Genomic DNA, 144,179 nt, shown 5'->3' with positions numbered 1-144,179 from the left:
AGCTATAGTTCACTTATTTTCAGTACTAAATGGCATGCTACTTTATCTCAGTTTATCTAGTCATTCTCTTCCCAGTGGACATTTGGGTCATTGCATCATTTTGATATTACAAATAATTCTGTTATGCACATTGTTAGACTTTTCTGCTGGGGTCCATCTGCTGAAGTTTCTCTAGGGTATATATTCCTAAGAAAAGGGTGGCCATAGTTATGTGTTCAACTTTATGCCCAAGTGCTTTCTAAATTTGTGGTAGCCGATTTACTGTCTGATTGGTAGAGAGTTTGTATTTTTTTCCACATCTTCACCAACACTTGGTATTGTCAGATCTTAAGTCTTTTGCCAATATGGTGAGTGTGAAATATATCTTATTGGTGTTTTAACTGACAACTTTCATTTCTAACTAAATGAGCAACTTTACATATGTTTACAGTTATTTGAAATTCCTCTTAGGTAAAGTCCCTGTTTGTTTTTCCCTTTTTGGGGGGTCCATTTCTCCTCTTACAATTTCATCTTCCCTGTGTATTAAATAGGGGAACTATTTTGGAAGCCCTCTACTGCCTTTATAGTTATGGGCTCTGTGATTCAAAAGCTGATATTTTTATGCTGCTAACTCTTTGCTTTCACATGTTGTATTCCTTTATTATTTCTTTAGAATATGCTGCATGTCTAAGGGATTTATGCCAGCTCATGGCCCTCTTAGGTCAAGGACACTACAGAAAAAGTCTCCCATAGAACAGCCCAAGAGAGTTTTCTGGCTTTCATTGATTATTTTTAAATTCTTGGTGACTATTAAAAATAAGATCTCTTTTGCCCTCATTTCTATTTCCTCAAATATTTATAAGTTAAATACATATTTATGATTGGCCAGAATCCAGATTTTTCTGTCAAAGATGCCATGGGGGTTCCTCTCTGTTCTCTTTTTCTGCTGTTCCTCTTTGGTGGTAGAATCAAGAAAAAAATTTAAAGCTTAGGAGATATAAATTCATCATGTTTCTGTGAAGTTAAATATATGATCATAGTTTATTTTTAGGATAATTTATTATATGCCTCTTCATTGCTCTGTTTCTAACTCATGTTTTCCTTCAGGTCGATGGTTTCAAAAGCAACGACAAATCAAAACAAAACAAAATTCCCCCAAACCAATGAACCAACTAACCAATGAAAACCCAAACCTAAACCACCAAAAAAGAACCCCAAATATATTATCAAATATAATATTACCCTTTTATTTAAATAAAAAATCACATAGGAACAACTAAAATTTTTTGTGCTATGGCCAACATCTGCTTCTGCCTCACCTTACTCTTACCAGATCAGAGATCTCCAGATCAAACAAAAATGGGATGACGGCAAGGTGGTACAACAGGAAGTTCCCCACTCATATCCTCTAACAGCAATAATAATCTGGCAGCCATTAATGGGCAAAAATGCCTTTGTGGGAGCTTTGGGGTCTAGGTATAGTATGTTGTGAAACCCCAGTGGAGCCCGAGACCAAGGAGGGCCATTTAGAGGAGGGAGCCACACACACTCATGTTGTAAGCTTGCCAACTCTGGTCCTAATTATAGACTCAGAAACAGCCCCATCCCCCTGTGGACTTGGCAACAGCCCTATTTGTCCTTGATTCTGCCAAGGCCATCTGCCAGAACTATCTGCCAAGAGAACTGGGAAGATCCACACCCCTCTATGCCTTGGGTAGCAGGCCAACTGACCTGTCTTGGCTGTGGACCCTGAAGTAGCCCATGACCTAGCTCTAGCCCCTCTCAGCCATGGTCTGAGATTGACCTTGCCTACCCAGAGACCCACTGGGAGATGTATTCCTGTGTCCCTAGAGGCAGACCTACAGACCTTGGTCTTGACTATAGATCCTGAAGCAGCTCTGTGACTTCATTTAAGCTGTACCCTCCTATGGTCTGGGGCCAGTTCTACTCACCCAGAGGTTTGCCCTGTGATGAAATAGGAGCCCTCCCAGGGACATGGTAAGAACCATACCTTTCTGCATACCTGGTAGCAGCCTCTCTGTCTGTGGACCCAACTGTAGATGCTGAGGTAGACCCTTGTCCCAGTGCCAGCCTCACTGATCAAGGTCATAGAGTCAGTCCTGTCTTCCTAGGGATCAGGCAGTATCCAGTATCCTAAGCTCCTGGTAATAGGTCTGTTAACTGTGGACCCAGCAGCAGCCACATGACCTGGCTCCAACCCTACTCAACTGCAATTCCAGAGACATTCCCAACACCCAGAGATCTAGCAAGACATCTTACCTGCCAAAACTTTTCTGTAAAGGCTAGAAGAGGTATTTGCTCCTTCAAATGCCAGAGACACCAGTGCAAGGCTATATTGATCATGATAAATCAGGTAAACATGACACCATCAAAGGAAACTAATAAAACTTTAGTAATCAACCACAAAGAAATGGAACTCTACCAGTTGCCTGACAAAGAATTCAAAATAATAATCTTATAGAAACTCAACAAGATGCAAGAGGACACAGGCAACCAAACAAAATAAACAGTATATGAGCAACATGAGAAATTTGATAAATGGAAACTGAAAAAACAAATTCTGAAACTGAAGAATACATGATTGAACTGAAAGACTCAGTAGTGAGCTTTGACAATAGGCTGTGATTATGCAGATGAAAAAATAACTAAATTGAAGATAAGTAATTTGAAATTAGCATGGTGATGATAGTCAATACTCTGTTGCTATTTGAGATTTCCTAAGAGAATAGATCTTAAGTGTTCTTACCTTGAACAAAACATGGTAACTATATGAAGTGATGGGTATGTTAATTTGCCTATTTGTGGTAATCATGTCATAATGTATACATCTATTAAAATCACATTGTACATATATACATTTTTATTTGTCAATTGTACCTTAATAAAGCTTGCAAGGGAGGAAAACGTGAGGCAGTGGGAAATCAGAAAGTCCAAGTTGTGGCCACAAATTAAGCATCCAACATTGCTCTAATGTCAGAGGCTCAACTCTTTTTTTAAAAAACTATTTTTATTAACATGCAATATATTATTTACCCCAAGGGTGCAGGTCTGTGAATCATCAGGCTTACACACTTCACAGCACTCACCATATCACATACCTTCCCCAGTGTCCGTAACCCAACCACCTTCTCCATACCCAGAGGCTGAACTCAATATAAAATTGCCAAGTAGCTATGATAAGAACTTTTGCATCATAAGTAGTGAGTAATGACTGATCAGGGATGGTGGTGGTGGTTGTAGAAGTCTCTTGAAAGCACATTGCCTTTGTGTAGTTTCTGTCCTTCATCAGAGAAGTCTGTGGTGTAGTCTTATCTCTGTGTTCTGCAGGCCTCAGAACAGAGCTCAGGATCAGGTCAGTGAATTGAGCCCAGTCTTTACAAGACTGGATTATTGAGCTCTCTCTCCAAAGAGGCATGTGAATATAGTGAAAGTGGAAACACTTGGCTTTCATATGGAAGTTACAAGAGATGGTGCAAATGATTTTGGAACTGGTAGCCTCTATTGCGACAGGGCTGACCAGGCTAGAGCTGGGATGGGCAGGGAGTATGTGTGAGCTTGTTGAAGACAGTAAACTAGAATGAAGAGCACACACAAGTTTCTTTAACTTCGTAGTTTAAAATCCCTGGGAATTCTGTTGGATCCTCTCAAAACTGGAAATAGAAGAGTTTAGAGGCCCAGTGTACTACTTATCTGGGGCAGCGGATTCCTATGCATTTTGATTCCAGGTAAAATATTATTTTAACAAAGGTGCATTAGTCTGGGATCTCCAGAGGAACAGGCACAATAGAAAAAACTACACACACACATACCACATACATATATGGATACATACACAGATATAGACATACACACACATTCATATGTCTGTGTATGTGTATATGTATATGTGTTTATTTATGTGTATACATATTTATATATAAAGAGATTTATTATAAGGAATTGGCTCAAGTGATTTTGGAGGCTAAAGAGTCCCAAGACCTTTAGTCAGTAATTTGGATATCCAGGAGGTTGAGTCTGAAAGCAGCAGAAGACATTGGTGTCCCAGCTCAAGGACAAGCGGAAAAAGAATTCTCTTTTACTCTTTTTTGTTCCATTCAGGCCTTCAGCAGATTGGATGAGACCCACCAATGTTGACAAGATCAATCTGTTTTACTACGTCGACTGATTAAAATGTTCATCTTATCCAGAAATACCCTCACAGATGTACCTTGAATAATGTTTAACAAATACCTGGGCACCCTATGACCTCATCAAGTTGACATATAAAATTAACCACCAGAAATGGGTTACAATATTTAAAAGTAGGAAAAAGTGAAAATCCTTGCTTTATAGCCTAGAAGGTGGTAGTGATGGTTGTGGGGATGTTATGTAAATTGTGACAGAGGCCTTGTTGGTCAATTTTCCCAACCTTGCACAGTCTTATCCTCTAATTGTTTATCCTCTGTTGAGAGATCTTTGCATGGCATTATATATTAACACTAAGTGTTTGAAGAAAATATCCTCATGCAATCTCTGTAATTCTCTAAGATTTAATTGATTCCTCCGTTGGCTAGCTGTTGCTGCTAGTCCTGTACATCTTAATCCTAAGTCTCAGTGCTGAGTCCCATGACCCTTTGTTACACTGCACCAGGGAGTTCCTTCTTGCCTGTTTCCTCTGGTCTCTTGGAAAAGTCAAGTTGGATTATTTTGGCTAATTTATTTGACTAGTATTGGTTTTTTGTTTTGTGTATATTTAAGTCATTACTTCTTAAACTTTAGCCAGTATCATCTGGAGAGTTTTTTATTTATTTTTTATTTTTTTGTTTATTTATTTGAGAAAGAGATAAAGAGAGAGGGAGAGAAGGAGCAGGGGGTAGGAGAAGCAGACTCCCTGCTGAGCAGGGAGCCAGTGTGGGGCTCAATTCCAGAACCCTGAGATCATGACCTGAGCCAAAGGCAGACACTTAACCAACTGAGCCACCCAGACACCTCCCCTGCCCCCGGAGGGCTTTTTAATGTACAGATTACTGAGCCCTATTCCCAGATAGTCAGTCTGGGGAGGAGGTTAGGAGGTTAGAGAGTTTACATTTCTAACAAGATACCAAGTGATGTTCTTGTTGCTTGTTTGAGGACCTAAGAGTAGTGCTATTCTATATGGTACTCTCAAATCTGTTTACATTTAGTATAGCTTTTTTATAATTGGCTTTTTTATTGTTGTCATGTGGTTTCAACATAAATAATATATTATTTGAATGACTTTTAACCATTGGTTATTTCTCACTAAGTTATTGGCTCTTTGAGGACCAGCTCTTACTCAGATTTGGATACATCTTAAGGTAGGTTCACAACATGCTCAGGAGGTATATGTTGATTGAATATAAAGGAAAAAAGAAATGGCTCAGTTGACAAATGACATATCTCATAAAGGGTTAGTGTCCTAAATCTATAAAGAACTTACCAAACTCAACACCTGAAAGACAAATAATCCAGTTAGGAAATGGGGAGAAGACATGAATAGACACTTTTCCAAAGAAGACATCCAGATGGCTAAGAGACACATGAAAAGATGCTCAACATCACTCATCATCAGGGAAATACAAATCAAAACCATGATGAGATATCACCTTACACCTGTCAGAATGGCTACAATTAACACAGGAAACAACAGGTGTTGGTGAGGATGTGGAAAAGGAGAACCCTCTTGCACTGCTGGTGGGAATGCAAACTGGTGCAGCCATTCTGGAGAACAGTATGGAGCTTCCCCCAAAAGCTGAAGATATCTACCCTGTGATCCAGAAATTTCAATACTAGGTATTTACCCAAAGGATAAAAAAAAAAAAATACAGATTTGAAGGGGTACATATGCCCCAATGTTTATAGCAACATTATCAACAGTAGCCAAACCAAGGAGAGAGCCCAAATGTCCATCAACTGATGAATGGACAAAGAAGATGTGGTATGTATGTATATAAGAGTGTGCGTGTGTAGTGTGTGTAGTGTGTGTTCATATAGTGGAACATTATTCAGCCATCAAAATGAAATCTTACCATTCACAATGATGTGGATGGAACTATTATGCTAAGTGAAATAAGTCATCCAGAGAAAGACAAATACCTTATGGTCTCACTAATATGTGGAATTTAAGAAAGAAAACAGATGAACATATGGGAGAGGGGAAAAGAAAAAAAGGAGCAAGGGAAACAAGCCATAAGTGACTCTTAATGAGAGAGAACAAACAGGATTGATTGAAAATGGTGGGTGGAGGATGGCTTAGACGGGCGATGGGTATTAAAGAGGGTGCTCATTGCATACAACTGAGTATGAATCACTGAATTCTACAGAAACCAATATTGCACTGTATGTTAACTAACAAATTTTAAATTAAAAAAAAGAAAAAAGAAAAATGCTCAGTTGATGGAGGTTCACAGCATTCAGGGCCCTGGGCTCACCCCTTATACCCTTATGCCACGTTTCATCCAAACACTGGAAACTGTGATCTCTCTCACTTCCTGCAGCAACTCACTGGCAGCCTTGAGACCACCCTGCCTCAGGCTGAGAAGTGAGAAATTCTGAAAGCAATCGAACACTGTAAATTTTCACAGCAGTTCAGCTGAAAGCTGTTGGGCACAGATGTTTCTGTAATTGTGATATGCTGGGAACATTCTCTGGGCTCCAAGCACAAGGGCCTCAGCCTCATTCTTCCACCTGGGCGCCTCAGTGGGCAAGTCTCCCTGTCTCGAGGCTGTAATGGGAACCAGGTGGCAGCATGTGTCTGTTTGAAAAGAGCTGAGCAAGATTCATGTCCCAGTCGCAGTCACTCCTTCCCACATGCCCCAGCTCAGGCCTCAGGGAGCTGGCTTTGGGGTTGGTGGCCCCAGCTCACTCCAGCGCGGGGTGATTTTTCAGGCCCTTGTTCAGGATGGAGATGGGCTCTCTTGTTTGCTGTTGGGTGGAGCCATCGAGACTTTCCAGAAGCTCTCTGATAGGCTCTAAGAAAAGAATCAGCATTTTCTGATTGAATAGCACTGTTTCAAAGACAGAATGTAACTATTCCAAATGACCTCCATGTGGTCAAGACTGCTACCATCATTTCAAAATCCACAGAACAATCTTGAAAGTTGTGACATATTTCTTCCAGACTGAATTTGCTTTTAGTGTGTAATATTCCCACCTTTAGGGTGAGATAATGCTCATTTGCTTCAGGGTTCTTCCTGCTTGTGGAAACATGGGGAAGGCTATGAATAGCATAGGGGAAACATCTGCCACTGTTTGAAAACTGACCAAAGTTCAGCGAACTGGGAAGGTTTTTCACAAATATTTCCAGTCACGAAAACTTTAATCTGTATGTACTCTAGCCAGAGAAGTAAAGAGGACAGAGGATGAAGGATATTTAACTTCAGACCTGGAAAGAAGAAAGAGTGTGCCATTGGACATTTCCTGGGAGTAGTTAGCGTCCTGCCCTGTTGACTCAGGCTGAGTGACTGTCCTTGTGTCCACAACCATCTGTGTTACTGCGTAGCGAGTGTAGCTGCATCGTCTTTCCATAAGACGTTTTCCTGACATAAGCTGTTGAAAGACCTCTGTTCATAAACCTTGGTATAACCTTTGTGTCTTAATTTTATCACTGATGTGTAACATCATCTCTACGACTGTTAAATAAAAGTTTACCCTGATCACACTCACAGATCTTCTAAGAGCAAGAGAAGTATCTACTTCCAGTTTTAGCTCCTCTGGAGAACATGTTCTATGATAAAATATAGTCATATCTTCCTGGTTCCAGTTTTCACCATGTAACTTTTTGAATCTACGATCTTCATATGGGAATAAGGAAAAAAAAAGATTCCAAGAAGGAATAGTTTTCTGTAACTCAGTGATGTAACTGTTAAGATAAAACTAAAAGAAATGTTAATTTTTTAAAAATAATTTTTTATTTTTTATAAACATATAATATATTTTTATCTCCCGGGGTACAGGTCTATAAATCACCAGGTTTACACACTTCACAGCACTCACCAAAGCACATACCCTCCCCAGTGTCCATAACCCCACGCCCCTTCCCCCAAACCCCCTCCCCATAGGAAATCCCCCCTCAAAAGAAATTATTAGTAAGTAATAAGAAAATAAGTATAAGTAAAAGTATAAAACTATAAGTAAGAAATAAAAAATAAGTAATAAGAAAGTTCAACAAGTTTGCTGGATCCCTCAGCTGAAGTATATTTAACACAATTTTTTATCAGCAATAATCAACTATCATCTAAAAAATAAGGTAGCCTTAGATCAATAAAAACTATAAAGTATGTAGGAGTTAGCTTAATCAAGAGTATGCAAGATTTCTATGGAAAATTGTTAAATTCTATTAGAGTACATAGAAGATGATTTATTTAAATGGAGACATTCCTTATCCTTGTGTGGAATGAGTTAATACTATCAAGCTGTTTTCTGCCCTAATTAATTTACAAATCCAGTATAGTTGCATTTAAAATTCCAGTGGGAAAGTGGTGATGCAACATGGAGGCTTAAGTGGGTAGGAGAAGAATAAATGAAACAAGATGGGATTGGGAGGGAGACAAACCATAAGTGATCTTAATCTCACAAAACAAACTGAGGGTTGGTGGGGGGAGGGGATTTGGGAAAAGGGGGTGGGATTATGGACATTGGGGAGGGTATGTGCTTTGGTGAGTGCTGTGAAGTGTGTAAACCTGGTGATTCACACACCTGTACCCCTGGGGATAAAAATATATGTTTATAAAAAATAAAAAATTAATTAAAAAAAATTCCAGTGGGATATTTGGAAGAACTCGACAAACATATTTAAAAATATATATATATGGAAGAAATAAGGCCCATGAATAAGTGAACTTAAAAAAAATAGAGAAAAGGGAATATTTATTTTGACAGATTTTAAGACATGTCACAAAGACTGGTATTTGTGTAAAAGAAATAATCCAGTGGAACAGAATAGAGATTTCACAGATAGCCGTATATCTACGTATTTATGGGTCTATATCTGTATCTGAAACATCTGTATCTGGGGCACCTGGGTGGCTCAACTGGTTAAATGTCGGCCTTTAGCTCAGTTTGCAATCTTAGAGTCCTGGGATTGAGCTCCACGTCGGGCTCGCTGCTCAGTAGTGAGTCTGCTTCTCCCTCTTCTCCCTTTGTGATCTCTCTCTCTCTCTCTCTCTCAAATAAATAAATTCTTAAACATCAGTTTCTGAATATCTCTATCATCTCTATATGGTGTGTGCAAATCTGTATCATCTTTACATGTATTATATATGTATGTCGATCTACACGTATACTTATTACATCTGGGTACTTAATATTTCAGAAAACTGGCAAACAAAAATGGGTGGGGGACTGGAAGATAAGTAGTTTAATTGTTGGATTTGGGAAAACTACCTCACAACATAAAAATAAATAGACATTAGCACACAAAGGTAACTTTCAGATGGGGTAAAGATTTTGATGTGGAAGGAAATACTGTAATGTTAGTTGAAGAAAATATAGGAGAATATTTTAAGGCCTAGGAGGGAGGAAGAACTTTTAAATAAAACCGTGAAAACACTGTGCAAGGTAGAAAAGTTGATGTATTCAATCATGGCAAATTTAAAGACATCAAGAATAAAGTTAGTTGTTAAATTTAACAACGGGGTAACATTCTTATTCTACAGATAAGGTATTGATATCTAAGGGGGCACCTGGGTGGCTGAGTCGTTAACCCTCTGCATTTGGCTAAAGTCACAATCCAGGGTCTTGGGATCGAGCCCCGTGTCGGGCTCTCTGCTCGGCGGGAAGCCTGCTTCTCCCTCTCCCTTTCCCCCTGCTTGTGTTCCCTCTCTCTCTCTGTCAAATAAAAAAATAAATCTTAAAGATATTGATATATAGGATCTAAAAAGGACTCTTAGAAATCACTATGGAAAAGAGACTCTCAGTGGAAAAACGGGCCAAAGGTATGAATCACCAAGGTAGCAGAGAAAAGACCTCAAAGGCTAATAAATGAAGAGATTCAAATTAAAGGAGAATTAAACAATAAGGAGATAGGACTTAATCCTTGTTATGCTGGCTAAAATTCTAACCTTTGACAATGCCAAGTGTTGGGGAGTGTAGACCTACCAAGTAACACTTCCGATCTGCCGGAGACATCCAGAAGAGCAGTGTGAGTGCTTGGCTAAGTGAGTGTACACATATTCTAACCCTGCACAGAAATGCTCACCCAGGTCTATAGGTGACCGGGGTGGGGAGAAACACTGTAGTCTTGTTTATGGGGGAAGATGTTGAAGGCAGCCCAATGTCCATCACTGGACAAGTGGGTTTGCCTATAATGGGATCGTATGCTGCAAGAAGCAGTGGACTAAGTATTGGTGGACCTTAAGACATGGTAGAGAGTCAAAAATTAGAAAATAGAATAAGATCTGTTGCATGATCCCATGTATGTACAATACAGTGCGCATTTTACAAGAAAACGTACACAAAGAGATGGGCATTAAATGCACGAGAATAGTCCACATGTGGGGGAAGGGTTAAGGTGAAGGTCAGCATTAGGAGCTAGAAGGGCAGTGAGTCAGATATGGGCATTAATAATTAAAGGAGAACGTGTGCGGACTCATGATGATAATGTGCCCTGGGTTGGGAAGCATACTTCATTTAAAACTTTAGATCTTAAGGAATGAAGGAGCAAAAGGTAAAAAAGTGTCCATTTGAAAGTTGGCAACTCCTCTACTTTTCTTTCTAGGTAGAATCAGGAAAACAGTTTGGAGTGGATCTTATTCCTTTCAGAAAACAAACACTTGAGTGACGACTCTGCAAAGTCAGTGTAAGACCAGGTAAGACTTGTGTCTTCACCAAGTCAGTGCCTCCTAGTAATGGTGGATAGGGTTGCTGTGGTGTAATTTGTACAGTGGCAAGAATCTTCCTTTAGGAGGAAAGGATTGAAACTCTGAAGTTTTCTTTGGGGAACAAGATTGGATTGAGAGCGTTTTGACTAAGTTTCCTCCAAACCATGTGTTCCCAGGGAGAACTCAGTGGAGGTGGGTCTAGTGACCCAGGCTCAGTGCCAGGGCTAGGGGACTGCCAGGCACTGCAGGGAGGAGAGGGGCAGAGCTGGATCTGGCATAGAGTTAGGCTAAGGCTAGGAGCTCCTCCCTTTATGTAGCCCCTTCTGTCCCAGGAGCAGTAGCTGAGTGGGCGAGGGTAAAGCAAAGACCTTGGGAAAAAATCTTAGGCATCCTTGGTCAAGCCCAATTGGGGTAGGTGGGATTGTTCCTTTTGAAGAAACTACTGTTTGCACAGAGAGCTGGACCAGACAGAGGCTATCACTGCTGTGCAACAGGATATATCTATTTTTGAAAGAAATCAATGTAACAAAGACAAAAGCCATAGCAGCCCAAACCTGGGCCTTTAGTTGTGGACCAATCTGATTCTCTGGTTCTCAGTTTATTTGGTGGTTGAAAGTTCAAGTAGCCCCTTTGGTTTAAATGAGCATTGGGCTCATGGACAATTCTAGGCTGAGAAAATCCAAAGAAGGAGAAACTGAATATCCTGATAATTTAGATAGGATAGAGACTTAAATGGTCAATTTGAATGTTGAGAAGAAAAGTGGCAGTGTCTTGGCAGAGTGGGTAATACCCATTATATACCTGAATCCTAGTACTTTAAGAAGCCCATAGAGAGTACCCAGTATGTGCCAGGCAGGATGCTAGAAGATGAGGTGGATTCAAAATGACTTAAGGCGTGACTGTCTCCTAGAGATCACAGTGAGATGATTTCATTTAACAAGGAGTCAAACTCCTTAGGGTTCATTGTCATCTTATTTGCAAAGCGAAAAGTAGGACAGTTGCACATCAGTTACTGACCAGGAGTGCACCCTCTATAAAGATGGGCAGGACCATAAATTCTGCTGTAAGACGTCCTCTAGGCAAACCTAGTACACTTCAGAGATGGGGCTGCCATAATACCCCAGCCACTCATTTCACTGTGTCTGTTGTGCAGCTCTGTGCATGGCCTTCACGGAAGCCTGGGAAGGTGGTGTGGCCTTGCACTGCCCAGGTTTGGCTGTTGAGCTGGGTCAGGGCAGTCCCTGGAAGGGCATCTCGGATAGAATTCTCTTAAACTTCTGGGAAAGAAAGGCTTCACCTTGCAGGGACCTCTGTAGTTCTCTTTCTCTCTCTCTCTCTCTCTGGCCTGTTTGTTCTCTCCTTGCCTGTCATAATCCTGTTTACATACCACCCAACCCTTCCCATTAAAAAATGACAGCGATGAAGGGGCCCTACTGAATCACTCTTTAGGCATCCAAGTCACAATAATCAATTACAGCTCCCTGTCACTAGGACAATGATCTCTGAGAATCCATGATCTTTACATAAGCTTGTTAAGAGATCCATTAGAAGGGGGGGATGGACTCTCTCTCCTTTGGTATATTGTTTCAACAAGAAGCCACATGCTTAGGAGGCCCTGCACTTATGGGACTTGAAGCTTTGAGTCACAGATTGGCAGTGTGGGAGAAAAGAGCACCTCGGGGACCCAACAAATCCTGCCTGAGAGAAGGTGCCTGATGCGGGAAGGATGTTTCCTTCCTGCACATTGTAGGGAAGGCTGCTGTGTTTGGGGCTTTGTTTTCTTCCTCTCCTTGAAGAATCTCTCCTGTCATCTCATCTCCATCCATCTCCAGTCGGGGTTGGATAGACCTGGCCCAGGTGGAGGTGGACTAAGTAAATCAGCCAGCTATTGTGATGGTAAATATCTTAGGGCAAAGGAGAAATGAGGGTCCCGCCTAAAGAAAAGATTCCAAAGGGATTAAATACAGAAAGGAATTTCTCCAGGAAGCATATGTGTGCAAGGGTGTAAGCAGCTATTTTAATTTGGGAAGAGAGAGGAGAACACAGAAAGTTGATTTTTGAATAGGGAGAGGTACACAAGACTTCCACTGATGAAGCGGTGATCTCATGGTGTACGAGTTCAGGGTGCAAGGTTTGGGGTGACACCTCCAGGCTGCATGCTCTCATGTGGCCCCTTGCTACCTCATCTGCCGAAGAGTCTGGCATGGGTACTACAATTTCTTCTCCTCTGCAGACTTTGGGTAGGGTATGTCTCTCTGTCAAAATCTGCAAGCAGAGAAATTCACAGGAGAGTGATCACTGGGGCACAAGAGTCCTCCTTGGACCTGCCTGTGTTTGTTGCCAACATGTTCTGGTCTTGTGGCCCTCAGCCTCTACCTTCTCCAGCTTTCATTTGGGCTTCGTCTGTCCCCTATATCAGTCCCAATGGAGGCAGGAAGAACGAAGGGAGCTCCACCTTCAACTCCCTCTCCTCTCCACCTGATGAAACCTGCCTAGGTCTGGATCAGGTCCCCCAGAGAAGACCAATGGACATCTGTGTCCCCTCACTCAGGTTGGGGTCACTCCATCCTTGTTCTTAGTTATTGGACTAAATGACCAAGCCAGTACGTGTTGCATCTCATTTAATATTTCTAACAATCCAGTGAAAGAACTTTAGTATCCCAATTTTATGGATAAGAATACTTAGGCTCAGAAATTGTAAATAATTTGCCCAAGGTACAATAAATGGTATAGCCGAGATTCTGTCTTGAACCTGTCAGACTCTACATTTCTTTTTTTTTTTTTTTTTGCTTCTTTCTGGTATGGATTAGGTTGTTTCTTTTTTCTTAGCTTGAATTCTTGGGTTGTTCATCAGTTCCCCACCAGAGGCCTCTTCAGCTCTTGTGTCCACTCCACACAGAAAGAAACTTTTAAGACAGGCCAACTGACCCAAGCTTCCAGCCCATGCCAGTCTGTGAGATCCAGTGGCAAAAGTTAGTGGGGGTTCTTGGCTGGGGATTTTTAAACTAAAGGATTCTCTCATTTAGTGATTATGAAGGTTTGTTTTTCATTGTGTTTACTCTCCCCCCCCCGCACCCCCCCCAATAAAGCTTTTCCTACCATTGCTGGCTAATTGAACAGTACCTTCATTGCAAAACAATTAGTTAAAAATAGCTGTTGTCATTTGCAGCAATTTGTCCCTGTGACAGGATTTTTTTTTTTCTTTTGAAACTGTAGAACCAAGACAAAATACTGAACTAAATTCGTCACTGAGGGTGATAGAAAATTGCAATGGTCATCCTCCACTTTGAATTTTTATCTTAATAAAATTAAATTCCTATTCTTATCAGTTGTCTTTATAATTAGCAAATGTTCTGTTTTACTAGTAACTGATTAAAAATCAGTTTTTGTGTTAGGGTTGCATATCTTTCATTTATAAAGAGTTCATCTACTAAAGATGGTTGAGAAACACTGCATTGACCGTCCCTCCCGAAGCCTGCACTTCTGCCTCACTCTCACTGTCCCGCCCTTGGAGACCCCTTGCCTGCTTGCTTGTGCTCCCATCTTCATTGCTTGACTTTGACCCCAGCAAGTGGGGAATCCCCTCAGTTCTCTTCTCACTATTTTGAACCTACCACTTTCTGAGGATAGGACTGACTTCTCCAGCCCAGCCTTGCAGAAATAGCTTCTTCTGAGGCTGATCCTGCAAATGAATCCTGAGCCGGATGCCCTCTTGGGAGGTGTGCATTCCTCTAACTCTCTGTGGATTGCTGAGAGGGGGGCATCTGGACCATCTGGAAGCCCCAAAGATGGGTGCCGTGGTTTATATTGTTCCTGCTCTCGTGGGGCAAGTCTGCACAAGTGCTGAGGAGCAGGCTTTCTGGCAACGGCTTCCACCACTCCTTGCCCAACCATTTTTTGGGGCCATTTAAAACACGAAAGTTTGCACTCTTCAAATAAGGCAGTATTAGAGGAAACACAGAGTTCCTGACTCTATGCCATGCGCTGTGCTAGGTGGTTCCTGGTGCATTTTCTCTTGTTTGCTTCTGGCTTCAACTAAGTGGCATAAACAAAACAAAGAACCCATTAGAGAGCACTTGTGGGATTGGGTTAGAGAAGTTTGCTTTTATAGGGGAAGAAGTAAAAGGAAGTATTTGCCACCAGGGCAGGGATTTATTTATTCTGCTGGTGATTCTCAGATTACACCTAAGGGCTCTGATGCCTTCGGAGAGCCCTGAAGGATTCTGTGTACAGGAGTGGGATCATTGGCACTTTGAACAGAGCCAAGGGGATGATTTCGGGAAATGTTCAGGGCACCCTCATTTGCCAAAGGACAAACAACACGAGAAAGCATGATCCCTCTGTTTTCAAGAAGCTCAGAAGTTGGCTTGGAGGAAAAGGCACAGCAGTTTGAGATCATTACAGGTAGTGGACAGCATATAGTCATGCGTGGCACAGACCATCAGGGCCCAGGGGAATGAGTGAGTTTTCCAAGCTTGGGGGCTGGGAAGCCACTCTTGACAGTATAGCTGGTCTTGGCCGAGTCTGATGGGGGTGCTTCTTTGTGTCCTCAGCTTTTTGCACATTTTTTCATGTCTTATGCATAGACCTTGTTTCCATAGTACTCTCTATTCCTGTTACTTACAAGGAGAAGAGATTTACTCAGGTTACTTTAAGCACTGGGCAGTGGGCATGGGGAACAGCATGAGAGTTTATTAGGAATTGAGGGGTTAATAGAAGGTAATGGGGAGCTTATGGTATTTAACCATTCTGTGACACAGCTGATTCTCCTAATGGGACTAATATAAGTGTCCACTTGTTGAGTTTTTATAAAAGAAATAAGATAATCCATGTTTTACTTAGCTTAGTGGTTGGCACACAGAAGATCTTTAATACCTGTGATTTCTATTATTACTGATCATTTCTGGCTTCCCATAACTTTCACATGATGTCATCTCCTGTGGCTCCAACTCTGAATTCCACTCAACATCTCTATCTTGACATCAGGGCTTTCAGACTCCTTTCATTTGTACCTCCATCTTTGCCTGAATTTATTCTTATTTCCAACAATGTTCTTAACAGAGAATCTGGTTGTCTTAGCTCGTGTGTGACTGGCTATTTTGTTATCATGCTTCCATTGGGTCTATGCCCTCTTCTGGTCCAGTCATTAGAGACAGTTGGCAGGAGCAAAAACCCCCCCCATGCATAGAAGGGAGTGTGGACATGGCATGTTGGGTAGGGGGGGTCTTGGTGTTGTTCTACGAACCCCTCATAGCCTAACAATATCTAGACATCAGTCCAGTTCAGATCTAAGCACATTCTCTTGCGCTCAGTGTAGAGAGGACACAGAGATGAGAAATATATGGTCCTTGTGAGACGTCTCCATCAGGGAGTGGTTTGGGGGTGGAGAAAACAAAGTGCCCAGAGACTAAAATGTGTATTAGTTTCTGAGAGCAGAGCAAGGGGGCAGGCTCTAGTGGTCAGTGGTGGGCCCTGAAGTCCTGTGTGTCAGGAACTGGCTTCTGAAAAGAGATCCTGGCTTTGGGAGTCTTGTAGGCAAATGGCAGCAAATATGCCAGATTTTGTGCTAAATAGGTCCGTTATTTTATTTTTTACAATATGCCACTGAGGTAAGTACTCCCACTGTTTAAATGACACCTCTGGAAGAATGGATGCTCAGAAAGGTTACATGAGTCTTAGGACTCACAGTACTAATAAGTAGGAAAGGAGAGTTTCAAACCCGGGCACTAAGATTCCCACAACAAGAATAAGGACATGAAAAGAAGATATAGTTTGAGCTCATTTCACTGGGAAAGTCCCCTCAGTCCATTTGACTGGAGCCCAGTGTGCCTCCTGGGGAGTGTTGTGGGAGAGACTGGAAGGTGGGTTGGAGAAGACTGTGGAGGGTCCTGAGTACTGAGTAGATGGAGGTTGGGCCTGGAGTCTCAGTGCCAGCCATTGGCACTGGGTCTTTCGTGCTGCGGAAGAGACTAGGGAGCTTACTCCCTCTCTGCCACATGAGGGTACAGTAAATAAGCACCGCATTAAATGAACATTTGTTAAGTGGAGCCCAGGGTGCTGGATGGTGGCCCTCAGCTCAGCAGTGGATCACAAGAGAGACTGAGAAAGAGGAGTTATTACTTCCAGGTCCTGAAGGAAGAAACTGGCATGCCTTGAGGGGCCACATGGGGAGGTCAAGGCAGAGTGCAGACAGAGAGAGAGAGAGAGAGCGAGGGTGTGTGGCTGGAACGCGTTGTTCCAGGCTAGGGCTGGACTGGTCAGTTCAAAGCAGAAGAACAGGGTACAGGACTCCTCTTTATGGGGCACAGAAGGCAGACCCTGGGGGGCAGGGGGACTGTTGCTCACAAGGGCCATTAGGGACAGCCTAGCGGGAGCTCACATTTGCAGGTGACTGGGCTGCTGCGTCTCAGGGCACACTATTGCATGAGGGGTTGGTGTCCATGTGGGTCACATGGTGTCCATGTTGGTGTCCATGTTGGCCACACAGACTGGGTGCTGTGGCGGCAACTGCATTGAGTAGCTTAGCTCCCCGCTCCCCAAGAACCTTATCAGAAACGGACCTTGTGGGATCTTGATCTGAGACGTCCTGCCTTCAGACCTGTTGTTTCCGCCACCCAGTACATGGTATTCTGTCAGGGCTGCTCAAGCAGACAAACGGAAGCTCTTTCCTCCCTGACTGGGTGTCCTTTCTGGAATGTGAGCTACTCTTTGGCAGGGGTCCTTCTGTCGCTGGCCCTGGATTCCCAGCCTCCGGCATGGGCTTACTGACTGGAAGCAGGGTGGGCCGGAAGCTCAGGGGTTGTTGAGTCACGCTTTACTGTGCCCTCCCCACCGTGTCCCCAGGGTCCCACTGCTACAAGTAGACCAGAACGTTCTCTGCTCCTGTCCATGTCACCTGGGCTCTGGGCCCCTGGCCTCTGCTGCTTCTTCCCAGAGCTCCCCCTGACTGCTGATTTACTAGCTTCTCACAGAGGGCTTGGCGGCCTGCTGTCTCCTCTAGCCCTCGTAAAGCCGCCCCTCCCCTCAGCCCAGTGCCAGCACAGCCGCCCCGCTGACTGCCTGGGCAGAATTTATGACAAGGATTCATCAGATTAGGAGGCGTGGATGGGGTAGTTCTTCCTCTATGTGTAGAATGCAGTCGGACAGCATTGTAGGCCCTTCTGCTTGCCGAGCAAATCCATGTGATAAGCGTGGCCTTCTCTGACCTGAGTTGCTTAGAAACATTTTGATTTGACAAGAAATAATTTTTTAAAATTTCTGGAGCCGAATAGAAATGTCACTCCTCAGTCCCGTTTGGGCTGCCTCCTGCCCCGCTTTAGAGCTCCCAGTGGTCTGCTCACATGGTTTGCTCTTTATCGTGACCCAAAGGCAGGCCGCCCTCCACTTCCTCTTCTAAGAATGGAATATTCACCCCAAACCCTGAAGGCCTGTGAGAGGGCGCTCCCAGCGGCCCCCCACTCCCCCGCCATCCCTTTCATGTTAGAGTAGTCTGCTTCCCAGAAAGTTCTTCAAAGCTTGAAAAACATTTTGCCTCCCTCTCGCTCTTGCGTCCATTGGCCTTTTCCTGCCATCTTGGGCAACAACTGAAATGATGCAGACCGGCTCCGTATTTCTCACAGGCGGGTTTTCACCCATTTGTAGATCGTAGGATGTCTTATTCATCAAACACTTCTCAAGAAGCTGCTCTTCTGGGCACAGGGCCGGGGAGATGAGCGCAGGACGGCTGGTGCGACTTCACGGCTGTGTCCTGCCCTGCTCCACGAGGCTCTGCTCACACAGACCACAGGTGCAGGCCTGTGGGCCGCCTGCGTGAACACTACGTATTCTCCTCCCTGAGGCCCTCCCCGATTCCTCAGGAGTCTTCTGTGGCTTCGCGGCCTAGCTGAGCCTCCTGAGCTCTCTTTCGACCAGGTCCTCGCAGTCATGGCCTTGAGGTTCCTCGCCATCTTGTTCTTTCCACCCCGAATATGTGCATATCTGTCAGGGTCCCTCTGCAAACGGACTCCATGGGGGTGATTTACGGCTGTCTTCCCCAGTCTGGACTTCGAACTCCTGTTAATGCAGCCAGCAGCAAGAGCCTTTGGCTGAAGTTTTGCTTTAGTGAGTGATTTTCTAGAGACCAACAAGACTTGGAGATCATTTGACTCGGATTAAGGGAAAGAAATACACACCCTTTGGCTACACATGACATGAGTTCAGCTACATCTAGCCTTAGATGTGCCATTCAGGATTCTAATCATCCCTTGTGTATTTCTCTCCTTTATTAGCTTCTTTGTAAGAGGTGCTAAGTTTCATTTTTGTGCATCTTCTGCAAGCAGAGTGTCTCTCTGGGCCCTGGAAGCTACTTGGCAAATGTGAAAGAAATGACAACTGCTATGTTCCTGTCTCATTCTGGGTATTGTGATGCAGAGAATGTGGCACCTGCTCTCACAAAGACTTGGACAAGGATCTCTCATGATATAATCAATGAATGACTAAGCAGTGAATTTTGAGGAGTTGATTTTGGGGGAGGCTGTGCTCCCAAGTGATGGTTACCATCTCTTGGGCTTTGCAGTGCCCCAGTGAAAGGCTGTGGGCTTACCAGCAGCAGGAGTGCTTCTTCTTCTTCTTCTTCTTTTTTTTTTTTAACTTTTAGCTTGGTATTCTGCTTTTATTTACTTTTTTTCTTTAAAATGTTATTTAAATTCTAGCTAGTTAACATACAGCGCCATATTGGTTTCAGGACTAGAATTCAGTGATTCATCACATCCACATACAACACTCAGTGCGCAACACGGCAAGTGCCTCCTTAACGCCCATGGCCCATCTAGCCCATCCCCACTGACCTCCCTCCATCAACCCTCAGTTTGTTCTCTATCATGACGAGTCTCTTTTAGTGTTTCCTTCTCTCTCTTCCCTCTTCCATATGTGCATCTGTCTTTTTTCTTTTTTTCCTATGTGTTATATTTCTTAAATTCTACATATGAGTGAAATCACATGGTATTTGTCTTTCTCTGACTTATTTCACTTAACATAATACACTCTAGCTCCATCTGTGTCATTGCAAATGTCAAGATTTCATTCTTTTTGATGGCTGAGTAATATTCCATTGTGTATATATGTGTGTGTGTGTGTGTGTGGTGTGTGTGTATACACATATACATATATATATTATATAAAATATCACATCTTCTTCAGTGGATGGACATTTGGACTCTCTCCATAGTTTGGCTTTTATTGATAATGCTGCTGTAGACACTGGGGTGCACGTACCTCCTTGAATCTGTGTGTTTGTGTCTTTTGGGTGAATACCTAGTAGTGCAATTGCTGGATGGTAAGTAGTTCTATTTTTTTTTTTTTTTTTTTTTAATTTGAGGAAGCTCTATACTCTTCTCCAGAGTGGCTGTACCTGTTTTCATTCCCACCAGCGGGGCAAGAGGGTTCCCCTTTCTCTACATCCTCAAATACCTTTTTTGATCTCAGTAATGGCACACAACCAAAGAAGATGAACTTGTAGCTATTTCCAGAAACTCTCAATTTTTAGGGATCATTTGAGGCTCTAAGAGGAAAAGCTTTTGCAGGACTTGGCTTTCAACTGAACCCCAATATTCCCAGGGACATAATCAAGTTTTTGAGGTGGTAAAGATCTGTGGAGGGCAAGATAAACATGTCATTGTATTCTCTTGGTGGTCACAAAGCCTCCATCAAGTCACCTGTATGTTGGAACCTATATGAAAAAAAAAATCTATTACATCCAAAATATCAGAGCTAAATAACCAGACAGGAAAGAACAAGGAGGGGGAGACTTTCCAAGGAAGGGAAGGGAAGGGAAGGGAAGGGAAAGGAAGGGAAGGGAGGCAGGGTAGGAGGGAGGGGGGAGATGAGCTGTTGAGGGAAGGCAGGTGTAGGTTCTGCCTGCATGCCTTCTCTAGGGAAGGCTGACCTGTCACTGGGTTCGTAAGAGCTTTCGTGATCTCTCAGCGTCTGGCATAAGCTTTGATAACTCTCCCTCCTCCACTCCAGCAAATTCCTTCCCAGTGCCCCAGACAGTGACAGAGCTAGGCCTTGAATTTGGTGCTCCTGATACCTAGTCATGCAGTTTTCCATAGCAACATAGGTGGCTGCATTTTTCACTCATTCGCTGGTGCTTACGTCATGATTTTATCCAGCTCTGGTCAAACATTCCTAATCATTGGGCTGAAGGAAAGCCACTGCACTCCACTCTAGATTAAGACAACAAGACCAAGCCCCCTCAGTTTTGGGTATCCCTCCACACCCTCCCATCTCCTGCTTCTCTGTTCTGTTCCAGAATGTCTATAACTCATCTTTGCAGCATTTTGTAAATTTAGCTTGGGGTTGAATTCATACTAATATTTGGAAACTAATTTTATAATTAAAAATGAAATGACACATCCAACCTTCTCTTTCTCTCTCCACGAATAGTCTGGCTGCAAAACAAATCTCTGCTATTAAGTAGTATTTATTTAATTGTGATTTGCTGTAGAGCTGGTTAAGAGGGGGTCATTAGGTTAAAATCATTGCGCCGGTCCTCTGAGCCGAGGATGTCTTGTGCTGACTTACGTTTGGGTGTGTTTTCTCTGACACTGAGCTAACACAGCCATATTTACATTATGCGCATTCTCTAGTTGCTGACATTTTTTGTTCCTCCAGAAGGAAAAGACACAGCACAGATGAATGACCCTATTTGATGTGATATGTCAGGTCGAGTTGGACCAATGGGTGATACTGGCATTAGCTACGTTTTCTTCCCATCATTCCAATCTTCCTCACCCCCAAATCAAGGTTGAAGATGGAACCAGTAATTTCTGATGCTCTGAATCCTTTGTAACTTATACTGAGAATCTCGGAGGTTGGATATAGTCTTGAGGGGCTAATAAACCAATGGGCTTCTTAGCACAGACCCCAAAATACCACCTGGAACCTTGGTTTTCTCCAAATGGTTAGGAGTTTGAAGACTTGTGCAGAGACTTCTTTTTGAGATTTTTGAAATGAGGCCGTTTAAATACAACACAAAAGGATGTTCAGGGTGGGGTAGGGCTTACCATAAACCCCCCTTGGGAGCCTTTCCTCAAATAGTTTTTCCAAAGTCCTTCATCATCTTCCCATTTGGGGCCTCTTGGCTTTGCATTTTCTAGGCAGATGTGAGAAATGTCACCACATTTCCAGAGAGGAACTGAACAAGACAGATGGGCTCTACCCCAGCAGGACACCTGGATGGCAGCCTTATCTAGGGCCAAAATGGGACTGCATGTGCCTGCCTGTTTATTTATTCTCCTCCTGTTTGGAGACTTTCCCTGATTAATTACTTTCTAGTAATCGAGGCTGTTAACTAATGTCTCATCTGATTAACCTGTAGTTTGGCTCTTGGTCCCAGAGGGTGGGCTGGCCATCCAACTGGGGAATGAAGGAGGTCATTGGCTAGGGGCCCCTGGGATGCCAGCTTTGGGCTAGTTTATTTGCTTTAAGTCTTGTTTGCTATTCCTGCTGCAGTGACTGGCGACAGCTCCCCCCAAGTCCCATCCAATCTAATTGGCCTGCTGAAATAGCAGTGAACACAAGATTTAAGAAATGTTTTCTTTGAAAACTTCTGGTCCGACAGACACTTTGAGATCAGGTTTCACCCTGTTTCAATTGCTCACCATTCCCTGGGACTTTCAGGAGAAATATTGAAAGGGAGTCTTACAGGGGAGCTGCAGCTCTGTGGTCTGGGGGGGCTGATGAGCTAGAGGGTGGAGGGAAGGCTGTGCTGAGGCAGCCCGGCATCTTCAGAATCTAGAGAGCTTGCCAACGTTAACACATCCGAGGAGGTATTCAGTATCAAAGTCTCCAATATTTGGCTCCATAAACACGATACCGGTTGCAAAAACAAAGCTAAGGAGCTCATGCTGATTACTTCAATAAAAGCTGTTTAATTATGAACGTTTGGGAAATGAAGTTACCAACAGGACCAGGAGAGCTTTGGCGTCCAGTGTCCCTGCTCCCAGCATCCCACTGTTACACTAGATTGTCCACTCAGCTGAAAAGTCTGACATTGAGCAGGGTACACCCTCAGCCCTGCAGGGTACTGTTCACTTGCCAATAACACTCCCTCTTGTTGCAGTGGCAAATTTTGGGAACTGAGTACTGATAGAATTATCTAATGTTATCAGTGCCATTTTCAGACCATCCAAGGGTTACTTGGTGCAGGTGGGGGGGGGTGGTTGTCAGAGCTCTTGGAAGACCTGCATTTATTTCTAGGTTTTTCTTTTTTTCAGCTGACTTTTCTTCCCTCCCCTCCCCCTAGAAGTCAGGGTTCTAGGATGAGGCAAAGTAGATGTGAATTCTGAGCAGGGAGCTCATGGACCTGGTTGTGATGACGTGTTTTGGAATCCTCAGGTAAGTTTTTATTAATCAAAGTTTAGGAAACATGGTCTTATTAATGCTTCTGTATAATTCCCCTCTCTTTTTATGTGGTTTTAGCCAGTTATTTTATGTTTGATGTAAAAGTTTAATGAATAAAAATCAGAGTTGAATCTGTGTATGTAAGGAAAGAAATGTAAGGACATACACATTGTCAAGGAGTGAACACTTTTCCATAAGTGACTTTTCACCATATATTGATTATTTCTCAAAGAACTGATTTTGATAGGAATCTTTAAAACTTATACTTATTCATCAGCAGATATTGAATACAAATTAACATTCTGACATTCCAAATAACTCTTGAGTAATTTATGTTCATTACCATTTGTGTGTGTGTGTGTGTGGTGTGTGTGTGTGTGTGTGTGTGTGTGAGTGTGTGTGTGTGTCTACATGTCTACTTTGGGTCATGAGACTCTTCTATGCTCTTGTAATGACAGTATATCCTTGATTTTTATTTCCTTTTAACAATGCAATAACAATTCTTTCTTTTAGTGAACAGGATAAAGAATAAGTTGGGAGGAAATTCCGAGTGTTTGGGACAAATTCCTTGCTTTAAGCTCATACCTGCCTAGAGAAGGTCTGGAACCTTCCAGGTGTCTGGTGAGCTACAGTGAAGGGGTGGGGAGTGGGGGCTTGGCTGTGTAGACAGGGGGGAGGGGTTAGGGAAAGGGTGGTTCTGGAGTTCGGTTTCGGGTTCTGGAATTAAACTTCAGGCCCTAGCGCATTCACCTGGAGAACATGTGCCCAAATCTTTTCTTTTCCCCAACTTACATTCAAAAATTCAAGTTAAAGGGTAACTTTTTATGTGTGGTATACAAAGTTAAAATAACACTTCAAATTCCTCTGTGTATGGATTTGTTTTCTATCCAAATGGTCAGAGTTACTGAAAGAAACTTGGAAAGGTTACTTGAGGTTCACAAGACCCTCTGGGAAGAGCCCACTTAGACCAGCCACTGGAACTTTGAGAAAGACCAGCGTAATGTTGTTACCTGACATTAGTGAGAAGGGGCCCTGACTGGTTCCCAGGAACTGTCTGTGTTGTTATTAGCTGAAAATGCCAGAACTTGTAGGGCAAGGAATGAGGACCAGGCTGGGAATCAAGATGCCTAGCTCCCGGTCCAAGCCCTCTTGCTATGTCTGTGACCCCAGATAGTTCATTTACCTTCCCTGAGTCTGATTCTTCCTTAAGGCATTGGTGTCATTAGCTTATTAGCTTATTAGCTAATGACACCAATGACTTGTCATCAGAAGTGCAGATACAAACCAACTAATGGCTGTGAACGAATTTTGCAAAGGTGACAAGACGCTCTAAAATTCAAGGGTTGCTTGATTCTATATATTTTAGCAATATTTAAATCCTTCCAGACTCCGTCTGTGCTATACGACGTCAGAGCAAGACAGTCTTAGAGGTCATCTCATTCAGTGCTCTGATTTTATGGACAGAAAACTGAGAGAGAGCCACGGACAGAGGAAGTTGCTCACAAAGTAATGTGGCATAGTGGTGCCAGGGTTGAAGCTGGAGCTAGGAGCTATGACTCCCTTTAGATGCTTTTTACATTTATTTATTTTTTAAAAAAGATTTCATTTATTTGAGAGAGAGAGAGGGAGTACCTGAGCACAAGCAGAGGGAGGGGCAGAGGGAGAAACAGACTCCCCGCAGAGCAGGGAACCTGATATAGGGCTCGATCCCAGGACTCTGGGATCATGACCTGAGCCAAAGGCAGATGCTTAACCAACTGAGCCATCCAGGGACCCTAGATGCTTTAAAAAAAATTAATAATAATAATAACAACAAAAACCCCAGTGTCTTTATAGAGAAGGCACCTAGCCAGTGAGGGATGGGTTCAAAAGAAACAGCTTTAGGTATTGTAAAACAATGAAATTCAAGGGGAATCAGGTGAAGGTATCAAAAGAAGGCAATTGTGGGTCATCCCGACTTTCTTGACTTGATTTAAAATCTACTGACTTTCCAGGTCCTTACACACTCCGTCCCATAACGGAAGTACATTCTTCAAGTTTCTTCTCTCCATATTGTAAACTTACATATGAGGTGAACTTTGGGGACTCTCAGTGGGTAGACCTTGGAGTAGCTGCTCACCTGGTCACTTCCGGGCAGATCCACGCCCTCCTCCCCCACTGGAGAGAAGGGAGCCTGACTGAGAGCAGGGAAGCCTCTGAGGAAGGACTGGCCTTTAGGCAAAGGGCTAGCTCAGGAGATTTGTTAAGTGCTTTGTATGTCTTTTTCCATAGTTGCGGGGGGGAGGCTCTGAAGAGCAAAGCTGGAACCGCTTCTGTTGATCGCTCTTCCTTTCATCCCAGATTTGATTCTCCATGATGGACTTGCGGGGTTGCCCTGTCCCAGCCCAAGAGTCCCAGATTCAGGTATCACCGGGTATGTCATGAAATGTAATCTCCAGTTGTTGGGCAGTCGAGCTTTTATGGGGGAGCCACTAGATATTTCGAATTTTTGATACTTTGAATTTCATTTTCTACTGCAGCGTTCCCCCTGCCCCCACCTAATAGTACCTCAAGCAGGGACGCCTGCAGCTGAAGGTGGGGGCTGTGGTGGTCTTCTCTGTTTCCCATCTGTGCTGTTTGTCCTTCCCCAATCCCTGCCCTTAGTCTGCTCTAGAGCATCTAGGGGTTTATGGGGGAGAGTTAGGGAGTGAGGAAGGTACCGCTTGATGGGTCATGATCCGGTATTTTCCTCTGGGTTTGGTGGACGCTTGTTACTCATACTGAGTATCAACTACTGTTCTCTTAATACAGTTGCTGCCCCTTCAAATCAGCCACTTACAACTCCAGATATCAATGTTCAGCCTTTCATGGGGTTGTCTTGCTGTGCGGTTCCCACGAGGACTTCCTGGGCAGAGCTTTGCATATCATGATATATTCTGGTAACTTTCTACAGGGTCCATATGGAACCCAAGGGAAACCTGAAACCCAGGCATTTCCCACACAGCCATGTCTCCTGCTTCTACTCTCTGGGTCACTGGCCCTTCACCACCTCTCTGGTGGCTTTCTCAAGGCTTGGAGCCAGTCCCAGTCTGGCCTTTAGACAGAAGATTGAGCTCTCTAAGCTGTCATTCTGAAGCCCCCCACAGGTAAAGGGATCCATCCCCATTCCTTCCTTCATGAAGTGTGTGTAGGGGGGGTGGTGGTAATGCTTAGCATTCCAGGCAAAGACATCCTTTCTTCAGGGTCGCTTCAACCTCAGAGTTTTTCAGAGGGGATGTTGGACTAAGCATTGCAGATATATTTCTCAAACATTTCCTTTGCAAATCCTGCATCAGTGGGCTATCAGCTCATTTTATAATGTGTTATTTCAGAAGGATCCCATTTTAACTCTGGTTACCCTTCTATTTGATTTGCAGGCAAATCACACCGGAGCCTGCCTTGTGTGCCTTGCAGGGTAGAGGTAGATTTCAAAAAGGGGCTTGGAAGAAAAGAGGCTTCTCAAACTCTGACGTCCTATAGAATTGTTGTACGTTATTCTTAACAATATCCTTTTTAATATAAGTCAGAAAATATGCATATAGAAATAAAACATATTTCTATCCTTTAAAATATATTTGCTGTTTCATTAGTGTTGTATCTTTATCAGTCAGGCAATTCATTATCAAACAGTCATTTCCAAGATTGACCAGGTTCAAATCATGTGTCCTTTTCTTTAAAATATTCTCTTTCTAATTTTCTTTCTACTTTTATAAATGCCTGATTCTCTTCATGTCAGTGGAGTGGTGGCCTTTAGTTACCCATAGGCACAGACTAATAACATCTCACCAAAGCCTTTGGTGTAAACTGTGGTACCCTACAAAGAGGAAATCTGTTTTTGCTGTTTGCAAAGGAATTCAAGATCTTTATAGTCACCAAGAACTCATAAAACCAATGAGCCATGTATATGAAAATGATCCCTGGGTCTAGACTTCAACAAGCCAGTGTTTGCTAATCAGTTTGCGAAATAAATACGAGCAACTAGGGCTTTGGGTTTGAGAGTGTGTAGTGTCTGTTGGTAAGTGGGATTTCTCCTGAACTCATCTTGCTGTTCTGTATGGAAAAATCAGGAGAGATTAAACAGGTTTGTCTTATGTTTTAATACAGTAGACAACAATAACAACAAGTAAACAAACCAAAAATAGGTAGAATACAAACAGAGAATTTACATGTATGTTTCTAATTCCCAATTTTTAAAGTTTATTTGAAGTTTTAAATTTTAACCAAAGGTAGCTTCATAGCAGTGTGTACTGTCACTTTTACCTATTTCAAATATGTAATCCCTTATGATGTGTGGATACCAGATTGAGAATGTTGGGTTTTTCCTGACTTTTCTAAGTCATAATTTCCAGATACAATGCGTACCTTTTATTTTGTTTTCTTTGCACATAACGGCCTAAACTAGGTGATCATGTTTGTGTGTAAGTATATGTGTATGGGTGCATGTTTTGAGAGGAGGGGAGAGAATGGGGCTTGGGGGTTGATTATGCTCAAAGCTAGCACACAGGTTTTATTATGTGTCCCCCAATGTGGTTAAGTCTGACATTTAGTCTTTCAACAAATATTTATAGTCTCCCATGTTCCAAAACTTTTTGGGGTCTATTCAGTTAATTAAACCCTGGTCCCTCAAGGTGCTTACATTAGAGTTGGATCTCTTTAACTGTTGTAAATGGAGCACAGAGCTTGAAAATTATTCACTATGATACACATTTATTCTTTACTTGGTACCTAAACAATGAGACAATCCTTGCATAAGTATTTTTTTTTGAGAACTTTCATTTAAAAGTACTTTTTTTTCCAATAAAACATTCCTATGTGTAGAGATCGTAGTTTTATGAGGAGTGGGAATTTTTCTTATGCAGATTTTCTTTATAAGTGTGGAGTCACTGATGAAGTGGCAAGGGTGGGAGATTTAGAGGGTGGCAGGAAGATATACACAACATCTTTGGAAATTGCCAAAATCAACACTAATAAGATATTCACTATCATAGTTCTCAGAATGTGGATCTATAAAAGTATTGTGGTTATGTCTAGGACCAAGAGGTATTGATTTTTATTTTACTATGGTATTGCAGATTGTGCCATTGGCAACAGAACTTATCCTACCATTCTTTTGGCAAGATAGACTAAGTCTGGTTCTACTTCATTTTGCAGTTGGGTTGTCTATGGATCTGGGGTAGATTAACTAGTTGGTGGGAGTCTAGGGCTAATGAAACTGAGTTACAGGTCTGATTCCCAACTAGACATCAATCACTTTCACATGGAAGAAAAGGAAATTCTTCTTTGCCTCTGGTTGCCATATAATGCTGGCTGCCATAGCTAAATCATATGGTCGTCAGAAGACACGGATAGAGAGGGTGTGAAGACTTGGTTTTTCCAGTCACTTCTCCCAAGGGAATAATTAAACATATACATATGCAATGACTTTGTCAGTTGAGTTGCCAAAGGTTTTGTGAATGGGGTGCCTGGGTGGCTCAGTGGGTTAAAGCCTCTGCCTTCGGCTCAGATCATGATCTCAGGGTCCTGGGATCGAGCCCTGCATCAGGCTTTGTGCTCAGTGGAGAACCTGCTTCCTCCTCTGTCTCTCTGCCTGCCTCTGCCTACTTGTGATCTCTCTGTCAAATAAATAAATAAAATCTTAAAAAAAAAAAAAAGGTTTTGTGAAGCATTGCAGAGTAATACCTACCAACATGGAGCCCAAGTCCACTGCAACTTCCATCAACAAAGGTGAGCAAGTTTGGCCCCAGGACCTAATTCTGCCTTGACTTTTGCTGAGATAAGGGAGGCCCAGGGTTCCTACTGTCAGAACTAGTTCATTCTTCAGTAGGATAGGGTGCTGGTTAGTGCTTGATTCTCTCATCCTATGTATCCTGGGTGAATTAGACCCCTACATATGGAGGACAGAGTGGAAATTTGCCTAGGAAGCAGACCTCTAAGACCTCTTATGTCTGCTTTTCCAAACATTACCCAGGCTTGTAGACATGTCCTCAGGCATCATTTTTCTCAAGACCTCACAGTTTTTGCACTTATCTTGGGTTGAGAAAGCGACATTACTCAGCCACAACCAGTTTCTTGCCAACATCTTCCATAAAATGCACAATAAAGCCAGATTTTAAAGATGAAACATGTTTATTTGGTCTCTTGTGTTGATGGAGTAGTCACGGAAGTTTCAATTTTTCCAGGAAGATAGGAGGCAAGAGGGTGGTGGTTTAATGGCTTCCCTGAATGGAGATAGATGGAAAGAGTGAATAGATCTAGATATTAGAGATTTGCAAAGGATGCAGGTAGTTGGCCCTGGAGACAAGAATAGGAGACAGATGAGAAGTTGCTGTGGCATGTGTTTCCAGTCAGTACAGTTCTACAGTCCAGGGTTGGGTGCCCTGGAGAAAGAGACTGGAGAGTGGTTCATGGCAGTGGACTATATATATATAGAGAGAGATAGATAGATAGTATAGATAGATAGATATAGATAGATATATAGATAGAGATCTATATCAATCTATAGATCTATAGATATAGATAGATCTCTATCTATCTATTTCTATCTATCTATATATATCTCCCCCATATATATGTATATTATATATATATAATTAAACCTTTCCTCATCTTCCCAAACTAAACCATATGCTGTGCCCTGAAGACCGAGTAAAGATCCCTAGCTCAGACCTTTCCAGTATGTATTACTTTGCAGTCATTCCTCTGTGATTGAGCATCAGTTTTTATCATCTTCCAAAACTAGCAATCATGCCCCCGTCCTTCGGAGACAGGCTGCATCCAGGGGTATCCTCTACTATCCTCCAGCCTGGGCTGGACCCAAGGGTGCAGGCCACCTCCACAATGGCATGGCCTCAGAATTCCACTTGTTACCTGGGAGGTCCCTCACTAATAGGGGGACCCATTACCTCAAATCTCCACACAGAAGACAGAAGAGAACGCCAAGTGGTGTCTCTGACTCTAGAATATAATTTCTCAGAAGCAGCGAAAGCTCACAACGGCGTGCTGATTCCTTTGGGGGCATCTCCTGAGGCCTTAGGTCCGTTCTTTCTGATCAGACCTCATGGTATCACAAGTGCCACCGCTATCAATTCACTGCCTTCTCTTTCCCATCTGTCCCACTGACAGACCCATAAATCACACACTTTAGGATGGAAGCTCTCAGGATTTTCCTATGCTAGATGTTTCTTTGTTTCTACTCTTGCTCTCTCTCTCTTAGTGTCTGTATGAGTGTGAGTGTGAGTGTGAGTGTGTGTGTAGCTTACCATGTGACTTAGCAGAGGTCACAGAAGGAAAGAATTTTATGAGGAAGTGGAGACAATGCATTGTCTAGAAGGCTGTGGCCTCACAGGCAAGGCAAGCCCAGTTTGTCTCCTGAGCATCTGTGTATACTCATGCATAATGTTGTCAGGCTGTACTCTTGGGGCATCCATCTCTAGGTGCCCTGACAGCAAAGTCTGAAAGTTACTTGTCTCCTTGAGGGCCGATTTTGCCTTGAGCTATTAAGTGCCCATGAGTCTGTCTCCCTAGTATAGCTATGTTCGGTGGGGGTCCAATGGGCCACTTAGCTCCTCAGGTGAGACTCAGTAGGCTGTCCGAGCTGGGCAGGAAATCTCTGAAAAACCATGGCTGAACCAGAGTGACGCATCATTGCCCAGGAGATACGGCTCTGAGTGCAAAGACAATGGGAAGGCTAGGTTTTCTTGCTATCAGGAGGCCTGGGATTCTTGACTTTTATGTCCATGGTCCTTTGTTACTCCAGCTGGGAGAATGAGAAGGGACCAGTGGATCCTAGACCACTCTTCCCCTTCTGTCCGGACCTGCCTGTGATCTTCTTGGGCACATTACCTGGGAAGACTCAGGAGGGTGAAGCAGAAAGTTTGGTTTACTAGTTTAACTGCAGCCCAGGGATCTCTTCATTCTGGTTTTGCTATCACTGTTGGCATGATTAAGACCCACTAGAGACTGCCAGAGGCCCAGCGTACAGTTTACACTTCATTTTTGGAAAGAATCTCTGTGCATATATATCAGAGAACACCTCTCAGAGTGTGTTGACTTATTCACTGTTCAATTGCTCCTTCACTTTTGAACAGACACTGCCCGAAATACAGGCAGTATTCAGGAAGCATCAGGAAGGGGACTGCCACATTATAGGGCAATTTCTTATTTGAACAAAGCTGGACTTAGGAAAAGTACCCCATTCCCTATCTTCTACCCAGGCAGCTGTGGGGAAAGAAAGGGGCCTGTTTTCTTGGGGTCCAACCCAGACTTAGCCATCACAACGCTGGGTCTGTGGTATGCCCTGGATGGAAGGGGGGCGAGAGGGAAGGCTGTGGCTTGTGTCAGCGTTATCACACACGTACACGGAGAGTTTGGGGACTCGTGTTCCAATAACCGGGCCCTTCCTCACTCTTGACTCTTGACTCAGGAGTTTTGTGAAAGTGCTTCCCCACTTCCAAGCGGTACCTCCTTAGATGCAGAAAGATCTCTACCTGGACCGTCGATCTCAGGATTGAGGCCACTTGTGTCATGTGCGGACCATTCAGAGCTCTGGATGTGTAGGTGTGGAGGACCAGTCCATTGCCCTCAGTTATTAAGTCCCTCCTGTACACAGAGCAGTGTGGGAAACACTGTGGGGAGTGCACAGGTACGGGGCATGGGCCTGGCTTCTGGTGGGGTGGATCATTCTGGAAGAGAGACAAGGGAGACCGCAACACACCTGGAAAGGATGGGCTGAATCAGTGGGGACCACAGCTGCAGATTTCAGGGAAAAACTGGGGCTGAGGGTGATAAAGTTACAGAAAAAGAGAGGTGGGTCGTGACTTCTTATGTAGGCAAGCAGTGATAGGGGCCCTGGGGGTGCTGGGATGCTCACCTGAATCCCCACAGACAGGCGCCCAGACTTTTCAGGGAGCGTGTTCACCTGAAGGCGGTCTGCCCAGCAGTGGGAGAATGACTTTTAAAATAAAGGTCAGCTGCCGCCGCCCGCGCTCTGCCTCCACGGGCTTCAAGAATGCCAGACATCTCAGAGAGGCCTCTCTGGTCTGCTTACCCGGCACTGCCGCTTTTTGAGGTCTTCAGAGTTTTCTTTGACCGTTTAAATGACAAGGGGGAATTTCTTGCAGGGGTCATGGGGAGAATATTTTTAGAATGAAGGACCTTTTTAAAAATAAGACAATTACTGCAAGATTTTGAAATCTGACAAGCAGACATTTTCCCATCCCCATCAGGAAACGTTGCCCAATTTCTCGGACCTTTAAATACCACAGATAAGCTCCAGTTTCTGGCCAGCAGCGAAAGGGGCTCAGGCAGAGCTCTGTGGAGGCTCAACGTGACACCTGTGCGGGGCTGCCAGCGAGTCTGGCGTTTCAGGCCCCGCTTCCCCTTTGGTACCCCCATTAGCTGGACGCCACTCCCCTGCTCGCAGGATTTGGCTTCCGAACACCTAGTTGTAAATTCCAGCTTCAGCCCGTTCCTAGCTGTGTGACATTAGGTAAGTGAGTTCACACCTCTGAGCCTTTGCTTCCTCCTTTGTAAAGTCAGGATAAATAACCTTTCCAAACTCACATGGCCTGGGGAGGATTATTTGTTTTGGTGCCGCGGCTTTCAGGCCCAGAGCAGTGAGAGGAAGTGGGCCTTGCGGCCTCAGCCGAAGCCCAGTGATCAGAGCAGTCGTTCAGATACGATGAGAGAAGCGCCAGAAGGGACCGCACAGGTGTGCTCGTGGGCGGAGCTCGGCCAAGGCCGGGAGGAAGGTGCAATGAGTCCCAGGTGTGCCTCTGAGGAGCTTGTACCAAAAGATGGGCGGTGAGTGGCCCTGGGCCCGGGAGTCACAGCGGGCCTGTGAAGGGCGGTCTAGCCACCGGCTCTGAATGAAGGGGAAGTGTGGAGGCAACCACAGGCTCCCGGAGCTGCGTGACTGCTGGTGACCTGCGTGCCCTGTGCCCGGGGCAGGGGCTGGGTGACAGCGCAAAGCGCTGGCAAAACTGTCATTGTGGGGACAGGCACGACGTGGTGCAGGTGACGGGTTTGTTCCCGTGGCTTCTCTCCTGACCTGCTTTCCTGAGAGGCAGCGCTGCTCTCCTGCCCTCAGTCACAGCAGCGCCTCTGCTCGCTTTCCTTCGGAGCCGCTCTGCCTCGCCGAAATTATTTGTCTGCCTTAAGGTTTAACTTTGAATGTGAGTTAAATGTCTTAACTACTGTCTCCTCGTTGTTTGGGCATGTAGTTGGCATAACGTAGACACGATCAGTATTTGTTCAGTGGCTGGGTGAATGGCACATGATTGTACTCAGATGAAGACCAGATTATCGGCCCGTTTCAGAGACTAAGAGATGCCCCAGGACATGTGGTCACAACACCCCTGAGTCTGGGGGGGAAGAGAAAGGAGGTGTTCACCTTCTGTGTGCTGAAGTCCTCTGAGGCTGGGGAAGCGAACATGTTTCCCAGGTATTTGGAAACGAGGGAATGAATATCTGTGCCTCTTCTGGTTTCTGCAAAGAAGGGAGGCAGAAGGAGGTAGTGGTCAACTCCGGGAACCTCAAGAGTAGAAAGAAGGGGTGTATCACCTCTCCTTTTCCGCCATGGACTCGGAAGTCTTTGTGATCTTGGTAGTAGGAGAGATGTCTGCTTGGAGCCCCTGGTATGTTCCACGGTTTGAACACCCCTCAGTTACTCTGCCACAAGTGAAATACCACGATGTGTGGAAATAATGTGGCTTCCTAAAATGAATCATAATCACACTCATTTTCATAATCATTCACAGTAGCTGCTACCGTCCCTTTGACGTTTTGTTTGAGAAAAGATTTCTTAAAAGAACTCACAGGTTCATTTATGTTCTCTGACTCTTCCTAAATTGTCAGGTAGTAATGGGCTAGGAGAGGAAGCATTGGGCATCTCAGCTACCCTTGGAAAGCTGGTTGCACATCCTCTTGCTGAGAGCACCGGAGTCAGACTCTCTGCCTTTTGTAACAACCATTTTCCTGTAAAGCCAGCCTTTCCATGGCGCTAATGATTCTTAGAGGCAGCAGGTAGAGCCCAATATTGACTCCACCTCAGCTGATGGCTTATAGATCAGTCCCAGCAGGGAGTTTATTTTTTATTTTATTCTCAAAAGATTTAATTTGTAGGATATCTCTGTGGCTAAGTTGTTGGGTAGCTGCCTTCTGCTCAGGTCATGATCCCAAAGTCCTGGGATTGAGCCCTGCATCCCGCTCCCTGCTTCTCCCTCTCCCACTCCCCCTGCTAGTGTTTCCTCTCTCACTCTCTCTCTCTCCCTCAAAAAATAAATAACAAATATTTAAAAGATTTTATTTATTTTTTTGAGGGAGAGAGAGAGAGAGAGTGCATGAGCAGGGGGAGGGGCAGAGGGAGGACAAGCAGACTCCCTGCTGAGCATGGAGCCCCATGAAGGACTCTATCCCAGGACCCCAACATCATGACCTGAGTCAAAGGCAGATGTTTAACCGATTGAGCCACCCAGGTGCCCCAGCAGAGAGTTTAACGAAGAAGTTACAGTCAGAGCAGGGGCAAGGAAAAGGGAACTGACAGGGACTGGCCACCCAGGGACCAGTAACTGTGGGAGCCATCAGGCCTGAGCAGCAAGGCGAGGGTCCCAAGGTGGTTCTTTTGCTGTCCTCATAAGCATGGAGGCTTTCCTCTGCCTGTACCCTTCTCTGTGAATGCTCAAGAAGAACAGGAAGTTTCTGTTGTACAGTTTAAAACTGCTGTTGGGGAAATGGAACATTTTTAAACTCTGAGACTGTCAGCGATGTGCAGAAATTGCGACAGGAGAGCCTGAGATTCATGTCTTACGAGTCTGGCCGCTGCAGGATGTAGAAAGCCGGCCACCGGCCCCAGCATTCTTCACCTGCGGTCACAGAATAGGAACTCATAATTCATGGGTATTTACCATGCATTAGTCCTTGTTTCAAGCAACTGACATTATTAACTAACTTAGTTTTCAGGAACAACCCATGAGGGACAGACTATTTTTACTCCAAGTTAGAGACAAGGAACCTGAGCTCAGAGGTCATGTGACCTGACGATGACCACAGAGTTAGTAAGTAGCCACATTAGAATCCACACCTCTTGATGGCCCTGCCCATGTTCTTGATCAGGGAGCCACAGTATTTCTCTCTTTTGTCTTCTGAGGACCCTCCAGTGCTCAGCCACCAAGTTTTCTGCCTGCTTCAGAAACCCTCAGGGATAAAGTTTTGAGTTATCTGACTGGGCTTCTCTGTGCCGCTGTAGGCTGCTCCTGAAAGGCTGTGGCTTCAAAGCCAGTCTTCAGCTGGCCTATACGGGCTTTCATTGGCCCCTTAAATGGCCAGCGTAACGCAGTGTACAAACTGTAAGTCCGAACAGCCCGGTGCCAGGTGTTCTGGTGAGTGGCACAAACCAAGCCTACTCTATGTTCTTAGGTTTCCAAGAACCTTTCCATGAGTTTTTAGGAAGAAAATTATTGAGTTATAATTAAAGTTTTGAAAGCCATATGCAGTGATGATACCAAGTTTCTTTTTATACAATGTTTATACAAGAAAGAAAATTATTTATTATTAAAGTTTTGAAAACCATATATATTAATTATACAAGTTTTTCCTTGTACAGTGTTGCAAGAGCACAGTAGTATTATTTTCATTTTATTGCTGGAGAAACTGAGACCCAGGCTCATGATAGAATAATATGAACAGTAAATGACTGGGAACCCTGAGGTGGTTTTCTGTCTCTTCCTCCAACTAGATGTGTGACTCTAGGTATACCTTCTCTCTCTCTCTCTCTGGCTCTCGCTCTTGCTCTCACTCTCTCTCTCTCTCTGGGTCTCTGTCTTACCATTTACAACATATGAGGCTCAGTTTGATTTCTGAGCTCCTTTCCAGTTCTGCAGTTCTATGACTTACCAAGATCAAAGCAAGCTGCTTGTTAATTGAAGTGTTTTATAGATGGGATGGTTCAAAAAAGGATTTGAGGTGGCTTATCGGATCAGAACGCACTTAAGTCAAGATGGTTAAAAGTAACAACAGAATCGAAAATGATAAAACATAATGCAAAAGCGATGCTTCAGGCACCAGGGCCGAATGAGTCACTGATGGCTGGTGTTGCATCTGGAGTGTCAGAAACCCGGCCCGCTGCAGGCGAATTAGCTGGAGCGATCATGGCTGAGCCACATACATCTCAGGCTCTTCAGCTTCTCTTGTGGAATGTTCTTCTAGTAAGAATATATTATTTTGGAGTGAAGCCATCTTGGAAATCTGTCTTTCTGACCCACAGGATCTATGAGTCTAGAACATCTTGGCTATTATGACATGAAGAGATTTGGCACCTCAGTCCAGGCCTTCCGATTTTTCCCAGTGTTTTGTCCATGGCAGCATGCCACCTCCTGTCACGACAGTGACTATTCACACAGTGTACAGGCAAGGATTTGTGGTTCTATAGTCTTTCCGTAAATAACATCTCCCGAATAGCCTCCCAAAAGTAGGCAGGAGAAGGACTATTATCCCCATAGTATATCTGAGGGAACAGGCTCAGATATGTTGAAATGTTCCCTAAAGCTCGCTGCTAGTTGATGGGGAACAGTACCTGGAATCCGGTTCGTTGACTCTAGAGTGTCCGGGGCTGCCTTGTGCCTTCGCTGCGTCCCTGCATTCCAAGGGTGGGTGTTTTCCATTGATATGTCCTTAGTCCACTTCTCAGGAGGTGAAGTCAAAGCAGCTGGTCTGAAACAGCCTGACCCATACATGGCCCAGTGCCCACCAGAGAGAACCTTGGGAAGCTGCATGTTGGTAGACTCCCTGGCATGGAACCTTTGCCCCAGGTGTCCTGCCTTGAGCTTAAACTCTGTCCTCTCACACCATGTTTAAGCTCTGTGAGTATATAAAATTCGTGCTATGTATTGCACAGGTCCCGAGAATTGAGACTCATGATATTGAGGGAAAGCCAGAGTTTGAAGCAGGTTAAATCTCTCAGAGCACAGCAGGGGCTTTTCATCAAATTCAGCTCTGGGAAACCCTTGAACTGGACCACATTGCTACTGAATGTGTCATCAATCAATCAACAAGTATTTCTTGAGACAGCAGTGTGGGAATTCAGTGAGATCACCTAAGTGACGAGTTAGAAAGGCAGTGTGAAGGAGAGCAAAGACATGGGCTTTAGAGGTATTCCCCAATAGATTTGAAGGCTGGTCCTATTATTTATGAGCTGTATAAGCCCGACCAAATCATCCAATCTCACTAAGCCTCAGTCAATCTGTCTATGGAATGGGGGGAAATACCTACCTCATCAGGCTTTGGAAAAGGACTTACTTCTCATTCATTTTCTCTCCGTCCAACATTTAAACAATTATAAAGAAATACATCATTGATAATTGTAGATATCATTGATACAGTGATATGTTGATGCTATATATTAATAGCATATGTCATTGATAGTTGTCAGTTCATTATTCCTATGTACTTGATGTTGCACAAGATGATGGGAATGATAAGGAAGGGGAAGAGTGATAAGGCTGGGGCTGGAACTATGCCTTCTCACATGTATTGTTCCCATAAAATTTCCATAAAATTTGTAGCTTGATGTTTAAGGATGTTATGTGTGTAGTTATGTGTGAAGTAATAAACAGGTGTTTATATAGAGCCAGTCTGGCGATGGTGTGTGTGATGTTGACACCCTTCTGAATGCAAAGCTTCACACCAAACACCAAATGACTAAACTCAGCCAGTGGAAGCAATGAATGAGGTCAAGCTGGAGCTGGGTTTCCACGTGGATTCAGGCTCACTGCAGATGACTCTGATTATTTCATTTAGATTCCTGACTTAAAAATACAAGAATTGTGCATGCTTTTTGGAAAAATATTAACACTGTAGAAAGTTCCCAGTCCCTCCTCTCTTAGGCTTCTGTCACTTTTAAAAGCTTGTTTTATTTCCTTACAGGCCATTTCGTAGGCCCCCAAATATGTATGTAGCATCCACTAAAATACGTACATATTTCCTTTCGATAAACTTCATTGAGGTATAATTTCCATAAAATAGAATGCACCAATTTTGAATTTAGCATCTCATGAATTTTAACAAATATATGCTTACATCCTAGCAAGTTTTAAAATATAGGAATGAGGTCACGCTGTATGTAATATCCTGCAATGGGTTTAGGCATTCAGTAATGTCATGGACATTTTTTTTTTTTTTTCCCATGGCACAGACCTCTTTTTAAATTATTGTGTAGTTCCTTGGTATGGACAGCAGTAATGTACTGAACTATGTCCTTATAGACGGCTGTGCGGAATCCCTATATTCACAATCCAAATCCAGCGATGGGTATCCTTTTCTACTTATCTTTGATGCTTTAACAGATATTTCTATAGACTGGAGTCCTAGAGGTGGGATTTTTTCGTCAAAAGTTCTAAAATTAAAAAAAAAAGAGAGATGATAGCAATTTAAGCTCCACTCATAAGAAAATGCCCTTCTCCTAAAGTATTTTCTGTTTGCAATGATTAGATTTTACAAGATTTCTCAGACTGGTAAGGCGAAAAGTGGTAGCATGTTGTTGCTTTAGTTTGGATATGCCAAACTGCAGGAGAGGACAAAAACTTTAGGTTTATGTTATTTTCTATTTACATTTCTTCTATGAATAAACTTCTTGTATTTTGTCAATTTCTATTTTTCTTTCTTTTTGTTTTTAAGATTTTATTTTCATATAACCTCTACACCCAACATGGGTCACAAACCCACAATCCCAAGTTCAAGAGTTGCACGCTCTGCTGACTGAGCCAGCCAGGCGCCCCATCGGTTTTTCTGACCGATTTGTAGGAACTCGTTTTCTATTAGGTCAGCATTTCCCCTACTACGCATTCAGGTTAATGCTGCTCAAACCCGAATGTGCCTTCATATCACTTGGGTATTTCGTTTAAACAGAGAATCTGATTCAGTGGGTCAGGGAATGGGCCTGAGAACATGCATTTCTAACAATCTGCCAGGGGCTTCCAATGCTATGGGCTCACAAACAATTCTCTGGGCAACAAAGTCTTAGGGTTTATGAGTTTTATCTGGCAGAATTCCATCATACTTCAGGGACAACGTGTGGTAGATGTTTCTTTTGTTAAAAGATCATTAGGAATGATCTGGAAAAAGTAATCTGTGTGGAAAGAAGCAGCTAACTGTAGCTGTTGAAATGACAGCAGTCCTAGTCTTTCTACTAGGGAGCGAGTGGGTGCTGTGTGAATTTTGAATTTTGTCCCACTTCTACTTACTTTTAGATCTCTAGGCTTTCTGTTTCCACCTTGAGAATTTTTAAAAATAAGACAGTAATTTCTTCTTAATTTTACAAAGTTTTGTTGAACATCAAAGGACAAATACTGGTATGCTCTGTGACCTGTAGCAAGCTGGAACGCAGTGGATATTGTCCTTGCCCATGCAAAGCCCCCAGGAGTCTGAACTGTGCCTGGAGCCCAGGAGCAACCAGTCTGGCCAACATCTCCAGTGAAGGCAAAGTGCTTGCCAGATTTTTGTATCCATCCCCAGATTCTTATTTAGACAAACTCTCTGCCTCAGAGTTTGGATTGTCCTAAGAATATCAGAATCACTTTGGCCTTCAATTTTATAGTACGGAACCGCCTCAGGATTCCCTGGGTATTTATCTGCAGCGAGTATCAGGTGTTGAACTCCGTGCATGACTCTGGAGCTAGGTCATTACAGTGCAGTTATCTGCATAGCACGCAGACACAGACACACCCTGAACCAAAATGTGATTCCTAAATCACCATGGTAATAGCAAAATCAGTTACTCTAAAGTATGGCTCATTAGCGTATGGATGATTCCAGTTGGCCGGCTGTGGCAGACAGTGGCTAGCTTTTTTGTTAAATAGGTTTCCTCTTCTGGAACACACAGCGAGACGATATGCCTCCGCTTTCTCTGCAGTTAGGTGATGGATGGGTTGTGAGTGGGAGTCATGTGTGTCATTCTGGCCTGAGGTTTTTAAGAAGTGGATTGCACTCTTACAGTCTCCGATCCCCCGTTTGCTGGCAGAACACAGAGGTCTCCATAGCAGAGAACTGAGAATATAAAGGAGAGATCTTGGGTCCCCGACTCTTATGTGAAATCAGCCTGCAACCAATCTGTACCACCTCTTTGGGACCTCATGGGAACATGTTACTTATGCTTATCGAATTTGATGCATTATATATTTTTGGGCTTGTTCATTTTAGGAGTTAGAGTTACCTTAACTCATGTGCTCTAATATGCATAGATCATTGAGATACTTTTTAACCGATATCTGGCATAAACATTACACCTCCCTGAGTAATCTATTGAATGATGACATAGGACAGATGAATAAAAGAAAAAAGGTGAATAATGATAACCTGATGGATGAGGTTGGAGAGTCTTCGAGAGGCAGAGCATTTAGCATATGGGGAAACTTCTGATTGTCCTTCATTTCAAAACCTTAGCTTTTTAGGAATAATTGTTGAGAAGCTCAGAAATCAGACGGTGAGAAACAGTTAAATGCCCCATGTGACTGCCCCGCGCCCCATCTCCCCTTAATTCCTTTCTTGCTGCTCAGGCCTGGAACAAGCTGGCTATTCTTTGGAGAGTGAAAAGTGAGCGAAAGTCCTGTAATGTTTCTGTTTGATGTTTTTGGCAGTGACGATGAAAATTCTAGACTGAAATGATATTGTATGAAGTCTGGACCAATTGCCTTGTTAAAGTCGAATGGATTTCCTCTCTTTTAGCTGTCTGGATCAATTCTTGGAGGAGTTAGTCAGAGAATTTGCTTTCTCAGTTGAAGCAACATATTGTACTGATAACACGTGAAACTGCAGTCTGATTGGGCTCCCCAGGCCTTTCCAACTCACTGCTCATGTGAGCATTAGGAGGGCTTTTGCAAAATAAATAGAGCTCGCTGAGGTCTGTTAAGAAGGGTTCCAGATTCCGTTGACCAAAAGTGGAATGTTTAATACTCCACAGTTAAAAAAAAAAAAAAAAAAAGAAAGAAAGAAAAAAAAGAACCGTGGAATTCTGAGTCCCACCTGTTAAATTATTTGTCCTTCTAATAGAAGCAGGAATGAAAGGCGTATGTTCAACATCACTTTGGACCCATTTTCTGTGGCGGGAAACCAAGGTAAACACATTTTTCCTGATGTAATTGTTGATATTAGTTCAGCTCATGTGATGCAGGCGTAGCTGTGTGAACCATTTTACTTGGACCTGTCCTCGGCTGGAGCTGGACATGCTAGTGGGAAAGCCTGGAGCCTCCAGAGCCAGCAGTCTGGGGCTTCAGATCTTTTAGGGAGCACCTGGGCCCTGACATTGCTGCCGTAGAGGTGCCCCTTGGTTCCTGCCCGTGGGGCTCATTCATTCGCCCGTGTGCCCAGGGACATTATACCTCACCTCCTCCCTGTGTTTGTCCTCATTCCTTACTTGGTTTGTCCCTTTCCTAATTTTACTCAGATACGTATAGGTGCTTCTGCTATAAATCCTGGAGTTTTGTCCCTTTCAATTCTCTCTCTTCATCTGTAGTTCTGGCTCTCTCTTCTCTCCGCCTCTCCCCCTTGCCCCCCCCCCCCCCCGCCTCTGTTAACAACCCAGAGTGTTTTCTCTCCCACGTTTCCACACGCTCTTGTATTTATGTGCAAACACAAACGCACATGTCTCTTTTCACTTTTTTTGGTGTCATTTTTAGCAAGCATTCCCAGGGGCGCATTGGTTCTCAGGCTAGCCTCCCCAAACACACTTAGCCCAGGGTATTGTTGCTTCCTCATTTGTTTTTCCCACTAATATCTGTTTTGGGTAACTTTGTGTCAGGTCCTGTGCTAGGGGTTGTGGGTACCAAGATGAATTGGATACAGACTCCGATCTCAGGGGGTTAGAAGGGTGTGTGCTTAGTGTAATGAGAGAGAAACCTCCCAGGAGCCCAGATGAGGGGCGTCTAGACCAGGCTGCAGGGAGCAGACCTGGTTAATACCACAGGGCTCACTGGTTCTCTGAAAGAACATGTTCCTCGTCAAATTTTGGGATGATTCAAAAGGCTTGGGGTGGGAAGGAGCTTTGGCATGGAGGCAGAAGGTGTGGGGCTCTGCTGCGGGGGTGGGGGAGCTACCCCCGGCGTCCTAGACAACTGCGATGTTGGGATGTTGGAAGAAGTCAGATGGGCAACCCTGCTGAGTGTGAATTGTCCACGAGTCTGTCTTTGTGCATGAGGCACCAGCAACAAGGACGTCTGTCCTGCATTGCTCATATAGTTATTGCCCATGTGTGACCTGGCCTTCCAACCACACTGAAGATGCATGGAGGGCAGAACTCACATTCCCTGTGCACACAGCACAAGGCGGGTCCCAGCGGCATTAATTTCAATGCAGTGCTGGTGACCGAAAGAACCAAAATAAAATTGTGACTGAACATTTACACGTGAAGCTACATCTCCAATGAACTTTTTCTTTTTTTAAAGATTTTATTTATTTATTTGACAGACAGAAATCACAAGTAGGCAGAGAGGCAGAGAGAGAGAGAGAGAGGAGGAAGCAGGCTCCCCACTGAGCAGAGATACCGATGCGGTACTCGATCCCAGTGCCCTGGGATCATGACCTGAGCCGAAGGCAGAGGCTTTAACCCACTGAGCCACCCAGGCATCCCTCCAATGAACTTTTAAATCATGTTTTAACATCCTGGCATCTAGTAACAGAAATGCCTCCATTTGTGCAGTGTTTATAGTTCACAAAACATTGCCCTGTTTTTCACTGGATCTTCACGATGAACTGGGGGGCAGACATCCTTGTTAGCGTCCTAGTTTTGCATTAGCACAGACATAACTGAAGCTTGGGTTTTTTTATTCCCCAAGAGAGCAGAGCTGTCCCTGGGAAGACCCAGGACTCAGGCTCTGACTTCGCTAATTTACACAGGCGTGACCTGGGAATGAGGCAACTCTCGTGGCCCCAATTCAGCACAGGGCTCCTGAAACTGGCAGCAGGTCAGCCCGTGGTCCCAGGGGAGCTAGCCTTCCCTGCAGTCTGAGCGGGCAGTCACAAATGTGGGTGATGAAGGGCATCCACTAGGACTTCAGAATGGTCTGGAAGGAACTGCCGTGTCAGCAAACTCCAGCCTGGGATCATAGTACCAGAAATTACACTGTTAGCAAAGCCATCTATTGGGCTAAACATTGCCTATCTGTCTTCTGTTTAAACCAGAGATGTCTGTAGGAGAGGAAGACGTAAGACAAGCCACCAAGTAACATCACTGCAATGTCAGTTGCTCAGGTTATCAATTCTTTGAGTTACCAGTGACTTGGGAAGGAGCCCTAAGGTGAAATAAATTTGTTTTGTTTGTTTTAGGAAAATTTTGGTGCTCCTATGTGAAACCAGTGGGCACATTGGGAGGAGGTAGTCCAGGGGCTGCTGGGGAGGACACAGGTCCTCAGATCGCCTCCAGATCCTTGTGCTCCTGGCCCGGAGACTATGAGTTCCATGTGATCTTGGACAATAGCTCCTCAGGGCATCCCTTAGAAACCGCCTCCACATTTCTGAGGCTGTCCGGGAAGGAAGCAAAGCATGCTGAGGGCTTCCTTCCTGTTGACCTTCCTGGGAAGGCAAAGGGGTTTATCAGTCAGGCAGGAGAGAGCATCCAACCAGGGCATGTTCTGGGAGAAAAGGAAGTCGGTCTGTGTTGATGTGTGGTTACTTTGGGGGAAGCAATCTTGGGGCTCTTGATTTGAGAAATAGTGCACCTCCTGTGCTAAGTGGTGGACTGTGGCCCCAGCAAGGTCATCCTAGAGCCAGCATGGAGGGTATATCTACTGGGCCAGGGGTCAGCAGTGATCCTCAGCCCATGATAGACCCTATAGACACTCACAGGCTCCTTTTTTATTACTTGCATGAGAAACAGTCATCAGTGCTGAAGTTCAAAGCCATGGTTTCCATGTGTTCCTTAACATGATACAGGTGGGCCTTCATTGGAAACACCTTCTGCTCCTCCAGCTCCGTTCTCTTGAAAACAAACATTGGTGCCCTTTGCCCAAATCGGAAGACATGGCTGTGAAGTCCCCATGAGCTTCCCCTGCACGCCACCTCTTCAATCAGGTCCTTCTGTCGGGGTGAGGACCTGCACACCCGTCCCAGAGCTCACCACGGGCAGCATGGCCCAGTCTCCCAGACTGCATGCTTGCTCATGGCTCCTGCATAGCCACGCTGAGGTGGGGTGACGGGTCGGGGTCCCTCTGCTAGGGCCAAAGTGCAGCTACAGCTGGGAGGTCTCCTGTCTTTGCTCAGAAAACACTCTTCACAGCCCAGGCCTTGAATTATTCCCTCCTTCCCTTTCAGAGTATGACTGCTTTTCAGATGTGAGAGCCTTGCAGACAATGGAAGAAGCAAATCTGGAGCCTGATTCCGCATATGAAAGCAAGGTCATGTGACTTTGTGAAAGTCACTAAGCTGTTCTGCATTTTAGGCTCAGTGAAATGCAGGTCACACTAGTGCTTACCTTCCAGGGCTCTTTTGAGGTTTAAATGAATTGATGCATATAAGGAAATAAAGCCCCTGTAAGTAGAAATCATGAATAAAGCTGCATTTACCTCTGTAATCTCAGGGTGTTCAATATGTATCAGGACTTATACTCAGTTTTCAACTCCTGACTCACAAACATCCAGCATAGGTTTCTGTACCCAGGCTGGCAGCAACGCGATCTCAGGATTTCTAGCTGTTGGCCTGTCCTTCACGCAGAGGGCACCTTGCCAGTCACATCTCACTCTTCCGCATTTGTTTGTGTCCTTAATGCCAACAGCTGGTTGAAAAACTTAGGCATAGCTTATCCCTAAATCTTTACTGAAGTTTTTCATGCTTCAACCCATGGCCTCAAGTTTTAGAAAAGACAAAAGACTCGTTTTGTTTGCCGCATAATGATTGCATATAAAGATGCAGAAGAGTCACACAAGAATTTCTAAAGCATAAAAACCATGTGTAGTTGAAAAGGTGGTAAAATAGCTAGAGATACGAAGTAGCCACTGTTGATAGAAGTTACTTTAAATTTAGGAAAAAGACCAAATTACTTAGGGAATGAATAGAACCGCCAGAAGTTTACGACAAAACTGGCATGTTAATCTTGACTGTACACAGGTTTAAAGAACGTGGCGATGGCAGACATTCCTTTTTGACAAATTTGTTTCAGATGATTCATTTTGAGAGGGAAGCTAGGCAAGAGGAACAAGAGAAAAATAGGAAAACTTAGAAAATACTTGGAAAATGAAAGGAAAAAAGTAGGACAGATCTCATCACCCCAAACCAGGAAGTCCATAAAATATATAATACTGACTTAAAAAGCTGAAATTTTGAGAAATTGCCCACAATTCATCAAAATTTCCAAAAAGGGAAAACGAGTGATCACATTTTTATTTTCCTCCAAATTTCCTAATGAAATACTTGTTTTCAATTAAATTAGAGTTACTCAGTGGAGTAACAAAGACATTAGACCTTCTGAGCATCAGTCCTTGGGAAAACCGCAGTAATTCCTTCTGCTCACATGTGATATGAGGCGAGACTTACTTCATGGACTCCTATGGCCTCTCCTTTACTTGGTTTGGACTTGGGAGGGTCTCTTCCTTTTTTTGAGCTTTAATGCCTCCATTGAAGGGTTTGGACCACATGTTGAGTGAGAGCCTTTGTAATTCTTTCTTTTCTGTCTTCAAACAGTACTATTACTGTTACTCTGTTAATCCCCCAACCACACCCAAGACCTAACTTTGTTGGTCCTGTTCTTTTTGCTGATTTCTACCAGTGAAGGATCATTTTAACCATGAAACCACTAATGCCAAAGCCACCAAGAGTGACAGTCAGGATTCTGGGCAGGACTTCTGATGGTGAGAAAAAGGGGTGGCCCTATAATTAAGGTACTAAGAATAACAGAAACTCTTATCTCTGCAAGAATCCTATAAACTCTAACTCCCATTACACACCATAAAGGTTGAGCTGCTCCTTTCTCACCCATACCTGGCCTCCAGACTGCCGTTTTCTGATGATTTACCTTCCAAGGTAAAGGTTGTCCTTGGTAAGCACTGTGATTGATTTTGACCTACTAGTAACAATTTACCATTGTTGTGTGTGCATGTTTGTGTATGTGTGTCCTACTATCTCTACATCTCTTTTTCTGGGCAGTGTTGAATTACAATTTTTTTCCAATTGTATCATCATTTCCACCTTGATGGTTTGATTTAGACAGAGCAATATGCTTGCAATCCAGGGACTGGTCCACTTCTCCCTCTCTCTCAAAGTATGCCAAACATATTGGGTACAAGCATTAATGATCACCTTTAATTATCCTTTCTCTTCTCTTAATGGCAATATCTTAGTGACATTTGCCTGTCATTTTATGTCATTCTTGTGCCTGAGGAAAGGAGAATGGGGAACTGTGGGCTGGGAGTAGATATGACAAGTGGGGTGCCCGTTTTTGCAAAGAAGGCATTGGATTTGGCTTTCCTTGCTTTGCAGATTGAGTTGTTGTTTTCCATTTATTCCACAACACTTTTGTAAAGGGAGTAGAGATTTTTATCCCTATTGAACAGATGAGAAAACAGAGGCCAAGAGGGTTACATTAACACAGCAGGGTCTCGTCTGAATATCTGTGTGTGTAGGCATGATCCCACACTGAATAATTTGTCCCGAAGCACCCCTTTCTCAAGGAAGTCCTTCCTAATGTGGTCTATCCTGAAGGGTAGCCTCTAGGCTAAAGTAACTTGATAGTAGATGGCAGTCTTCCAAGGAGTTGCTGGTTTCCCTGGGTCTCAGATTCCTTGCTTGTGTGAATATTAAGGCAAATTGAGTGGGATATTGCAACACTGGGTTATCACTCACAGGGTAACTTGCATGGGAAAATGTCTCCCCTGCACAGATTAATTAAGAACCAATCCTTTGGAATTCTGTGCCTTGGAGTGAATTACGGTGGTGGTTTCTGTGAAGTTAAAGGGACGGAGACTGCTTTTTGTGGTTGCTAACTAGAAACCGTAGAGGAGTAGAAGTGGGCATTCATCTGCATTTGTACAAATGCAGGTTGTTTTTAATTAATGCCACATGACGCATCCAACCACAGCATTCTCCCCCAGTTTGATGATGTCTGTAGGCATTGTAGCCTAGAATTCTCCAAATTACTCCCATGTTGTGCTAGATTCAGCAGTGATTGAGCATTATTTGCTGGGGGCAATTGGGATAATAGGAACCTCATCAGTCAGCTGAGGAGGTGTGGACAGCAGATTGGGGTAAAAAGGTAAAATCTGATCCCAGGATGGTTCCAGAGCCAGTTATGTCTACCCGCAATAACCAGGGAGTCAGAATTTACCCTTTGCAACTCAGCTACGTAGTCCTCATGGCTTGGGCAAAGGGAAATGCTTTGAAGTTCATAGGACCAGGCAGTTCTGGAACTCAGGCACAAGAGCACCAATCATCATTATCCTTTCGGTAGACAAGGAGCCCACAGGCAGCGCGGGGTCCCTCCAGTGTTCCAAAGCATTGTGACTCAAGATTCTGAAGCTGTAGCTCTCTCTTCTAGGAAGACATCCCTGACTTGCAGTGAGAGTTTGAGAAGAACTTAACGTAGAAAATGGTAGTTGATTTTGACGTCATGTGGAGGAGGCTCACTGTGGGTTGATCGCTGAGGAGTAGGGGTCAAAGGAGAAAGAAGAATTGAGTAATTGCTATATACATTGGGGCCTCAAACTGATTGGAATCAGTGGATGGGATTGGTTTGATTATAAAATATTTAATGAGAAATGTATTTTGATAAAGTTAAGATGCATTCAGGGTTAGATATGTGTAAGAAAAGCATCTATATATTTATATAGATACATAAAGCATGGTAATTAAGTGTAAAAAGTCATTCTTAATGCCTTAAAAATTTTAAGTAGGTAAAAAAATATGCCACGCTAGCTGCTTTACAGTATTAATTTACTTTTCAAGTAGCTAGTGGAATGATAAAATCTAGCCTGGCTTCTGCCCAAATTATCAAAAATTCCAATTAGGGGAATTTGGATTGGGTACAACATGGTACATGAAGAAAGGAGGGTTTCATGTGAGTGGGTCCAGATCTAGGACTCTGGAATCAAGATAGGCATATGAGATTCAATTTATAAATATTTAATGATACCTACTATAGGCTAAGCACAGTGAAAGGCTATGTGGGGGGCGGGTAGGTTAGAAATGAAGCAAACAGAGGCTGTGCCTTCCTGGGGAATGTATATAAGACCTCTGTGGTTAGTGCGCACAAGAGCCATGGGAGATGAGGATGATTGGGCCAGCCTTGGATGCTAGACTAGGGGGATAGTGAGGAGCCATAGAATGTTTTTGAGCTGGGGAATAACATGACCAGAGCTATGTTTTAAGAGCAGCCCCATGTGGTAATTCAGGGGTTCCAAAACTGCCGTGTACTTTGAGTGAGGAGTGTGCTCCGAGAATGACAAACTATGGTAGTTCATTGGATGTGAAGAATCAAGGCGTCCAAAGGGTTATTGGAGACTTCAAGCCTGGGACATGGAGCCTGATGTTAAGAGGGTTGGTCTCGTGGGGAAGGACTGGTTAGAAGCTGAAGTTTGAATATTGGTTCTGGGCATTTGATTGTGAGTCCTGGTGGATTATGTAGTGAAGATGTTGAACTGGTATAGGGTCTTGAGCTTGAGAGCCAGCTGCATCGAGTAAGATCGGAGAGTGGGGACGGGATAGAGAAAGAGAGTAGATAGAAGGGAAGAAATTGGGTCTGGAACTTGGGTAAGGAATCCTGTGGTTAGGAAGTGGCTCATGTGGTCTGTGCCTTCTGTGCCTCCCACTCCAGGGAGAATAAGCCCCTACTGAAATGCCTGAGTATAAAGATGGGACAACATGTCATTCTTATGGTGGGATTGGTTTGATTCTTAATAAGAAAACTCGAAACTGAGTTTTCTTATTAAGAATGACATCACTGGGGTCCCCTGGGTGGCTTAGTCCGTTGGGCGACTGCCTTCGGCTCATGTCATGATCCCAGGGTCCTAGGATCAAGCCCCACATCAGGCTCGCTGCTCCATGGGGAGTCTGCTTCTCCCTCTCCCTCTGCCTGCTCCTCTGCCTGCTTATTCTCTCTATCTCTGTCAAATAAATAAATAAAATCTTTAAAAAGAAAGAAAGAAAGAAAGAAAGAAAGACAGACAGACATCATTACACCACGCAGCCAAAGACTAGATTTCTGCCATGCTGGCAGACTATCTTTAAATTACAATAGAAAGGTCCTATTGGTCATTCGCAGTCTTTCTTTCCTTTTCTTTGACTCTGTCATAAATGCACTTTTGGCTCTTGATTTACTGTTAGAAATTTCCTGTGCAGTTTGGGGCTGAGAGTTAGGAGGTCAGGTTTTCGGATTTGAAACCCAAACAAATGTTTCACTGCCTTCCTTCAGTACACTTAAATTAATTTAGGGGTCAGAGGATATCCTGTGAAAATATCAAGAGCAACCTAGTCTTTTACTTCTATGTGGATCCAAAAGGGAAACACTTTTGAACAGCATGAAGCTCGTTCCAGAGGAGCCAAGTTGGGCTGTTGAGAACATTAATGTACCCATCTCAAAATTGATTTCTGAAATAAATATTTGAAAATATAAGCATGTTTAACTTTGCAGAAGAAGTTACAGAATATGAGATGCAGCACAGCAAAACTAAAACCCAGATCTGGTATTAAAACATCAACAAAATAAGAAAACTTTACCAGCAGCCAGTCCAATTTGACTAATGTTTACCAAGTGCCTATTAATGGAAAGCATAAAGCATGACCAGGATGGAGATGAGAATTCTATAAAAATTCAGACATGATTTCTATTTTCATGTTTGTAGGCACCAATGCATGAGCTTATATATAAAAATAATAATAGCAACAGTAGCAATGATAGCAATAAACTGACTTTAATGCAAAGTAAAATTAATCCATGATGAGCTGAGATGAAGACGCATGGAGTATGAGGAAGTGGTCCAATTCTAACTAGAGGATTAGGAAAGTTTTCTCAGAAGTGGTTGTTTTAAAACTACATCTTTGAGGATAATTGTGAGCATGATGGTGAGTAGTTGTGATGATGAAGATGATGGTGATGAGAAAGAAGAAGTGGGGGAGAAAGAGAAGAAGAGAAAAAAGAAGAAAGGAAGAAAAGAAGAAGAGGAACAGGAGGAAGGAGGGAAGATAGCAGTTTCCAGTCACTGAGTAACCCATGATTTACCGGCTCTGGAGTATTTGCTGAACAGATTCAATGTTAGGGTCTTGATAGGTAAAGCAGAAGGGGAGGATTTCAGATGACAAAAGAGCATGAGAAATATGTTGTGTGTTGGTGTGTGTAGAATAGTCATTGGTGTGTTCAAAGTGTAGGGTACATGGGGTGTTGTAGTATGAGATAAGATTAAAGAAGAATCGGGGCCAGACCATCCAAGAGCTTGAGATGATCTACAAAACTACATGAGTCTCGCCTAGAGCTTCCCTAATGGGAAGCTGCACCCATTAGGCTCTTGGTGTATGTATCTGTCCTCCAGTTCCCTGGAAAATGCTCTCTGGAGTTACATAGTCTGTAGCAAAACTTTCAGATGGGGTTTATGAAGGAGAAACCTTGAACCTGGTGATTTGATAGCTCCAGGGAAGATGGATTTGGTGAGGGCCTAGCAGACATCTTTAACAAAGGAGGGTCCAATAAATACATCATGGACATAGGAAGAGGTGGGTGATGCTTTCTCAGAAGATGTGGTATTCTTTTCCACTTCAGTCCAAATGCTTCCTAAATTATCCTGGCTTTCCCTATTTTTAAACAGCAATTCCACTTATTGGAATTGGATAAATTCCAATTATCTCTGAAATAATTTACAAGCCCCTTAGTGTTTTGTTAACAAAGAATACTTTTTATTATTTAAAAAAATGACTATGCAGTCTATAATAGTGAAAGAGTGGTACGTATCTTTAGGGGGAAAAAATTCAGAGAATTCTGATAGCTCTGAAAGAGGCAGAGAAACAGAAAAATAATGACCTCAGGAGAGCATATTATATTTTTTAAACAAGTTGAAATATCTTAGCGATATCAGTTGTGGTCTTTTTTTCTCTAAAGTATGTGGTCATTTGGGGAATGAGGAGGGAACGCATGTGTGTGGCGGGAGGGTGTAATCAGCTTGATAAAAGCTCCCTGCTTTCATCCAATTGGGCTGAGTCCAATTGAGATTAGGAAGGAACAGAAAGGTTTTCTGTAGAACAATTAGTGGGTTGTGAAGAATATTCAGTTCTGGTTTTTAGTTTTGGTGAATATTCAACAAAATAATGAAATAACAATGACAAAATAAACACAACAAAACCTTAGAAGACCCATATCTGTGTTTTCACTGGCTTTTAGAGCCAGCAACATCAGATACTTGGGACTTGCTGGTCTGGACTATGATGCAAAGAATACTTGCTGTTGATTTCTGTTGATACTGTGTTGATTTCTGACTTCTTCCTGGTGTCCCTGGGCATTCTGGGAGTAGAAACACATTCATCTGCAGGGACCAGACCTGTTTCTTGAGTTTCCAGGCATCCATGGGGTTTGGTTTTTAGTGGAAAAGTTATCTTAAAAATTCCGGAGATTTCTAGGCAAGCTGTTAACATGAGAACTGATGCTGAACTATTCTCTCTCAAGTTCACCTCAAAACAATCAACACAATATGCCAAAAAGGGAAAAGAAATCTTTATTGACCTGAGTGAACAGTGAAGGGTGTCATCCACATGCCTACACGCTTGGGAAACTTTGTTAGAACCAGGGTCCATGGAACCAAATGCAACCAGTATGCAACAGAACGACTGAACAGTTGTGGAAATGTTGAAGTGCATTTTTATTTATTGGTAGATGGCTACTTCCTGGAACCTATTGAGTGCTCTCATGCTGTCCTTGTCATTGGGTGGTTCCCTCCTCTGCTAGTCCTTCCCCACAGTCCAGCAAATAACAGGATAATGCTTGGCACAATGGGGACATCTCTAGAATTTGGCTTCAGTGGCCATCATGATTTCCCAAGCTGTATATGCTTATTAGATGGTTTAAATGTCAGGACTGTTGATTTGTCAGCTGAGATGGTGTGTGAGGGAGGTATTATTGTCATTTAATGTTAATCTTCTCATTTAATGTTAATATTCTCAAAACAGTAGCCCCTTCTTTGCGAGGGACCTCTTACCTATATCAAACTTGCGGTTCTGATGGAGGAGGACAAACAGCTACCATTATGCTGGCTACAGTGATCCATTCAGGGATGAATAGCTAACTCAACCCAGGTCACTCAGATAATTTGTTTTGAATGGGAGCTGCCTCTTAGATTACAGAGTAGAGAATCTTGGAACTCGCCACAGCTATGCCTCTGCCACATGGGGGAGCTTGTCTAAGAGGGAAAAAAATTTCCACAAGGGGAAGTGGAGGTAGAGATTCTACAGAAGTTCTTAGGATGTTGAGGCCCCAGGTCTAGTTGTTGATGAAATTCCCAGTCTAGCCCATGCTCTGTTTACTATTCCCTTGATAGACTGTGGTTTTGATTAGTTACTTCCAACCAGAGAGTCTTGACAGGAAATAAGTGAAAACCCATCCTGGCTGAACCCAGTAAATACTTCAGGGTGCGTGAGGGCACTGGCAGTGAAGCCCTCCTTGAAAAGGAAGGGGAGTGTTAGTTCCCTGTTAACAAAAGAGGCATTGAACACCCTTAGTTCCCAGTGGAAGTGGTCACACCTACCAGAGATCTGATCAGGGGATCCTGTCTTCTCCCCATCTGTGCTGAGCTGAAGTTCCCTGTTGTCACTCAGGAGTGACTCTTAACTGCTTTCTGACTCCATCTGTCTAGGATATTAGTTCTGTGAATCGGTAATCTTAACTGATCATTGAGTTGAGTTTTTTCCCTGCATTTTGGTTTCTTTAATCTGTGTAGAGTTTCTCCTGTTAAATTTTCTACCAGGAAGGTACAGACCAGATTCTTACAAATCCCCACTTCAGCTCTACCTGAATATGAGCCAATGGTAGGTGACATTATGACACTTATTATGGAGTAGGTTCTATAATATGCTTACATTGCTTCACTTAATACGTGCAATGATTTTATGAGGTTGGTACTGGCTTTCTATTTCATAGATGGAGAAACTGAGGTGAAAAGTCATGGTGCTCACAAGTAGGGAGACAGTCTGAACCCACGCACTCTGATTCTTGACTGTGTTGCTACACTATGAGTCAGGAACTAGACATGGTCCTGAGAGAACCCTAAGGTCTTAGAGTTTAGTTAACCACCGAAACTTCCCTTCTAGCCTTATTACTCTTCTGCCTTCCTCATGACCCTTCTCATCCTCATTTGACCCTGATTCTTTGGCCACTTTCCACTTTCAACCAAGAACTCCTGACCAAGGAGTAGTGAGGAGGAGAGCCCGGAAGGCCTCTGTGAATACTTGAGGTGGGGAAGGGAGCACTCGCTGCAAGGGGAAACGGGAGATTTCCTTCTGTGCGATGACCGGGACAGGGTCTCTGCGATGACCAGACAGGGCAGCGCTGCGGACATTTGAGAACTTTCTGCATGTCAGGAGGCAGCTGCCACAGACCCTGACAAAGCACAACTGCTTGCAAGAAAAGAATGTCACCATAAGAAAATAACAACATTTGAGAAAGTATTTGACGAGTATTCTTAGACTCAGTAGGGAGCAGGGGACATGCAGAACATTCCTAAAAGGGAGAAAATCAAGGTGAGAATGTGACCTCATCTGGATGAAGTACTTTATTAAAAAAAATATTAAAATTATTTTTGCAACAGCGAATGGCTGGCTTGATACTATAGAAAACAGTGAAGAGACAAGAGCTTGAAAAAGTCCTTTAGAGCACTAAGGAAAAATTAAGAAGGAAATGAGAGATCGCTGAAGAAATTTTGGATCTTGGAGATCAAACTATGCACAGTAAGAATTCCTGAAAGAGAAAACATTAAAGATGTCACAAGGATGAAAATGAATAAATAATGGCAGAACCTCCCTGGTTGACAGAGACAGCCAGAAGAATGGCGGGGGGCGGGGGTGGATAAAACAAGATGACAGAACCAAGAGCAAACAGAACAGATTTATATAGCAAGGGGAAAAAAAAAAAAAAAACAACCCAGTCAGGTTGATTTAAGTTAAATTGCCTGTTCAGGAGAGATCAGTCAAGGAAAATAACAGAAAAGGATTAAAAAAGAAAATTATGAGCAATCATGGGTGAGGGAAACCAAAAGAAATCAGTTAGGTAACACTGGTATCAGCTAAAGACAAAAAGCATTTGGGAGGCCCGGAAAGTCATACTCTATTGGTCAAAGAGCAATTTGTAATGAAGGTTTTTGTTACAAATCCATAGCATCCACCTAGGTTCTGCTAAAGCTTAGAAATCTGAGGGAAAAGCAATAGTCCCATCCTGCTAGATGCTAGCATAGCAGTGAGTGTGTAATAGTTTAAGTAGGCAACAGAAAGCCTGACAGATATAAACACCATAAGAACGAACAAAGAGGTCTGGGGGAAATAACAAGGTTGAATTTCTACATTATCAGTCTACTTTATATCCTTACAGATAAGGTTCCTTCTTTTCAAATGTTCTTAGGACGCTTATAACATTGCATTATTCCTTTTCCCTGCTACAAAGGACATCTCAATAAAAAACACCCCCGGGACCCCAAACAGAAAGTATTCTGACCACTGTGTCTGACCAAAAAGCTTTAATAAAAAAATAACAGATACAGCATCCATCGTTACATGAAGCCCTCTGAGAACACGGCCTCTCTGCTCCGAGCTTCACAGCCTTGTCTTTGAGGACAGGTATTTTGTACTCTGGGCTGTAAGAATTTTCTCAAGGGGAACAACATGAAATGATACACCCCAACAGGGATTGAATAGGAAGTTATAGCCGACAACTTCGTGTTAGTTTCTAGAAAGAGAAATATAGGAAATGATTTTAAAAAGAAGTATGGCGTTAGGAAGGTTCTTAAGACATCATTCTGTCCCACACTCTTATCTTACAGAGAGGGGAAAGGCTTTTTCCCCACTTCATAGAGCAAACAAAATCTAGCTGGTGCCAGAGTCTTCTGGTGGGTTCTCAGTTCTGTGCCTTTGTCCTGCTCTGCAGGTTTATCTCAGAGCAAGAACCGGGACCTCCTACACATGCTGAGATCCTGGGCACAGGTGCAGGTCCCAATGACTGTGGGGTGCTCATTTGCCTCTTAGAGCAGAGGCTGCTTCTGGGGGACCCCTTGGCAGCTGGGCTCTGCCTGTTTTGTGAGGGGAAGCTGAGCATGGTGGCTGTTACTCCCCAAACCGCAGGCTCTCCACGCCTGACAGGTAACTTGTGATACAACCTCTACATCATCAAATGCTGGAATCAATGAAACACACACGTGTGCTGGGGGCTGTTTTCTGGAATGCCTTTATGACCTCTTTATGTCAAGGCTCATTTTATTTGTATTTTTCCCCCAGATCTGACTGTCTCCCCCTTTCTTTCCTCTATTCCAGGTACCCAGGACGGCTCGCACCGTCCGCCCCCTCTCTCTGGATGGCATTTCTAAATCATGCCCGGCAGGCAGCTGCTTGTCTACATCACCAGGCCATGTTTTGTGTTTTCTCAGTTGTCTGCCTGGGCTGTGGTTACAAACCAGGTCTTCCTCACAGAGCGGAGAAAGCAGAGATGTAAACATTGGGCTAGCTTTTTCAAGACTGCTGAACTCAGTGCTCCAGAGGGGACCTTGTTTCCAGCCATGAACTTATGAACTGAGGATTTTATGAAATCCAATCCTCATTGTTATTATAGCATAATCCTTGTTCAGTTATCCACCCAATTTTCCTGTAACAGTTTTATTTCTCCCTTCCTTTCCCTGTCAGGGGCTCTGGGCATCGAGGCTTGGAATACTCATCTCCTGATCCCCTTTTCTTGCTAAGATGCCAGGGGCCAAAGCTGGGTGGAAAGTGGCTTAGCCTTTGAGCTCCATCATGGCTAGGTGTGAGAATTGCAGAGCCCCGCTCAGCTGGAGGTGAGGGGAATTCTTTTTCTCTTGAAATAATGCCCTCTCAACTAATCACATCTTAGTTTTGGCACTTGCAGAGGAGGATTTTGTTTTGAAATGAAAAGCAAAGGATTTTAGGACAAAAAGGGATTTTTAGCCATCGCTCATGCCAGACTTCCTGTTTCATTTTTCTTTTGCTACATAACAGTCACCCCGAAATGGAATGGCTAATGAACCACCATCATTTATTTGCTCATGATTCTTTGGTATGGGTGGGGTTGGTGGAGTTATCTTTTTCTGTAGCAGATGTTTGGGGCTGGGAACCTTGGTTTTCCTCCAGGTGGCCCTTTTTCCCTCCATGTGGTCTCTCACCATTCACCTGTTAGCCTGAGCCTCTTCACATGGAGGCTGGCCTCTGAGAGACATAAGGTGGACACCACCTGGCCTCCTACGGGATGGGCCAAAGCAAGTCACAGGGCTGCCTGGTGTTTAGAGGAGAGGAAGAAGACCACCCTTTTCAGTGGGGGAACGTCTGTGAGCTTGCAGGACTGGGGGGCAGGGATGTTTGGCCCCATCTTTGTGGACAGTCCACCAACTTCCGTGTTCTTCAGAGACCTGTAGTTGCTCCTGGAACATGACCTAGTGCGTTGGTGATGTGGCTGGGAGCTCCTGAGTCCCGGGAGAGAAGAACTCACTTTTCTATCTTTGGAAGAAAGAATTGAAGTTCCCTCTTAGACTAATCTGAAAATATTAGAAAGTGAGAGGGGGAGCCATGGTGGTAAAAAATTGGGGAGAGTTGGGAACAGGATACGTATTTTGAGCTCTGCCAATCACAACGCAGATCTATCAAATCAGTCAAAGTCATGTTTCTGTTTGGACTTTGTGTAAATCCCTAGGGCTGCTTTTATGTTTGTTGAATGATTATTATATCACCCCATGAAGTCTATTTTTGATCTGGAAATGTGTGGAATGAGCACAGGAAAAGTGAAGCACGGTGGCTTCTCTGTCCCATACTGAAAGGCGATGACTTGAGCCTGGTGCTTTATCAGAAAGAGTGGTAGTGATAGCAGAGGAAATCCCATGCAAAAATACTGGTCCCATCTGTCCATCCACGAATGTCCTTCCTTCTCAGATCAGACAGAATCCCTTGAGGAGGTGCTAAAGGCCTCTGGCCATTTCTCTTTCCTCTTTGTTCATTATAATGGAGTTCAATAGAAAGTTGATGGGGTTGGTTTGAGGATGATATGTTGTGGTGTGTGTTGCATTTTACATACTTATGCAAGAGAAGGCTTGGCTTGGCATAGGGAGGTGAGGTGGGGGCCCTGACCCTGCTTACAGCCGTAGGCATGGCTTCCTCCTGCTTACCCAGTCTGGGGATGAGCCTCCATGGGCCTGCTTTGCAGTCTTCTTGGGCAGGAGCAATGCACTTTTGCAAGGATTAGAAGTAGTTCTCCCAGATTGGATCAGAGTTCAGGCCCCAATGCACCTATTATATACAGAATTGATTCCAAGCCCTTGAAGTCAATAGTGGGTGAGCTCTTTGGTCTAAATGTTACTCTGGATAGTACCTGGAAGGATTATTTAACTTGAGGATTTGGAGGGATGAGGATATTTTACCTTGAGGGTTTATTCAGTGTCTGTTAAATATTTAACAAAGACCTTTTTGCTTTTTATTCATCACTTTTTTATCTCAATCTTTGGGTAAATGAACATCTGGTATGAAACAATATTGGCAAAACTGTTGATGTGGTAGGCCCACAGTAAAAAAAAAAAAAAAAAAAAAAAAAAAAAAAGTTGTATAACGGTTCCCCAGTTGGAAAATTGGGGGAGGTGGTCATGGTAAAGAAGACAAATGAAGTAATAATGACACCTGTTGACCTCACCGTGCTGGTTTTACCATTTGTACTAGTTTCATATCGCTGCTGTGACAGATTACCATTACCATAGTGGCTTAAACCAACACAAATGTATTCTCTTATGGCTCTGGAGGTCAGAAGCCTCACATGGGTCAGCAGGGCTGTGTTCCTTTGGCGGCCCTAGAGAAGAATCCACTCCTTGGACTTTTCCGGCTGGTAGAGCTGCCTGCTGTCCCTTGGTCGGTGGCCCCATGTCACTCCAGCAACAGCTGCTGTCATCACATCTGACTCTGACTCCAGCACTCTGCCTGTCTCTCTCTTGTAAGGACTCTTGTGTCCATGTTAAACCCAGCTAGATCAGCAAAAATAATTGTCGCATTTTTTTCCAAAATTTTTTTAGAATTCTCATTTGTGAGCATACAGTGCACTATTGGTTTCCAGAGTAGAATTCAGGGATTTACCACTTACATACAACATCCAGCACTCTTTGCGATTGCCCCCTTATCACCATTACCCATTTAACCCATCTCCCACTCTCTTCTCTCCATCATAATATTTCTAATCAGGTCGGCCAAGTCCACTCCTTTAGCTGCTTAAGGCACATTATTCTATCCACCATGGAACTCATACTTGAAACACTCATCTAGTATTAGTTGTGAATATCTCATACAGTCTATTCTGCTACAGTGTGTTTCTGTCAATAGGCAAGGCGGCATCAGTATAATGGTGACTTGTAACAAAATGTTTTAATGTTTGAGCAAAGGAAGGCAAGCTTGTTCTCAGGTAAAGAGAATGCCTTTGTGGCATATAAAGACCTTAAGAAAGAAGTTGAAAATTCTGCACACTGCTTTACCTTAGAGCAAGAAGTGACTGATATGATAACCAGTGCACTTAGTACCAGTACCCTTTCTTCTGTTTTAAACTGTTTGGGGGAAGATCTCTATGCATACGAAGAAGTTACAAATACATTTCCCCTAGTGTTAAAAAAAAAATCAATGGATGAGGAGGGTTTTACACCTTGGGTCATATATTGCATTTTGATGATGATTTCTCATAGATATAAATACCCTCCAGGACCTATGTCTCAAAGGCAGAAGTTAAGGGAATTCAAGTAAAAAATTAAAGGAATTTAAGATGCAAGGGATGGAGTGGCTTTGGTGCTGGGAGCAAATGTCAGTGGTGATTTCACTGTTCTCTTATTTGTATGATGACTATTTGTTACTATTTTTGTTAGTGTTCTGGTTAAAATTTCAGATGTTTTGAGCAGTCTCCCCTTAACCATTTTCTCCCTAAGCCCTGGTGCTTTTAATGTGTGGTTCTACAAAATGTGAGGTTTATCAGGAACATATATGTGGCATTATTACAGAAATCACTTTATTTGAATTTCAAAGTCACAGTTAATTCCTCCCAAAGTAATAGACAGATACCATCTGAGCAATAATTGCTAGTTTTGTTTTTCCTGAAAACACCCATCAAAGGCAGACAGTTGCCCCAAGCAGTACGGGAGAGAGCATTTGGGAAATGTGGAGAGATTTGGAAAAGTTTAGGTGTAGATAACATCTGAGCTAATTGTAAAGCATTGTGAACAGGCATTACTTGAATAAGAAAAGGTGGGAAGAAGCTTCAGAAGGAGGGTCACTCAACAGATACTTCCTACGTTCGTTCAGAGATTTCTTAGGAAGCATTAAGTTTGGTTGTTCACACATACCCAAATGGCTTTGACCCTGGCCTTATTTGTTGTATTCTGCCCAGCAGCTCATTGAAAGGAGGCATTAGATATCTGGAGGATGACAGCACTTCTGTTTCCTTGGGGAAATTATGCACCAGGATTCTGAGGAGGTCAGTGTTACCCCGTCCCCACCTGGCTGGCTGGCACTCCCCTGCTAGGTGATCAGAACTGATTTCGAAGAATGACCTTCAGCACAGATGAGGTGAGTCATTGCCCTGTCTGCCTAAGAAGAGCTCTGGCAAAGAATTTAGGCTCTTCCCATTTGTGGGCGAGCAGTTTCCTTTTAAGTTCAGAATGCTTTATGAATAAACTGAGTGTGAGAGAGAAAGACAGAGGAAGAAGAAGAGAGAGGGCGGGAAAGAGGGAACGGGGGAGAAGAGAGGAAGAGGAACTTGGGCTCTGCCACAATCCTTCGGATGAGGTTAGCATGAAGGGCTTTTGCTTGTTTTTTTGTTTTTGTTTTTGTTTTTTGGTAGGGGATCAGCAGACCAGCAGACCAGGGCAGGGGGGAGGTGATGCGGGGCACACAGAGCCCTGCACCTCAAGGTGAGAGTGGGCATTGCCACAGCTCCTCCTGTCTGCCTTAGTTCTGAAACAAGGAGGGAAGAGGGCAAGAGGAGGTGAACTTCTGCTCTGCAGGGAGACAAGTCAGACAATGTGAGTTTTAATTGAAATCATATCCCGAGCATTTTACTTTTCAGAAGTTGTTAGCATGATCGAGGTTGCATTTTCTTGTGACTACTATTATTACTGTCACGCTGACTGCTCTGGGCAGGGGCTGAAGGTTACATGTGGGCTGGGAACGCAGGGCTCCGCGGGAGGGGCTGGCAGATGGAGCCCCGGCCCCGGAATGCTGCTCCGGAGCCAGCTTCTGGCCGCCTGGCTTCCAGCTCCATGCTCGCTTGCTCTGGACACTGAGAATCATCCCCTCAGGCACAGGGCACTGTTGCTGTTTGCCTTCTCTAATCTTCTGTTCAGACCTCTCGGATCATCAGCGTATCTCTCCAGGATGGGGAGCTAGACCGAGAAGTGCACAGCGTGTGCAACTCACTCTGTCAGAGATAGGGACTTCTCAAAGCTCTGCAGGGTGTGTTCCAAGAAGAGGCCGTTGTACCTTAACTAGGCTCCCCAGTCTTCCGTGCATTTGAATCTCCTGAGGATCTGCTAAAATGCGGGTGCTTTGCCCTTGGGTTTAGTAACAGGGCTTTGGATTCCGTAGTTTTAACAAGGTCACAGGTGATGCCGAGGCTGCTGGTCCCTGGGCCATTCTTTGGCTAGCAGAGACTTGGAATATAGCTGGAAACCAAGTTAGCTGTGGCCTCTAAACTGTGTGTGTGTGTGTGTGTGTGTGTGTTTTTAAAGAAAATCCAAGGAGAGTAAATGCTAAGGAACTCTCTCTACTTGCTGAGTGCCTGGACCTGGGGTGCCACATGGGTGAGAAACGTGATGCCGCTTCCTGCCTGTGGGCAGCTTGTGTCCAGTTGGAAGGACAGACTCACACATGCACAGAGGTCAATCCCGTGTCATGTTTTATTGCTGCCGAAGTGCCAGCCGAGGGGCCTTGGCTCTTGTGACTGCTCTGCTGTGGACAGTGGCAGGCTGTCTGAGGGGCTTTGGAAACCTTGGTTCAAGGGGAGGTTTGCTCCAAGGCGAGGGTGGGTAACTCAAGGGAGGCCATGTGTGAAGGATACATCCGTTTTTTTGCCTCCTTCTCCAGAAAACTTACTACTCTCTCATGTCCTGGCCCCTCATGTTTCCAGTGTTTTTGGGATTGGGGGGGGTGGGTGGGAGGAAAGGTGAATCATGGGAAGTGCCCCTTAACCCAGAAATTCATCCAGTGGACATCTCCCGAAGGCACACTGCATTTCAGACCCAGTCCCCACGAGGTCCTGAGGACACAGACATGGGGTGATACTGTCCTTATCCTTTAAGAGCTCAGGTTGGTGACAGATAATATGGTTACTCAGCTTGTACAGAAATTTGTTTCTGGTGAGAAACATGGAGCTGAGGGCTTTCTGCGAAAGATTTATTCCACTCTTGCCATAAGCAGGGATAGAACTTCCTCAAAACCGGCTCAGAAGTGAAAATGAGCAGCTACTTCTCCATCAAGGCCTGTGTTGAGTTGTTTCTGACAGACCCTCGAAAAGAGCTCCGCAAGGTCTTCTGGCTATTTCGGAGGTGGCTGTGTTTGGAGAAAAGCATCGGTGTGTTTCTCGAGTCCCTGGTTTTAGGCTTGAGCTCAGGATCTCTGGGAACACAGGGCTCTTTGGTCTCTGAGCATCGGCATTATTTGGAAGCGTATATGGTAGCCTGTGTATGTGGGATGGAATTATTTTCTCATTTCCGGGCATCCTCGCGGCCACAGGCACGCTGGAGATGATCAGTACGAAGCCGCCTCTGACCTCCTCTGTAGCACAAGGGGTAGGCCTGAGTCATCAAGCTCATTGAATTCTATTTGGCGAGGGAAGGTTCTGCTGTAACTGTCCCTGGAAGAAAAATCCTGTTTTGTCATACATTTCTTATAAATATTTTGGTACTAAAATGACTTTGAATATAATTACTAAGAAGTTCAAGATGTTTAATGGGCTCTGTGGCAGTCCAGTTAAAATGCCTGTCACTCTGTCTCTCTACTGTGCGCTGAACATTCCTGCCTGGAGTAAGAGCCGCGAATGTTATGTTTTTGGCTTGGATCTTGGCAGGTGTGTAACCTGACTCCTGATAGCAGGACAGCAGATTACATTCGGCTATAAAACCATTGCTGAGGCTCTTGGCACCCACACTGTTATTGCGCGTCTGCAGGTGTTTGGTAATTGGATTAATGCAGAGCCGGAGGAATGTCTGCTCCCCGGCTCCGAGAAACGTTGAGGAAAGACAAATTCATTTCGGAGAGTGACCTGGAATGCACGATGACAGGCCTGCGCTCACACATGAAGCCAGATCTAAGCCTGTACGTTTCAAATGAACTGCTGTGAGCAATCACCTTCCCTAGGAAAGTTTATCCAAAGCTAAATATAATAACAATGGCCTTGTGAGTCAGGCGGGAAGGAGCTTCAGCTTGGGTTTTGATCCTCTTCCAAAAGCAACTTAGACAACTTGAGCTTAAGCCGTCCTATCATGCAGCTCATGAACCCCACAATCCTAGGTGTTTAATAATAATAATAATTTTTAAAAGACCTTGGTAAACAGAAGAGGACGATAAGCCTCCCAGTGGAAGTGCCGAGACCACAGTGGTATCCTGGATCATCACGCTCTCGCCGATGAATTCCCACCTTGATCATAAAGACAGTCTCACAGTGTCACAGGCCGCCTCCGATCCGCTCACAACACAATGAGCAGGGGTCTCACCTCACTGCAGCTATGGCCGGTGCGTGGAAGGAGTCGCTGCTTTTGGGATAATTTTGTCATTCTGGCTAATTGAAACTTATTATGCCGTCTGAGAGCTAGAAACCAAACTCTCCGAGGCTCCCATCTGAGTAGATAAAACCTAATGGTTTGGCTTCATAAACCTAACCTCTTTCTCAGCTTTACAACTCAGAAGGGAGGTGAACCATTTGGAGAGAGTCCAAATAGAAGGAAGATAATGGTCAAAAGGCAAGTTCTGTAAAGAAAGGCAAAAGACTTGGTATTGCTTAGTTTAAATCCCAGAGGGGTAACCTATTCACAAATATTATTACAGGAGACGGCGAGAGTAGGACAGGAGGGAGGAGGAGGAGAAGCCGGTCATGACATGCAGGCATGAGTTTGAAGGGTAAAGGAAATGAGAACTCTGTGTGTGGAGGAAGGAGCCTGGCCCAAATGGCTACTCATTCATTCATTCGTTCAACAAAATTTGCTGCTCACAGCTATGTGCCTGGAATGTCCCCAGTGCATGGGTACTTCAACATGTCGGCGATATATTTTCAGCTTTCTGAGAGCTCTGGTCTAGGAAGCATGGTAGGTACTCATCCCACTGGCTTTGGCAGCACATAGAGCTATGAGCACTCTTGGGACCATTTCAATGGCCTGGGGTAGGAGCAGGGCAGATCTGTCTAGGGAGGTGTGAATGGACAGATGTTGTGCCTCCCCCTCCCTACTCCTCCCCTCCCTGGAGACTAGCAGTCCTCTTGGGTAGGTTGATGGGGTTCTAGCTGACAGTCTAGCTGACTTTCCGGCTCTCATTTTGAAAAATTTTGGGGGGGAGGGAAGATGTAGATACAAGTCACATCTGGTTGTTTGGATTGTAGGTGTGGAGAAAGCAAAGGTCTGGAAAGCCCCTGTGGTCATCTCAGCATGAAGGTCATGGAGAGGGAAGGAGAAGAGGTCTGTGTATAGGAAACGAACAGAAACAAATAGCAAAACAATAAAACTTTCAAATGAAAGGCAGCAGTTCTGAGGGGGTCGAGGGGATCAGACAGTTGGGTCTGTTCGGAAGGCAAAGTGCTCAGAACCTTCATCACTCAGATGTCAGTGTGGCCAACAGGGCAGGGGAGCTGTGCTAGAGAAGGTCAGGGGAGGATGGGGGGCAGAGGCCTAGCGTGGGTGGAGGCAGTTCTACCTACCGGGCCAAGTAGGAAGGGCGTCTGCGTGAGTCCCTGCAGAAGGGGCTGGGGCAGGGGTGAGCAATCCTTGGTAGATCCCAGGACAATGCTGAGGACAGTGCTTTACATTTTTCCTGGGGCAGAAAGGAGCTTGGCTAATCAAGATAAAGACAAGCCACAAAGACTAATGAGACCAAAAAAGCTTACTTTTCTTCTTTCAAAGTTTGAAAATGAAATCATGAAGCTACCACCTGAGGAACTAACTAAATGACTCTTTGAAAAGTCATGCATCACATAAACCTATCAGGTAACACTGGAAAAGTTTCTTACGGACTAGACGCCCAACCCCATTAGCTTCCACTGAGGAAACAGAGGAAATGACTTTAATGCCCAGCCATACAACTGACCAACAGGGCAGGGATGCCTGGGCTCTAGAAGGCCTAGGGGAGGGGGATCCATATGGAAACAACTGGGAAGGAGGAGGAGCTTCTCGGTGCATACTTACTATACCAAAATGACTCAGTCAACCAGAAAGCCAGAACTAAGTGCCAGTTCAGTGGAAGGCATTGTGAAAGACAGTGAAGTGCTTGCTTAAGAGCTTTCCACTCTTCTGAGAAGACTCTCTGGCAGAGAGAATAATGAGTTCCTGGGAATTCAGCTGATGGAGAGACTACTGTGGTGGGCATGGTCCAGGAAGGTTTTGAAGAGGAGCTGGGGCGATACAAATCTGTGCATGCATGCATGTGTGCATGTGTGTAGGGGGTGGGAGTAGCAGAGAAGAGAGAGTTCACAAGGGACTCAGAGGCTAGTGACTTGGAACACCATGGTGGGACTTCGGTCCGTGATGCTTGAAGATGCATGATTGATCTTGCTGCTATGTTCGGATGTTTTCTCTGTAAATATGTGGTGCCAGGCCGGAGGCAGCAGAGTGGTGTGACACAATCCCTTCAGCTGAGGTGGTAGAAGGCTTAAATTCTCACCTTCTGGTGTGACTGACTTTCTGCTGGTCTCTTCAGGGAACTGGGGTGTCTTACCAGGCAGATGTTTCTATTTTAGCCAACTGTAATGGTGTTGCCCAGGTAACATCTGGAGAGCTTTCCAGCTCTGAGGCCAGACTTGACTGGGAAAGAGAGTCAGGTGCCCACAAATGACTGGCAGGGTTTCCTGGTCCATGAGAGGAAAGGGCCCTCGTCAGACTCCCTCAGCTCCTTGTCACCATTTTCCTTCAGCACCGCCTTGCCCCTGGAAGGCCCTAAAAGCAACGTCACTCTGCACGCGAAAGCTCTCCTTGTTTACAAGATATTTGGGCACGGATGGAATTATTGCATCACAAGCCAATTTCTTCACCTCTTCTAAAAATTTTATCAGGTAAAGCAGCATGCTGAAAGATCTCCATGCTACTGAAGATTGCAAAACGAAAGTGGAGATTCATCTGCTCTTGGAATTCTGTCCAAAGACCTTTCCATTCACATTCCAGCCCCTTCCACAGCCCCCAGCATGCCCCCAGCATGCCCACAGCACGCCCCCAGCATGCCCCCAGCACGCCCACAGCACGCCCCCAGCATGCCCCCAGCATGCCCCCAGCATGCCCACAGCACACCCCCAGCATGCCCACAGCACGCCCACAGCACGCCCCCAGCATGCCCCCAGCATGCCCCCAGCATGCCCACAGCACGCCCCCAGCATGCCCACAGCACGCCCACCCCAACACCCAGAGAGCCAGGCAGCTTCATCACATTCCTCAGGCCAAGGCTGGTCCTGACAAATAACTCCCTGGCAGGCCCTTCCCAGGAGAACTTTCCTCAGGTAAAACCATGGTGAAACCTCATAGATGCCAGCAATCTCTGACAAGAGGAAAACTGAACTCAGAATTGTCAAAAGTAACAAAACCCAAGAAGGCCAGTTACAAACCCAAACTAGAGTAATAAATGTTTCCTGATTAGTAGAGGGTCTTATGGGATATGTTTCAATAAGGAGATTAAATTGGATCACAATTAACATTACTTACGTATACAATCAATATAGTTTTTTTCATTAAATCAGACAGAAATTCTACTTTATCATCCTGTTTGCTTTGCTGATATTGGTTAATCAAAATCCTTTTTATTCAAAGATGTGGCATAGGTAAATTTTAATCCAGACATTCAATTATCCAAATCACTGACATTTTCCTGTTCTCCGAAAAATGCTCCAGGAACACAGGCTGCTTGTTTCCCTCCTACCTTGGCTGGCAGAGAACTACAGGGGAAAATGTAGAAAATTGGCAAAACTCCATTTTCAATCCATGTTGAAAACTGGGATTAATCTTCCTTCTCTTTCTCCCTAAAATAGAAAGAAGAAATACAAGAAGCCCTTCTTTATATAAAATTGGATCTTAACATTCTCCAGGGGATGTGGCAACCCCTGGATCCCAGATGAAAAGGGCCCAGTTTTCCCAGTGAATCATCTGGGACTGGGAAGTGGAGGTGAATGGTTTCCTGGAACTGTAAAAGACCTCCCCAGTCACCTCCTGGGGGACAGAGCGCAATCTCTGGGGTCAGGGATCTGAGTCAACAAGAAGCAGGGAGACCAGAGAGTCGGGGGCGGGGGGAGGCTGGGAAGGGGAGCTGGCAGCATACAGCCCCCTTACCTTCTGCCTGATCCGGGGCTCAGCAAGGTTCCCTGGGGTTCTTTCTCTCTTCTCCAAATGCCGAGAACAAGTTGAAAGAGGAACCACTAGGTAAGAAGATCATGAACTCCAGACTCACAAGTGTTTATTGATTATTTGTTCATTTGTCATTCAAGAAGTATCATGTATCTACTGTGCATCAAGCCAAGGCCAAGGTTGGAGGTATGGTGATAACTGATTCGCAGCTGCTGTCTCCAAGAAGCTTCCAGCCTAAGAGCCCACGAAGAAGCTGCCTCTCACCAAGGCTTGGAGTTATGGCTGTATTTGTGTTCAGGGCTCCTTGTTCTCGTTAATTTACTGTGCCAGCCTTTCCCAGTGGATGGGGAACACCGGTATCTGACAGGAGGACGGAAAGCAGTATAACCTGCATAACCAGGAGAACTGAATTTAGTAGGGGCTGGGCCTTAGGGCGGGGCCTAGGGTGTGGCCAGCGAGAGGCCTAGGGCACAGCATTTGTGCAGGGCTCACTCTCAGGGTCCTGCTGGGTCCACCTAACACTGGTGGGTGTACAGATGTACAAGTCATTAAACTCTCTGAACTTTGGTTGCCCATCTGTAAAACAAGGACACGCCTACCTCATAGAGGTGCTGAAGCAATTAATAATATAATATTTACAAAATGACAAACATGTCATTTTAATCAAAAGTAATGATTGTTTTTAACCATTTTCATGAAGTGCGATGGCATCATTAATAACTACGACCAAAGCATGCTTTGTAGTAGATGCAACCCATTGTACTGGGAATGGACTATAGAAATCAAAGGATCTGGTCCTATGCATTAAAAAAAGCAGTAGTTAAATATAGTTAAATATAATATAGTAGTTAAATATAGCAAGATCTTGAGCGATGGACTCAGGGAGACTTGAATTTTTTAAAAGATTTTATCTATTTATTTGAGAGAGAGAGAGAGAGAGACAGACAGAGAGACAAAATCTGAAGCAGACTCCCTGCTGAGAGTGGAACTTGATCTCATGACCCCGAGATCATGATATGAGCCAAAACCAAGAGTTAGTCATTTAACGGACTGAGCCACCCAGGCGCCTCCAGACTTGGGTTTTAATCCCAGCTCTGTCACCTACAAATATGGAAGCTAGCCTCTCAGATCTCGCGTTTCCTCATTTGTGGGAAGGGAATAATAATGACCCGTAGGTTTGCTACTGAGGACTCTGAGACTATGTGTGTAGCGCTCATGTTTCAGGGCCTCGCAGGGCTCCCCGTAGATGGGAGCCCCTGTTCCATGCTGGTGGCAGCCCAGCCAGCTTGTGCTAGGCCAGAATGGCTCCTGATGTACCTCATTTTTTCCATTTCCTTTGGATGAGCTCATCTTACACTACTCTGCGTCACAAGGATGTTCTTCCTATGGGCTTGGTTTTAGGAATAATTATACTATGTATTGTGCCTTTCCTAAGTTTTTCCAGAATTCTAGCTGTGGTATGAGTGCCCAGAATGAAAGGCTTGAACTTATTCCTTAAAAATAGGAATGAGGGGGTGCCTGGGTGGCTCAATTTGTTAAATGTCTGCCTTTGACTCAGGTCATGATCCCAGGGTTCTGGGATCAAATCTCACATCAGGCTCCGTGCTCAGCCGGAATCTGTGTCTCCCTCTCCCTCTGCTTACCATTACCCCTGCTTGTGAGCTCTCTCTCTCTCTCAGATAAATAAATAAAATATAAAAAAAAAAGAGAGAGAGGGATGAGGAACTACATTAACAGAATCAGGTTTTTATCCTGTTAATTTAGTGAGTTCAGTATTTACCTTAAATATTACTTTCAATCGGTAATTTCAATATTCATTGCTTATCTATCTATCTATCTATTTATTTATTTATTTTAGAGAGTTATGGGGCAGAGGGTGAAGGATAATCTTAAGTGGGCCTACGCCAAGTGTGGAGCCCACTGAGGGACTTGTTCCCACAACCCTGAGATCATGACCTGAGCTAAAATCAAGAGTCTGACACTTAACTAACTGGGCCACTGAGGTGCTCCTATTTCAGTATTGATTTTAAAACTCTTTTGTGAAGCTGAAAGTGAAAAAGAAAGACACACTTTGCTGCTTTTCTCCTGCTTCTCGCTGAAAGCTGGAGGCATGAACTGGGCTGGCGACACAGAGAGACACATGGGGCTCTGGGAGTCAGGCTTGGAAAAGAAATGCTGTCTTAGCCCCAGAAGGAGGCTCCAGAAGGGGTCAGACAATACATCCATAGGTTTAGGGAAAGACCTAATGGCTCAGAGAGGATGTGAGCCCTTTTCTCAGCAAGTACTTACTGGACACTCAGTGGCACCATCAAAACTATAGGTAACATAGATACAACCTAGACCCCTAGCCTAAGTAGCTTCCCACTGGTGTGAAGGCAACAGTGTTGCACAGAGGATAAAGGACCTTGCTTCTACAACTCTAGCATATGGAGATTCACAGGTGAAAATGGTTACAGCTTATCAGTTTGCTTTTTTCTTGTCGTCCTATCTTATTCTTTCATCTGTAATTTATCAGTTCTGTTGGCCAGTGCCTTAATCCAGCTTCTGGCTTAGAATAGCCCTTAGGAAAAAGTTGTGAATGGATGAATAATGAGTATGTGGGCCCTTGAGGCATGTCTTAGCCCTGATTTCCTAGGAAAGGGAATTTTTTTTTTCATATCATTAATTTTACAGTTGTCTGGTTGGATTCAGTCAATGAATGATTCTTCAAATTTCATGATTGATTTTTCTCACATTTTCATATTAAATAGGGCCTAATTTATATGAATCTATTTTTTTAATTGTTTAAATTGTTTATTTAAATTCAATTTAATTAACATATAGTATATTATTATACGTTACAGAGGCAGAGTTTAGTGATTCATCAGTTATATAAAACACCCAGTGTTCATTATATCACGTGTCCTCCTTAATGCCCATCACCCAGTCATCTCCCCACCCACTTGCCCTCCAGCAACCCTGTTTGTTCCCTATCATTAAGAGTCTCTTACGGTTTGTCTCCCTCTTTGAGTTCATCCTATTTTATTTTCAGGAAAGGGGTTTTTAATGAGGATGAGCCACAGGATTCTTCTTCACCAGGGAGAAAGGATTGTGGGCACTGTGAATCTCCAGTTATTCTTGAAAAGTCATTGATAGGATCATTGGAGGGATGTTCTCTCAGTTTCACTGAATGCATTTCTGTGCTCAAAAGAGATCAGAGGTGAAGACTGGGATGTATGCTGTCAAGATCCATGTGATAATTTTTCCCTTGAATTTAGGTTTAGAAATAAAAGTGTCTCTAAAGATGGATTTAAATGCTTTGGATTTGTAGTTAAAAACTACTGTTGGGGCGTCTGGGTGGCTCAGTGGCTTAAAGCCTCTGCCTTCGGCTCGGGTCATGATCTCAGGGTCCTGGGATCGAGCCCCGCATCTGGCTCTCTGCTCCGCAGGGAGCCTGCTTCCTTCTCTCTCTCTGCCTGCCTCTCTGCCTACTTGTGATCTCTGTCTGTCAAATAAATAAATAGAATCTAAAAAAAAACAAACAAACATAAAACCCCCCCAAAAACTACTGTTAAACAAATGAGCTTTCTTTTTGTTTGTAGCAATCAGTGTGCTTAAAACTGAGAGCTCAATTGTGCTAAACCTACCTCAGCTCCTGATGAAGCCAGGATGGGACCCATAAAAAGCCAGGTCTAGCCAATGATGGCCCACAGACCGCGTCCCTCTTGCCCTGGGGATTGTTCACACTTCCCACTGTTTCCCATAAGACCTTTGGCAGGTCAAACATCACATCCTTCCATGCTTCAAGTTCTATGGGAAGTGCCATTTACTTTTCCCATTTCCCTCTGTTGCTTTAGAGAGCTATATAATACTGGTGAAGGAGGCCACTAGAAAACAGCCAGAGTGTAAGGACTGTTGATGGAAATTTACAAATAGGGCTGATCCTGACCTCTCTCTGGCTTGGCTTCTCTTGTTGCAAAGCTGCACTTCAACTAGCCGCACTAGTAGATTCCTAAGGTGCTTTCTCTAACTTTCTCTGATTCCGCATCACTGTTTCACTTCTCGACACCAAGCAAATTCTGATACAGTAAAATTTTCTCCTGTCTGGAGAGCATAGAGTGCAAAGTCATCAGCTTTGATCACAATCATAAAATAAGTCAATCTGTCATAAACTGCAAACGGGCAGGGTCTGGCTGGTGGTGCTCAGCAAGGAGTCACAGCGCTAACAAATCTAAGAGGAAACTGAAAAGAGATGCAGTCATTTCCCCAAGGTCACAAAATTATAAGAGAAGCAGAGATCCAAACCCAGGCCTTCCCAAATCCATGCTCTGAAATACTTTGCAGTACTACCAACTGGAGAAGAACATTCAAGAGGGTCAGTGATGAGATAAGGGGCCACCCTGGATGATGACATCGCACATTAATTTAACACCGCTTCTTCTTGGCAGTAGCTGGACTCCTAGAGTACCCTCAGGTGCTGCCATCAGAACCCAGGACACAGAGTCACCTCTAGTCTCCAGGAAGCCAAGGGCATTAACTGAGAAATCCCAAGTGGATTTGCCAGTCAATTTAAAATTAGAACAAGTAAAAAAACCTTGAAAATAAGAAATGCAAATGCTTTTTTCTCATGGTTGTATTTTAAAATTTTATTCTAAGGCTATAATCAGCGATATACACAAGTTGTACATACAGGATGTTCACTTCAGTGTTATTAATAATATAAAAAAGTAGAACTAAACTGATGGTCAACAAGAAGTCTGAGTAAATTATGACAGGTACACAGAATGGGTCTTAGTCCCTGTTGTAGAAGAATATAGACTGACAGGGGAAACGTTTCTTGCAATGTTCCTAAAGGAAAAGATAGGTTACAAAACAGTATTTTTATTTCTGAAAAGTATATTAACAGTATAAAAGAAAGATTTGGGTAAATAAAACACAATGTCCAGAGTGGTGGGATTTTGGTTGATTTTTATTTTCCTTCATGCTTCTCCATGTTCTCCAATTTTTCTGTAATGAGCCTGCATTATTTTTGTAATCAGAAAAAAATGTCAAATAAATGCCATTTATTAAAGATACAAAGCCAAATCCTGCCCTCCAGCACTCAGCTGAGGACACCCATGAATTATGTTCCTTGATGCCCTCCGTCTCATACAGGAGCTCTGGCCACACAATTGTTGAAGAGACCCACCCTCTCTGTCCTCTTGAGGACTCAGGACTGGCCCAGAGGGAGCTGGGCTAGAAGACAGTATGAGTGTCACCTTCCCTATAGGTCCATGCACCTGGTCTGATTTCATGCCCCAGATCCAGTCTTCCCAAAGAAATTCCTTCTCCCACCCAGTGTGCTGCCTCATGGAGTAGGCTCTCTTGTTCCTCCCTGCCTGAAGGGTTCTCACGATGCAGGATGTGGTGATGGTCAGCACCAGCTTTTCCAGGGGGTTCCTGAGGACCTCCTGCTGAGGAGGCTTGTGGAGACCAGGGCATGCTTGGGTTTGCCTGAATTTGCACTGGGTAACACCCAGGCTCTGCTTTGCTGCATTTTCATGAGTAAAGAACAGGTAATCCTTTTTGAAGGAGGTAGGATTTAAATCACATGTTAACGGCCATAGACCCAGAGTGAGCTATTGGCTCTCTGCATGCCTCTAGGTCCTGCCTGCCTCAGGATATTGAAGGTGATTGGTTGGACAGGCTCAGGGTTGTAACCAGCAGGCTATAGGCTGAATGGATGCTTTTGAAGGGCAGCTGAGTTTTCATCTTTAGAAATGCTGTCATTTGCTATGAAACGAGTGCTACGCCTCCGGTTGGGCTCTCTCTTGCCTGCTGCTGTCACAGAGAAGATGCCCAGCCCCAGGAGCACAGGCTCAACTGGGGGCCGGGTTTGCAGCCCAAGTAGGAACCGAGGAGAAGGGTGGGCACTCAGAGCAGGAAGAACCTGGGACGCAGCTGCTTTCACAGTGCTGTGACGGGGGAAGGAAAAGTCTGGAATGGACCAAAGCCCAACTGCTTCTGCCCTTCTGAACGTGTGACCCAAACTTAGTCGAGTGCGTCTGTGAGTGCTCAGAGGGCAATGTTCAAAGCTCCACTGTGCATGTGTTCCCTTGGTCTCCTTGCCTTTCTTTTCTCCTCTTTGAAATGAAAAATAAAGCCACCTGTCAAAGCTGGTGATATGTTCAGACCTGTAACCCACACAGATTCAGGAAGACTTCAAAGTAGAAACTCCTTGGATCAGATTTCATTTCACTGCAGATGGTAAATTTATGCCCTGAGCTCCCACCTTTGGTCTCACTTCTGTTCTTTAAGCCTCTGAAGAGAGTATACAGTGGTCTTAGGTGCAGGCTAATGAGTTAAATGCCACTTATTCTCTCAAACTTTACAGACTATCTGGATTTCAACAGAGATGAGCTAAGACTTAGCTTTTTAAAAAAATTTTTTTAAATAGACTCTGGGGGTCCTGGAAGATAGAAGGGGGTCCTTTGCCAATAGAAGGTAAACACACTTGGATACTCCATCTTCCCTACTAGGGTGTCTGTCAACCTTCATAGTACTTGGACTCTGGGGTGGGGATAAAAATAGTGTAAACCCACAGGGTACTTGTGAGCTAATTTAGTTCTATTTTTTTTTAAAAGATGTTATTGATTTATTTGAGAGAGGAAGAGAGCATGAGCATAGCCTGGGGGAGTGGCAGAGGAAGAAGTAGGCTCCCTGCTGAGTAAGGAGCCTAATGTGGGGCTTGATCCCAGGACCCTGGGATCATGACCTGAGCTGAAGGCAGACAGTTAACTGACTGAGCCACCCAGGCACCCCCAATTGAATTATTTCATGCAAAGGGGTAAGAATACTGCCTGAGACAAAATGTCACATATTTGTGTGAACTGTTGTTTCCCTGAGGAGCCAGACATGGAGGAGGCTGGTAAAAGGAAGGTGAGTTCATGTGCTGACCGTTCATTCAGAACTCTCTACCCGTTAACTAGAGTGAACTCCTCTGAGAGCCATGATCTGGCCCCAGCTTAGAAAAGGGAGATAGTGATGTGTCCAGTGGTTTTCTTCCTTGACTATTTTGTTCTGGAAAGGATGGCATGCCGCCACCTTAGAGAGGATCCACCCAATCCTTGCTCTGTCTGTCATCTCCGAAAGTCTATAATGCATGTATTCTGGGCCATGCGGTCTGGCCCAGTATTGCATTGCCTATATAAAGCTGGTGTATTTTTTTGCTTATCCCATGAAGCTTCTTTTACTGCTACCCACATGGCTTCTTCACTGTTTTACACATCTGTCAACCTCTGGCTTTCATTCATGTCTCAGCTAAGAAGCATTTGTAAAGAAAGGAGGAGCTATGGCTTGGAAGAGATGTTGAGTTTATTTGGAAGCTTCTCCCTCATACTTGGGACAGGGTCCTCCAGGTTGGTAGATCAGTGACTACATGTGTACTGCCCAGGTGACACCCAGATCATCTTCCAGCCCTGCTCCCTCTAGCAAGGGAGGGTCTATTATCTCCTGCAGACAGAGCACTCATTTGCTTTCCAGATCAGTGACAGCTGACCCATTAGGAGAGCATATTTCCCCATGGTCCAAGGATGCTTCTTTGTGGACTATAAGGTTCAGGCAGAGGTCAGGCCCATGTGCACTCTCAGGGCACAGGGCTCTTGGGCCACGTGCTCAAGATGCCTTTCCTCTCATTCATGATCTGGTTCTGTCTGGTCCCTCCTCTGGAGGATAAATGATCCAGATGGAGTCTGGTTTGATACTGAGTAGGCCACCATGGTCAGTTGGCTGTGGGTTAAGAAGAGTCCCGGGAGTGAGCACTTCCAGGTTGCCCTCTTAGACTAATTAAGGAGGTATGAGAGAATGCTTTAATCTGTCTCCCAAGTAGACTTCAGGACTCCAGTTCTTCCCACCTTCTTTTCCTCTTTCCATGTGCCACTTTCTGCATGGATGAGAACCTTGTATGTAAACACCTTCTTTGGACAATCACCATTACCACTGGACTTCCAGCCAAGAATGAGACCATTCAACAGACATTCCCAGGTTACAACTCCATCCACGATCTTGGGGAAACAGAGAGAAAATAGCTCCTGTCCTCAGGGAGCTCACAGTTCTGTGTGGCCTACAGATTCATGGAGAGAGAATTGCCAAGAGCACCGAGACTGTTGCAGTTGAGGGATACATGAGACGTGGTGGGTGGGCTGCTTTCTTGACCGGCTGCTCCCTGCAGGAGAGGGGAGCTCCTTTCTCATGGAAAAGCAAGTTCCCTTAGGAACCCTGATCTTCATCAGATGTAGAACATTTCCTCCTCTGGGGACTGATACCGATGTTAGCCACAGCCTTCCTCACACTTGCGGGGAGTTTCAGAGAGGTCTGGTGTCTCCACACAGAAGCTGAGCCTGGTTCTCAGAGCCATTTCTCCCGGCCTCACCAGCTCGCTGCTCAAGTTCCTCAGCTGCACCTGCTTCACTTAGATAATATCAGAAGCTCCTGAGTTCCTTTCTGCTAGACACCCTACCTTCTTATGCTCAGGTTCATCTTGGGTGAAGTCTTCATAGCTTGCCCATCCATTCTCAACCCTTTTTCTGAATTTCAAGAGATGCTGCCAGTCCCCTTCACGTGGCAATTGCACTTACACCCAGGTCTGCCTTTGGTCTCAGGGTCTCATATTGCTGGCACTTTAAAATGCTGCTGACATTTTCAACACATTGGCACATAAACTCCTCCCACCCCACCATGTATTTGGTTGCCCCTTACAAAGCCTAGAATACTGGAGTATACATGGTAATGACTCAAAGGTTTCTGTTAATTTTCTGCCTTTTATTTTCCCATCTGTCCATAAATACTACGTGAGCAATACGTATTGCTCTTCCAAAATGAAGACAAATTTCTCACACGCTTACACACGTGATCATGAGAGTAGCTCCTCTTTGTTGAGTACTGACTACACGCCAGGATATAGATGAATCACACGCATCCTTTTATTTTAGCACGTCTGATAACTTGCGAAGTAAGTGTTACTATACTTCTGTTAGAGGTGAGGAAAGTCTGGGGGCTGTTGTTAGTGTCTGGATGGAAGAAGGGAGGCGAGTCTATATGCTGACTATTCATTCAGTTGTGGCCTACACCCGTTGTCGTGTAAGCACCTCTGCCAGGGGAGCACTGGGTTGGAGATCGGGGGATGGTATATGAGAGGAGTTATTTTAGGACTGATGAGCTCCCTTCAAGTTCACGACTAACTTTTTTTTTTTTTCCTCTCTCCTTTGGCAGGGTTAAGCTTTAGACAGAACCTGGTTCAAATAAACTGATGACAAAAGGAGGGTTGCTTGGACTTTTGTACTCATCATGTGACTCAGGTAGTCAATATGGATTTAGCACAGCTGTGTTTTTAATAATCTAAGCCAGATTAAAGGGATCCATGTTTGAAATGTGTGTTTTATTTAACAATGTGTTACTTGTAGCACTTCAGGCACACGTGGGTTTCTGAGGTTCTGTTGAGGAAGCTGCCCGAATGTTTGGTGTGCTAGGGTTTTCACAAGATTTGTCTCCTCCAGATCTTATAAAAAATGAGCTTTAGTAGCTCCCATGTCCCTCAAATAAATGAACACTAATCAACTCACACAGTTCAGTTCATTTAATTTTTAAAATAGCTCCATGCTCTTTTACTTTTAAAATCTTAAGAGATTTCCTGAATAGATCATTACCACCAAGTTGGTACGGACTTGCGGAGGCCGTAAAACAAATAAAGTCATTAAAAATAATTTGAACAAAAGGAGTAACTTGATATTATGCCATCTACATTTGGTTTAAATGACGTTTTAAAGTTCTCTTTCATCTTACTAAACAGATCTCTAAAAGAGAAAAAAATGTGATTAATAATTATCCTCCATAAATCTTATGATAACTATTATAGTCTTTGGAGAATTATGAATCCACATCTGGAAAAAGTATTTTATATGCTACTGCCTGTAAAGCAGCAGGCCATGCATTTTACAAGTGCACGTTAGTAAGTAAAACTACGGTACGTTTTTTGGGTTCATCATTTTCCCCTCCAAAAGAAGTGTAAGCCTAGTTTATTTCATTATAAAGAGTGCTAATAAAGTTTATATGATGCTTGTTTTCCTCCCTTACTTTGGTGCTGATGCAGTTTCCCTAGGTTATTTGAAATGAACTTTCTATCAGATCTCAGGGAAGCCTTCATTATAAGCCGGGTCTTTGGTCCCCTCAGAATCGGTGCCTGGGCAGAAGCCAGCTGGTCAAGGGGGTGGCAGAAACATCACAGGAGTGAGCTAACGCCATAGAAGCCACAGACTTCACTTTTTTTTTTTTTTCTTTCCTTCTCTTTTTTTGGCTCTTGAATTTGATTCCTTTTATACTGTTTGAAATGTACAGGTCTCATGAGCTAGTGATTCAAAATGCAAGATCGGCTCATTTTTGGAATTAGAAATTTGATTAAACTTAAACATTTGTTAAATAAAATGAGTAAAGTACTTTGAGAGCCAACAATGTCCCTTGGAAATAGAAAATGTTTTTTCGTTTCCAAGCAGCTGTTTGCAATAAGAAGTGGCTGGTGAGTGAAAGGGAAGGACGCCATTAAGCGAAGGCAACCCCTCCAGAGTTTTATGGCGCTCTGCAGTCACGTGAGCGCCATCAGTGATAAATATCACAATAGAGGTTGCAATGTGCCTGGTTTTATTTCCATGTGGATCCTTGAATACACTTTAACTCAAGTCGCAGAATCCGTTTAATGACTGACCATGGAAAACCACGATCCTAGTGTGCACAAAGGCAACCTTAGTGAAAAAAGATGTAGAAATCTTATTTCTAGAAGAATAACCTACAGTAACCCATAACAATAACACCTGTAAACCAAATTTTCTTTTGTTTGGATTTCAGAAAAGCAGCAGGCTAAACTTTACTAAAGTTGATACCAGGTTTTCTGTCTCCAGAGAGTTTTAATGCATTTATCTTTGGGGCTTCATTTCCAAGCCTTGAGTGACCAGATTAAAGGCCTGAGATGCTGCTGGAATGGGGAGGGCCATAAAGTTCAGCGTCCAGCCCCCTTACCTCACAGATGAGGAATCTGAACTGCTGAGTGGGAAAGGGACTTGTTCCAGGGCCATAACAAGCACAGAGAGGACTAGGAACCCATGTTCACCAGACTGGGGTCTGCCAGCTCCTAGCTACTCTGGTAGACTGACAATCTAAAATATTTCTCAATTAAAATGGGGGTAGGTTGGCCCATGAGGAGTGGAGTTTCTGTTCCTTTCATCAGATCATCAAAACACATCTCCTGGAGCCTCATTTATTCCTCATTTATTATAGAAGTAATTGATGGTACCACACACAGTGTCAGATGAATGTCACTTAAAGACTGATAGACACTGTTAGTGCACTTAGGGCATGTGGAGCAATAGTTCTATTGTTTGAGATTTCTAGACTTATTTCCACCAATAATTAGATGTGTGAGCTTGTATAATTCTCAAAACAATGTGTATCTAAATCTCTTCAACATTTAAATAAGATCAGAAAAGATGATTGCAAAATGACCTTTTATGTATATGTTAAGGAATTAATCCAAGATTGGCTTCAGAGTTCTGATGAATGACAAGATTATCTTGTATCTGTTCCAATTTCTATCTAATGCTATCTAAATGTGCTTGTATCAGTTAGACCTTCCAATGGAACAAACCAGCCCAAAACTTAGAGGCTTAAAGCAACACCCATTTACTTACCTGCTGATCCTGTGGGCTGGTGATTTGGGCTGGGCTCACTCACATGTAGTCAGGATGGTTCCATTTCTGGGGGATAACTGGTCGCTGGTGGTTGGGGTGGTGGAGGCATGTGGGCACTTGGTTTCTCTTCTCCTGTAGGCTTGAGCTTGTTCATATGGTGGTTGCAGTTTCTAAGAGACAAAGTAGAAGTAACCACAGTCTCTTGAGACCTGAACTGGGAACTGGCACACCAATTATTTCCACAGCACGTGTGGCCAAATCAGACCCAGCGGATCCATGGGGGAGGGGAGATAACCTCTAGCCTTCATTGAGAGGAATTACAAAGTCACACCATAAAGACAAACTGATGTGGATACAGAGAAGAATGGAGGATTTTAGCTATTTTTGTAGCCTACCATTGTGCCTAATTCTTATTATTTAGAAAACACTATGTCTCTTTGAATCAGCAGTGCTAAGAATTTTAGATTTCATGAACCAGTAACAGAGCAAAACAGAACAAAACAGTATAAGGAATCCATGTAAATACTAAAAAAATAGGGAAATTTTGGTTGTAATAAGTAAGAACACATAAAACCAAATGCCAGTCATCATCTATCCCCATTATATATATAATTTCAAGGACTTCATAAATCTCTACTTCTAGGAGCATCACGTTGAGGCTACGCACCCTGGCTTTAGTCTTCCCTGGACGGCTGCTAGGAGGAATTGGCCCTCAAGAGAGTTTGGTTCCTACCTCAGTACTGCAGTCAGCAGCTGGGAATCCTTGATGAAACCATTGACTTGGCCAAAGCTGAGTTTTCTCATCTGTAAAATGAGACAGATACAACAAGTTTTTCATGTCTTTTTGTGAGTATTAAATGAAATAGTATTTGTATTTCAATTGCTACACCCTCTGCGAGGCTCATAATAACTGTTCAACATAAGACAGTTGATTATTGGATGATTGATTTGGTTTTTTAAAAATGTTATTGATTTTTACCTACACCCCTTCTCATCGCTGGGTCAAGTAGGAAATGCCACCGATTTCTTTTTGTTTTTAATTCTGATTGGATTTAATACTAAAGCACAAGAATATAATAGATATGAAATTGCAGCCACATTTCATAAAAATGTAAATGAATAGCTATAATGGCATACCTTTCTCACAGATACTTAACTAGTATCAGCACCTCCAGAATTTCATCCTCATTCTGTGCATGGCACTTCCCAATCCTGCGTGTTTTATCTTGGGATAAATAGTTTCTCAGGGCTTGTCTGATACCCTAGGAAGTTTTGCAGGAAGTGATTTACTAGCCTTTCTTTTGCAACGACTAACTACTCTAATAACCAATATGCAAAGAACCACTTATAACATCTCGAAGAAAAGACTCCTATTTACCCATTTTAATATGCTGATCTTACTTTTATAATTCTCTCAGGAAAAGAGATGAAGAAACACCAGAAAAATGTGGTGACCTAGGTTTGTGTGAAGCCATCTTTGAAGGGAAGGGGCAGGAAGGGTTTTGTGTAATCCCTCCTACCAGCTGTTTCTGAATCTATACCTTTTTCACTCATAATTTTCATCTAACAGTCCCTTAGCCGCTATTATTAAGACGAGATTACATGCAGAACTACTTCTTGGTTGCACACTGGAGTTATAAAAATTTCAATATGCTAGAACTAATCAGGCTTTAGGACTAAGACAAAACGATTTTTCAACAAGTCTATTTACATCATAGCCTGTCACCAACCTTTTTTCCCCACTGCTCTTCCTATCCAGTTGGCTTCCCCAGTCTACATCTGAGTGGTTTCCATTTTAGGTAGAGAGAAAATAATGAATGTCAGTGCTGTCTGTACTTGGTCGTCATTGGGCTTTATTTACACTGGTGATAAACATGGTACCTTTCTCCACAGTGGTAGGATTGGTTTCCTCACTTCTGCAGTCCTCACCCACCACCCCACTGCCATCTTAACCCTATGACGTGCCAAATGGGTCCACAACTCAGAGAAGGTTTCTGAAGCAACTGAAGAGTTAATTCTTTCTGTAGCTCTCTTATTTTTTTTTAAGGCATCCCTAAAGATGTAATTCTTGCCAAAAAAATAATCTCAAACTTTGCTTGAGCCAAAGAAATTGCCTCAGCTGCTTGCTTCATTCTGTCAGTGTTCATGAATCCTTCTCACTCCTCCATACATACCTTTATACCTTCGTGTTGAAAAATGCTGTGCGAGCATCTGTGCGCATGTGTGTCCCCGAATTCTCATTTTCTTTTGAGGTCTGGTGTCCAAGCTTGTTATTGAAAGTGATGGCTCATGTGATTTCTGTACCCTCTATTCATCTGGAAAGATGACATCGAAGTAGACCAATTGATAAACCTGAGAAAAACAAAGGGAAGGAGGATGTTGTGAATAACAGCAATAAAATTAACTTCCCTACATTAAACTGTTAGTTCCCTGAACTTTATTTTAAAAGCCTGACACTAGGAGCTTGAATATTTACCACTCGGTGTCTCTCTCTCGCTCTTCCTCTCTCTCTCTATTGGATTGAGAGAAATCTGTGGATTATAGCAATCACATATGTCTGACCCTTCATTTGGATTTTTAAGCTTTCTTTGGCAAGCATAATTTGGTACCATTTCATTTTTTCACTTTACTCAGAAGGATAAATACCTTTGTGATGAGGTGGCGAGCAAATCCCTGGCCATACAGCAAACCAGCCTCAAATACTGTTCTCTTTGAAAAGGACCCAACCTCCATGGACTGGAAGGGAGGCAATAAGAAAACACAACTGCCGCCCTGAAGCGGAACCCAGAATCTAAAACCCGCCATTCTCTTGAGGGTTGAAAATGTTTCCCTTCAAATGAAATCAGACTTGTGTTTCTACCATTATGGTTTTAGCGATGGAAATTTGATAAGGATGGCTATTTCTCTGGTTCCAGATGCTTCCCCAGCAAACTGCCCACATTGCCTGGCAGCGATGGTCTAATCAAGTTAGAACCAGTGACATTTCCTCTGACGAAATTAATGACGGCTTGTTAGACTGAACCTGCACATCTTCTGAAGTTTGAAGCACAATTGTAGAAAGGTACAGGTATATGTTTTAAAGTCAAAGTGTTTACATGTATGAGATAACTGACAACTTTTGAAATACATATCCAGAGCTGTGGGTACAATTTGCTAGGAAGAAACAAAGAAGAGCTTTGTAGGTAGAATAATAGGCTGACAGAGGCAAAGGTTGTGTTGAGTGCCAGTTGAGAGTTCTCAAGGCTGCATTGAGTGTTCATGCCAAAAAATAGAGAAAGAGGGGTTCGGATGGATGCAGTAGAGGGCTTCTGGCATGGCTCCTGGTGATTCCTGACTCCTGGAATTCATGCCCTTTCCCTCAAACTAGGCTGGACCTGGTGACTTGCTTTTAACAAATAGAATGTGGCAAAAGTGGTGGGATGTCATATTCATGACTGAGTTATAAAGACTGTGATGTGCTTCTTGCTAGCCCTCTCTCTCTGGCTTCTCTTGTAATCTTGATCTGATCAAACAGGCTGCCATGTCATGACCCATCCTGTGGAAAGGACCGTATGACTAGGAAGTGAGGGTCACCTCTGGCCAACAGCCAACAAATAACTTGACTCCCTCATTGCAGTAGGGACAAGCAACTGAATTCTGCCGATAACCATGCGAAGGAGCTAGGAAGCAGGTCCCTCCCCAGGCAGGCATTCAGATGAGACTGCAGTCTTGGCAGAGACCATGATTGCAACCCATGAGAAACTCTGAAGCAGGGGACCCTGAAGACACTGTGCCCAGACTTCTGACCCACAGTAGCTGTGTGACAGTAATTGTAGTTTAAGCCTCTGCGTTTTGGTATAATTTAGTATGTAGCAATGAATGTCCTATCAGTCAGGGTTCTCCAGAGAAACCAAATAGAGGACACACACATATATATTTTCATGGAGAAAGAGGGAAAAAAGAGAGGGGAAGGGGGAGATGGAGAGATATCATAAAGAATTGGCTTGTGAGGTTATGGAGACTGTTAGTCCATCTTCACTGTGGACCAGCCGGAGGAGACCCAAGAGAACCATTGATGTCCAAAGGCAGTTTGCTGGAAGATTCCCTCTTGCTTGGGGAGGCTGATCTCTGTTTGTTCTGGTCATACCATCCAGTGATTTGATGGGGCCCATCCATATGACAGAGAAAAATATGCTAGCTTGAAGTTTAGTGATTCAAGTAATTTCATTCAAAACACGCTCTAAGTTGACAAATAAAATTAACTATTACAGATGTGAAGTCATGCCTTCAAGATGTCTTTCAGAGAAGCTGGAACTTGGTAATATCCTGAGCAAGAGAGAGCCCACCTCAGCCCTTCCACAGGCTGTAGTAGGAAAAAAACTGCATTTGGGGGAGATAAATCTGACAGTGTTGGGTGACACAAAGTCAGTTATATCTCAGCTCTCAGACCATTGTAGATGATTTTGAGGACTTTGGAGCAGGTATATGTACATTTTAACCAACTGATAGAGAGCAAGTACACAAGTGGTGCCCACCTAGATTACAAAAGAGCACAATACTGGCATGTCTGAAATCCCCATGTGGCCCCACCTGATCAGAACTATCCTCTGTGAGTTTTTATAATATATTCCATAATCAAAGAAATTTGGAAAATGTAACCAAACATGGTTATGAATATAAGTGGAACACAGAATGTACACTGATTGTTTTAGGTGTATTAAGATTTCCCTTCTCAAATAGATATAGTCTCCTAAGAGCAAAAGGTTCGACTCATGTTCCTTGTGGGGACTTGTAGCTTTCAAGCACAGGCAGGGTGGCATCTCATGGTGTCTCATGGGTGCCATGTTGTATTCACTCATGGTTATTTGACAACTGGGTATGGGAGCAGTCTTTCATGTCTCAGAATTGTCAGGAGGTAAGATATTTTGGTGAGAAAATACATGTACTGCTGAGCCCCAAATCCCCCCAAACCTTTCATCTTTAGGGAAAATTTGTCTATCTGTAAAGAAAGAACTGAGTGTAGCTAACCTAGGCCATGTTTTATATAGGCAGAGTTGAAATGACTGGGGCTCTGAGACTTTTAGAACTGTTTAAAGATAACTGCTAGTCTTCAGTGCTCAAAACTCAGGGTCTAGGCTTGTGGCTGTGTTATGGAGGTTAAACAGGCATTTTTAACAGAGTTTAATTAGCTGTGCGTTGTGTGTGTATGTGCAGGTTGGGGAGGGAGAGAAAGAGAGAGAGTCAAAGATCAGGGCCAGTTCTGAGGGTCACACAAGTACAGTGGAAGCCCACTGTCCTGCCTGCAGTATTTCACCAGGTGATGAAATTTCTAGGCTTTGCAGAAAATATATTCCGAATTTCTTCTATAAATGTAAAGTGTTCATTTCACTGTGGCCTGTTGGCACTAGGATTCGGTCTGTCAAGGGCATAACAAAAATGGACATCATGCCTTGAAATGCCAAGAAAAACAAATGCTAAAAAAGAACCCATGTAGACTTAAATATGCAAACAAGCTAAGGGCTCTTGCCCAGCAGCAAGATGGGGGGTTTGGGGGGTGCAGGGAAGGGGGAGCAAACCAGAGGACTGCAGCATGCATGGGGAGAACACTTGCATACCAGGCAGTGAGGGACTTGACGCATGCGTCCAGTTGCAGTTTTAGTTGAGATTAATGTGCCTTGATGACCAGTCCTGTCCTAAAGTTTCCAAGAGGAATCAGATTCTGATGCCAATTTGCCTCAAAACAGATGGGCAAGACTTTTCCATGGGGAAAGAGCACCAAGGTGAAATGCCACATGTCAGGAGAAGGTATTTCAAACTTAATTTGCAACAGGCAGAAACAATAGAGAAGAATAAACTGGCCTTCAGAAGGTTCTGAGGTGAACACTGAGAAGGACCCCAAAACTCAGTTCTTAGAAAAATTGTCCTCTCCCACTGACCTCTTAAGTTTCCAAAGTTCACCTGTTGTGAAATGCTAGTATTTGTTGCTGGAAGAGGACACCGAGTGATGTTTCATGCTCTGCAAAAAAATCTCTGTTTTCATGAATTCAGTGTGAGACCAAATATGTCATCACTTGTGCTCAGTGTTACAAAAGGGGGAATTTTTCAGCTGTCTTTATTGGAACAGAGCATGTTTTCACACTACTTGATGTCAGTGTCTCCCATTTTAAGCTCTTATTTTTATTGGACACATTGGATTGTTTCAGCCCAAATTGCACATATCCGAAACCCACTAGATTGTAGGCCAGATGATCGGGCCAGAGAATAGCCACTTATTCCCAGATTCATGTCAAAACTGATTGAAGTAGAGATCCAAATATTCCACCTGCATGATCTCATCTTAACTCCCCGGAAACTCTGCTCTTTCCCAAGATGGTATGTGTTGGTTATAACTACGGGTTCTATTTTCACTAAGTCCAAATTTGTGCTATTTAGAACTTAAGAAAAAACTCATAGAACCCCTAATATGTATGGATTACCACCACTGAGGCTGCGTACATGTCCCGTGGGCTACAACTGGGAGAAGGAAAGAGTAATGTTGTACCGGCTTGGGGAGGGGGGTTAGAAATAGATGGAAAGCATTAAAGGTATCTTTCAGCAGATGTTTGGAAAGAAACAATGTCAGAAATGTTGCTAGGACAAATGAATAATTGGCAAGATACAAAATAGAAACATATTTCATATTTAGCATCAGGACTAAAATATATTAAGATATATTAATGATTTATATTAATGGTATATTAATGAGTTGGATATAATATCTAAATCATATGTCTTCCCTACTATAGGATTCATCACTCATAATTATTCATAATTAAGAACTATTATCTTAAATTCTTAAGTTATTATACACTTGCTAAAGGTAAGTATGATACAAAGAAAAGAACACCGGTCTTCAGAAAATGTGGATTTTAATCTAATTTTATATGATCTGTGTGACCTTGGCCAAGTGACTTAGCTCCTCTGTGTTTAAGTTTCCTTAGTAGTGCAATGGAGATAACAATAGTCATCTTACCGTCACTGATGCAATGACTGATACAAAATATGAGAAGTACTTAGTGCTATGTCATGCACATAGAAGGCACTTCTTAAATAATTGTTATAAGGAGAAACAAAAACATGAGCTTGGCATTTGTGTAGGAGGTCCGTGTGTGATAGGTACACACAAATGAGAAAAGAACAGATCTGAAAGAGGCATATCAGGGCTGGGAATGTAGGCACAATGATGACTAAGGGTAAATAGGGTGCTGGGCTTCTCAGAATGACTGTAGCTTTTGAGGGTAGAGATTATCCACTGCCCTATGTGTCTTCTTGTCCTTTGAGCTGTTCATCCATCCCAGTTCCCATTATGATAAACCCCTACCTCTCTGGACAGGAGTCTTCCAATGCCAACTCATAACTGAGCTCAAGCAAATTGACTTTTGACTGGGTCAGAGTCTGCTGTTCTGAAAGCGTTCCTGGGGAAATATCTGGACCTAGGCTAAGGGAGGGTGGACGGTGGTACAGAAGTGATGGTCAGCCATGGTAACTTCTATTGACCTCCACTGGCAACCTTCCTGATGTGCTGTGGACAGCTCGGTGTGAGGAGGGTCTTTGTCATGGAGGACTGAGATTCAGGAGGTTGGAGGAGAGTTAACCGCCATACGTTGCATTATGAGCTCAAGCTGGAATTTAACAGCAGAGGTTCTGTCTAACGAAATATTTTTCCGTTGTCAGCAAGTGCTTCTTCTTCTAGTTTTGCCCTACACACTTTTCCATTTGGGGGGGGGGGTTCAATACTTCCTCATTTTGCTTTGGTTCTCCAGAGTTTATCCAACAGATATTTATTGAGACCTGCCATGTGTGAGACCCATTCTTGTAACTGAGGGAAAGCCATTGATGGATCATTTCTTCAACCCATTCTCATACACAGTGCTCCTTCCACTGACCATTTTGCCATTTTCTTTAAAGGTGAATTAAACTTATCAGTTTTTATGAAGTGACAAGCTTGAGGAATGCTCTGCTATGAGCATGGGAGAAGATAAAGGAGAGGCACAGAATGGACCCCATGGTTTCTTTCCAAATTTTTGGGGTCTTCCTGAGCCAGCTTGGTAGAAAATCTTTCCATGAGGCAGTGTACTGGCAGAAGAGCTGCCAAGGAGAAGTGGGGGGAAGAGCAAGAAAGTAGGCAAAGGATGCTGGCCACTATTTCAGACATTTAAGCAAGACTAGAAGTCGGGGTAAAGAGCTTGAAACAGGAAGGAGATGAGCAGGAACCCCCTTTTATGTAACATTTGATGTATGCTCCCGGGGGATGATAGGTGGCTGAGTAGCAGAACCTAATATATTCTACCTGTAAAATGTTACCTTAACAATAACCTTGTTTTAAGATGGAAATAGGTACATTGTCCAGAAGTTATTTTTTAGACTCATAATTACTAGATGACTCATACAGATTTACGATTCTTCTAGAAATTTTATTTATTTGTTTATTTCAATTTTTAAAATTTTAATTCTAGTTAGTTAACATACATGGTAAAATTGGCTTCAGGAGTAGAATTCAGTGATTCATCACTTCCATACAACAGCCCATGCTCATTACCACAAGTGCCCTCCTTAATCCCCATCATCCATCTAGCCCAGCCCCCACCCACATCCCTCCATCAACTCTCAGTTTGTTTTCTACACTTAAGTTTCTTATGGCTTAAGTTTTAGAAAAGAGGTAGAGTCCTCATTGTTCCAGACTTGAGGGAAGACTTTCTGGGGGAAGATTCACTTAGGGTTTGGTCTTGAAGAACAAGTGAATCTTGGGCAATCAGAGCAAGGTGAAGGAAGCTGACTGAGAAGCAGCCCCGTCTCTCAGAATACCAGGGCCTTCTTTGCTCACCTCTGCTTGAAGTTCCTTTGATCAGCATCCCAGAGACAAGCACTATACACTTTCTGGAGCCCAGTGATGTGCTCTTCCCATCACTCTTGCCTTTCTAGTTTTTTTTTTTTTTTTTTTAAATAACAGGTAACACCTAAATCCTTCCCTACACCTCAGCTCCTTCTCCAGGAGCTCCAGCACAGGCCTGCTGCTTCTATGGACTTTGTTCTTCCAGATAGCCTACTGAATTGTAAACATCATCTAGAAAGCCTCTTCAACCCACAATTCCTAATCTTTCATTCAGATAACACAGGCACAGTTTTGTCATTGGGTACCGAATGTTTTCCTGCACTGTTGCTGTACCATAGGTCTACAGGTCACGGATGTCCAAGTCACATGCTTGCATTCAGTCTCAACAATAGCACCCAGATGCTAATAGGCAGGGCAAGTGTTATGAGTGACATTTTAGAAAAGGGAGGATTGAGTTGTAGGAAGCCTTGCGTGGGTCACACAGACCACTTAGGGCAAAACACAGATCTCCTGATTCATGCTTTGGTACTTCTTTTCTGCCATGTGGTCCTGCTACCATCATCCCTCTCATAAGCAAGCCTGACTAAAGGGGCAGATCCAGCTATTGTGCTCATATTTCAGATGAATTAAAAATTAGAGAACTGACATAACTTGTTCAAAGTTACATAAGTGGCAGAGATGGGGTTTGAACTCAGGACAGAATGAGTGCAAAACCTACTCTGATAACCATCATGCAATCTAGCCACGTTCAAAGGAAGGGATTTGTTCCTTGTGACTTTAAGGTAGAATATACACTCATTGATGGGAAACAGAATCTTGTGCTTTGTCTAAGTGGAAGGAGGAACTTGGTCACAAAGGAGTGTTGAATAAGGAAATGAACAACCTTGTGAAACAGTGAGTTTACATAGACACTCCACTATTAATGGAGTGTCTGTGTTGTTGGAGATGCTGCAGAATAGAGCCCTGCATTATGAAGAAAGTTGGAATAAGTCTTTCTAAGGATTCTTTTAGTCTTGGCATTCTTAACTTCTTTGAAGTCAGTGCTGTAAGTAAAAAAGCTATATTTAGAAGTTCTCTTCAAGCATCCTTGAGCTGGGAGATAGAAAAGTGGTCTTCAATTTCAGGGCATTTCCTTAATGGTTGAAGAAGTTTTGGCAAGTCTTACAAATGCCATTTGTGCCATTGATGATACCCAGTGTGTCCCCTACTCCTGTTCTCTGTCCTCCCTTTCTCCTTCTTCCCTTGGAGTCCCATCCAAGACTCAATCAAAACTGACACTTTCCCTCTGTATCCCACTCTGAGTTTTCTAAAAACTCTTTTAGAAAAGAATAGAAAAGCAGCACATTTGATTCTCTGTTGTGTCCTTAAGATTGGGCTACCTGAGCAATTGCTCATTTTTTTTTTTTGTTTGGATTAGAGTCTGATCTAAGGTGATTCTTAATCTCTGTGTTGCAGGATAATAGTTTCTAATATGTCAGCTCCATCCTGCTGAGTGTTCCATCAACACCCTTAACCCAGTTATCTGCAAGGGCTTTGACCCCAGACGGGGAGTCTCAGATGGAAGCCAGGACATTGCTTCAGGACCGGCCATGAAAAATGCATGTAAGATAGAAAAATGTGAATTATGTGTGAAACAAACAAAAGCACCAGGCAACATGGAATTTGTGTCAACAAAAGCTTGCTGCAAGCTGTTGCTTGCTTCTAAGCGGGAAGTAGACTCTGGCGCCCAGGGAACAGTAGCAGGGAAGGACTTTTGCACAAGACGTGCAGAAACAAAAGGGGTGAACTGTTCTGGCTGTAACTGCTTTCAAGTTCTTAAGCTCTCCTCTCTCTTGCATTTGTTATGCAGCTGGGGAAGTTACTGATTACTGAGTCCGCTGGAGCCATGAGAATGGGAATAACTGACATTTATAACATTTTGACATACTCAAGAGAAGAGAAAAATAGTCCAAAGGGTGGGACCTCCAGTTGACTTTCTTGTTGACTATAAAACAACTCCATGACTGGATTACTTGAGTGAATAAGGGGATGGCAAGGTTCTCAGGGAGATTCATGCACTGGAATGTCTAGCTCATGTTCCAATTAAAATATTAAATCTGGTGATATTAAACTACACAGACTTTTGCTGCCACCAACTGCAAATGTTATAAGGACTAGTTTCCAAGCTAGCTACAGAAATCCAAAATTATCATTCCCTCACTGAGAGATATTTCTAGGCAAGAGACAACCAATATGCACATTTTTTTAAAAAAGCAAATTATCCTCAGTTATTTAACATGATTACCCCGTTCCTCTCTGGACCACTGCTGGAGACCCAGGCATCCAAGTGCCATAGGCTGCTATGTCAAATATAATAAATAACATTCCAATTATGTTCGGGGTGGGGGGCTGCACACAGCTCGAAGCTGGCTCACAGCCACCCTTGCTACCACCAGAACTGCCTTGCTAAGGTGTTCTGGGAGAAAAGAGCCCTGTGCAGTCCAACTGGCAAGACTTTTGCATAAATACATCTCCCTTTACAAGGCTGATGATATTTTGCGGCCTACGGGCCATAGCCCCAACCCAAATCCATGACCACCGCACACAGTCATTCATGTGGGAGGTACCACTTCTTGCTCCCACTTCTCCAAATGGCTCCTGGGGCTCATTGCAGCCTTTTAAAGACAGATTGAGGGCGCTACTCTGCCAGGCCTGCCGAAACAAGGCACCCTAAAATAGAATTTGATGTCGTGGGTAGGGAATATTCAGTTTAATTCCAGGCCGTTTAATTCAATACGTATTTACCAAGTGCCAGCTATATATCAGGTTCTGTGGACCTGCCTGTGGCCTGAGCTCATTGCCACTTTTTCTCATCTCCTAAATCTTGGTTTCTTCATTTGTTAAATTCTTATGGATGACAATAGAGTGCCCTCAGGATTCCTAAAAGCATAAATGAAAATGGGTGTGTGGTGTGCACCCAGCCCAGACCCCGATCCAAGGTGGGCATGCAATGAACAGCAGTGTTCTCTTATCCTCCCCGTCTTTCTGAAAATGCTCAGAAACAGAAACCCGTCAAGCCTCAGGTATTACTCCAGGCAGGAGCAGGAGTTCTGTAGAGAGTGTCTCTGATGAAGATCTTCTTAGGGCTGTATTCCTACATGGAAGCAGTTGGGTTATACTATCAACCTCATAGGGTTATAGGGGAATTGGGTGAAACACCGTCTAAGGAATGCTTAATGCCTGTATAGGGACTCACAGATTTCCTGCAAAGCTGTTATTATGATCTATCTTTGTATCTTCTTGGCTTGAAGCCTCTTGGATTCTGCAGGTCCAGTGGACCCTCTTTACCTCTGTCATGGCTTCTTGGCTCCCTAGAGTTTGGATATGCCTTAATTCATTCCACAAACATTGACTGAACACCTGCCAGATGCTTTGCTAAGCCCGTAGGTCACAAGGACAGATGGGATCACCAAAACTGGTCATACGAGCAGGATCCCTACCTCTAAAAGCTTATAATTCGTTGAGGAAACCAGAAAAGCAAGCACATCATTTCAATATGATGTAATAAATGCAGAGGCAGAGGTCACCATGGGGTGAAGCGGGAACCCAAAGTAGGGAGGGACCTGTACCCTGCTGTGGGGGTGGTGGAAGGGGTAACCAGGGACAGTTCCGGGAAGGACAGCTCAGGCAACTGCACACTGAAGGACAAATGTTTCTCCATTCTCAAGACCTTAAAAGTATGACTTACACTTGTGTCCTTGAAACATCAATGGGCTATAACTAGTGACCCAAAAGTCTAAATTCTGCCATCAGACTATGCTTGAAAGGCAGCACAGCAGGCTGGGAATTCTGGGGGTTTCATTTCCTAGGAATAAACAGGACCCCCTTCCTCCCCTTGACCCCAGAGCAGCACTTTCTGAGCTCTTGCGTCTATACCCCAGGTTCTCCTCAGGTTTTTTGCTGTAGGCCACCCCTGTAGGACACCCCACACAGCTGGGTCCCCAGGGTGACCTTGAAGAAAGCCTGGCCAGTGCAGGGACCAGGGAGCACACCCATAAATATACAGACAATGCTCACAGGAAGACTCGGAAGGGAAAGAACCCCAAGACTGTCCACCTCCCTAATGTCCCTGTGCTGCCACTTTAACCCATGGAGGGACGGAACAGCATGGTGATGAGGACAAAAGCGTTTGTGATGAACTGGGTAGCAAGTGATAATCAAAGTTCTAGAAAGTCCATGGCCCTCCATGTCTGGTTTCTGGTGTAGAAAATAATGCTCTGCAATACCAGTGTTGGCTTCTTCACTAATGCCTTTGACCACAGAGCAGGAAATCTTCCTCGTCATTCCAGAAACATTTTTAAGAACCCTGACTGAGAAGCCTTATGCCTCCATCTTAGCCTGGGGCTGAGCTGGGACCCGGGCATGCCCTGTGTTGGATTTTCCCCTGGCCGTTTCTTTTTACCGTGTTTTTCTCCAGTCCTTAACATCCCTGCTCATTTCCTGTCCCATCTTGTTCTCCCCTAGGAAGCCCTGAAAGGGGCCCCAAATTTCATAAAAAGTCAAACCGCTAGCTCAGCTTCCAGGATTCTTGAAGAAGCAAATATTAGTTTCTTTTATGAGCACATGTTCACTTTTTAAAAGACTTCATATTTTTAGAGCAGTTTTAAGGGTACAGCAAAATTGAGAGAAGGGTACAGAGATTTCCCACAGCCACCTGGGCATAGTCTCTACACAGGCAACCCCTCCTCCCCGTGCCCCCTGCTGTGGTCATCATCCCACAGTACAATGGTCCATTTGTCATACCCGTTGACCCTACATGGACGCGTCATAACCACCCAAAGCGCAGAGTCCACATTACGGTTCGCTCTTTGTGTTATATGATCCATGAATTCAGACAAATGTATAATGACGTGCACCCACCATGTTAGTATCATACAGAATGTTTCCATTGCCCTGAAAATCCTCTGGGCTCTGCCTAGTCATCCCTCCCCCACAATCCCTGGCAACTGCTTACTGTCTCTATAGGTCTTTTCCAGAAGGTCATCTGATCGGAATCATACAGTATGGAGCCCCTTCAGACTGGCTTCTTTCACTTAGACAATATGCATTTAAGTTTCTTTTTAATGTTTTCTCATGGCACATTCAGTTTTTAAACGTTTCATATATATGACGTTAGACCCCAGGAAGCTGGTCTCTGTCCACTTCAAGACATCGGGGACACCTGAGGTCATGAGAACACCTTGATCAGACCCATGAGTGAAAACCTGGGGGTGAATGGGTGGGCAGAGGTTGGCTCAATCTCCATTTCACAGCTGAGCGATGTCCTCTCCCCACTCGACTCGCTGCTGAAACTGGGTGCAAGGAGAGAGTAAATGAAGCTATTTCCTCCCGGAGGAGATTAGTGAGTAATTGAAAGGGGTTATTCAGAAGGGCCCTCCTTCCAGTTTCCATAATTAATCGTCATAAACAAAGGAGTAATAATGGGTGTAGCAAAAGCATTGCAATTTTAGGGCCAGTTTATTTGCGTACTGCGTTGAAAAATCGGGATAGCCCTTTAACGTCCAGTTCCCATGTGACTCCACCAGAATGATGGTATATATGGCAGGGTGAGACCAGCGCTTCCATCTTCCAGGTGAGGATCCCAAGTCTTCTGTGGCTGTGCGGCAGAGTGAGGGCGAGAGGGTTGGTGGGCACAGCAGAGCCCGTATTCCAGTTCGGGTCTCTGACACCAACTGTGAGGAGGTTTCTAGCGTGTCACTGACCCAGCTCACCTTTGTTGAGCAACTCCTGTGCTGTGCATCCTGGCCTGGGGTGAGAGAGGGAGGGTCCCCCAGGGGATGGTGAAGCAGACACAAGTCCCTCAGGCAGGGAGACCCATGCATGCTCGTCTGGCTGTGGGGCTCAGAGGCCGCAGGGACCCCCTAGACTGGGGCTCACGGTAGGCTTCAAAGGAGAGGTATCCCTTAACCCAGGCTGTGAGGATGGTCAGGCACTAGGCGGAGATTAGGGGAGTGGTTACTACCCGGCAGGGTTTGAGGCATGCGCAGTACCACGGGGCAACCGTGACGCTGCACGACGTGAGCACGTTACCACGTTCAGGCAGAGGCAGAGAAGTTCTAGAAGGAGACGCTAGGATCTCACGTGAGTCCCATCAGTGCCCGTCCTTAACCTTCCCGGCTCCGTCTGTCGCTCGGGGTGCCCTAGGCCCCAGACAGGGCACGTTTGCCGCATCAGGGAAGGTGGCCACGAGCGAGCGTGACAGGAACTGCTCCTCGCCGGCTGCTGGCAGGAGCCGCGCTCTCTTCAGCCCCTTAGGAGGCGTTCACGCGCCAGCGCCCGCTCCTGGGCCTGGGCGAGGCTGTGGGGGGCGGACCGCAGCTCCGCAGCAGCGCGCAGGCCTTTCATCCGGCCGCTGCCACCTGTGAGAGGACACTGAGCAGAGATCGTCGGAAGGCCTGGCTTGGGGTGGGGGAAGGGGGCCTTGAAATTCAAAGCCAAGGCCCTCATATGCTCTGCGCCGCGGCAGCTCCTCAGTCCTCCCCCTTCTCAGCAGCGCGGGAGCCCGTGCGCTCCTGCTCTCCGGCCTGGGCGGTGGCATCTGTTAGCAATGAGGAAAGATGGGGTGGCAGCGGCGGGCCTGGAAGTGGGGGCCGGGGGAAGGCCTCCCGAAACCATGTGTGCGCGCGCACACACAGAAAGCCACAGGCCTCCTGGAAGCAGCACCTCGCGAGGACCCCCTCGGTCTTGACTTGGTCATCAGGAGCAGGTGCCTGAAGGATGGAAGACTTGACTTCTCCTCGGCGGGCCTCAGGGTCCTCATTTCTTCCCCAGGAGGCGCGCAGGCAAGCAGAAATATCAGCGCCTTCCTGGGGCTGCTTTCCTGTGTGTAGCAGGGAGAGGCTGGCCAGGCGAACCCCGAGAGCGAGCTGGTTCTCAGGCAGGGCGGGGAGCGCTGTAGAACTCTCCAGGGTCCGCCCATGAGGAAGGAGGCTGGGTCCTCTCCGGTCTCCTGAAGGGCGAGGACGCACTTTGGAAAGGCTCCCTCCTGCCCATCAGGTAGCATTCGCTGCACCCAAGGCCTCCAGGACCGGATACCTGCTTTCCCATGATTCCCGTCCAACTGTAGTAGGTTCTTTCAAGGTCATGACCTCCAAGGAAGCAAGGAGATAAGAAGAGTGCCAGGGAGGCCTCAAAGCCAGAACGCAGAGTGACTAGAGTATCTCTGGAAGGCTGGACAGGGACAGTGGTCTTCTACAGAGAGAGAAAAGCAGTTCTAATTTTTCTTTCTAGTTTTTCTTTTTAGCAAGTCATCCTCTAGGAAGTTATTTTAAGGAGCTGGAGGCTCCTTAAAAGTCCCTTAAGGACAGGAAATGGGAAAACACAGTGTCTTCCCCCGTTCCTCCTCCCTTCCACGGGCCTGAGGGATAAGGGTCCTGGTGTGGCAGGGCTCATGGCCAGTGCTGGGGCCTGCACCGGTTCCTACCAAGGAGGACAATCAACAAACCACCTCGCCTTGGACTCCTCGTGCTCTTGTGCTCTGGTGACTAAGTGATGAGAGATTCTGGCCGGTATTTCTATTTTGAGATCCTCCATTGGCTTGGAGCAGCAGGTAGGTTGGAGATAGGAGGAGAAGGAAGAGGAGCGATGTAAGATGAGAGAACGGGTTTTGTGGTCCAGAAGTCTTCTATACCTGTCTCAGAATAAGGGGCTCTACCCTCCAGAGGTAGATTATACACAGGGGCTGAAATAGGACACAGGGTAGGTATCCTTGGTGTAGACGGAGGCCCATGAGGAGGGGCTGTGTCCACAACGCATTTGTGTCAACCTCCACTATGCGTTCTATGCACAGCTAAGGGGTCATCTTTGGTGAGCAATTCAGGTATCTCATACTCCCGTTATAAACTCTGCAAGCTGGGCCATCGCTGACCCACTGTGTGACCCTGGGAATTAGCCTCTGCGTCTCCCAAGTTTTTTGCATATCTGTAAATTGGGAATTCCACTGCCCAGACCCCTCAGCAGCCTTGGGGATTAATGAAAGCCTTGTTCACAAATGTCTTGGAATCCATAAAGGTTTAGATCGATAATTAACAAGAAAGAGAAGGCATAAACATTTCAAATATATATCAACTCCCAAATCTGTAACAGCCAATAAGTCTAAAAACTGAGTGGCCACAATTTCCCTCAGTGACAGGCAGCCCATGCACTTTCAAAAGTAATTCTACAATAAGCATAAATTACCACGTGGGGAAACCTTCCCTGTATGCCATGATTACAGATTTATTAAGTGAAAATGAAACCTTTAAATAAATATGTGGAACAAAAATGTATTTCCCAATCTAATCGGGCCACAGAGGCAAGAGTTTTTAAAGTGCTCTGTAGCCTGTAGAGTAGAAAGCTGAGTACATTTTCTTAGAAGTCGCTTGGGCGAGTCAGTCACTGCCGCAGAATCTCCCTTCCTAACTGTCGAAACATCTCGGTCCTCCCAATCTCAGCCAAGAGCAGCAAGGGCGCACGAAGCCCCAATGACCTTTCACAACCCCTCAGGGAAACAGATTCTGAGGCATCTTGATGCCCTGAGATGATCATGATTTGGCATTCCACCGGATTCTGAACCGGTGGACATCATCTATTCACCCTCCCAATGCCATGTTCCTGCCGTGTTCCTGCCACAATATCCTCCCCTGAAGGGCAGAATAGTGCAGTTTGATTAGTCCTATTGACTAAGTAATTCTTGCAGGAGACCAAGGGGGCCCAAAATGTAAAGTGTGATAGATACACCACAAGGCTGGCCAGACCACAAATGCTTGGTGGCACTTCCTGTGGTATCAGTACCACTGGTCTCCAGCTGTCCTTCTGGTCCTTCCCTGTCCTGCAGCTTCCTGGCTCTGGGCCTGGGCCCTTGAATACATTCAGTCAATCCTAATCATTGCCAGCCTTTTGACAAAGAAGGATGTGAGGACTCAGGCCTAAGCTAATCACCGTCTGGTGTTCCCCGTTAGCAAGATTTGTTCCTAAGTGGGCAGGAAACATACTTTGAAGTAATGAGATGTAAGAGGACATTTTCCAAGGGCTTTTGGTAAAATTTTCCTTGATCAAAAAACCCCCCAAAAACAAAAAACAAAAAACAAAAACCACCACTACCTCCATCACCAAAAACACACAAAAGACCCCAGGAAGAGATGTTCTCTTCCTTTAGCAAAAAGGAGGAAGGATTGCTGTAGATGGTAGGCATCTATGCTAGCAAAGAGAACCAGCCTCAGGATAAAACAGATCCTGTGGGAGGGAGAACAGGGATGAAGAAGAAAGAGGTTTTTGAAGACCCCAGAAAGGGACTAGGCTAATTTATTTTTCCCTTAGGAAGTTCACATTCTAACATGAGTGTCGGTGCATAAGAGTTGGGGTATCTCAGATTGTTGATGCTCCCAGCCGGTTCTTGGAGAGGTGTCAGGGTTGGAAACTGGACACAATTGCTACAGTTAATGTACTTAGTATTTAGTCAAGCATTTTCCATTAATGTTCTTGAGAGATACTGACTTGTGATTTTATTTGTAATGTCTTTGTAGGTTTTGGGCTTAGAATCATGCTGGCAGTGTAAAGTGCTTTGGAAAGTATTTGTCTCCATGTATTTCTTCTTTAAAAGTTTGTAAAAATGTGTGTTATTTCTTCCTTAAATGTTTGATAGAATTCACCACTAAAATTATTTGAGAATTTTTATGTAAAGATTTTTGATTTAAAAAACCCAATTTCTTTATAAAGTGTTATTCAGATTATTTTATTTTGTGCCATTTTGGTAAGTTATATATATTTTTAAAATGCATCCATTTCACCAAAAATGTTTAATTTGATGGTATAAATTTGGTCATCATATTATTTTATTATCCATTTCATATCTGTAGGGTCCACAGATATAACATATTTCACTCACAATATTGTTAATTTGTACTCTTTATTCTTTTCTCAATATGATCAAAGTATTTCTCAATTTTATTGAATTTTTTTCCTTCAAGTAATTAAACTTGGGGTTTCGTAGTTTGGCATTTTTTCTTCTGTTTTAAAGTTAATTGATTTGTTGCTTTTATCCATATATTTGTATCTTCCTTTTACCTGAACTTACTTTGCTTTTGTTTCTAAGTTCTTTTTTTTTTTTTTTTTAAATATTTTACTTATTTATTTTACAGACTGAGTGAGAGCCCGACATGGGGCTCAATCTCAGGACCCTGAGATCATGACTTGAGTAGAGGGCAGAGGTTTAACCCACTGAGTCACCCAGGTTCCCCTGTTTCTAACTTCTTAGAGTAGAACCTTAAGTCATTGATTTTTATATCTTTCTTTAAATCTATCTGTAAACATTAAAGCTGTATGTTTTCCTCTAAACATTGATTTAGCTGAATGCCAGTTTTAAAATGTTGCATTTTTATTATCATTGAGTTTAAAATATTTTGTTACTTCATTGTCCTATCTTTTTTGACTAACATTATTTAAATATGTGCTGTTTACTTTCCAAGTAGTTGGGACTCTTTAAAGATGTTTTATTCATAATGATTTCTAATTTAATTTTATTATGGTCAGAGAACATACTCGGTAGGATTTCAAACCTTTTGAATTATGTAGGGTCTTGTTTTGGGACCCAGTATATGATCTATCTTGGTGAACATCTTAGATACATTTGAAATGAACATGTGTTCTCCTGTTGTCAGTGGTAATAATCTACAAATAATAATTACACCAATGATATGATTACTTTTATCTAGTTATTATTTTAATAATATGTATAATGTATGGCATTTATATATTTATATAATATATTATATATTATAATTAGAATATAAATTATATACATAAATGTAATATATAAGCTATGTAAATAAATATTTCTACAGTATTTAATAATTATATATTATTTATTTAGCTATTAAACTGTGATTATGAAATTGTCTATTTCTCTTTTTCAAATATATCTCTCCATTTATTTAGATCTTCTTTGGTTTCTTTTTTTTTAATATTTATTTATTTGAGATAGAGTGAGAGTGAGTGAGAGAGTGAGAGAAAGGGGCAAAGGGGCGGGGAGAAGCAGGCTCTCCAATGAGCAGGGAGCCTGATGTAGAGTTCAATCCCAGGGTCCTTAGGTCATGACCTGAGCAATGGGAGACACTTCACGGACTGAGCCATCCAGGTGCCCCTTCTTTGGTTTGTTTTAAATAATAATGTGTGGTTTCAGCATACAAATGTTGCGTGTATTTTGTTAGATTTATATCTAAGTATTCAATAGCTGTAGTGAAAATAAATGATATTTTAAATTTAAGTTTCCATGTGTTCATTGCTCATACGTAGAAGTACAACTGATTTTGAATCATATCCTGTATCCAAATCCTGAATCATATCCTGGTTATCATATCCTGTGAACTTGCCAAACTCACTGATGAGTTGTGGAGTCCTTTCCTATAGATTCCTTGGATTTTCTCCTATTTCTCTTTTTAATTATGCCAGTTTTTTGCTTTACGTGTTTTGAAGTTGTTTTATTAGCCACATAGAGGTTTGTAGTGATTGTGAATACCTGAAGAATTGACTCTATCTAGTGTTACTCTTTTTCTCTTTTCGTAATATTCTTTTTCGTAATACGAAATAAAAGTAATTTTGTAATTTCGAAATATGAAATTCGAAAAAGTAATTTCATAATTTCAAAATACGAAAAAAAGTATTTACGTAATACTCTTTCGTAATATTCTCTTTCGAAATCCATTTTATTTGATAATAGTACAGACATCTTTGTCTTCTTATGCATACTGTATTCTAAGTATATATTTTCCCATTCCTCTACTTTCAAACTCTCTTTATATTTTTTTATTATTTATTTATCTTCTTATTATTTTTTGAGAAAGAGAGAGAGAGAAGTTGGAGTAGGGTAGAGGAAGAGGGAGAGAGTGGCAAATGGATTTCACAGCCAGTGTGCAGCCTGACATGGGCTTGATCTCACCACTCAGTGATCTTGACCTGAGCTGGAATTAAGAGTCAGATGCTTAACTAACGGACCCACCCAGGTATCCCTCAAGCTATCTCGCTGTATATTTGATGTGAGTCTTATATTTTGCTTTCATGTGTAAAATTTTCATCATTATTTTAAACCCATTCTAACAGTTTTCTGCCTTCTGCTTAGAGTGTTTTATTCATCAACATTTAACACTATTGGTGTAAATCTACCATTGTATTATTAACCTTCTCCTTATTTCAATGTTTTTTTTTTCTTTTTTAATTCTTTTACTTTGTCTTGCCTTTTTTTTTTTTTTTGAATGATTTGATTATGGGTTTTTAAAAATTTCATCTTAGTCTATACATTGCCTTTTTAGCCTTATTTTTTGCCTATTTATTAGTGGCTTATTAAGGGCTCTGGGATTTAAAATATACACCATTAGCTTTTCACAGTCTAATTAGACTATTTTTTATATATTTTATATGTATTACATCTGCATATATTATAAATGCCACATTACAATGTTATAATTTTTTAAATTTGCATATATTATTTGCCCCAGGAGTACAGGTCTGTGAATCACCAGGCTTACACATTTTACAGCACTTACCATAGCACATATCCTCCCCAGTGTCCATCACCCAGTCACCCTATCCCTACCACCCCTATCCCCCAGCAATCCTCAGTTTATTTAGTGAGGTTAAAAGTCTCCTATGGTTTGTTTCCCTCCCAATCCCATCTTGATTCATTTTTTCCTTCCCTACCCCTGACAACCTCCCACTCTGCCTCTCAAATTCCTCATATCAGAGAGATCATATGATAATTATCTTTCTCTTATTAACTTATTTTGCTCAGCATGATACCCTCTAGTTCCATTCATGTTGTTGCAAATGTCAAGATTTCGTTTCTTTTGATGGCTGCATAGTATTCCATTGTATATATATACCACATCTTCTTTATCAATTCATCTGTTGATGGACATCTAGGTTATTTCCATAGTTTGGCTATTGTGGACATTGCTGCTATGAACATTTGGGTGCACGTGCCCTTTTGGATCACTACATTTGTATCTTTAGGGTAAATACCCAGTAGTGCAATTGCTGGGTTGTAGCATAGCTCTCTTTTTAACTTTTTGAGGAATCTCCATACTGTTTTCCAGAGTGGCTGCACCAGCTTGCATTCCCACCAACATGTAAGAGGGGTTTCTCTTTCTCTGCATCCTCACCAACATCCATCGTTTTCTGACTTGTTAATTTTAGCCATTCCGACTGGTGTGAGGTGGTATCTCATGGTGGTTTTGATTTGTATTTCTCTGATGCCGAGTAATGGGGAGCACTTTTTCATGTGCCTGTTGGCCATCTGGATGTCTTTGCAGAAATGTCTGTTCATGTCTTCTGCCCATTTCTTGATTGGATTATTTATTCTTTGGGTGTTGAGTTTGATAAGTTCTTTGTAGATTTTTGGATACTAGCCCTTTATCTGATATGTCATTTGCAAATATCTTATCTCATTCTGTCAGTTGTCTTTTGGTTTTGTTGACTGTTTCCTTTGCTGTGCAAAAGCTTTTGGCCCTGATAAAGTCCCAATAGTTCATTTTTGCTCTTGCTTCCCTTGCCTTTGGTGATGTTTCTGGGAAGAAGTTGCTGTGGCTGAGGTCAAAGTGGTTGCTGCCTGTGTTGTCCTTAAGGATTTGGATGGATTCCTTTCTCACACTGAGGTCTTTCATCCATTTTGAGTGCATTTTTATGTGTGGTGTAAGGAAATGGTCCAGTTTCATTATTCTGCATGTGGTTGTCCAATTTTCCCAAAGTCTCTGTTGAAGAGACTTTTTTCCATTGGGCATTCTTTCCTGCTTTGTTGAATATTAGTTGACCATAGAGTTGAGGGTCTACTTCTGGGCTCTCTATTCTGTTCCATTGATCTATGTGTCTGTTTTTGTGCCAGAACCATACTGTCTTGATGCTTAAAGCTTTGTAATAGAGCTGAAGTCTAGAATTGTGATGCCACCAAATTTGGTTTTCTTTTTCAACATTCCTCTGGCTATTTGGGGTCTTTTCTGGTTCCATATAAATTTTAGGATTATTTGTTCCATTTTTTTGAAAAAAAAAATGTTGGTATTTTGATAGGGATTGTGTTAAATGTATAGATTGCTTTAGGTAGCATAGACATTTTCACAATATTTGTTCTTCCAATCCATGAGCATGGAACGTTTTTCCATTTCTTTGTGTATTCCTCAATTTCTTTCGTGAGTACTTTATGTATGAGTACACATTCTTTGCCTCTTTGGTTAGGTTTATTCCTAGGTATCCTGTGGTTTTCGGTGCAATTGTAAATGGGATCGATTCCTTAATTTCTCTTTCTTCTGTCTTGCTGTTGGTTTATAGAAATGCAATTGATTTCTGTGCATTGATTTTTATATCCTGACGCTTTACTGAATTCCTATATGAATTCTGGCAGTTTTGGAGTGGAGTCTTTTGGGTTTTCCACATAAAGTATCATATCATCTGCAAAGAGTGAGAGTTTGATGACTTCTTTGCCAATTTGGATGCCTTTAATTTCTTTTTGTTGTCTTATTGATGAGGCTAGGACTTCTGGTACTATGTTGAATAGCAGTGGTGATATTGGACATCCCTGCTATGTTTCTGATCTTAGGGGAAAAGCTCCCAGTTTTCCCACCATTGAGACTGATATTTGCTGTGTGTTTTTCATAGGTGGCTTTTATGATATTGAGATATGTACCCTCTAGCGGCACCTGGGTGGCTTAGTGGGTTAAAGCCTCTGCCTTCGGCTCAGGTCATGATCTTGGGGTCCTGGGATCGAGCCCCACATTGGGCTCTCTGCTCAGCAGGGAGCCTGCTTCCTCCTCTCTCTCTGCCTGCCTCTCTGCCTACTTGTGATCTCTCTCTCTGTCAAATAAATAAATAAAAATTTAAAAAAAGAGAGATATATACCCTCTATCCCTACACTTTGAAGAGTTTTGATCAGGAAAGGATGCTGTACTTTGTCAAATGCTTTTTCATCATCTATTGAGAGTATCATATGGTTATTGTTCTTTCTTTTATTAATGTATTTTATCCCATTACTTGATTTGCGGATGTTGAGCCAACCTTGCAGCCCAGGAAAAAAATCTCACTTGGTTGTAGTGAATAATCCTTTTAATGTACTGCTAGATCCTATTGGCTAGTATTTTGGTGAGAATTTTTGCATGTGTTCATCAAGGATATTGGTCTGTAATTCTCCTACGGTGTTATAATTTTATTTTAACCTGTTCTGCATTTCTTAAATAACTAAAAGAAAAACTGTATTTTTTGAAAGCCAAGATATTCACCATTTCCAATGGTAGTCATTTCATCTTGAATATCTGAGTTTCTACCTACTTTCATTTCCCTTCTATCTAACATACTTCCTCTATATTCTCTTGGGTTTATTTTATTTTATTTTATTTTGTTTTCCTGAAACTGCCTTTATTTCCCTTTCATTCTTAAATGATATCTTCACTGAGTGTAGAATTATTAGTTGGCAGTTTCCCACCCACCTCTAGAACCATAAAATGCTGTTCCTTTGTCTTCTGGTCTCAATATATTTGAATCTAGTCACTAACTTCCCCTATATCAAATGTGACTTTTTGTCTTTATATTCTTTTGAAATTACCTCATTAGTTTTCAGCAATTTTACTATGATTTACTTAGGTATGGTTTTCTTAATATTTACTGTGCTTGAATTTTTCTGTATTTCGTTATTATATAAATTTATGTCCTTTACCAAATTTGTAAAAAATGAGTTGTTTCCTCAAATATTTTCTTCTGCTTCATATTCTCTTTCTTCATCTTCTGAGACTCCAATTACTCATATATATTAGGCCTTTTAACATTACTCCATGTCCTAGAAACTGTCCTTCCCTAACTTTTATTTTAGTTCTTTAAATTGGATAATTCTATTAATCCATATTCAGTTTCATTGACTCTTTCCTTTTTCATCTCCATTCCACTTTTATTAGATAGGGTTCTCTACAGAAACAGAACCAATAGAGAGAGAGAGAGAGAGTGTGTGTGTGTGTGTGTGTGTCTGTGTGTGTGTGGTTTGTGTGTATATGTAGATGGGTAAATAGATAGATTATTTATTTATTTATTTATTTATTTTAAGGAATTGGTCTCAGCCTTTTAGGCTGGCAGGTACGAGATCTCCTAAGTGGCTGAATGGGCTGGCAGGCCTAAACACCCAGGTAAGAGCCAATGTCACAGTTCAAGATTGAAGATCATCAAGCAAGACTGTCAAGCAAGCCATCCTTGTTGGGGGGATTTCCATATTTGTTTTATTAAGACCTTCAGCTAATTGGATAAGTCCTGTTCACATTATGGAGGGTAATCAGCTTTACACAAGGTCACTGATTTATGTTACTTTCATCCTAAAGACACCCTCACAGAAACATCTAGAATAATGTTTTGACCAAATATCTGGGCACTGTAATCCAACCATGTTAACACATAATAGTAACTATCACACTGCTGTTTTGTCTGGCTAGTGAAATTTTAATTTTAGATATTGTAGTTGTTAAACATAGAAGTTTCTGTTTTGTTCTTTATATAGTTACTATTTCTTTGATGATATTTTCCATCTTTTCATTCATTGTAAGCATTTTAAAATATGAGGCATTATTATAGTTATGGGTTTAGAATCCCTACAGGGTTATTATCCCACCCTTGTCATCTCAGGGCTCATTTTCATTGATGGTTTTCTGTCTTGAAGTTGAACCACATTTTCTTCATTCCTCATGTCACATAATTTTGGATCCCATCCTGAGTATTGTGAATGTTATGTTGCGGAGATTATGGGTTTTTAAATATTCTTCCAAAGAGTCTCGATTTTTTGTTTTGTTGGAGAAGGAACTTGGTTTGAAGGAAACTGCAATCTCTTATCATTTGGCAGACAAGTTTAAATCTCAGTTCCTTCCCTTTTTAGCTCAGACATACACATGCATGTACATGAATTAGGGATTGGCCAGAGACTTATTCAGAACACAAACACCAAATTTGTAACTACTTCTCTTTGGTCCTCTTCTTTTTGGAAATTCCCCTTCACTTCTCAACTCTCTTGTTGCTCACATTTTTTCCTCTAGTTCCTCTAGTTTCAGGCCAGAAAGACTTGAAACATTCACTAGGGTTTACCCTCTGGCTAAAAGTTGTGATAACAGGGAATGCACACAGTGTCATTCCTTTTTGCAAATGCTAATCTGCCTCCAGAATATTGCTACTTTTGTTCTGCTCCAGTAATTGTAGGTGGTTGTTTTAGTTGCTGTTGTGTGTGTTGCCCAGAATTTATAGGTTTAGTACCATGAGGGACCAGTCTAGTAGAAGCTAGTAAATTATACTGGCAGCAAACATCTTATCTTATTTTTGAAATGATATTTTTGTTGTATATATGTTGACTGAAGAATTTTTAAAAACATTTCAGCACTTTTAATATATTTTCACTTTATCATCTGACTTCCATGTTTCTGTCTTGTTATTACTCTTATTACTTCTCCATATTTGTATTGTGTTTTTTTTTTCTCCTGTGGATATTTCTAATATTTCTCCTTTATCTTTAATTTTATAAATTTGAATATGACATTCCTAAGTGATTTTTTTGTTATTTTTTATTTTACTTGGAATTAGTTGTACTCTTTTTATCTGTGGATTAATTTCTTTTACCCATTTGAAAAATTCTCAGCCAATATAACCTCAAACATTTACCTTCCTTATTTCCTCTTTCTTTTTTCCTGGGACTCTAGTTTCAAGGATATCAGATTATTTGATATTTGTCCTCTAGATTTTGGATGTTCTGCTCAACTTTAAAAAAATTATTTCTTTTTCTCTTCCTTCTTTTCTTCCTCTTCTTTCTTCTTCATATAGTATCAGGTGACCTGTCTTCAAATTCACTGATCCTTTCTTTGCTTTATGTAGTCTGGATTCCTCCTTTTTCATGTAGTAATTTTTATGGAATTGTACAATATATAGTCTCCTTTCACTTAGCAGAACAGATTTGAAGTTAACTACATTATTGCACATATCAGTTTGTCTATTCATTTTTATTGCAGAATAGTATTTAATCACATGGTATACCACAAGTTTGTTTATTCATACCAGATGATGAACGTTTGAGATGTTGCCAGTTCTTGGCAGTTTTGAATAAAGTCTCTGTAAACATTCACACAGAGTTTTTATGTAAACACAAGTTGTAATTTCTCTTGAGTAAATATCTAGGAATGGGATGGCTGAGTCATATCGTATGTATGATAGTCAAATTTGTAAGAAACTAAAATTGTTTCCAAAGTGGTTGTACGACTTTTACATTCCCACTAGTAAAGAATTAGAGTTCTGGTTACTATAAAATCTTAGCAGTACTTGATATTGTCAGGAAAAAAAAATATATAACCATTGTTGTTGTAGGTTTTTCAGAGCTTTTATTTGCTCTAATGGCATATGAATGCCGAGCAACTTTTTATATGTTTATTTTTCACCATTTCTTTGGTAAATGAAAATAACTATCCTAGGGTCATAAAATGAATTGAGAAATGTTCTCTCATTTTTTATCTTTTAAAAAAGATTTCATTTATTTTTTGAGAGAGAGAGACAGAGACAGCATGAGTTGGGGGAGGAATAGGGAAGAGGGAAAAGTGGACTCCCTAATGAGCAGGGAGCCTCACCTGGAGCTCCAACCCAGAAACCTGAGATCATGACCTGAGATCATGACCTGAGTTGAGTTGCTTAGCTGATAGCCATGCAGGCATCACTAATTTTAAATTTTCTTGAACAGTTTGTGTAATACTGGCATTTCACCCTTAAACATTTGATAGAATTCACCATTGAAACCAACTGGGTCTATGGTATTTGCATGTGTGTGTGTTGGTGTGTGTGGGGGGGTGGTGGTTGCGGGGAAGGTTTCTTAACTACAACTTAATTTATTTAATAAATATAGGAATATTTAGGTTAGCTACTTTTTCTTTGCTGAGTTTAATAGTAGATATTTCTTAAGGAATTTGCCTATTTTATATAAGGTATAGAGTTTATATACATATATAGTTGATATAGTATTATCCTTTTAATCCATAAGCTCTCTAGCCATGTCTCTCTTTTATTATTGAAATTAGCAATCTTTTTTTCTTGTTAAATCTGGCTAGAGATTTTTGAATTTTAATGATTATTTGAATAAACCAGATTTTTATGTCATTGATAGTTTTCATTACTTTGCTTTTCTGATATCAAAATTTCATCAGTTTTTGCTGTGTGTGTGTGTGTAATCTAATAGTTGTCTTTTGTAATAGTTGTCATACTTGAGTTTGAGTGTATTTTTTTCTTTCTAAATCCTTGCTGAAGTAGTGCCTCAAAAATTCTTATAGTGAAGGCCTATAACTGTTAAACTATTTTTTATTTTGTGTAAATGTGCATGTCTTTCTGTTCCCATTCCAAAATATACTTTTGTATATAAAATTCCGTATTTGGCTATCTTCTTGCGCATTTTGAATACTTTTACCTACCACTTTCTGCCTCCTGTCACTCTGTTGTTAAGTCTGCTCTAGGTCCTACTGTTGAAATGTGGTAGTCTGTCTTTTTTCTCTGGTTGCTTTTATCATTTTTCTCTTTATTCTTAATCTTTATGATACCTGCATGTGACTATGTTTTATTTTTTTAGTTATTGAGGTAAAATGTTAGTCGACAAATTTATGTGTTCTTCCAGTTCTATAAAATTTTGTCTTTCTGTTTTCTTACTCTTCTATTCTCTTTATTTAAGATACACATTTGAAAATTTAAAAATTCTGTAGCTTTTATATTTCTTAACTGATATCCTAGTTAAATTCCTTTGCACTATTTTCCAATTCCTTTTGCTGTATCAAGTCTGGATAGTCTTTCTCATCTAAGTGACTCTATTTTCCACCTCCTGTTCTCGTTCAATTTCTGCCCACTTCTGTTTCATATTTTCCTGTTTGTTTCCATAGAAATTGTTCCTTTATATCTTTGATATTCCTACACAACTTTATTTTTTAATTTTTCTTAAGCTGTTCTATAAAATTAATTTCATATAAAGAGAACAGCTTTTCAATCTGCTAGTATTTGGCTGTCTTTCTTACCATAAGATAAATTTGTGCCTTTAACATTTTCATCTTACATTAACTTGAAAGCTTACTCTGCCCTCTAGATGTGTCCTTCTTATCCTATAAAGTTTGAAGTTTCCATGCCGCCTCATAGCTCTACTGAGACCACACATAAGCTCCGTGTCTGAGGCACCTCCACATTCCATTCCAGTGGCACTTTTGTGGACATGACAAATGCTGTCACTCAGCCAGCAGATAGCTTGGTTCCATTTCTAGTGTTTGTGCTCTCCTATACCCCTTGTCCTATGAACCTGAGCTCCAGGCAGAATCAATCACAGCTTCTTTTGGCCTCATGTCCTGGTGAGAGCTGCCCTTAAGGCACTTTACTGCAGGTGCAGACCTGAGCTTTAATCTCCCAGTTCGTGTGGAGCACCTTTAATCTGTTTTGCCCCATGGATTACTGGCCACCACTGCTTTGGTTTGGATCACAACCCAGAAGTCCTGTGGCTTCAGCTCTCCTCATTGCTTTGCATTTAAGTTCTATTTCAATCTATAGTGATGTTTAAGTTTTTGAGCCTAACTCTTCTCTTTTCGGATTTCTCTTTTTGTACTTAATTTATCACTGCTGTGTCTTTAAAGCTGACAGAGGGTACTAGACATACACTTAATGTCAGCTCTATCAGAAGTCTTCTTGTCTTTTTATAAGTAGAGATCTGAGACTCAGAAGAGGGAGCTGTCTGGTCCAAGGCCCTAGAATGGGCTTGTCCCAAAGTATGAGCGGGTCCTCTGGTCTCCCACCTCCAAGCCCCAGGACTTTTTCACTGTCTGCAGGGACTCAGAAACTGCGCTGAAGGGCAAGACTCAGTGCCGAGCTGCTTCCTGCTGTCTTGTGGGAAAGGCTAGGAGGCTGGGGAGAATCCCCTGATGTCTCCTGAGAAGGTGGAGTATGTGTTTACCAGATTTCATCACCCCCAAATTCTTGTCTGGCTAAAACCCTTTTCTTTCAGCAAGCTATCACAGTCCGAGGGAAGCACACCACGGTGTGTGATGCCACACACAGCCGATGACCTTCACATTCAGCACAACGACTGGAAGCCCTAGAAATGGTGTTTTCCCTTTGGAGGCAATGTGGCTTCCTTATAAAGAAGAGATATAAAGGGAAGCTATTGATTTTCAATTCAAAATGGGAAAATATTTAATTGGGTTCTGCACAAACATAATACAATTATCAGTTGAAAAGTGTCACTCAGCTGAACAAAGAAGGCCTTCCGTGTGGTATGTGGTATGTGCAGGACAAAACAAAGTAAAACCTGGCTGCTGATTGGACACCCATTCCTCATAATATTCCGGGGCTGTGTGATTACGGGCTGTCTGATGAAACTATTTTACAGCTCCAAAGTCTGTAAAGAGAAAGCTATCAAGCAAATTCCCAACTGAAATCAAGATTTTAAAATTCAAACTAGAAGTTAGGTATTTTTCCTCCTTTTCATTACTTTAAAAGTTAGCTAGAAATATACTTCTGGTCTCTCTGGCCTAGCAAATGCACTTGAGGTTGAAAATGACTCAAGGTTCTCCTCACATTCCGGTGGGGCTGCCGTGATGCCCCGAGACCTCTTACTCCTGCAGCTCCCTGCTGGTTCCATGTCCAGAAGGCTCCTTTCTCCCTCATTTCTATAATTCAGAGTTCCAGACAGAACCTGACACACTCAGCAAGCTGCTTTTCCTTGCAAAACATGTACTAGGAGACGATTCAAGTTCCACGCACCTCTCACCACCCAGTAGTGGTATGAGTGGGCATTCTGCCGACCGAGTGCCGGAAGGAAGGTTGCTGCAGATAAAGAAGATTGTCATTCCTGAGCCCAGCGCCAGGAAGGGGTTATTTCCCTTGCTATGTCCTAAGATTACCGTGTGCAGCAATGGACCGATGTGAGCTGGCCAAGGGGAGAGTGTTTAAGGGATCACGGCAGTGTTTGTCTAATGCTTTGAAGATAAAGGTGAAGACAATTGGGCACATTCCTATTCTTGCAAATGATCTAATAATTACTGTAATAATTATCCTCATGCAACAATAGACCTATTCGAGAACATTGAATTTCATGAAGTATTGTGCGTCCCTCAGCAGCGGTCGGGCTCATTGTGAGTAACAGTGCTGATCAAATAACGGAGCGCCGCAAAGCCGCTCTCCTCACTCACCGGGGCTCACATTGAGCTCCCTCTCTCACACCTTGCAATCACATAACATACAATAGCAAATACACTCCAGGAGGCTGGAGGGAGGCCAGGGAGGCGAGAGGGCCCCACTCCCAGGTCCTCTGGCTCTGCCTGTCAAACGGTAAGTGAGTATCTCCAATGAACCAGCTAATATCTTTGTGTTCAACTGACAGGCTGTTTTGACATTATTAGACACAGCCAAACAAAGGATGAAAACCAATTGGTAGCCACGTTTCACAGTTCCTGGTTGTAGGCACAAAGCAATCAAACACACCTGCCAGAAAGCCTGAAATGTGGGCTTTCAGCCCGGCGTTGTTCAAGATCTCCACCAACCCTTCCCTCCTTCATGATGTTTTTCCAGCTAAAGTAACCGTGGGACGAGTCCCAGCCCTATCCGAATTGCAGGGTGAGACTCCTGTTTTGCCCCAGCCCTCATAAACAGGTGCTTAACCTGTTTAACCCTAGATGGCAACAGGCCACCCAGTCAGGAAGGTACAGGGAATGATAGGGGGATTCTTAGGTATAGAACATGCTAGAACTTGAGACCAGGCCTGCAGGTGGGAAGAAAGGGTCAAATATCAGGAGGGATTTTTTTTTAATTAATTAATTTATTTTCAGAAAAACAGTATTCATTATTTTTTCACCACACCCAGTGCTCCATGCAATCCGTGCCCTCTATAATACCCACCAACTGGTACCCCAACTTCCCACCCCCTGCCACTTCAAACCCCTCAGATTGTTTTTCAGAGTCCATAGTCTCTCATGATTCACCTCCCCTACCAATTTACCTCAACTCCCTTCTCCTAACACCCCAAATATCAGGAGGTTTAATCCTCTGCGGGCTCTGTGTTCAACCTAATTTCCACATCCCAGAGCTTGAAAGCCTGATACTTAACAGGTTAAAGAGTTTTAGGGCAGACAAGGTGGTACTACCTTACATGATGGGAGGTAAATTTGGAAGTGTTGATGGTGTAACAATGGATCCAGAAGAGTTTTGAGTCAGTTCAGAGATAATAAGTCAGAAAAGAAAAGAAAAGAAAAAAAAAAAGAACAGAAAAGAAGCTGTTATGTTCTGGTATCTCCCCTTAATCCAGGTCTCTACCAATGGACCTCTTGATGTCCTAATTAGAGAAAGAATCCAAGCTGGGGGGATGGTGGTCCTAGTGGCATGTGTCTTTTCTCTGATGTGGCAGGAAAATTCAGGTTTGACCTGTATCAGCTCTGCCTGAGACACAGGATCCTGCCTTCCTTTCTGCCTCCAACCTTTCTGGGACACTCTTACTGGAACATAAGTATGGGTCTTGCTTCAAGCACGTCTCCATCTACTGTAGGTCAACATCAAACAGCCAAACAAATGATCAGTGAACTTTAAAAGTTCAGCAACTAACAGGGCCTTAAAAAAACGAGGAAAAAGGAAAACAGTGATAATTTTCCCAAAGCACTGGAGATTTAGACCTAGAGTAAAATCTCATCTGTGTCACCTAGAGCAAGTCACATAGGACTTCCTTAGGAGTTAAAAAAAATACAATAATACCATTTCTCTTAGCTTATAGAGTTAACATGAAGGTAGAACGAGGTGATCTTCTGATTTACAAGTTTTGCTTTTGGTGTATTGTTTGAAAATGTCTTTCTATGCATGGATGATGAAAATGGTCTTCTACTTTGTTAGCAGTTTAAAGTTTCTGCTTTTTTATATTTGGGTTTCTTTTTTGGTGTGATTTAAACAATGTCATTTTTTTTTGTCCCTTTACAGATAGCCTCTAATACTAATACCTTTCATAAAAGAGACTGTCTTTCCCTAGTGACTTATAATGTGATTTTTGCTCTAATGCAAATCACCATTAATGTGCAAGTTTGCTTCAGGGATCTCTCTTTTGTTCACTTGTTACTTTTCTTTTATGCAAATATGTCACTTTTTTTTTTTTAATTTCTCTAGCTCTAAGGTTTGTCTTGATTTCTGTTGGGAGAAATTCTTCCCTCTCCTTCTCTTGACCTGCCTCCTTGTCTTCCTTTCTCTTCCAAAGATGTTTGACTCTTCTTAGATATTCCTATTCCCTTCTGTATTTTAGAAGTTATTTGAAAGATTCCATCTCATAAAAATCTTGTAATTTTAATATGAACCCCTCTCATATGCAGGTTAATTTGGTGGATAATTGGTATTTTTACAAGATTGCATTTTCCAAAAGTGAACATTGTATTTTCATACATTTTATCCTGATTGGCTTAAGGTCCTTCAAGGGAATTTTAAATTTTTCTTTGTAAATATTTCACACATTTTCTTTGCCAGACTGATTTCTAGAATCTTTAATGATCATATTTTGATTGGTTCCTGCCAGCAGATGGAAAAAATATTAATTTATATTTGCTGATCTTCTGTTCAACACACTTGCTTGTATAAATCAATATCTCAACTAGAAACAGAAGAAACACTCAGAGAGGTTGATTTGAGAAGAGTTTAGTGAAGGGCCTGTTTACAGAGGTGTGGGCTGGGCATCACCACGGATAATCACCATGGATTAAATACAGCAGTCTGGGGCTAGTAATAGTAAGGCTCAATCCTCAGCCCTCTACCTGAAGGCTAGAGGAGGGAAGAATGCCTGGAACAGGACATAGGGAGGTCCCCAAAGGGGGTCTGCCTGACGAATTAGGACATCGGTGGAGGGGATCCACTGGCCAGCAGCAGCTACACAGGGTTGGGGAAACAGTAGCCTGGCTTTACTTTCCTCCGATAGATCTCCTGCCTTGCCTCTGCTCTCCCTCTCACCACTGGCCAGATCTGTCTGAAGCTTGTAGAAGTTAGTGCCACGGAGCACAGAGAGTGGGGAAGGGTGTGGATGGGTGTGAAAGCACAAGTGGAAGATAACTCACATGTTGCCGACTTCAGTTAGTTTTTATAGTTTGTCAGTCCTCTTGTATTTTCCAGATAGAGATCTGTGACGTGTTCAAATTATTTTTCTCTATTGATCCTTAAACTTTTTCTTGTCTATTTCACTGTCTAGGTCCTCCAGTGTAATGTGAGCTACTAAAGATTACGGCAGTGAATTGGTTTGTCTTGTTCCTGATTTGAATGAGATCACTTCTAAAATTTTACCAGTAAGTAGGCTGCATGCTTTAGTATGGATTTTTTTTTTTTTTTTTTTTAAGTAAGTTAAGTTGGCTACTTTCTGATCCTAGTAAGGGTTTCCTGTTGTTGAAAAAGATCATGAGCAGATTGTTATATTTTAACATACATTTTCATATCCCTATTAAACATATTTCTCACTGTGTGAGTGTGGTTAATTCCATTATTATGTTTGTGTGTGTGTGTGTGTGTGTGTGTGTATGTGAAAAAATACCCTTGTATGTCTAGAACAAATTCTATGGTTATGATGTATTTAAAAAAATATGTACTGCTATTTTTGATATGTTAGTATTTTGTTTAGGAGAGTCACATCTATATTCATAAGTGAGATTGCCTATAACTTTTTTAATGATCCTGTTTTCAAATTAAGTTTACACTAGCCAAATGAAATAAGATACATATGTTTTCTTTATTCTTGTCAATTTTGAGTAAAATAAGAATTACCTGTTTTTTGAAGGTTTGATAAAACTTCTTGATATGGCATCCTGGTTTGTATGTTTTTGACTGTTTATGCCATTTGTTTAATAGTTATACATGAATTTGGGATTTGATGTATTTTGAGTCAATTAACGTTTTACTATATTTTCAAATTATTGATGTAATATTATGCTGAATGTACTTTTATGATGTCATTTAAGTTTTATGTTTGGTTATGACATAATTTACATTTGTCATATTGTTTGTATCTATCTGCTTCTTTTCTTTTACTCGTTTTCCCTGATTAACTTTACCAGAAGTTCTCTCATTCATTCCTTCTGTCCGTCTTCATCCCTTTCCTGCTTCCTGTTATTTCAGTTATCTTTCAGTTATCAATCATCCCAATAATTTTTTTTTATTTTATAAGTTTTCTTCTTACCTCTACTTTTGACTTTTCAACACCATCTCTGGATTTACTTCTTTCCTTTTAAGCTAAAGGTTATATAATTAGTTTTTGTTTTTTTTTTTTTAGATTTATTTATTTGACAGAGATCAGAAGTAGGCAGAGAGGCAGGCAGAGAGAGAGGAGGAAGCAGGCTCCCCGCTGAGCAGAGAGCCCCATGCGGGGCTCGATTCTAGGACCCTGGGATCATGACCTGAGCTGAAGGCAGAAGGTTTAATCTTCTGAGCCACCCAGGTGCCCTTATAATTAGTTTTGATCTTTATTTTTTTCTACTACATAAATGAGAGACTGTGGACTCTGAGAGACAAACTGAGGGTTTTGAAGGGGAGAGGGATAGGGGGTCGGGTGACCCTGGTGGTGGGTATTAAGGAGGGCATGGATTGCAATCCATGCAATCATGGAGCACTGGGTGTGAAGCATAAACAATGAATCTTGGAACACTGAAAAAATAAAGTTTAAATAAAAAACACACTAAAAAAATAAATATGTAAGACTTCACATTTTCCTCTGAGAACTTTTGAGATGCCAGATGCCCCATAGAAATAGTTATATGACCATGACTACAACAACTCTCATGGAAGCTATTTGTAGGTATATATTGCTTTCTTTGTAATTCAGTTCAAAATATTTAAATTTCTATTATATTTTTCAGCCATATTGTGTTCTCAAACTGCCAGGGTATTTTCTTTTCTCTTTTTCCTCCTTCCTTGCTTTTATTGGCTAGATTATTTTCTTTTTTCTATTTCTTCCCCCTAGACATTTTAGACATTCCCCTTCATACATTCTGTTGCTGTTCTTTTGGTGCTACTCTAAAATTCCTTACCATTCATACTTCAGTTAACAGAGTCCAAGGTTAATCAATATCCCTACCTTCCTTCTGAACCTCTTTCTTGTGGGCATTTCAAAATTTAATCTGCTTTGCATTTAAACTCTCCCAAATATATTATTTTTATTGGTGGTATTTTTAACAGTTAATGCTAATTTAGATTTACCAATGTGTTTTGACTTTCTTTCTGCTCCACTGATTTTATACCAAATATTTTCAATATGTCACATCTTCAGTAAATTGGAACATCAAGGTTACAAGGTTCATTTCAGGAAGAGTGTGTACCCTTCACAGTTCTCCTTGATAGTCTTTTTTTTTTTTAAGATTTTAATTTATTTATTTGAGAGAGAGAGAGATCACAAGTAGGCAGAGAGGCAGGCAGAGAGAGAGGGGAGAAGCAGGCTCCCCCCTGAGTGGAGAACCCAATGTGGGGCTTGATCTCAGGACCCCAAGATCATGACCTGAGCTGAAGGCAGACGCTTAACCCACTGAGCCACCCAGGCGCCCTTCCTTGATATTCTTTTAAAAGCCACTTCTGTTCCACAGAAAGCATCATGGTGATTTAGCTTACAAGACAATGTGGATTTGTCTTATATCTGCTTCATCAATGTCAAACCTCAAAAATCCCAACTAACTAGGAAAAATTCTGTCAGAAATACAGTCCATATAGGAAGGAGATGTCATTTTGTGACCACCCCAAACCCTATTCCTCCTTTTTCTTCAAGGTGTGGCATCAGATGTCTGCTAACAGAAGTCTCTGGGTTTAGTGGAATGAAGAAGAATGATGTGTAAGCTGTATGTGCTTTGAGTAAATACGGTACTTCTGGATCATTCGAAGCCCTTTTTCCTGTTGACTCTGGCTGCCAACAGGTCCTTCAGTTTTCAGGATCAGATCTGATGTGTGGATAAGCTGGTGATATACTTGAGGATTTTGGTAGTCTACACATATAAACCGAATACCTCAGCCTCTGTGTGTGTGCGGTGTGTGTGTGTGTGTGTGTGTGTGTGTGTATGTTAGAAATCTGTATTTTCCTCATATATTAGGCCCTTCTTTAACTAAGCTGTGCTACAGACACGTTGTGCCCTTAGTCTGAGGAAAAGAGAAACATTTTGAGGTTTGATTTTTACAGCAATGGGTTTTCTGACACCCCAGTAGCTGAATAATTTGGAAGTTATTGTGGCCTTATGTCTCAATACATCTCCAAATCTAAATGTACATGTTAATGGATAGGACTGTGTGTTTAACGCTTGCAATGTAGACAGAAGCTAACACAAGAAGCATTTTGTTTATTGTAGGCAAAATATCTTGCTTCAGCTTTTCATTCAAATTGTCATTTGTTTCTAATTGTCAGGATTATGTAATAAATACTCCATCTGCTCTTTAAGAAAATGAACCATTGATAGTGCATTTAATATAGATTACATGGTAAACTTTCAGCTCTTTTAATAATTCTGACTCATCTTTGCTCCTGCTTTCTTCTTCCTTTTGTGTCTGGTGTGTGTCTGGTGTTAGAGTAATATACATCCTTTCTTCCTTTCTTTTTTTTTTTTTTTTAGATTTTATTTATTTATTTGGGAGAAAGAGTGAGAGAGAGAGCATGAATGGGGAGAAGGGTAGAAGGAGAAGCAGACTCCCCGCAGAGCAGGGAGCCCGATATGGGGCTTGATCCCAGAACCCTGACAGCATGATCTGAGCTAAAGGCGGACGCTTAACTTACTGAGCCACTCAGGCACCCCTGCATCCTCTTTTAGACCATGAACTCCCTGGAAACAAGAATTGATTTTATTCATTTTTGTGTTTCTCCTGGAATGTTACGCAGGGTTTTGCAAGCAAGGGAGGATGGCATTAATGCCGGCTCAATGAGTGCTTGAGTGGGCATTATTGTCCCCTGTAGCCCTGGTACTTTGGCTCAGGATCTAGGGATGATGGCGGGTGCTTCATAGAACCCTTCCTGCAAGTGACGGCTAGCAGCCCAGGTGGCCCGCCACAGATGCCCGAGGAAACCTTCCTTCTCCCTCTCTCTGTCCTTGCCAGGATATGCGAAAGGAAAGGGCTGGTGGCAAATGTGCATGTTGAGTTAGTTTATAAACACATCATATATACAAACTCCCACGAGTTCTGTGTCTGAACATTGCACACCTCCCTCCCCACCTAATTATATTGCATAAATCTGCGGGTGAAAAAGATGGAATGAATCTTCACAAGTTCTGTGAGTATTTAGTCACCACTGTATTTTATATCAGCCACACTCTTTTCCTTGGCAATGTGTCTGCATTCTGTGCGTTTACTGTCTGGACACAGTCCTTCTTAATACTTAAACAAAGTCTTAGCTAGGCATATGCAGCCACCGTATTAATGGGAGGAAAGTAGGAGCCATTTACAACTGGCGCTTGTCCAGGAGACACAGTCATGCCAGTGACAAGAGGAAACGGAGTCTTCTCTGCTTTAAACTCTGAGTGTGCATAATGAACAGGGAAGTGGGGGAGGGGGGCACTGCCCAGGCAGAGAACCAGATAAGGTGGCGGGATCATTCCCAGTCTTGCCTCTGCCATACACCTCGTAAACTGATAACTTGGGGTAGAATTTCCCAGCCAGCAACTGGAGAAGAAGTGGGTTTTATAGCAAATCGAGACAGGCTGACAGCTCCCAGTAAACAGAACATAGGTCCTCTTTGTAACCTGGATAGGAAGTCGCCGTCTGCCTCCCCGTGTCTTGTCTTGGGCACGGATCTTGTGCTAGTGTGTCAGAAGCTGACCCACAATATAATAATGATAAAATTAACAGATAGGTCACAGTTATTGAACGCATACCAGGTGCCAGCAACTGTGCCCAGTGCTTTATAACGATTTTATTTACTTATTAAAGAGAGCGAGAGAGAGAGAGAGAGCACAAGCAGTGGGAGCAGCAGGCAGAGGGAGAAACAGGCTCCCCACTGAGCAGGGAGCCTGATGTGGAACTGGATCCCAGGACCCTGGGACTGTGACCTGAGCTGAAGGCAGATGCTTAACTGACTGAGCCACCAAGGCACCCGTGCCCAGTGGTTTATACACATGAATCTCATTTCATCTTCTGTAAAAGTCCCTTGTACTTATTTTGATTTCACAGATAATAAAGCCAAAGCTCAAAGAAGTTAAGTTGTTTTCCCAATGCCTCCCCAGCTAGTGATGGGCAGGGCTGGGCTTATGAGTCCAGCTTAGTTGGTGACCGCGCCTGCTCTTCACCATCTTTCCTGTGCTCTCCCACCCTTCTAGAACCCACGGCACCCTCTGCGGATGACCAGCATTCCTCGTACCACAAGATTCTGTGCTTCCTTGCTGAGGCGTCTCACCCTGCTGGACTATGAACTCCCTCTCTGTAGAGGACTCCTTCCCTCTCTGTATCCCCACTGCCTAGCATGGTATCTGGTGCAAAGAAGGAACACAGGAGATGTGTGATGAACGAACCAGTAAGTAAATGACACAAACATTTGGTAAGGGGCTTTTCGTCAAAGAGCCCTGATTGCTGCTTGCTGGTAATCTCTGCTCCAGTAGGGACAATCATGTCACATAATAGGATTTAAATTTATTTTTATTGTTTTTATTTTTAAAAAGATTTTTATTTAAGAGCGAGAAAGAGAGAGAGAGAGTGCATGCACATGAGCATGAGCTCGGGGAGGCGCACGGGGCGAGGGAGAGCCAGGCTCCCTGTGGAGCAGGGACTTCTGTCTGGCTAGATCCCAAGACCCTGGAATCATGACCTGAGCTGAAAGGCAGACGCTTAGCCAACTGAGCCACTCAGGTGCCCCTAAATTTATTTTTAGATTTAGATGACAAATCAATTTTCTTGGTAAAACAGTCGAGAACTAAAAGCATCAGTGGAAGGAAACAAAATGTTCTCTTTGGGAACAGACAATTTGACAGAAGACTGAGAGCCTGGTTAGGAACCTGAGGTGGTCAGTCTGTCAAGGTCAAGCTCAGAAAGCCTCACCTCTCTTGTGTTTCAGAGCCTAGAGTAAGCTGTTTCAGTGCCTACTGACAGCCCCCTCTCGGGGTTTAAGTCAGCTACCAGCTGGCTGAGTTATAGCTGCTCCAAACCTAGGTTTCATTCCTTCTGAGAATACCAGGTGATGGATATGGTCTCTGGTTGCTTCTTCAGAAATACAGCTGTCACTTTGCAGAGTATGTTGGAGAAAAGCTACACCCCATGCAATCAGTAGGTATGCTCTGTTTGTAAATGCTGAGCTCAGAGCAAAGAGCAGACAGCTTCAGGCTGGCTCTGTGGAACTCCCCAAGAGGATTTGCACACACCCGGGCCTTCAGCCACACTAGATAACGGTTCTCACCAGCTCATTCGAGAGGGACCACTAGGTACTGAGGTCAGTCGGGAGTGTGTGCTTCACCTGCTGTCAGCAATAAGGACCCAGGGTAAACTATCAGGTTCTCACAGGACAATGGATCCAATTATAGGTTTCCCCAGCTATCCAAAAGTAGACCGTTTCTCTGAAAACGTTCATAAGCTGAAATGGTGTGAAGCAAAGAAGCAATTCCTATTCATTTATATGGAAAAAAAATTGAGTGTTTCCAGACCTCCAAAATAACCACTCTAAGGTTTTTGATACCACAGGACATGTATTGCTAAAGAAGGCACAGAATAAACCCAGATGAAAGGCAGATGGTCACAGACGCCGTCTGAAGCCAGGGTGGCTTGCTGCTGAGACGCTGCATGGGGTTCCTGGGAATGGAGCTTGGGGGGGCCTTCCTGCTGCTCTTCTCCGTGTGCGCTGCCTCTCCTTCTCCTCACCCCAGAGCAAATGCTGAATGAGATTTTCCCTTTTCACTTTTTTTCATAAAAGCAGATCCTTTTCAGATTTCTTTTAGGTAGCAAAACCAGGTGCTAGGTCTTTTTGTAAAAGTGATGTGGCATGATCACAACATTTTGAAAAGCAGAGGATACCTGTATTCTCCACTAAGCTTTGAATTCAAAGGTGGAAAGCTTTTCCGGTTATGAACTGAATGGAGTCCATCCGTTTACTGGAGGAGAAAACCAAGCAGGCAGCCCTTTTTGCAAGATACTCTCTGAATGCCTGACATGCTGTCAAAGACGTGGGAGTATGCAGAGCCTGGGTTTTGTTTTTTCTTCAGATTGCTAAGAGGTCAGGTGTTTTGGGTGGGGGGGGGTAGGAGGCTTGTGTGGAAACTGTGGACAGGGTTGCAGAGACAGGCATGCAAAGGTCTAACTGCCCACCCCTGCCCCCCGCCTCCGCCGCCCTCCCAGTCAAGCCGTTCATCGCCCTGCAGTCCTGGGCTGTCCTGGGTGTGCCTTTGAGTGATGAATCTCAGATTGCTAGAAGATATCCCCCCTGCTTCTGTACTTAGAATAATACATGCACATGATACCAAATGATAGAAACTGTTGATTTCGGTAATTTTTAAGGTATCCGGAAGCATGTCTGGGGTGAACTAGGTGACCCGGGAAGTCAGTTATATCCCTGCCCTATGTGCTGGCTGGTGTCCAGCATTTCCCAGGGAAGCCTGGTAACCTGATCTTTTTAGAAAGTGAATTTCCTAAAAGGCATGTAGTTTTACAGAGGGAGCCTCCTTTTCTGCTGTGGAATGCTATCAAAGTGCAAATTTCTGTGAGCGTATTAGTGACTCATAGGTGCAGCGTGAGTCCAGGGCAGGCGAGATGTTTTCTGATCAAGTCACTGAGCAAGTGTAGGATGTGGGTGCAGCAGGGATGAGAATAAGGAAGCCACTGGTTCTTCTTTCCTGCGGAGTGTACGGAGATTTGGTGATCATTCATCTCCTCCTCGCCCCTCCTCCTGTCCCCTCCACACCCACGTGTCCGCACACACTGCCATGCACCCTCGCACCCAAGCAGGGTGCAGACTCCTCTCCCAGTGTTCAGCCCCGAGGTTTCCCACAGCTGGAGTGGGGAGCGCCACCTGCGTGGTTCTGCTTTGTGTCGGCCGCACTTGCGCAGGCAGGCCTGGTAACCATCTGCGGAGGCAAGGCCCAGGCCTGGCCGGGAACCACCAGCGCAGTCCCTGCAGGCCCCGAGGAGACCTGGACACAAAGCAGGCATCCTGCCGTACCCGAGAGGGCCTGCTTCATGTCCCGGTTCTTTCACACAAGGAAACTGATGTACACATTCCCCTTCTTTCTTAATATTCATGTTTCTTTGTTTTCATAGCTGAGTCATTCTGGGAGGGATGAGCGGAGGATGACTCTAAATTAAGTGGCTCTGTCACTGAGTGCTTCCCTCCCTCCCAGCTTGCTGGCTTTCTCTCTCCCTTTTCTTTCTTGCTTTCCTTCCTTCCTTTCTCTCTCTTTCTTTAGTTCTTTCTCTCTCTTCCTTCTCTCCTCCCCTCCCCCCTCCCCTCCTCTCTTCTCTTCTCCCTCCTTCCTTTCTTTTTCTTTCTTTGCTCTCCCTCCCTTTCTTTCTGAAACTGCACAGAACTCGAATGTGCACAGAACTTCTGTGTGCACAGAACTCTAGTCCTGCACTTGAGGACATCTGAGTCTAGTGCACGAGACAAATACGGACTCATAATTGCAGCCCATGTGACGAGAACTCTTAGATGGGTGCATGGAAAGAGCCTTTCAGGCACAAAAGAGAAGCTACAAGCTTCCTCTGACAGAGTTTGGAAAGATTTTACAGAGGACTTTGGATCTGAGTTGGACATTGAAGAATGGCAGGAGTTTAAGGACTGGAGAAGTGGAAAAAGGTATAAAACCATAAGTAAGAAATCACAGTGCTTCTTAGAAATGGCATATTGGGGCATAAAAAGCAAGATTAAATTATTCTACAGTAGAATTAAAAACCAATAATGGAAAGGCCTCAGGAAAAGTCTTCGAACACTTGGAAATTAAAGAACAAATCCATAAATAATTTGTAAACCAAAGAAGCAATCAAAAGGAGAAAAGGAAGAATTTGGAACTGAATCAAAATATGCAACATTAAAATTTGCAGGGGCTCTGTAAGTGATATTGGGGGAAGAACTTAGAGCATTCAGTATCTATATCAAAAGAGAAGAGTGGTCTTAAATGATTAAGCTTAGTTCCTACCCCAAGAAACTAGAAAAAGAAGAAACTGAACACAAGTAAGTAGAACAAAAGAAATAGTAAAGATCAGAACAGAGGTCGGTATAATTAATATCAGAAAAGCAATAGGGAAAATCTGTGAGACCAAACCTGCCTCTCTGAGAGGAATGATAAAATCAACAACCTCCAGTCAGATTGGTGAGGAAGAAAAAAATGGAGAAGACACCACGTATAAATATAAGAAATGAGAAAGGTGGCACTCACTATAGGTCTTAGGAAGTCAACTAGGGTATAATATGAATAGGTTTATGATGACAAAGACACAAAACACCAGCGCTCAAGATAGAGTAATAAATGACCCTGTATCCGTTTTTAAAAATTGAGTTTCTAGTTAAAAACCTGCCACCAAAGAAAACTCCAGGACAGGTTTGTTTCACTAGTGAATTCTACCAAACATATAAGATAGAAATATTACCAATTCTGCATATATTCTTCTAGAAAATTGAAGTGAATACTACCAAACTCACTCTATGAGGCCAGCATTCCCTTAATATCACAGTTAGAGATATTATAAGAAAATACCAATAGTACCTTTCATGAACATATTAAAAGTTAGTGGGTTGAAAACATCATGACTAAATTAATTTATCCAAGGGTTGACTTAGGTTGAAAATATTAACAGACTAAGAAAGAAAAAAGATGTCAATAAAAACATTTAAAACATGAAAAAATAAAACATCCATTCCTGATAAAAACTCTGTCAGTAAACTAGGGAAACTTCTTCTTCAGTTTGATAAAGGGCATTAATAAAATAATCCACAGTTACCATGATACTTACTGGTAAAAGACTGAATGCTTTCTCTTCAAATCAGGAAGAAGACAAAGATGGCCTCTCTGACCACTTCAGTTGAACTCTGTACTAGAGATTCTGGCCAGTTCAGTAAGACATTTGATGCAGAATATTTGATATCCTTTTGGTATCCAACATCTTTACTGATGTTGGAGGGAAAAAGATCAATATCCAAAGACCAACCGTATTTCTGTATAGAAGAAGCAAATAATCAGAAGTTTAAAGAAAAAACAATGCCATTCATAAGAGCAGAGAAATATGGAATGCAAGGGGATACATCTGAGAAAAGATGTGTAAGACCTACACACTTACAATGGCGAGGAATGTCTGGTGACGTGTCAGATACCAACTATCTGTAATTGATCTACTGACTTAGTGCCATCTCCCTAGAAGCCTTAGCAGGTGTTTTTGTCAAAATTCACAAGCTGATCCTAAAAGGTATAATAACGCAAAGGACTTTGAGTAGCCAAAATAGACTTTTAGAAAAGAAGTTTGACAGAGAAAGAATTTGTGTATAAAAATTATGACACTATTTGTTGATACCAGACCATGGCAAGTCTTGAATTAGACTTTAATTATTTTAAAATAAGGAATCCACACAAAACCTTGCACACACATGTTTATAGCAGCTTTATTCTTAATTATCGAAACTGGGAAACAATCAAATGTCCTTCAGGCCATGAAGGTATAATAATCTGAGGAATATTCAGACAGCTAAATCCTATTTAACATCAAAAAGAAATGAGCTATCAAACCATGAAAACACATGGAAAAAAAAGCTCAAATGAATATTATTAAGGGGAGGAAGCCGCTCTGAAAAGACTACATACTACATGATTCTGACTCTGACATTCTGGAAAAGATAAAACTCAACAGGCAGGGAAAGATCAGTGGTTGCCAAGGGTTTTGGGTGGAATGAATGAAGAAGTGGCGTGCAGGGGGGGGTTTAGGGCCCTGAAACTACCCTCTCTGACACTATCAAGGCAGACACACAGCATTTTGCGTTTATCAAAACTCTTGGAAATGTACAACAAAGTGAGCCCTGATGTAAACTGAGAACTTTAGTTAATAATAATGTATCAGTATTGGTTCATAACTGTAACAAGCGCATCACATCAACTGCAAAGTGTTATTGGCGGAATCTGGGAAGCATGTGGAAAGGATCTGGGAGAACTCTTTGTACTTTCTACTCAGTTTTTCTATAAACGTGAACCTTCTCGAAAAAAGGAAGGTCAATGTAAAAAAATTTAAGGGGTCGTTATTTTCAGCAGCATCGTCATTGTAATCGGAGCTGTGCCGAGTTCAGGTTTTGCCGGAAAGACTGGAAGGGAAGACCGGAAGCGAGCACGTCAGCTAGGAGGTTACTGCAGTAGTCCAGGGGGAAGGCTGTCGGGGCCTGGGGAGGGTGGCGGCAGCCAGCATGGGGAGTTAGAATAATGTAAAAGGCTCTGAAGGGAGACTCAGGAGAGTCCACTGACGGTTTAGCTGCGGCAGTGAGGAGAGAAGTGAGAACACACAGTGTTGGAAAGAAGAGTTGCGTAGGTTTGCAGACTTCTGAGCCAGTCTTGGCTCTGGATCTTGACATAATTGCGGGAATGCCCAGGAGGCGTTATTGTGGTGCTGGGGCTCGAGGCTCAAGAGCACAGCGTGTGGGAGTGTGCAGTCCAAAGCCTTAGTCGTTAAACGCACGCGGCCCTGACGCCCGAGAAGTGCGGCTTGTCTGAATGTAGATGTGCTGCGTGTGTAAAACTGAGCACAAAAAAGGCTTAGAAAAAGAAAACATAAAATGTCTCTATAGTTTGTATACAGATTACATTATTTGAATTTCCCCTGTTTATTTGACAGTTTTGCTGCGGCTACTAGAAAGGTTAAAACTACACACGTGGCTCACATGATTTATCTGCTGGGTTGCGCCGGTCTTGGGCTTCACCAGAGGCTTTCTGTCCACAACTATCTGAACTTGGCCCCATGGGGAGAGTCCCCATCCTCAGAATCATGCCCCACTCTAGGGTGTGACGCATGGAGCGAGGTGGAGGAGTCAGGCGGGATTCCCGGGGTGACCTCGGCACAGTCTGGGTCTCCACAGGAGTCCCTTTGTCCGCTACTTGAGAGGATCCAGCCAAGCAATACCTGGCCTGGCCGTCACCCGCATGTCTAACAGAGATCAAAGAGAGATCATTTCTAATTGTCCTTGCTTTCTCTGCCTTCACACAGAGATGAGCAGTCTGCGTCTGGGTCTGACCTAGGGGGCTGCATCTCCCGCCTCACCCTGCCCTGGGACTTGGCAGTGAGAGAAAGCCGTGACTAGGGATGGCCATGTCCTCCTGAGGCAGGGCTCATACCCATGTCGACAGGTGCCCTCACCGCAGGGGGAGTGAGCCTGAGCTCCTGCTGGTTCCCACAGCTCCTTGGGCTCTGGCATTCTTTTCAGGACACCCCCGCCACGCAGGACCCGGAGCGCACATCCCTGGCAATGGACGTGCTCCAGGGACACCACGCTGTGCCTATATCCTGGCCGTCCCCTTGCCATTTGGCTTCGTTACATTGTCATGTTCACTCTTGGCCTTTAGGTAAGGATCCATGGACGGTGCACATCTCCACCCACAACCAGGGAGACTCAGAAACCTGGCCATCTGCCCGTTCCCGTGAGTCCCTGCCGGCTCACCAACACTCAGTCCCGCCCCTTTTCTTCCACTGTCATCGGAGAAACCTGACATCCCGAGTCTGGTCCTCAATCTTTTGTATAATGACCCAAACCAGCTTTCCCGATGCATTTCCCATGTTCTCAGCAAGCAGGGTTTCTTCCTCTCTCTAAAAATATGCTTTCCCCACAGAGAACAGAGAGGGTGTTGTGGCGCCGTCGTGGAGATGCTGGGACGGCCGAGGCAGAAGTGGGCTGACGCAAACAGCCATGTCTTTGGAGTCTCCCGTGAGGTCTCAAGCGTTCATGTAAATTTTATATTCTATTACACTCATACACTTAAATCATCATTTAGTCAAAATGTTATCCATGGAAGATGTTTCATTGTTTTACCCTGGATTTTTCTACCTCCTGGCAAAGCACCCCCCTGCACCCCACCCAGGACTCCTAGGAGTAGATAGTCCTCAGTTTCAGACAAAAGAGGCAGCAGGCACCTAGTTCACCAGCCTGGTTTCTGCAGGGAGGGAATACACTACTTGCGTTTCTCTGGGCCCTAGGAGCTGCTTGGCCTCTCAGAAGTTTCCATGTATGTGAATTCCTTATAAAGACTGCAGCTGTATTCAAGTTTCTTGGCTACTAGGCAGTGTCTGTCTGTGTCTCCTGCTTTGTCCTTAGCTGCTATGCTTTCTCCTGGGCTGAATACGCCATGGGGTTTGAAAAGGCAGAGCCCAGGTCTCTCCTATTCATACCTTATTCCTCTAAGTTGGCACAGCGCTTGGCATAGAACTGGTGCTTCCTGAGGCTCTGTTGAGTCAATGAATGCTCCGGTGAAAACAGGGCTGATGGTCTTTATATTAAGAGACTGTCAGTATCTCAAGGACAGGATCTGCCTCCCATGCCCTTGTATTTCCCTCTGGCTCTTGTGCCTAAAGCTCATTTGTGTTTATAGAAGGATGGTGGGTGCGATGGATGGAGAGTTTGGAAATTTGATAGAGTAACCCACCAGATTAAGGTATTTTCTTTACCAGTTACTGGAGTGAACCATCTTACATTTGATGTTTCACATGAGGTTATGTTTCAAAGTAGCTCTGTGATTTGTTACCACGTACCTGTTGGGGGTCATTGAGAGCTGAGAAGTACGGACTTTGGAGGGCTCTGAGAGAAAGGGTCTGGGTGGCAAGGGGACAATGGGATAGCCACTGTCAACAAGGAAGGACAGATGCTTTCCTCATCAGCATTGTCAGTGACTGATGGGGTCCGTCCAGCCTCCATGACTTTGATGCCTTTGGTGGGGAGCATGTCAGATGGTACACTTACCACCTTTGTAATAAGGTAACTAGAGAGACGGTATAACCATGGAGTAGAAATGGGATTTCTAGATATGAAAGTCCCTTTGACATTCAGTGTACACAGTGGGGAACTGAGAGATATTAGAAAGCAGAACAGAGACGCATGAACAAGACACACCCTCCTGAATGAAAGGAGGTATTGATTAGTGTGAGTGGGAAGGATGGGTGTTCTACAAACGAGGTCTCATCAGGAGCCTAACGTTTGCACTGTCATTTAAAGCACCTTACATATTTTTGGTTCAAGAGTTGCTGTCCTGTATTCAGCGATTTCTGGAAGCGGCGGGGAAAATGATTGTGGAAGTACAGAAAGGGCCCACGTGTGTCTTAGTATGTTTGAGCTGCTATAACAAAATACCATGACCTGTGTGGCTTATAAACGAGGAACGTTTAACTGCTCACAGTTCTGGAGGCCATGAAGTCCAAGATCATGGCACCCACAGATTCAGTGCCTGGTCAGGGCCTCCTTCCTAGAAAACTCTCTTTTCACTCACATAGCAGAAGGAGCAAGGGGGCGCTCTCAGGCCTCTTATCTATAAGAGTACAAATCCATATATATATATATATATATATATATAGAGAGAGAGAGAGAGAGAGAGAGAGAGAACACATCCTTATGTGGGGATGCTACCCTGCAAATCACCTCCCAAAGGCCCTACCTCCTAATATCATCATGTTGGGAATTCAGATTTCAGCATATGAATTTGGGAGAGGAGGGCACAGTTACTCAGACCATACCAGAACGGATGTATGGCAACTTGACATTATTCCTGAATAAATTCATAACTGGTTATAGACATTATCATACTCTATAATTTATTGGTCCTTTTGGCTGTAGGAGAATAGAATGGATGAGTGAATTCAGAAAGCCAATCTCAGAGGACACCTATCCACTGTGTGTAGTAAGTCAGGAGCATTCTCAGGCCAGACCCAGGCCTCTGGGTTCCTCCCATGGCCTCCTGTGGGTGGAGCCCTGCATGCTTAGCTCCACGCGCCTGCCTTTCCTGCACTGGTTTCATCTGGCATGACCATTCTTCCTAGGCATTGTCATTTATTATCACAAAATATCAGTTGACACCATTAAAAAACCAAATACCCTATAACTTTGGCATTTGAAGTGTGGCCTGAGGACCAGTGGCCCTGTGTCATCTGAGAAGCTCAGGCTTCACCCTTAATTCACAAATCAGGATTTGCATTTTACAAGATTCTCTGGTAATTTACAACTCCAGCACGTTACAACTTGGATACGCCGCCCTCTAACACCCGTCACTGGGCTGCTTCTTTGTAATGGCCATTCTAGTCTCTGAAATTCAGCTTCTTCTGTCTCAAATTACATCCCTACATCTGGTCATCAAACTCCCCCACTCCCCCCCCCCCCGCCCCATCTTAGAGATGGCTTTTCCTGCCCACTGCTGACAAATCCTGCTTTACTACCTGGAGATGAGCCTTGTGCATTCAAAGAGAGAAGAAAAGGAAATAAGGAAATAGCTTAGTTTAACTTTTTTTTTTTTTTGGTCCATTTAATTTCATATAGGACACATGTGACTTGTTTTTATTTTCCTAAAGATATCCGTTCCTAAGTTCCTGAAGTTCTAAGTTGTTAAACAGTGGTTTCCAGTCTTCTCAAAGTTGGGCATATAAGAGCAAGATTATAGTTTTGATTCTTGATGTTAAGAAAGTAACTTCCCAAAAGCTATGAATGCTAATATTTGTGATTTATAAAATCACAAGGTCATTTGTAAAATACCTTTATGGGTCTCTTGGGGAGTTATTTACTAGGCCACCTTTTGTAAGACCAAGATAGGAAGTTTCCATCCACCGCCACCCCTCCCACAGCCAGGTGTGACATCCCACAGGGTAAGGTGCCCTGGTCAGTACACCAGGGAAAATAGGAATGTGCTACAAACAAACAAAACTATCAGATAATTAAGGTGATTTTGGCTGGGGCTTGATTGACCTTTTATAGTTTCCAAATGTTTGCCAACAGTTCTTTAGTTTTAAAGAACTTGTGGCTTTTCAAACTATCCAGGTTGCTAGTAAGTTTCCCTAGAATTGTCGATTTTATGATGAAAGAATTCGGGTTTCTGACTAAGATTTAGATTCAAATGCTGCCTTCAGCTGTACTAGTCCTGCGAATTTCGATAACTTGGCTTTCTCATCTGTGAAAGGTGGGACTGCAGGACTAATAGGTAGAACAGTGAACACAGAAAATGAATGCAAAGTTTCTCGCATAAAGTCAGGAATCGGGAGCTGGTAGCTATTATTACCTGGCTTTGAGGTTAATGCTTAGCAGATAAACATAGAAGAAATAATTTGTTGAACTCGCTTCCCCCCGAACTCATCTGCATATCATGAGGGACAGATAATAGTAATAATCTGGGGAAAGGTCTTCTCTTGATAATTTGATTTCTGAGTTAATTTACATAAGCTGTCCCCAGTTTAAAAAGGGATTTTGTTTACTGTCAATAAGATAGATTTTAGAGTGACATTTAAAGAATACAACGAGTCAAATAGGTGTCCATGGACATTCTTAAAATAGCCACAATGTTTCTATGAGATGATTTCTGGCTCCAAACTAGAACTCCAGAGGAGAAATGTATGTTTCCTTCCCGTGGAGGTCAAATATTTTTCTTATCAGCATTTGGGGGAAAGTATCTCTGATCTCGGCATGGGACAAGTGAGACATTTATCTGCCCATGTTAGGTATTCATATCCCAGCTGAATTGCTGTAGGGCAGAAGAGCTAGTGGTATGGGACTTGGAAGATGCATATAACATACAGAGAGAGTTTGGGATAAAGTGTTTTAGGCAGGTTAGCATGGGGATGAGGGACCAGAGCTCAAAATGGGATGGTATCCCTTAACCACCAGGGAGGCTGTGGTCAGCCTAAAATTCAAGGACCTAACTAAAGACTAAGTAAGCCGGGGGTTCCTCTTTTGAAGTCCAAGCTTTCGTGTGGAAAGAGCCTTAGGTGACCAAGAATGACCCCTCCACTAAAGGTGCTAGAGGTCATTTAGTGTATTCTGTGTCTATTCAGGGTATAAGCACAGAAAATGCTAGGAGGCATGAGCCAGATAACTAGAAGTAAGTACGTGCAAAGTCCTCAAAGCTGCCTCTTCATAGAAGAAGAAAACCCCAACCCCTTCCATGAATATGCCACACCTTACCTTAACCTCCCCATAAGGAGACAAGACGCAGACCTCCTGGGGGGGGGCCTTCCCTCCCAGAGTCAGCCCACACTCCTGTCTTGAGCATGTACTTGTGCTATCACTACACTGTGGCTTTCACCTACCTGGCTTATCTGTGAATTGTCTCTCAGGCAAAACCAAGAACCTTGGTCGCTGGCCCTGAATCGAGGTCTCATTCTCACCTCTCTGGAGACCTCCTTGGGCCCTACAGGGTACCAAAAAGACCAGGAAAGCAATATAGCCTGTCCTGCCCTTGACCATAGTGATGACCTCGAGTACACACTTAATATTTATATTATGTGCTTACATGTTCTATTAATTAAACATTCTATAACCTCACTCAAATAGTGCTCATAATTAAGCGTTAGAACATTGACTGGTATTTTTTAGGTTCCTATGTGGTAAAGGCAGTTTGTGAAGTTAACATTCATGGTTGAATACCAGTAGGCTTTGGGCAGGAAGGAGAAGCACACTAAAAATCCGTGGGCTAGTTCTTACAGGTTGCACTAAAAATGAGGCTCACAATGAAAAAAAAATACACATTCCTAAATTGGTGAGTAATTTCTGCTTATCTTACTTTACAGTAATAAAATGGAAATATTGTTCAAATCATTGAGATTTTTCCCCAGGAACTACTTATCAGATGATTGGCTTTGTCTTTATTTTGTCCTTCATAATGAACACTTTTTTTTTTTTCTCCTTGAGTAGTTTTGCTCTGCTCTTGAAATGATGAGGGATATTAGAAAATTAAAAAAACATCTTTTCACAGCTCTTTTTGTATGATAAAAAGCAGTGTTTTCAGATTGAGGAAGCATTTATAGGTCTTACTACTTTCCAACTTCATATTCTATAGATTTTGGTTTGGTTTTAGAGATACCTTTTAGGAATTAAACTGGATTTTTTTTTTTTCCTACCAGTGTGTTGACCACCCAGCTTGGAATAAGGATGTTGACAAAAATAAACCATGTGATTCTCCTGCCACATCACTTTCTCTCCCTAGTTAAGGTAACAGTCATCCTTAATACTGTGTTCATGCTAGTTTTTTTATTTAAATACTACAGTTTAACATTTGACAAGGAATAGCACAAATCATATTTTATGACACTCTAAAAATAGTTCTACATCTTCCATGAGGAACTTGCAGTCAAATAAGAAAACTATGTCATTTGCCATCTAGAACTTGGGTGACTGGCCAAACATTACTCAAAGAGGACACAGTTAATAACGAGTTACATGTGTACTTGTCTTCCCCTTTGTGCTGCACAGTGAAATCATGCCAGTTTCGAGAGACAGAACACGGCCCTTCTTGTTAGCCCCCTATTATGAGTAATCAGATCAGGAAACAATGATTGGTTCCTTACTAGTAGATAAACACTTCTTAGTAAAGATTGAAATAACTTGCATTTGGGAAATCTATTAACCGTTTGTTTGTTGTTTTTGTTTGTTTGTTTGTTTGTTTTTGGCTACAGTTGTTTTTTATGGAAGTATAGTTGACATACAAAGGTATACTAGTTTCAGGTGTACAACTTAGTGATTTGACAATTCTGTACATTACACAGTGCTCACTATGAAAAGTGTTGCTACCAGCTCATGTTACGATTGTTTTCTATGTTTGTTATCTACTTGGTTGAAAACCTAGTAGGCTTTGTGACCTACTAAATAATAAACAGTAGTCAAATTTTCAGCTCCTAAAACCCCTTTTTCTCATATTCACCTTTGGGGAACTTCCTGGTTGTGTTGCTATTGTGACCTAAGTGATTTTGGTTGCTGATGAAAATGAGCTACTTGGGTGATCGAAGCAAAAATCTACCAGTTACAAACTGCTCTGATTTCTTTAAAGTGTTCTCATTTTCATCAGATCACCAATTACTGAGAAGTGAAGTAATGATGTCAGGCTCTATCACATGTAATATGAAATATGTGCATTTGCCTTTATAGGAAAAATGATACACTGTATTAGAAAGAATTCAAAAATATATTATCAAGGAGAAATTTTAGAAAACAGTCTCTAGTTATAAAACCTGTTTTAATATATGTACATTTTTACCATACATGTAACAAGCTGAATAAAATCTTCCATATAAGAAATTTATTGCCATTTCATATGTGGGGAAAAGAAAGGAGGCAAAACAAAACAAAACAAAACAAGAATTAAGTATCTTTTGTAGAAAATATTTTTCAGTAACTTTTATCCTCTTATCTTACTGCAGAAAACTGAGATATTGATCAAAAGAGTGAGATTGTTAGTTTTGTGTATCAACTTGTAGATCACAAGAGGCCCAGATATTTAGCTACATACTATTCCTGGGTGTGTCTGTGAAAATGTTTCCAGATGAGGTTAGTATTTGAGTCAGTGGCTAAATAAAGCAGATTGCCCTCCCCAGTGTGGGTGGGCCTCATCCAATCTGTTGAGGGCCTGAATGGAACAGAAAAGAAAGGTGGAGGGAAGGAGAACTTGCCTCTGTCTGATTGCTTGAGCTGGAACATCCGTCTCTTCTCATTCCCTTAGTTCGGGACTTATGCCATTGGATCCCCTGGTTCTCGGCTTTTAGACTCAAACTGAACACTCCATCATTGTCCTTCCTGGCTCTTTACTTTGCAGACAGCAGATCAAGGATCTTCTCAGCTTCCACATCCTCATGAGCCAATTCAAAGAATATGTATTTATTTATATGTATCCTATTGTTTCTATTTCTCCGGAGATCCCTGAATAATACAAAGGTATTTTAGAATAATTCTTGAGTCTTAATGGAAGCCTTCATTAGAATTTTTAGTCTGGTGTAACATTTCATCATCTTCCGTAGAATTCTCTTGAGTATCAACTACGACTGTTCAGAGTCAGTGACAGGTGTGACAGTGAATTCTCCTGCCAGGTGAGATAGAGAGGGACACCTGAGGTGGCTCAGGTGAGAAAGGAGATTAACCTATGGCTCAGCACTGATTAATGTTACTATCTGAAAAATTAATATCTCAGGGTTTGGTGTGTTTGTTTTCTAAATGGAGAAAAATCTGCTTTCCAGTCCTCACTTCTAAGTAAGGGGTAATTTCATTAAGTTCAACTCCAATAAACTCAGTACTGAATCATCACAGGGAAAGCATCAGGACATGCAGCTTCATGGGAACTTTTCCATCCTGACAATCATATTTCTAAACTGGGGCCTTTTTCCAATGCTAATTCATCATCACCATTCTGTAGGCTAAGCCTGAGAGACAGGATCTCACAAGAATTTGCCATATGTACTCATCAGCTATTCGAGACACCATGTCCACACAGGGAGGAACACTGATGACATCGCTCTGCTCTTGCTCCAGGTGATCGTAGGCAGCAGTCTCATAATTAACGGTCTTTAGGCTGTCCTAGGTTGGTCATTTTGCATATGCTTGTGCTAATCCAACGCATCACATGCAGCCAACAAACTCAAGAGAGCTCCATGGGCCCTGAGCTGGGCCTCCAGGTCCTGCACTCCTGCCTGTCCCACCTGGGTGTTCCCACCACCTCCCAGCTCCCTGTTCTTTTAATACACATCCTCAAAAAGCATATAGTCTGTTTTTTGTTGTTGCAAAGTTATAAAAATATGTCTTATGGGCTATGTAAACTTTTGAGATTGACTTTTCACTTAGTTATATACTGCTGTGATTTATCCATATTATTGCCTATAAATATAGTTCATTCTTTTTAACAGCTGTAAAATATTCTGCGGTGTAAATATACCACATTTTATTTATCCATCATACTGTTAAAGAGCCCTGCAACACTTCCCATTGTCAATCTTTTTTTTTTTTTCTTTCTTAAAGATTTTATTCATTTGATTGACAGACAGAGGTCACAAGGAGGCAGAGAGGCAGGCACAGAGACGGGGGGCGGGGGGGAGAGGAAGCAGGCTCCCTGCTGAGCAGAGAGCCCAATGCGGGGCTCGATCCCAGGACCCTGAGATCATGACCTGAGCCAAAGGCAGAGGCTTAACCCACTGAGCCACCTAGGTGCCCCCCCATTGTTAATCTTATAAGCAGTGCTGTTAATGAACATTCTTATATATGTCTCCAGCACATATTTAAAAGTAGCTTATGTACACATACACACACTCACACCCAGGAATAGAACTGCTGGCTAGTAAGGGATTTGAATGTTAGGTCTAACAAGATAATGATAACTTGTCTTCCAAATTTGTCGTAGCAGTTTATATTTCTATCAGCAATGTGAAATGGACTCCGTTGTCACATTCTCTCAAATACCTGACTTCTTGATTTTTGTCATTGAATGGTTGGTTCTAAAATGTTTTCTTATTGTGATTTTGATGTACATTTTCCTCATCCTTAATGAAATCAAATGTCTTTTCATGTATTTATTGGTTCCATATGACTCCTCTTCTGTAAGATACTTATTCATTTCTTTTGTCTTATTATTTTTTTTTGGTAGAAGTTCTATATTTTTTGTGCTTATGTGAATATCAGTTACATGTGTCAATATATTCTTCCAATTTATACTTAACTTTTTGCATTTTTAAAAAGTGTTTTGTTACAAAGAGATACTTTAATTTTAATATAAACAAATTTATCAGTTTTTTATTATTAGCTCCTTTAGCATTTTAAGAATTCCTCCTTCTCCAAAGATAACTCTCATGATATGCCAATTGTAATAATGAATGTGCTAACACATCAATTACTGTGTTACACATGTGAGCCATAGAAAGCGTGTAAGATACTGTCCTCAAGAAGCTCTCAGCCTGGTGGGGAAATAGGACCATGAACAGATAATTATGTGGAAAGTGATCAGTCCTGTTACATCATGTAGTACACTTGGACAGAAATCTACCCCCTGAAGGGAAGATTCTGTATGGTGGATAGCTTAATGTACTTTTGCACGCATTTGCCCCCCAAACTTGACTGCAGCAGGTGCGAACATCTCGTCTACTCATTTATCTATACAAATATTTGAATACCAAAGAGGAGTTTTTAAGCATGAGTCATATACAGCAGATTACAAGACATATTTTATGTGTCTGTTTTTTTGTGAGTTTGAAAATACCTTCACCCTCCCCCCAACTAAGATTCTAGGGTGAGCATTTGAATTGTAAAGCTTCAGCTGATTCTGATGATCCAAACTGGACCATCCTTGGTATGTGCTATTTGTTCTCGTTCCAGTGGACTGTGTGTTTGTTGGATGTTCTCTTCCTGCCTCATCTTGGGATACTTACTACTAGTCACACCGAATTCTCAGCTTTTGCCAATGAACTTCATCGAAGTGTAGCTTCTGAGCGTGCGGCCAGTTGCCTACTCATGTCTATGGATGGCTTCCACTTCATCCAGTATGCTCTGCAGAATGCAAGCTGCCTTCTTTCTTAGTAAAATGGCTGTGATGCTCTACCTTTTCTCCCCTCTAATCTCAGAATTCTCCAAATTGTTTGAATACTTTCTGCTGGCTTCTGCTGAATGGGTCACTTATGTTATGTCGGAGGGGAGGAGAAGGTGTTAAGTCACCTATAGCAAGAAGTTCTACTTCTTGCTTGAAATTGGATCTGACAATTGATGCCCATGCACAGAAAAAAAAATGCACATGATGCTGCAAATTTGAAATATCATTAAACTTCCTCCTGCCAGCAAAATCTCTAGCATTGTATACAACCACATCATGTCTGGAGTTTCTTTGTGTTAGACTGGGAGAGGGGTAAGCAAAGGTTACACAGAAGGGGAAGGCTCACCTAACACATGCAGGGTAGTCAGAGAAAGTGTCTTGGAAAGGATGAATTTTAAAGGGTCAGTAAGCATTAGCTTGATGAAGAAAAAAAAGGAGGGAGAAAGTAACAATGCAGGGCAACCCTGGTGGAGAAAGACTATGGATCTTTAAAAGCTCATTTCCCTTTGTGGCTCAGAAGTTATTGATATCATCACCCAATTAAAGTCCTCGGTGTGGCATATTTGCCCTTTGGCATGTAGGGGGATCCTGCCACCATCCCCATCACCGCTAGAAACCACCCTGGGGATTAGCATATATAAATATGATCTCATATACAGTCATCCAAAGTGACATATATATCAAAATAGATCATTTCACACAAGGGACAAAGGGCAAAACTTAGCCACAAATTGTGTGCCAAGAAGGTGGTTTTCCACAAAAATCCTCTAAGTTCTCTTTCCTTACCAAGGGCAAAGTGTGCAAATGCAGGATCTTGCCACATGTTTCCATTCGAGCAGATGGCAGAAAGGTTCGTCTGCAATGTGGAACTTGTTAAGGGAGGAAGGCCTTCCTGATAGAGATCAAGAAGTCTGCTTAAACTTGCTTAGTGATGGAATGGCTTGTAATCCATTCATGCTCATGAGTAGAATGCCTTTATAATTACTTGTAAGTAGACTGAGAGCCTCCAGCATCAACTCCAGGGAAAAGGCTGTTTATCTGATGCTTAGACCTCTGCTCAGCACTCCAGACAATACATCCATTCCTCATCCATGCCATTGAATTATGTTTTACATCTACATCATCTTCATTTTTGTTGCTTTGATGGTGAAAATATTATTTTGCCTGTCTGTGGGAAAGGCATCAAGGGCCGTAAAGAGGTTACTTTGTTTGATGGTCCTAATGGACAATTACATCAAGACCAACCACCATGAAAATGTGAACATCAATGCTGTATAGCTGAGGATACACTAGGTTTTTCTGTGGTAACAAACGTTCCCCAAATTCAGTGGTTTAAGACAGAAAAGTTTACTTCTCTCTCATACAGAGTTTGCAGTGCAAAACTTTCCAAGGCAGCTGTCCTCCATGTGTTGGCTCAACACAGGGTACTTGAATCTTATGGCACTTCCATATCAACACACACTCCCACAATCTCCTGGGGCAGGATGAGAACTGGATGGCCCCACACTAACAGTTACATGCACATGACCCTGTTCTGTCCATAATGCATTGGTAAGAACTAGTCATAAGACCCCACCCAGAGGCAGCTGGGTTAGGAACTTTCATTCTCCGATATGCCAAGAAGGGGAGAAAATTAGAGAAAGTATTCACAGTCTACTTTAATGTGAATTGTTTCCAGTTTGCAAAGCAGCCTTATGCCACAAGAATTAATGGATTCCTTTAACCAGGAGAGACAATGTAGAGTAAGGGCCTGAGAACATGGGTTTGCAGTCAGTCCTGGGTTGCTGACACATGACCTGTGGGGGCCCAGGCAAAACAGAATCTCGAATTGATTTGCTTTCTTCTTTCTTTCCTCTTCTCTTTTCTTTGCTTTTTCCCTCTCCTCTCCCCTCCCCCTCCTCTCTTTTCTCTCTCTCTCTCTCTCTTTTTCTATAAAGTGGGATGAAATTACCTATTTCATAGAGATGTTTTGAGGTTCAAATGCAGTAAATAAAACAGATTGCATGGTTTGTGTATGTGCTCACCTACAACATGGGGTCACACGGATCTGTCCAGCTGTACCGATTACTCTGCGGATCATCCCAGCCTTCTTCGGCCTCGCACTCCAACAGTGAGAACTCTGGTTGCCACTGTTATCATTCTTACCTGATTGCTCAGTTCCAGCATAGATGTATGGTGGCGTCGGAACTGTTAACCCCTACCCCCCTACAAGGCATGGCTTGGGTCAGCTGGAGTACAGCTCCTTTTATTTTAGTCTCACAGATGCCATTTATTTCCATTTGTTTCCCCCTCTTCATTCAGTGAGGTCGAGTTACATCTCTTTTCAGTCTACGTCTGTCTTAGTACCACTCCCCTATCACCCACTAAATGTACATTTAAGTGCATCCGCACTCACTATTTGCGCTGTAAACTTCTGTGGGCTTGACAAATGCATAATATCATGCATCCACTATTACCATTATGTCACAGATTGGCTTCCCTGTCTGAAGAAATCCCTCGTGCCTCATCTCTTCAACGTTTTCCCCTTCCCAAACACCTGACAGCCAGTGATGTGTTTATCCATCTTTATAACTCTGTCTTTTCCAAAATCTCTTATAATTGGAGTCATACAGTAGATCACCTTTCCAGACTGGCTTGTTTCACTGAGCAACATTGCCTCTATGGTTTTGCATTTCTTAGTCACTCATTCCCTTTCATCACCGCGTAGTATCCCACTGCACAGATGTGCTGAGGACATCTTGGTAATTCCCAGGTTTGGTGACTATGAATAAAGCTGCTATAAATATTCACTTGCAGATGTTTGTGTGGATATAAGTTTTAAACCAGTAAATACCTAGTAGCTTGCCCACTGGATTGTATGGAACGACTAAGCTTAGCTTTGTGAGAAACTGTCAAGCTGTCTTTCAAAGTAGCTTACCAAGTTCATTCCTCCCAGCAATGAAGGAGTGCTCTTACTGCTCTGAATGCTCCCCAGAAACTAGTGTTGTCACGTGTTTTTTTTATTTTTGTTTGTTTGTTTTGTTTTGTTTTTCATTGTGGCCACCTAATAGTTGTGTAGACTTATTTCTTTGTTGTTTTAATTTGCATTTCCCTGAAAACAAATGATGTTGGGCATCTTTTCACGTGCTTGTTTGCTATAGGTATAATTTCTTTGGGTTGTTTGAGGGTTTTTGTTTTGATTTTTTTTTAAAGTGCTAAGTTTTATGAGTTCATGGTATATTTTGGAAACAAGTCTTTTTCAGATATGTGTTTTGTGAATATTTCCTTCCAGTTTGTGGCTTTTTAAAAAAGATGTATTAATTTATTTTAGAGAGAGAGTTTGAGCCAGTGGGGTGAGGGGTAGAGGGAGAGGGGGAGAGAGAATCTCAAGCAGACTCCCTGCTGAGCACTCAGTCCCATGTCCTATGCAATCACAACCTGAGCCAAAACCAAGGGTCAGATGCTTAGCTGACTGAGCCAAGCAGGTGCCCCAGTTTGTGGCTTTTGAGTCTCTCAACAATTGTCTTTTGCAGAGCAGAACTTCTTAATTTTAATGGAATTGGACTCATCTATTTTTTTCTCTCTCATGGACTGTGCTTTTGGTGTTCTATCTCTTCAAACCCAAGGGCACACAAGTATTCTAAAAGATTTTCTTCTAGAAGTTTTATAGCTTTGCATTTTTCCACCTAGGTATAGGATCACATCTGAGTCCCTTTTTGTGTGAAGTACGAGATCTGTGTTTAGATGCTTTTCTTTTTCCTCTGTGATTCTGAAAAGTCATTATCCATTTTCCCATTTTTCTCATGGATTGTCTTTATATTCTAAACTGAAAGTTTCGATATACTCTCAGTACTCTGTTCTTTGCCAGTTATGTATTTTGTAAATATTTTCTCCCACCCTGTGGTCTGTGGCTTGCTTTTAAAATTCGTCTTGGTTTCCTTATTCAATATGTACATTAGCACAGTGCAATTCACATATATAGTTTCAGAATATCATTCACATTGGATTTTACTGAATATGATAATGTTGCATACAGAAATTTTGAGTTTAATTTTAGGGCTAACAAAATAATCAGTCTTGTCCTTTATGGTTAGGTTTTTATCTTATTTATGAAATTTTCTTATTTTGAGGAAAAAATTATTTGTATTATCTTCTAAATGTAAAGTTATTTCAAATTTACACTTAAAATATTTCTATACATGATATTTATGTTAAAATATAAGCTAGACATACAATTCCATAGATTTCCCATACAGATAAGCATTCATCCCAGCAGCATTTATTGCCTAGTCTGATTTTCTTATTGATATGTTGTTGCCTCTCACATATACAAAGTTCCCTCTCTATTCTGTTTCTTTGGTAAACTAACCTTATACTTTTAAGAAATAAGTTCAAAAGTTTGAAATGTTAGTAGGGCAAGTTTTGACTTACTCTTCTTCAAATTTGTCTTGGCTTTCCTTGGTAATTAGATAATGGATTATCTAATGGATAATCCATTAGATAATGGATTATCTAATTCCATTAAAAATGTGTTGGAATTTATTTTTAGAATTGCATTGAATTTATAGATTCATACAGGCAGAATTAACATATTTTGGGTTTGGAGTATTCCTACCAATGAATATTGTATATCTGCCCACATATTTAATATTTTATATGTTCATTAATAATATTTCTTTTTTCCCTTTTCCTCACAAGCATAAGATCAAGCCCTGAGATGATATCAAGTGTTAGATGCTTAACCAACTGAGCTACCCAGTTGCTCCTGTATGTATATAATTTAAAAAAATATATCTATTTATTTGAGTGAAATAAGTCAAGCAGAGAGAGTCAATTATCATATGGTTTCACTTATTTGTGGAGCATAACAAATAGCATGGAGGACAAGGGGTGTTAGAGAGGAGAAGGGAGTTGGGGTAAATTGGAAGGGGAGGTGAATCACGAGAGACTATGGACTCTGAAAAACAATCTGAGGGGTTTGAAGTGGCAGGGGGGTGGGAGGTTGGGGTACCAGGTGGTGGGTATTATAGAAGGCATGGATTGCATGGAGCACTGGGTGTGGTGAAAAAATAATGAATACTGTTTTTCTGAAAATAAATAAATTAATTTAAATTAAAAAAAAATAAAAAGCCAAAAAAAAAAAAAAAGAAAGAAAGAAAGAGGCAGAGAGAGAGCATGCACATGGGTGAGGGGAGAGGGAGAGAAACTTCAAGCAGACCCCCACTGAGTGTGGAGCCTGACTTGGGACTCCATCCCATGACCCATGAAATAATGACCTAAGTTGAAATCAAGTGGCACACTTGACCAACTGAGCCACCAAGGCGCCCTACATCTATACATTTTTAATTGCATTTCTAAATTGATTGTTTCTGACAGATAAGAAATTTATCATCAATTCACATATATTTTTCTTTTAACTAGTAAACTTGATTTACTCTTATGAGTTCTAATTTCCTATAGTTTTTTTAATGCAATCATAATATAGGTCAACATTGACATTTTTTCTTTAATAATCTGTATTTTAAAAATGTATCATAGTATTTGTTAGAAGCTCCAGAACAATGTTAAATAGAAATGGTAATTTCTCCTTGCATTGCTATTAATTTTTGCCTTATAGTTTTATGCTCTCTTCTTAGGTACTACATATTAAATATTATTACATCTTGGAGAATTGACACCTTCTTGTTATGTAATGAATGCTCTTCTTTAGTCCTGATTTTTTACTTGCTTTGAAGTAGACTCTGTCTGAAATTATTATACATACTCCTGCTTTCTCTTGATTAGTGTTAGCATGGTAAATCTTTTCTCCCATCCATTTACTTTTAATCTTTATATGTCTTTATAATTAAAGTGGGTTTCTTATAGACAACATATAGTTAGGTTTTATGTTTTGATCCTCCATGACAATCTCTGACTTTCAGTTAATGCATTTAGAACATTGACATTCAAAGGGATTACTGATAGAGTTAGATTAGTATCAACTGTACTTATTACTGTTTTCTATTTGTGGCCCTTGATTTGTGTTTCTATTTTTGTCTTCCATTCTTTTTTTTGCCTATTGTGGTTTTATCTTAGCATTTTATACACTTCCATTTTCTCTCCTTTCTTAGCATATTAGTTATACATCTTTTTATTTTTAAAAATTTATTTAGTTGTTGCCCTAGAGTTTTGAGTATACATCGACAACTAATCCAAGTCTACTTCTACTTTCAAATAAAACTATATTGCTCCAATTCACCAGTTCATGGGTGAGTGTCTTAAAATAGCAACATCATCTCAGTGCCTTCCCACTATCCCTTCTATCATGGCTGTCATTCATTTCACACATATATAAGCATTCCTATAAGTATAACTGTAAGATTCATATATACATATATACATCTTATAAATGAGGTATATATATATGATGCATATATATACATAGATATATGTTCATATGTAAATACATAAGGTATATGTGTAAGTGTATATGAGTGAATACATTGTTGCTATTATTACTTGGAACAAATAATATCTTTTGTCTCTGGTAGACTGATTAAGAGAAAGAAAAATAAAAAATTTTATCATACCTTCATTTTTTCCTTCTTTGATGCTTTTCTCTTCCTTTATGTAGGTTTAAGTGTCTTATCTATGTTGTTTTCTTCTTCTAAGAACTTTTTAACATTTCTTGTAAGGCAAGTCCACTGGAAGCAGCAAATTCCTTCAGTTTTTATCTGAGAAGTTTTCACTTCTGAAAGATAATTTCATAGGGTACAGGATTCTAGGTTGGTGGGTTCTTTCCCCCTCTCAACACTTCACTCTTCTTTCTTGTACTTTTTTAAGAGGAGAGGGAGAGGGAGAGGGAGAGAGAGAGAGTGGGGGGGAGAACTCCAATAGACTCACTTCTGAGCAGGAAGCCTGACACATGGCTTGATTTCATGACCCTGAGATCATGACCTGAGCTGAAACCAAAAGTCAGATGCTTAAATGACTGAGCTACCCAGTTGTGCCTCTTGCCTGGTTTTGAGGAGAAGTCAGGTATAGTTATTCTCTTTGTTCCTCTAAGGTAGGGTATTTTTTTCCTTTGGCTTCTCTTAGCACTTTTTCCTCTGTCTTTTTTTTTTTTTTTTTTTTCTGGTAGTTTGAAAATGTTATGCCTAGGTATGGGGTTTTTGTTTTTGTTTTGCGCCCCCCCTTTTTTTGGTGTTTATCCTTCTTGACATTCTCTGAGATTCCTGGATATGTCGTTTGGTGTCTGAAAATAATTTGGAGGATATTCTTAATTGTTTTTGTTTCAAATATTTCTTCTTTATTTTTTCTGGTATTCTCATCATGTATATATGGCACCTTTTGTAGTTGTCCCACAGTCCTTGGACATCTTGTTCTGTGTGTGTGTGTGTGTGTGTGTGCGTGTGTGTGCGCGTGGTATGTGTGTTTTAATTCTTTGTTTTCTTTGCTTTTCAGAGTTGGAGATTTCTGTTTATACATCCTCTAGTTCAGAGATTCTGTCACCAATCTTGTCTAGTTTAATAATCAGCCCATCAAAGAAATTTTAGAGTATTCTTGATCTCTGGCATTTCTTTTTGATTCTTAGGATTTCTGTATTTCCATATTTCCATATTTCCATTACATTGCCCATGCTTTCTTGTGTCCTGTCTACTTTACTCATTAGAGCCCGTGACATATTAATCACAGTTGTTTTAAATTTCTGTTCTGATAATTCCAACATTTCTATCATGTCTGCTTCTGATGCTTGCTCTGTCTCTTTAAATTGTGCTTTTGCCTTTGATAGGACATGCATTTTTTTTCTTGATAGTTGGACATGATGTACTGGGTAGAAGGAACTGATTGATGTTAATGGGTCTTTAATGATGTGGTGGTAATATGTTGGGGGAGGGGAAGTGGTCCTTAGACCTATGATTGGATCTCAATCTTTCAGTGAGCCCATGCCTCTGGGCTATAAACTTCACAAGTGTTTCTCAGTTGTCCTCCCCCCCACCCTTAAATGGGAGATTAGAGCTGACTGGAGTTGACTATTTCCCTTCCCCCAAGTCAATTAGGCTCTGATAAAACCCCAGCAGGTTAGGCTCTGGTTAACTCGTTTCTCCTCCACACAGGCTTTGTTCAGGATATTAACGTGATGTGGTGTAATTCAGAATGGTTCCTTTCTCCTCTCCCTTGCTGGAAGCCAGAGAGACTTCTTTGATATTTACTGTGAAAACCTGGTTGAGCTCCTGAAGGTAAATCTCGTGAAATTGTGACACCCTCTATGGCCCTTCTCCCTGGAGTTCCTAACTCTCAGAGTTGTCTACATGGAGCCTCCTGCAATTCACCAATTGTTGTTCATACCCTGGAGCTCCTACCCAGGCACTGGTTTCTGCACAGGAGTCTCCATTCTGGTAAGCCATGACTCCCTGCATTTTCCCGTCTGTCTCTCCAATCTTTGGGGCTGTGGTTTGCCCTGTGTCCTCCCCTTTTCTGTGGATTCAAGAAGTATTTTTGGTTTTTCAGTCTGTTGGGCATTTTACTTGCTAGGGTGGAGTGGTGACTTCCAAGTTCATTAAGTATGGAGCCTTCTGAGTTCTATTTTGATCCTGTTAAAAGAAGCTAAACGTCTGGAGGAGCACAGACTTAGTTCCACTTGGATTCCTATTTCAGTGCTTGTAAGCCCCCTCTTGATTCCTGATCATGGAGGAGGAAGTTGAAGGCCTGAGAGTGGAGGGGTGTGGTCATAGTGCTAGGAAAGGGGGCCTATTTGATGTCCATAGTGCTAGGAAAGGGGGGCCACTTGATGTCCTTGGGGGGAGAGTAGCAAGTGTTCCACATTCTTGTCTGATGATACCGTGTGACTGGGAAAAGGTGTTTTACATCTACCTCAAGGATCTCCTCTTGGTCTCTGATAATTATGAGATGAAGAAGGTGGAAGAATTCCTTTATTCTACGTGCAGGATGTTCATATCTGTGTTAATAAGCGAAACCTGTCTATAATCTTTCTTGGTTGTCATGTATTAAAATCAAGGTCATCCTAGCCTTATAAAAACAAGTTTGAAAGAATTTCTTCTTTTATTATTCTCTGGAACAGTTTGTGTAAGACTGGGGTTTGTGTTGCTGGAGAGTTTAGTAAAAGTCATCTATAAAACTGTCTGAGCCACATGGTGTTCATGTTTGGGTTTGTGGGAAGGCAAGGGTGTGAAAAGATGGGGGTGAGATGGATTTTTTTAACTCTCAACTTAAATTCTTTAATAGATATTTAGTTTATCTATTTTGTCTGATTAGAATCTAATTTACTATTTTTTCTATAAAATTAC

At 42.6% G+C, this 144,179-nt stretch overlaps 6 long non-coding RNA genes across 13 annotated transcripts; 4 read left to right on the top strand and 2 right to left on the bottom strand.

The window, feature by feature from the left end:
• The first annotated feature begins 25,480 nt into the window (after positions 1-25,480).
• On the top strand, positions 25,481-26,699 carry LOC309871141. The gene is made up of 3 exons (XR_014315058.1): positions 25,481-25,611; positions 25,989-26,323; positions 26,594-26,699. It is a non-coding gene; the product is annotated as an uncharacterized lncRNA (long non-coding RNA).
• A 21,022-nt stretch (positions 26,700-47,721) lies between these two features.
• On the top strand, positions 47,722-79,333 carry LOC309871294. Its single transcript, XR_014315194.1, has 5 exons — positions 47,722-47,778; positions 59,779-59,954; positions 65,499-65,637; positions 76,142-76,227; positions 79,250-79,333. It is a non-coding gene; the product is annotated as an uncharacterized lncRNA (long non-coding RNA).
• Positions 66,917-90,926, bottom strand: LOC309871290. Of its 6 annotated transcripts, XR_014315186.1 has the most exons (6): positions 90,693-90,926; positions 80,781-80,921; positions 79,744-79,868; positions 79,340-79,410; positions 78,607-78,776; positions 71,844-71,899 (listed from the first exon to the last, which is right to left on the bottom strand). It is a non-coding gene; the product is annotated as an uncharacterized lncRNA (long non-coding RNA). The 6 variants fall into 6 exon arrangements; XR_014315183.1 differs by lacking the exons at positions 71,844-71,899; positions 79,744-79,868 and adding an exon at positions 66,917-66,984; XR_014315184.1 differs by lacking the exons at positions 71,844-71,899; positions 79,744-79,868 and adding an exon at positions 66,996-67,301.
• Positions 79,355-89,538, top strand: LOC309871293. The gene is made up of 3 exons (XR_014315193.1): positions 79,355-79,452; positions 81,522-81,667; positions 88,913-89,538. It is a non-coding gene; the product is annotated as an uncharacterized lncRNA (long non-coding RNA).
• A 1,613-nt stretch (positions 90,927-92,539) lies between the features above and the next one.
• Positions 92,540-93,820, bottom strand: LOC309871292. Of its 2 annotated transcripts, none has more exons than XR_014315191.1 (2): positions 93,208-93,820; positions 92,540-93,092 (listed from the first exon to the last, which is right to left on the bottom strand). It is a non-coding gene; the product is annotated as an uncharacterized lncRNA (long non-coding RNA). The 2 variants fall into 2 exon arrangements; XR_014315192.1 differs by having other exon boundaries at positions 92,540-92,787.
• A 9,731-nt stretch (positions 93,821-103,551) lies between these two features.
• Positions 103,552-139,662, top strand: LOC309871291. 2 transcript variants are annotated; one of them, XR_014315190.1, is made up of 7 exons: positions 103,552-103,626; positions 112,686-112,779; positions 115,239-115,301; positions 117,766-117,959; positions 125,221-125,335; positions 130,478-130,565; positions 139,591-139,662. It is a non-coding gene; the product is annotated as an uncharacterized lncRNA (long non-coding RNA). The 2 variants fall into 2 exon arrangements; XR_014315189.1 differs by lacking the exon at positions 115,239-115,301.
• The last annotated feature ends 4,517 nt before the right edge of the window (positions 139,663-144,179 follow it).

Source organism: Mustela nivalis, assembly GCF_964662115.1.
Source record: "Mustela nivalis genome assembly, chromosome: 8".
Taxonomy (NCBI): domain Eukaryota; kingdom Metazoa; phylum Chordata; class Mammalia; order Carnivora; family Mustelidae; genus Mustela; species Mustela nivalis.
The sequence above is the reverse complement of the archived record's forward strand: the minus strand, read 5'-3'. Positions and strand labels throughout refer to the sequence as shown.